Below are 142,008 nucleotides of genomic sequence, written 5' to 3'. Positions count from 1 at the left end.
CCAAGGATTAACTCGGGAGAAGTTTCCTAGGTTATAAACCTTCCAGGTACAAATTCCAAAATTTAACATTATAAAATTGACTTGAAGTCTACTAATGTTAACTTTTTGGCAAGTATACCAAATCGTTCCAAATAATACAGTGAATAAGTAAAAGTATCGTCTCCCAAGGGACTTGTGCAACACATGACAATTCCTCCTTTTATAACTCAATTAGACATCAAATGCACAAAACAACACAAGAAACTATTTTTGGTATTTTATCAAACAGTTGGTGTGTAAGGAATTTATATTTAAAAGAAACTTTGTTGGAATTGGGTTTCATGAATCATATGAATATGAAACTCTGTTCAATATTTCATTACTTCATTCAAACATTCACATCAAGGCATAGTAGTCCTAATCCCTTAGCAACTAGTTCTAAATTAATATATTAAAATGCTAATCACTTAGTCCATTTAACATACAATTTGCATTAAGTCCGATGCTAAAAATGACAAGTTATTGAGTCTATCACTAGATCCCAAATCACTTAGGTTCTCTATCTATGTTCATGTTCAAAATTACTTTTCGGTAATCAGAGACATTCAAATAACATTATATTTCCATACAATGATAAGAAAGAGCATATGAACGAACAACGATATATTGAACAGGAAAATTAATTCACAGTGAGTTCATTCCTGAGATGTTTTCGTGGCATATGCGAATTTTCTACTGCACTTTAACTGATGTTATTCGTTTAGGGCACAGGTGCGAATTTTGGCTTTCGCTTTGCGAAAATTGGCTGACAAATAATTACAAGATTGAGCTCATTTATAAGTATAAAAGCTACTCTTTTTCACACTTATCAACATGTGTATAAAGTTTTTCAATTATTTAAACTCGAGATTGTATAAAGTTTTTCAATTATTTAAACTCGAGATTGTTTATTTTCTTTGGCTGTCTTCAGGAGCTGAGGTGGCTTGATTGTTGATGCTCTTCAACCATTTGGACAAACGCTATAGGTTCCTCTCCCTTTATTTGTTTCAGTTGTTTATTCTAGAAATCCTAGAATCAAAGACAAAATTCTCTTCCACGTCTAGTGTCTATCCTGGTCAATTGAATGTTATTCTATATGGAGTAACAACTTAAAAGTGACTGGAGATTTGATATTGGATTATGGAGTAACAACTTAAGAGTGACTGGAGATTTGATATTGGATGATGATGTAAATGTATCCACATGTACAGAAAATTATTGTTTACAAATAAAATTTTGAAAACCTTTAAGTATGTACAACTTTGTTCGTTCCATCACTAGAATTATACTAGGGCTAAATTTTTGAATTCCATAATCTTACTTATTTTCAAACTTTTAATTTATAAATTCTTGCAGGACGTGGCGTAAGAATATTAATGACGCAAATAATACTTATTCATTGTAAACTTGTCATGCGTAGTCTCTCTAAACAAAAAGTGGTCCAAAAGTCCAGTAAGCAATAATATTCTTATTATCCCCATCGTTGTGCTGCTAATGATCTTCAAACAAGTCTTCCGGAGGGTCGTAGATGATCATATCTGGGAAAATTTCTAAGAAGTCACGTTTTACTTTCTCTCTTAATTCTGGATAAGGAATGAGCCCTTTCAGTATCACACGAAAAGGCAACGAAAGAGGAGGCTCAGGAGACTGTCTCATTTCTTCATATATCTCCATTGCCTCTGAGGGCAACCCGTTATCCAGAAAAGCTCTGATAATATCCCCAAATGTATGCTGATCAAATAAAACTTGTTCCTCTTTCAAATCAGCCCAAACTCTCTTAGATTCTTCCACCCTTCTGTTTCGTGCAAGCATCATCAGCATGTCCCTGTAAAAAAACATGTCCGGCCTGTACCATATTTCTTTCCGGACTATTTCATACAACTGAGAAAGGAACCAAGGATTTGTCATTAAATAGTCAGTGCATATCAATGAGATAAAAAATAGTTAATAAAACATCATGTTAGTACTAAAAGAAATTAAATATTTGATGAAATTTTAGCTTTTGCAGTCTTTTATATTGAAATTTTGGGGGTTCAATGTTACATTTTATGTTCACCACACATTATGGTTAAACAGGTGACTTTCCGTAATAAAGTACAATAACATAAGGGCATGAAAAAAAGCAATTCAAAAGGAGTTGATAATTTATCCCGGTGCTGAAGGCTCTTCACTATGCAGAATTATGGAGAGGGTCATTCTACAGAGTCTTTCGTACCTTTGAAAATGAGAGGAGGTTGTTTCCATATTTGAAATAATGAACAAATGATAGTAAGGCACAGTTTTACTGTTACATCAAGGTTCAATGGAGGTGAATGTATTGCTCAAAGAATTTTCTTTTTCATAAGATGGCGGCGCAAAAATAACTACCAAAAACATTAGTTGGAACGAAGATCGTCATAATTTCAATAATGAAATTTTGTTAGTCTAGGTAGGTCAGCCATCCACCCCCAATGCTGAAGTGTTTACTTCTGCAGCAGTTTATCTTCTTGTGATACAAAGGGAAAACGATGTACACTTTATAAACTCTAAAATCCTAAACTTGAGTTAGTGAAACTATATGCTTCATAAATATTATTCAAAAATCATACTCTGGTGTATAAACATAAATTAATAGCATGTATATAACACGTATTTACCATTCCAACTACACGTAATACTATTATGAACCAAAAATTGAAAAGAAAATAAATTCTTTTACGGAATAGCATGAAAAGAAGAAGAAATAGGAGACAAATCTCTCCTCCAAGAATTTTCCCTTCACAAAGGATTTCTACTTTCTCAAAGAGTCAATGCTATATTTATAATAACAAATCTGCATCTCTCCTATCCTTCTTCCCTAACCCCTCTAAACTCAGGTCTTCTATATAAGAGGAAGACTCATTTTAAATCTATCATTGAAGGCTTTGTTGATGCTGACTATGGATGTCCTCATACTAGAAAATGTCTCTCAGGATATGTGTTTATTCTGTTTGGAACCGCTGTGAGTTGGAAGGCAAATCTCCAATCTATTGTAGCTTTGTCCACCACAAAAGCAGAATATAATGCTTTGGTAGAAGAGGTAAAAGAAGGTTTATGGCTAAAGGGAATACTTTTTGAACTTGGATTCGAACATAATAGTGTACAAATCTTTTGTGATAGCCAAAGTGCTATTCATCTAGTCAACCATCAAATGTATCATTCAAAGACCAAACATATTGATGTTAAACTACATTTCACTAGAGATGTGATTGATTCACGTGTTATTGAAGCAGTGAAGATTGATTCTAATGACAATCCAGCAGATATGTTAACTAAAGTGTTACCTAGAAATAAGTTTGAAAAATGCTTAGGCATGGTGGGTTTTAGTCATATTTGATTTCATGGGAGTGGTTGTACAAACTGCATTCAAGTGTCAAGGTGGAGAAATGTTGCACTTGACTCTTCATTTGCAGTTTTCTTATTGCTTATGCATAATCGTTTAACAGTTATGGTTAGTTATGGTTTTTTCTTGTATTCTTGTATTATGTATACTTATGTTCATTATGAATTATGTTGTTGGGGTTGACGTAATAAAACAGACAGTATTCTGCTTTCCTCTTTTTGTTATCTCTGCTTGTATCTTGTTTATACTTGTTTGAACCAACACAATACAATGTCGAAAGCAAGGAACATGAATGCAATATGAGAAAATATTTGACATTGTAATTTACTCTTTAAAATAAATACTAGAGGTACTACATTAGCTTATTTTAATTTTTCATAATTTGATGAATAACTCGACATACATTTAAAGTTTATATTTGATTACGCATTGGAAAAGAGAAGATTGAGGCCGAAAAAGGAAACCTTGATACAGAGGAAGACTTGGTTCTGTCTCTGGAACTCAGCGAGGACGGCCACAAGGTCGGACTTGAGCAAGCGGGAGACGCTGGACCGGATGTAGCGGTCGAGGCGGACCGGGTCGGACCGGAGCCTCTTGAGCTCTTTGGCCACGAGCAGCCCTTCTTTGCCAATCTCCTTCTTCCGCCGCCATATCGAAAGGCTCGGACTCGATGCCCCACCCGAAACCCAACGGACCCAATTACGGGTGCCCGCTCGCACCGCTGCACCAACTGCAACACGCACCAGCGGCATTAACAACAAACACTGAAAGAAACTGAAAGAGGAACAGACAGGTGATGCTATTGAACTGCCACGCTCAAATCAAAATAGCTATGATGCTTAATAACGCTTTAATTCAGATTTATTTTCCCCCGAACCGAGATAACTTCCATGCATGTAGAGTCGTTCTTGAGTTGGCTCGGGAGAACTGGAGCAAACTCCCCCAAACACCGCGGTAGCAAAGTTGAAAGCACGACACGATCTGAGTCACAGTGTGGTATGAGGATTTGAAAAGAAGGAGAAAATGGATGTGGAAAGATCGTCGCTGTGCAATTGCGTGGTGAACTTTCTATTAGAGGAGAATTGTTCTCACCGCATTCGAGCTTCTTCACGAGTTTCTCGACGAGGGCCGCCACAACCAGGTCATCCGCCTCAAACAGTGCTTCTCCGATCCCTCTCTGTTCCCTCTCGATCTCATTTCTCGCCTCTGCTCCCTCCGAGGTTGAGGTTTAGGGTTCCAGATAAACAAAATATTCGAAACAATTATGGATGCATATTGTTGAGGCTTCACATTTGTTCCAGTGTTTGATTTTGTAGTCTACTAAATAATCGCATTTAATCATCTACTAATTTTATTAGCAATAAGTGGTTATTTAAATAAAGATAAATAAATTAATATAATTGTTGATTTACATTGTTATAACTCAATAAACACACCCAAAACTCCTCCTCTTAGAATCATTAAAACACATCCAAAAACCCCTTTGCGCGGACGCCAGGTGTCAAACAACGAGGATCAGAAATCAGATAGTGGGATGCAGGTGTCAGCAGAAGAGCGGACGCTCGTTTTGACGTGGAAAAAAAATGATTTTTCTGAAAACCTCCGTCCCACTCTCTTCTGCATGCACCCTCCTTCCCAAAACTTTGAACTTCTCATCTTCTCCTCCTTCTCACTAAAAGTTCTCCCTTCTCTCTAAGAAACCTTACCTTTTCTCTTCTCCGATCACTATTCAGGCACCGTAGAAGCGTTTCCGGCGTCCTAAGCTTCAGTTTGAACCGATCGATTTCGAGTCTGAACTGGTAAGTTCTTATCCTCCTTTAGTCGTTCGTTCCCTGACACATGCAAAACCAACTTCTGGTTACATGAGTCCATAGTTTTATTCTGAAACAGTTGGTCTGTTGGTTGGTTTAGTTTAAAGGATTGTTGAGCGTGAGGGTAGAAGAAGTTTAGTCAGGCGAATCCCATTTCTGCCTCTTGGAACGTTCGTTCACGCTCAGAAGTAAGGGAAGCTTATTTAATTTAATTTGTATGTTTTAATGTGTTGCATGGACGTTCTTTGAGTTGCATGAAGCATGATTTTTGTGATATTGGATTATTTGATATATGATAACTATTATGAGCTGATGTATGAGGAATATGAAATGTACTATGACATGAATGTATGAAATTATGAAGTTATATGCTGAGAAATGAGTTTGAATGTAAATGAATTCTGAATATGAACTTTCCCTATGATAATGTACGTTTGTCATTGAACGGTCCTTGACCGTTCGGTGTTTCTAGTAATCTTGTTTGAAACTTGATTCTTTCATTTGGAAAGAATCCTAGTTGAGGACGAGCGTCTTCTTGTGATAATACTATGCTTGAGCGTTCGGTCAAGCGTAGTTGCATCTGAGTATTCAGTGATAAACTTCATTATTGTAAATATATGTATTTGTATATTTAGTTATTCTTAAACACTATCTCCATCGTATCTTATTATATTTATTGTTATTAATGTTCCTATTATAAGTTTAATTAGTGCTCGGTCTCACACCAAGCACTCGTAATGAGTGGTGCTCGGTCTTATACCAAGCGCTTGTACTAGTTTATAGTTGATCAATCTTGATGAAATAGCGTTCCTCCAACTTTAGTAGAATTTTCTTTTACCATGTTCGGTCATTGACTGGCATTGGGTTTCTGTATATGAATTATTCTAAGGATGGTTCTTTAACGTCTTGACGTGTCTACATTCATTGTATTCGGCCTAAAGCCTCCTTACTTGATATATTCTTTGAGTATTGGTTCGAGCTCACGAGAGTCAGTTCATTTAACTGATTCATGTTGCAAGTAACGTTCGTCATATATTATATAATTGTATTTGGTTTAATCCTACATCTAACAGTAACCCTCTCGGTCTTATTCTATTCTGTAACGGGATACTTCTCAGTCTCGTTCCTAGTGTTCATCCTCGTTCCGAGTAAGGACTGAACGTTCGGTATTTGATGTTATTGGAATTGGTGATAAAGATGAAATTAAAATGATGGATAATAAAAGATGAAGAGTATAAGAGTTGGATGAAATGTTGTGAATTTTGAACGAGCGTTCTGGGGAGGAACGACTCATGAATGAATATTGAAATGGTAAAGTATGAAAGTGGTAATGCTTAGCTGGCGGTTCATCCTGATGTTCCGTGAGTACCCGTCCTCACGTAGAGGAGGGTAGGTCATGTGTGGGAACGGCAGGAGGTCCTAGTCCTTAGGGGTACTTAGGACAGATAGGACTAACCTCGGGTGGCAGCTGATGAGAGTATTCCAGTTACTACATCACCCGGGTGCACGAACGTCGTAGCTACACAGATTTCATACAGTCCGGACAGTCAGTCTAGTAGTAGGCCTTGCTTGAAACGAATGTTGAAATGTATTTGATGTGTTTGAATATGCAAAATGTATGTGTATACTTGAATTAAATTACATAAGCTTACCCTGTATTTCCTGTGTTGTCTGGTTTTGTACGTCCGTCCTTGTCGTTGCAATGATCATCCGTGTGGATGTGAGCAGAAGGAGACGAGCTGCTGGAAGAGGCGCTGGAAGAGGCGCTGGAAGAAGAAAATTTGGTAGAAGTAGAAGTAAAGACCGAACAATAGGACGTTCGGTCAGTAGTTTAGTTTGAGTGTAAGGTGGTCACCTTTCCTTTTGAGTTTATTTGGCCGCTCGGTAATTCCTTTTGTAAACCGTTCGGTCATGTTTGTTGATTCTGCATAGTTTAAGCGAGTAACTCTTTTGTAAAGGTCGTTCGGCCAAGAACCGTACGCTCTTGTAAATTTTAAGACTGATCTGAATTATGGTTAATTGTGATTATTCTATAATATAGTTTATACTGTATTTTTGGAATGTTACATACATTAACGAAGAATTTAAGTTTGATCGTTCAAAAATGTTAGACCAAGTTTGTGTACTAGTTTACTTTTTTTTTTTAAGATAACTAGTTAATCGATCAACTAAAACAGAATGATCAAATTCTTAACATGAAATTAGAAAATAAAACAAAATAAAATATAGATAGTAATAATAAATAATTTTAATAGAAAATGAAGGTCAAATAGCGATGATAAAAAACTGGTCAAATTTGTAAAATGTCATTCACACCGGAATTGTTAGAACGCACCTGGGTAACAATTTCGTGGTTTAGTTGTTCTCCCTTGTAAGTTTACTAGGATTTGTATTTTTCTAACAATATTTAATATTTGATACTAGAAGCAAATTTTATAAAATTAATTAAATTTATATATTATATTTTAAATTAGAATAATTATAATTATAATAAATAAATAAATAAAAATTATATATAGATATATTTATATATTATTCAAATTACCATTCAATATTTTTTAAGTATAATTTTTATTATAAACATCATGCGTGGAAAATAAATAAATAATTTATGTGAAAAAAATCATCATATAATAAATATAATAAATATAATAAATATAATAAATAATTTAACATTTATTATAATAAAAAACTATTTTTTTTAAATAATTTCAATAATTAAAAATTGCATTTCTGTGTGTTTATGTTACAATTATTTTTTATTTTATAAGTAATATAGTACTTTTGAAAAATATTATTTATCTTTGTATAATGAAATTTTGTTATTTAAAATTAATAACATTTTAAATGTTTAATGATAAAAAAAAATTGTTTAACTGTTTTGATAAAACCAACTTTTAATAAAAATAATGTTTGATGACAAAAGCTTTTATGATGGTTAAAAAAGTGTGTGGATGCAGAGTATGTAAAAGGGGTGTTTAGTACAATTAAAACAATAAATACATTTATTTTTATATGGATTGACTCCACCGAACTATGTTCAGTCTCCTTTAAGACCTCTCAAAGGATGCTACTATAATCTTCAACAAGATTACAAACTGAGTATTCTTACAATTCCTAGAATCACCTAGTCACTTCAAGTAACCTCCGTTATTCTAACTAGAACCGAGTTTTACCCACTTCTGGTTGCATAATATTTTTCACTACTTTTGGCATCCCTAGACACTATCGATATTTTCCTGATTAGGGATGACAACGTGTCGGGTTGGGCACGGATAGTGCCTACATGCAACCCGACCCGACAAAAAAAAAATTCACCCGTTACCCGTATGGATACCCGTTTAAAAAATACCCGCAGATATTTTAAAACTCGCAGATACCCGTAGATACCCGCGGATACCCACAAATATTTAAAAAATATAGTTTTATAAATTATTAAAATAAAATTTAAATAAAATTACAAAAAATATATAAAATATAATATAAATTAAATTAAATATAAATTAAAATTTAATTTTAATTAAATTTAACCTTGTAAAATATAAATTAATGTTGATTTTAATTAAATTTAACTTAATAAAATATAAATTAAATATTTATTTTTATTTTTTGCGGGTAATGGATATGTGCGGGTACAGATAGTATAATATCATACCCGACCCGTTTATAAGCGGGTATTAAAATACCCGCAACCCGCGGGTAGTAAATATCCACGGGTACCAACTATTTGTCGTGGATTTTATTTGCGGATATCTGTGAGCGCAAATTTTTTTGTCATTCCTATTCCTGATACACTGTCTATTTGAGTTTCACCAAATCCTGATTTCCACTAGACAAACCTGTCTAATTACCGTTTAACCCCACCTAGTTAAATGTAAAGTGTTTTATATTCAGAATTTACAACCAAACAGATTTGATACATGTTCTTAGACCGTTACTCTCGCATATAGGATGTGTGTATAATACTATTCAATATAATAGACTCTCAAAATTTTCTCTCTTCTTACAATAGTAAGTTGATGATTCTATGAAACTTGAGAGTATTTCCTTTTTCTTTTAAGCTTTTCCTTTCATCACACATATTTTCTTTTGTATTTGTGTGCTTATTCTCGTACTCTTGTCTTTGACATTCTTCAATATATAGGCTTCAAGAAAATGTCATTTATATAATATTTTTCTTTGATATTAGGATGTTCTTAGCCTTGTCATAGGTAGCAGTCATTGGTTAAAGTCAACTTGTCAGAGCAGACATATTTTTTCAGTTCTTTATAAAAGGTAGGTTGTACGAAATTCCTGGCCTGACTTTTGATAGAGAGATTTCGTGAATGTCTTACTTGTCTCTAACATCCCCTTCTGATTTGTATAGGATGGAGTAGGTGAATACTTGACATAGGTAATCTGTATAAAGTAGAATGGATATGCATGAAGGCATATATATCATTTTTCTTATCACTTTAGTTGTTTTTAAACGTTGTGCATGTTCAGAACAACAAAGTGTTTTTCATGTTTTCTACCATTTAGGCAAGATTTGATCGTTTAAGCTTTTCACTATGATACCAAGTAGTTGATGAAGACTTCATCATTGGATGAAGGAGATTATTTAGCACATGGTATCGTCTAGCCTATGTAAACGCTTCTCTAAGTTATCTTTGTTTCGTTTGAAAGTGCGTTTAGTAAGGTGTCTTTCTTTACAAGTTTTTGGATCATCGTTCAAAATTTTTAACGTACTTCCCAAAAACATCTTTTGACACTTTCATCTATCAAGACATGTTGAGAGTTTGTTTGAGCATTGCTTAGCAATGTATAATACTAGTTGCATTCAACAAGTTTCTCTTTGACGCATTTAATAGGAAAATTGTTTAGTGGTGCGTCTGTTTATGTATTGATGTGTTTAGTAAAGCTTTTCTTAAGATATTTAGATTTCACTAAGCTTTTTCATAAACCACTTACATTTTAGTTTTATTGCTTTTCTAATGATAATACTTTGTCATATGCTCATTTCGTTTATTGTTGTTTATTAAACTTGAAAACATATAAGAACGTTTAGACAATTTAGTCATATAGACGATCTTGTCTTAACATATAAGGACGTTTAGACAATCCTACCTTAACGACAATGTGAGATTGATTTTTTGACCTCGTATCAACAATCCCAACTATCAAAATGAATAACCCTGCCAACATTTTTTCTTTCTTTTCGCTCTTTTCTAAAGGCTGAGAAAAATAAATCTCTTTCTTGTGACCTAAAGGTATCATTTCCACTTGCCGATAATATGGACTTAATTAGATTGGACTTTTTAGACACAGCCCAACCCAACAACTACTATTCACTTAGTATATGAAATGTGAGATTCAATGACTAGAGAAGTCATTTACCAGTGTGAAAAAAAAATACTGAACATTTATTTTTTTAGGTAATAAACTTAATATTTATTGATTCGTGGACTAAAAGTAACATATCTTTATATTGTCTTAATCATTCTTTGAACATAAGGTAATACATTATATTTTAAATTATTTTATGTTATACTTTATTGTGTACATTTTATTTATAATACCATAAATTTATAATATTATATTAATTTATGTTTATGTATTTTTAATATTATGGATATTATAGTCATGAATGGTTAAATGAATATTCACAAATATTTTACCCGACATCAAGATGTGGAACTTAGTGATCAAATATTATTATTTACATAATTTTTCCTTTGGTTAGACTTTTTTTTTATAAATGTTTTCTCTTGATTTTTTAAGATGATGAAGTATGATTAGTACATTTTAATTGAGATGTCATGGTGTCTCGTATTCTATATTTCTCAATTTAGTTGTATCTTCATGTGCATGTTCATATCGTGTCTATTTATGTGTTTCATTGGATGCCACATGGTCTAAGTCAATTCTTAATGACAGATTAAATATTTTATTCAATTTTTAGTATTTTTTAATATAAATAAAATTAGGGTCTAGGTAGAAAACATAACACAATTTTAAAAAATAAATAAAATCGAAGATCAAATATGAAAGTTAAACAAATTAAAACAAATCAATCACATATTTAATAATAAAAAAATAAAAAATTATATTTTCTAAAAATTCAAATTAATTGATTCAATTAATTAACTAAATTGGTTTATATGAATTAATTAGTTACCAAATCAAGATTTAACATGTTCCAAAGAATTCTAATATCAAAAACACAAATTGCTATCAAAATATCAAAAAGAGAAAACCAAACTTAGAGAAGAAAAGAACAGACTCAAAACAAAGATGAGTGTAAAAAACTTAATTTGACTTTAATCTTGATTCTACATATTGATTCTCAAATATTTAGTTCTCATATTAAATAACAAAATTGCAACATAGATAAGAAGTGAACAAGACAAAAACAAAAATGGAAGAAAAGATAGAAAAAGATAAATTAAAATTATACCTATCTTTTTAATATTAATAATTAATTTAATTATTTACATATATGTAAATATAAATTAAAATTAAATTAATTACTACACAATCATATTTAATTGTATTTAGTAATAAAAAATTTAATAGTCTACAAAAATTATTGAAGTAGTAATTTTTAACGATTAATATTAAATTAGATAATTCATTCTTATTAATAATGTAAATATAATGTTAAAATAAATATTACATATTATTATTATTATTATTCTTAATTACACATTATAATATTTTTAATAGTATGAACAGTTTTAAATCGAATATTAACAATAATTAATTATAAATTTCCATGTTTTAGAATTTTCTATTATTTTATATTAAAATGATTTTAACTATTTCTAAATTATTATTATTGTTATCATTCGTTGTATTTTAAATATATTTTAATAATATTCATTAATCTAAAATATTTTCAAATAGTTTCTATTTTTAAACTTTATAAGTCTAATTTAAATCATGAAAGTATATGGAATATAATGTTTAATAGCACTTATGTATTTTATATTATGAAATGTTAACTCATTAAATATATTTTTTTACAATTTTTAATTACATATTGTTTCATTAAATTAAAAGGTTACATTAAAATAATTGAACGAAAATCAATTTATAGGAGACGTTTTGCAATTTTCTTTCCTAGACAATAGAGTAGTTTTTTTCGTAAATAAACTTTGGATTATGCTATTTTGGTATATATTTTTAGTTCTACTTTATTTTTGAAAAAAAAAATCATTTTTTCCCTGGTGGAGGGAATTCTTATAATAAATGCAAAAGAGGGAAAAAAAAGAAAAGAAAAAGGAAGTGTGTGTGCGATATCCATGTGAAATTCTCAGCCATAAAAAAAATAAAAAAGCAATAAAAATTAATAAATAAATAAATATATAACATCTTCAGAGTGAAACCGGAAGTGCGTCCGAATGCGCGGTGAGTTCAATGAATTGAATAGTCAAAACGGGCTTTGATCATCACCGAACCGTTGTAGCATTCTCTAACGTGGCGTGTGTTTCACTCCGTTCCGTTCCAATGGCGGAAACCTCTGCACTATGCTTCTCCACGTTCAGATTCTCTTTCGTTCCGTTCTGTTCTCCTTCCAAGACCTTCAACAACTCCTTCTCTTTATCTTCTTCTCCTTCTGCTCCTCATCCTCGCCTTCTCCATTTCGCTCCCAAAGCCTCCCCCGGTGGTAACTTCTCCGGCGACGATTCCTTCGCCTTTTTCCCCTGGTCCGATTCCGTTAACGGTACGCTTTTCCTTCAACATCGCTGATTCTGAATTTCAGAATTTGAGGTTCATTTTCAATGTTTTCACTTGAAGTTTGCAATTGGAATTTATTCGGTCTTCAATAAGTCAAAGCAAAAGGCTAAGGCATTTTTTAAACGTTTATAATTAAAGATTTTTCTGAGTGTTGATTCATTTCACTTGTGATTTTATCCCAATGTTTGCATTTTAAAGCAACTAGTTGAGATGATGAATATCAGGTTCAGAAATTATTCAAGCTTCCTGCTTTGAGTTATATATGTAGTAATTAGTTGATGAGTTGTTATCCTTTATGTTTGCGACTTCTCAGACATTCAATGGGTTCCTGAGGAGAGAATTACGTTGTTCACTGCTGATGGACTGATCCAGATCGGTGGCTCCATGGTTCCACGCCGTGTCAGCTCTTCTGATGTATGATTTGTAAAGTTCATCCTTTTTTTGTTTACAATTTAACAATTAGAACTTAGAGGGAACCTTGAATGTGCTGTTGGTTATGTTTAGTGCACCATATCTATTTGGCTCCAAAATCTTGATTTATGTTGAGAAAATCCTAACAGTGATTTTTATTGAGGAGTGATAACTTCAACACATTTTTTAAAAAATTCACGCAAACGCTCTTTGGGGTTGAAGTTAGACCAAAAAAAGCACGTGTCCACCTAAAATTTATGTTGAACGTTTAATCCAGTAAGAAGAGGGGAAGGACTGCTGGAACTATTTCAAGAAATCAATTACCTTAAAAGCTTAGACGGTTATAGGTGGAAGTCCAACTTGCTTCTTGTCATGTTTATAAGGTTTTCATTTGGTAATTTTAGTATACTACATTTTGTTACACGATTAGGCTCGTTGCCCTTTTACTTCTCATGCTAAAAGGTATCTTGGTGCCATAGAATCAGCTTTTTAGCCCAAGACAGCGAAGGCACAATATGCACTTTCTTGAACCTTTCTCATGTTTGACCCATGCTTGTTTACAGTACATTTTAATGCTATATTCTTGTAGATTGGCTAATATATTGTTATACTTCACAGAAGAAGCAAGGGAAATCAAAAGCTACACAAAAGTTCCAACGGTTTCAAGAAAGTAACTACATGGATCCCAACCAAGGTCTTTGTCTGGGTGCACTCTTTGATATTGCTGCTACTAATGTGAGCACTCGATCTTTTAACTAATACGAGAGTTTAAGGCATCCTTTTCCATCTCATATATGAATTGTCCTCTTATCTCGTACGAGTTGCCCTCTTTCTAGGGACTTGATATGGGCAGAAAACTTTGTATTTTTGGTTTCTGCCGTTCCATTGAGATGCTCAGTGACGTTGTGGAAGACACTGTTTTAGAGCATGGGGGGGAGGTATGCTATACTTTTTTCTTTGAATAAAGCTATTGTGTTCTGCTTCTGAGTATATGTTGAAGAAAGTTTAGTCAAAATTGCAAACCGTTGTTAAAATTTGACGAGACTATCTGGTCTGAGGATAATTTCTAAAGAATAATGCTATAGATAAAAAATAGTGATATAAAACCCTCAACTTTCTGCACCATTTGATTTAACTCTATGGAGGTATTTGGAAGAGCTTTAGTGGAACTTATTTAGTTATTTGAGCCTATGAAAAATAACGTATTACTCCTATAAACTTCTTTTAACTTTATTCAGTAAGCATCTGAGTAAAACTTATTAGAATAAGGTCTTTTCAACTTCTTTCAGTAATTTTGGGGCTAAATTTATGCCATAAACTCTTGTTTGATAAGAACTTGATAAATTGCTGTAGATCTCACATCAACTAGGGAGATATGACCAAATTATTATATAAATTAGTGTAAAATCTCAACTTATGAATAGGTTTTGTAAGGTGGAATTAAACTTAAACTGACATTCTTAGATAGTATGAAAAACACATCCTAACAAGGTTTCTTGGACTTATATTGTGTCATATTTTATCAAACTATTATCGGATCACACATAAGTATTTAATTTTATATTTGAGATGTCTACTTCTCAACACGAGAAGACACACATAAGTATTTAATTTTATATTTGAGATGTCTACTTCTCAACACTGGTAAGGTTGAGTTAAGTTTAAATCCACGTACAAGTAATCACTTAAAGGAAGTTTTTATACTCCATGCACCCTAGGTATTTGCAAGGTCACATTAATATAAGTTTTGCACATGTACACAAGCAAGCCAACGGCTGTGCATACCGATTGTTATTTTCTGTTTTCCAACAAATTTCTACGTAGAATATTGTCTCTTTAAATATACCAGTTCTTTTCGAATCAACTTTCAATTCTTGTTATCTTGTTTAATTGAAAAGTACACGTTAGAAAATTGTAGAAGTCGGAATCGGAAGATCATTACGCCAGTATCAATCATTAACTGGATTTAGACTGGGTGCTTGTCATTGAAAATTGTATTCAGCCATTTTCGCATGGTTCTATCAACTTACATATTAATGGGTAACTGGATTTTTATAGGCAATTTCATTTCTGGTAATCCTGGAAGCATTTACCAAGCAACTTATCCATTCATGTATCACAATATCCAGATGTTTTCTTCTGATATAGTTTCAACCCAAATTCTCAGTACATTAGAAATCATTTTACATGGCAGGTTATTGCTGCAGAGAAGGCAAGCAAAGGTGATTTACATGAGAAGCTAACCATGACTGTTGCAGTGCCATTATTGTGGGGGGTTCCACCAGCTTCTGAGACGCTTCACCTCGCTGTTAAAAGTGGTGGAGGTATTGTAGAGAAGGTCTATTGGCAATGGGACTTTCTGTAAATACATATTTTAGGTCCCCTAACCATTCTTTCCTCGCTCTGTACATAAAATTGTATCTCTGTATATGTACACGAAAATTTAATGTCACGGTGTATCTTTACTTGTACAACAAATTATTGTCATGACAGTATCGAGTTTACCGTTCATTCTTACTATGCATACTTTACTAAAAGTCATTGAAAATTTTCATTTGTCTATGATTCCATTAATAAAAATTATGTAACGCAGATATGATTGAAATGCTGTTATTAAATTTTTACGATTTTCACTGCAATTTTATTTAAACTTCATTAGTAATAGGTTGCATAATAAACTAATAAACATATAAATATGGGAGTATGAACTTTAAATAAAAATTGAATATTTTCTACGAATGATATAAAATAAGTTCATGTTTATCTTAGGGTTAATGATCCCAAATACAAATTAATATAGTAGTAAGATTATAGTAAAAATACATACAGCAAAACAAGAATGAATACTTAAAGAAACGAAGAAAAAAAAGAGTAGAGAAGATTCGGGATGGAGTGAAGAAATGTGCATTACTTGTTGAAGTTAAAATTGACTTTCATGAGTGCTCAATATCTATATGACTCAGTAATCTGACAAAATTCTAAGGTTGTGTTATTTTATAAGGATTGATTATAGGGAGATAGAGTATATGGATTTAGGTGGATTGTGAAATTTATGTTGTTTCTTTTTGTAGGTGATGGTAGAGTGAATTTGGGAGTAAAGTTTCTTAAAGATTTGATGACAAATTTTGATGTTAAAAGACGAGTTGAAATTATTTTAGAATTTTTTTAATAAATAAAATTTTGTAAATTTGTATAAATAAAATTAAATATTTTGATTTTCAATAATTAAAACTAAAACAATTAAAGATTTTTTATTGCACAGTTAATAAAGTAAACTCAAAATATGACATAATATAAGAAAAATATGTATATTAGAAGATACAATATGATTTATGATCAATCAAAGTGAAATCTCTTCATTCATATAAGTTTGATAAATAAATGATTGTCTCTTAAAGTGCAAAGAACCACTTGTAGATGTCTTAAATGATAATGTAAATTCTTGCTATATACTAGGATATCATCAAAGTACAAAATCACAAAGTTTCCAATGCAATCCCTCAAGACATGATTCATTAATCTCATAAAGGTGCTAGGTGCATTAGTTAAGTCAAAAGACATCACTAACCATTCATATAGTCCAAACTTAGTCTTAAAGGTTGTTTTCCATTCATCATCTTCTTTTATTCTTATTTAGTGATAACCACTTTTAAAATATATTTTGGAAAAATATAGTGGACCCATGTAACTCATCAAACATGTCATCTAGTCTTGGGATTGAGTGTCTATACTTGATGGTAATATTGTTAATAGCCCTACAATCATAACACATTCTCCATTTTCCATCCTTTTTAGGGACTAATAACACAAGCACAACACATGGACTCGAACTCTTTTGAACTCACCCCTTATTTAACAACTCTTGTACTTGATTTTCAATCTCCTTGGTTTCTTGAGGGTTGGTTCTATAGGTTGACTTGTTTGGTAGGCTTGCCCTAAGAATAAAACCTATTTGATGCTCAATTTCCCTAATTGGAAAGAAGACCCATAGGTTCTTCTTGGGAAAACACATCCTCCAAATCTTGCAAAGGCTTTTCCAAAGGAGATGGAAACTTAGATTCTTGAGTTGTTATGAAAGAGAGAGCACTTCTACAAAGAAGAAGGAAGGAATGTTGCTCATTCAGGAAGTTTTCTTAGACAAATTCCTCTCCTTTTGAGTGATCGTGGTAGGAGTGCTAGTCTCTCCTTCCTCGTGTATGCATGCATTAGGATCTTGCTCCTCTTTTTCTATGCACCCTCTTTCTTGTTTTTTCACATCCCTTTTCTTTTCCATTTTTTGTCCTCATACACCTTAGAAGGTGGTAAGGGAAGGGTGAACTTCTTTTCCTTATGGTGGAGGTGATCTCATTGGTAAGACCATTGTGCATGGTTTTCTTATCAAATTTCCAAGGCCTATTGATACGATGTTGTTGAAGTTATCAAATTAATATTATTTTACAAGAAAACTTTCGTATTGCCAAGTTAGTAGTCAACAAACTAAATAGGGGTAACAGAACCCTGAGTCGTTTCCCAATGAATACGAAATTGTTTTTCAATACTTAACTCTTATGGAGACTCTGAAAGGTTAGTAAATGTTATGTAATGCTTAAAAATAAAAGTAAAAAGTTATGCTAATGAAATTAATGTTTGCATAATATTATGAGTTTAATTATAGAACAAATAAGAAACTTAGAAACAATTATAATGAAATAGACTAATTCTACTATTTTTTTAAGATAGATTCATTATCGGTTATCCATAGATTATCGTTCAATTGATCATTGTTCAAGTTTCAAATTAATTAAAGTACATTCTTAATCTGAATCAAAAGTTCTGAATCAAAAGTAAGACCTTTTTAGATTATTCCTAACAAATTCAACCAAAGTACATTCTCAATCAAATCCTATTGTATTTAATCATGACTATTCTTAAATCTCCTAACAAAATTAAAAGTTAATTAATCAAAGTAAACTTTCAATTAATAATAGTTAAAATTCTTGCCATTAATCAAAGTACATGATAGCAAAAGCCTATTTAATCATATGAAAGTTCCTAAATTTGATCAATGTACATTCTCAATCAAACTTAAAAACCTTTAAACTCGTATTCCCAATATGCATGTAGATTCAAACATCTTGTGATGTAAAATCCAGTATTTTTAACGTGATTGAGAGATGAAAGACATAGAAAAAGGATAACTCAAATCAATAATCAAAAGAAACAAATACATTAATTCAACTTAACCTCATAATCCTATTGTGTTTAATCATCACAATTATGGTGATTCTCATTCTCAATTAACCTCATATTCAACTTAACCTCATAATCCTATTGTGATCTATTTTTGCAACTGAATAACTCTTTTACAATCATCATAAAATAGTGAAAAATTCAAATCTATATTTCATTATCATGAAAATAAATAAAATCATGCAAAAATAACAATTAATCTAATTCCAACTTAAACCATCACTCAAAAAGTTCTAAAAGTAATTCATTGTCATTATAGGGATTATCTTATGGTGTGGTTTTGTTTGCTGTAACGAAAACCCACAAACGAATATTACAAATTTATTACTAAAGGAACTTTAATGTTTTTCATTATATTTTAAAGTATAAGTAGATATTCACTTACATGTGTCTTTAATTAGAATTGAGGCTCAAATAAATATTTTAAAGGAAAGAAACACAAGATCCTTAGAGTTGATTTATCTTATGGTTAGATAACTTGTTTATACATAATTATTTTATTTGTAAACTTTAAAAATAATATTTCATTTGTTTTACATTTTAACTTAATAAAAATCGAACTTGTTAATGACTACTACATAACTTGTGCAAGGACAAAAGTAATTCATTTCAACATTTAATTAAGTTTAATTTACTTTTATAAGTATGTAATAACATTAGCACTACAAGAAAATTTCAATATATAGTAATTAATTTTAGTAACAAAAAATAATTAGTCCCTGTAATAACTAATTTTAAAAAATTAAAAATTATTGATTATTAAAATAGTTACTATTATTAATACAAATTTATAAATGGTATGCAAATTGGTCTATAAAATTAATTATAAAAGGTTTTAACTATTAAAAAAAATTAGTTTAAGTGTCTAATTATTAGTAACCAATCTAGAAACTAATTTATTTGGTAGCATAACTAATTTTAGAGGCCAAATTACAAAATCATTTGTAACTTTTTATTCACACTATAAGAAAAAAGTGTATTACATACAGCAAAAATCCGTATATAAGACCCAAAATCCGTATATAATACGTGTTTATATACAAATTACATACGGGTAAAAATCCGTATATAATACCGTCGTAGCTAGGTTTATATACGGATTTATCCGTATATAAGTTATATACGGATAAATCCGTATATAACTTATATACGGAAATTATATACGGATAAATCCATATATAACTTATATACGGAAATTATATACGGATAAATCCGTATATAATGGTTTACGAAGAGCTAAATAAATACCCTGTATATAGCTGTTCCCCATGCACAATATACAAGCAGACCTGGACATTATAGTGAACATTCACCATTGTTATAAGCAAACCTGGACATTATACATTGCACATTGACATATAAATTCAATAAGGTTTTCAGATACACTTAATCCACAAAGGAAACATTGTATATGAATACATAAATATTGTTTACATCAATATAACTGCAAGAATAAACATTAGGTAAGTTCATAAACAGATTGTAGTTGTGGTTCTAAATAAGTTCAACAGTAATGGAAATAAGTTCTATAAAATGCCTAATAATGCATGTAATCATTTCCATCTTGTGGTTATTCATCTGGTGGTTGCTGGTGTGGTGGTTGTTGTTCTGGTTGGACATTATTGGGTACTTCATTTTGAACTTGAGGATTTTGAAGGTTTAAAAAGTCTTGTGCAGCTGCGGCTGCTGAAGGCGGAAGGAATGGCAGGAGGACGCCAATAAAGCCTTCAAACTTTTAAAGATGCTGACCATATTCCTTGCATGTTCCCTGCACATGCCGAACCCTTTCTTATTATCTTTCTTTCCCAACATAACCACGATGAGAAACTAAGCCCTTCACACATTATTTCATTCATGCTACCCAACCCGAGGCACTCTCACTATTAAGTCCTTCACCTGCAACCTACCAACCTCTCCCTCTCTTCCACTCATACTCCTTTTCCACAACACCTACACCCACCACCTCCTTTCTCCATAATTATTCTACCAATCGACTCTCATTCCCTTCAATGTTCACACCTCACTCAACCCAAAAACCCTTCGTCCTATACACTATTCTCATTCGCTCATTCTCGTTGTTCTTGCCTAGCTTACACCACTATCTCTCACTCATATCAACTCACGTAGCTCTTCGTTTAACCCAAGGCCCTTCCACAATCACTCTACCCTTCTTTCCTTTTTCTTCCAACTATGTGATATATATATAACGTAACCAGTACTTGATACAAAGAACTTATGCATGAAACCAACTTCTTCCTTTATTACCAACCCACACCAATTATGACAACCTCAAAAGGGACTTAAGCTTACTTCAGTACGTTGCAATCCTAAATTTTGATACAGAACATTCTACCACTGCATTAAATATTTACAGGCCCAGCCACTTGACAAGGAAAGAGACTTAGTCACTGTGACACTAAAGAAGAAAGAATCGTACCAGTCTATATAATTCAAATACAAAACAACATATTGTTTACCAAACGAAGCAAAAGAACACAATACAAATCATTTTTCTGCATCTAACAAACTTTAAAGGCAAACGAACTCACTCACATTCGCAACTCCAAATGCTATATGTCTCAGTCCATAAAACCAATACGAATCTACTTAACCCGCCACACAGTAGCCTCAATCGATGCTTCCAAACACTCCAACCACGGCTTGCGACCCGAACCATAGATGTGACAAATAAAACACACAAAAATGAGACTAGGGTTCACGATTTTCACCATTAAACAATTACTAAGCATTATAGTTTACTTACCAGATGAAGCTACTCTTTCAGCGCCCAACTACGGCACCGCACCGAACAATGAGGCCAAACGACAGTGTTTGATGAAGGATTGATGAAGGACATAGTTCGAAAGAGAGAGACGACGAAGAACCAAAGCCACACCGAAGAGGGATCGAGACAACAACAACCAGACCGAAAGGGCTCGAAAGAAGGAATGCGAAAGGGTTCGAGAGAGAAAAGAAAGCACCAGGGTTCGAGAGAAAAGAAAGCACCAGGTTCGAAAGAGACGAAACCTCGAGCTTCACAAATGAGAGTGAATATAGGGTTCCAGCTTCCACGTAATCAGAAATACATTTTTTTTAAATTATTTCCCAAATCCGTATATAATATCTGCAGATAACACTTGGTTCTAACTACATACGGATAATACAGGTTATATACAGATCCTATCCTTGGGTAATTTTCCCGCCACCCCGCGCCAACATTATATACGGATTTTATATACGGATAATCCGTATATAAAATTCCGTATATGATATCCGTATATAACGCCTTTCTTTAACATCCGTGCATAATTTTCGTATATAATACCTGCTTTACATACGATTCTAGATCCGTATATAATGTTCCGTATCTAATTCCATTATTTCTTGTAGTGTCATAATAGTAACTATTTTAAAAAAAATCAATAATTGTTAATTTTATAAATTGATATCTAAATTAGTTATTATAATAAATTATTTTTTATAACTAAAATTGATTACCATATCAATATTTTCTTGTAATATAGTAAAATATTTCAAGTCTTTTATATCATTGTCATGATGATATGCATCAAATAAAATAATAATGAACAATCTATCTTATCTGACATAAATAATACTGATAGGTTTATGTTGTTGTTTAGGTTACATAGGTTAAATTAGATATTTCATTAAAATAATAGATAACATTATCTTATATTGTATATTTATATTGTTATAGTTGTTTTGTGTTTTATGTATTACAGGTTTTGGATCTAAGCCAAAACAAATCAAATTGAAAAAATGGCACTGGAATTGAGACTAAAGCTACCTTATTTGAAACCATATATATGTCGGATAAGGTTTTCGATGTTAAAAAATACCCATTCCTAAATTAACTACCCAAATCATAGTAATATTAGTTAGTATTTGATTTAATAATTAAAAATGTAATGTTGATTATATTGTTAATTTGATATTATATCCTAATTGACTGATAATGTATCGGAATTTAAAAGTATAATAAGTATAAAAATAGTGTAAGAATGTCTATAATTATAAAAGAGATTGAGATAGTTATTATCAAATAATAATAATACTAATTAAGAAGTTAAATTTTATAATGCAAATGGTAAATATTTTATAATTATTATGGTTCTTTTTTTCAATAAGATTTTCTGATATATTTTTTTGTTAGGTGAAAACATTAGATTCTTCATTTTTCGAGAGAGATAACAGAGTTAAATAATATAATTTTTTTGGTTACTAATTGAAAATAACTCAATTAACTCTATTCCAAATTTATTTTAAAAAATTTACGGTTAAAAGTTAAACAATAAAGCAAAGCCTTTGACTTTTGATACGTACTTCCATGATTGATACAATAATTGACCTACGCAAGGAAATAAATATCAAATAATCGTGGCTTACTTTGTACAACAACTATTAGAAGAAGAAGGAAAAATATTTTTTTTTTCAACACTTCTCACTCCTCGTGTTCATAGAAATTAGAAACATGAAAGCTGGATTCATCTAAAAAAATTAAGAAAAAGAAATCATAGGCTGGAAAGCATTTTTGAAAATTAATTTCGTAAGAGAATATCATGGTCAAACGAAATGTTCTTGAGACTATAAACCTTTAGGAATTCAAATATTTGACTTTAGTTCGGAATATTGAACTTAATTATATTATTTCAACATATAGGAAGTTAGAACAATAATATTGTCTATAGAAATAAATAACTTCTTTAATTTTTATTTGAGAGATTTGTTACAGTATTTCAATAATCCCAAATTATATATTTTTCCACCAATATATTTAAATTTTATAAAGACAAACCTGAAAATCTTTTAGGTTAAAAAATAGTAATATTTTAAATACAATGATTAACCTTAATTATATTATGTGAATTGTTAAGACCAAACCAAGTAAACTTCTTTATATTCAATAAAAACTAAATAAATTAAAGAATATATAAAAAGAATAAAAAATATTATTTAAAAATATTAAATTGAAAGTGTATATTTTAACATTTATGCAAATTTATTTAAAAATGTTAAGAAGTGGATTTAATTTAAGCCTAATTCAACCTCACAAAATCACCTTGTAAAATAGGGTTTGCACTCACTTATATAATCTAAATTAGTCTTATTTCTAGTCGATGTGAGACTTCCAACACACTCATCTCACGGTGAAGTATATATATTTCGATCTTGAAGGTGAGACTAAACATTAATGAATGATCTGATAGCGGGTAAAACAATATGCCCAAAAAATAACAAGTATCTTTAGGATAAACTCTAACCTAATTCTGATACCATATTAAGAAAGAAACTTTAAGCCTAACTCAATTTCACAAAACAGACTTGTAAGATAACGTTTGTATCCAAATATATACTCTAGTCGGCGTGAATTTTAAAAAACAAAATCAAATATCTATCATATCTCTTTAAAATTTTTTAATGAATGATTCGATAGCGGGTGAAACAATATGCTCAAAAAATAACAAAAATAATTAGATAAACTCTAACCTAACTTTGATACTATATTAAAAAATGAACTTTAAATCTAATTCAAGTTTATAAAATAATGTTTGTATAAAAAAGAAAAATCAAATATCTACTAATCTCTTTAAAATAACCTACAAGAAAGTAAACGTAGTTTTCATTTACACGTTTTCCCACACTTTTGTAGTATGATTGTAGTATAATAAACAGTATATATTGACCATTAGATGTAAAACCAATTCTCAATTTGTTTATATTTAAAACGAAAGGCACACTAAGTTTTCTAGGTCATATCTCGTGGGAATGCACACAAAATGGTGAAGAGGTCAATGCATGTTTTTGGCTTCAACTTTTTTTTTTTTTGTTTTTTTTTTGAGGGGGGGAAGTTTTTTTTTTTTTTGTGGGTTTGTTTTTTTTTTTTTTTTTTTTTTTTTTTTTTTTTTTTTTTTTTTTTTTTTTTCCATCAGCCATTTCCTTGGGAAAACAAACTATTATATTTATTTTATTGTGAACAAATGAGTAGCAGCCACCAACCGATGACTTATCCAAGGCACCGTTATCTTATGGCCATAGATTTTGGAGCCTTTTGGCTAAGCTTCCATTATTATTCCTTTTTCATGGAATGCATGCTTTTAATTAAATACTATCTTTTATATCTTTGTCCCCCTCCTTCGATTTCTTTATTATTGCCCTCACTTTCAAATTTATTTGAGATTATAGCCAAATGGTTTTTTAATTGTGTAAATGAGGGCAATGTGTGTGTCTTAAATTCATAATCTAACCCTAAATAATTGAGGAGTGTATCAAACAAAGGACATCAATCATCAAACAATTTATATAAATGCCGAACCTATTTTTAAATATTTAATTAATACAACCATCTATCAAGACTTTAATTTAAAGCTTAAATGCTCTGTGCATGTATTGTATAAATAATCCATATAATAAAGAATTCCATATTCATTTTCATTTTTCACAATGTAAATATTAAATGCTTTGTGCATGTATTGTATAAATAATCCATATAATAAAGAATTCCATATTCTTTTTCATTTTTCACAATGTAAATATGTCGAATCCACATAAATCATAGTATTACGAATAATATTAGCTTTTATAGTCTAAGAAATTGGAGAAACCCGTGATGTAAAAAAACAATTTTAATTAAATTGATTTACATATACTTTCATTTAAATTATTTTAGTATATACATATATATATATATATATATATATATATATATATATATATATATATATATATATATATATATATATATATATATATACTAAAAATATAAAAAGACTTTGAAGTAAATGTGACTTTTAAAATATAAATTAGGTTTCAATGTGCGTTAAATTATTTAGTATTTTTGCATTTAAATATACAAATCAATTTAGTCTCTCTTTTTTTCTTTTTAAATTAGTCAACTATAACTTTTTTTTTTACTGAATTAGTTTAATTGTGCATACCTCCACCGTTGATCTTTTCATAAGCAAGTTTGACATGGCTGTTAGCCAGTTATTTTTTGCTTATGTTGTTTTTTCTAGGTTAATTAATTATAAATTAATTTCATAAAACAATTCAAAGGATTTAGACAGGGACTCGCGTCATTTAAAAATTGTTGACTTATTTTTTTGGGAGACCCAATTTTAGTCTTACCAAAATGTCTAAACATTACATTTTCTTGGACACTTTCTAATTTGATTAGGATATATTGAAATTATACAAACAGGGAAGTCTTTGCTCTGTATTTAATGAATTTACTTTTATTTTATTATTTTAAATAAATTTAACTAAAAATGAGTATTTAAAAAGCATGGTAAAACCATGTTTCTTGTAGTTATTGAATGCATAGAGCATTGTCATAATAGCTTTTAAAATAACGAAAACGTTACTTTTTTTAACAAAAGAAATAAATTTATCAGTAAAATACATAACTTCTTATTATATTTTCTAAATTTTATAACATATTTTCATTGTAGTCTATAACAAAACCAACAATAAAGGTTATGGTCACTAACGAATTTCATCATTTTGGATTTATTTAAAATCTTTGTAATTTAAGAGACTTACGTAATATTGTCTTATAAATCCAAGGAATAAATCGGGATTACATTTTCTAATAAAATATGAAATTATAAAATAATATGAAATTATATAATGTTATGTTAACAATAATAATTAAAAGTGTTTTTTTCTTTTTAATTATTATAAAAAAATTGTGTTTTGTCTTTAAATTAAATTATAAAATATTTAGTCTCTAAATTTTATAAAAAATAAACATAAAAAATCCTCATTAAGGGATAACACTTGTTTTTTAAGTGATAAATAAAATCTTATAATGACTAAACTATTACTTTTATTTCTCGTTTATTAGAAAAAATATTTTACATTAATTATCATAAATATAATAATTAAATATTTATTAGAGATAAATTAAATTTAACATATATAAACAAGCGTAAGTCTCATCTTATTAACTGCTGCTCTTGTAGGAGTTAAGTTATTTTAAATATCATATCACTTACTAATATATAGATTTATATACAATAAATAAATAAATATATATATATATATATATATATATATATATATTATATAAATATATAAATTTTATATAAATATATAAATGAGTGTTTATCAGGTGAATTAGATTTAAAGTTCAGTATTATTTCAGATGAACGAAAGAAAAAATTGTTTCATAATATTAAAGCATAGCAGTGGATTGGAGGTGCAATCCTCTTACTAAATCTGGTGGAAGAAGGATTCAGGGGAACTCTACTTTACAAGACGTCCTCATTTCCTGTGTGATTCATTTGTTATTGGACACATCATGGTGATGGTGTGGTTAATAATGCCTGCACCAAGGAAACGATACAAAGGAAACTTCCAACATGTACTGTAAAAGAAGTAAGTGGCCCAATCAAACACTACCTTTCCCACAAAAACATACACCAACTTCAATTCTCAATCTTCCCATCCCCACTTTTACCCTTCAAATATTCTTCATCTTAGCCTGTCACCATCAGTAGTACATCACCATTTCCCCTGTCTTGCTGTCATCAAACATAAAGTTGTTGCAACTACTTGTGCTCATTAGCTCTTTAATTTCTTCTAAACCATACTCTAATGGACTTTCTCCCCATAATCTACTTTCTTCACCTGTCCATCCACTAGTCCTACCACCATTGGAGGACACCAACTTTTGGGTATCTTCCACCCCACTAGAGAGGTAACTGAGACCACCAATTTGGTCACCAAAACCTCCAACACCAACATCTCCAACTTCTGCTCCTTTCACATGATTCATCTGATTATTGTTGTTGCAGCTTCCATCTGAAGAAGAGCTGCAACTTGTTTCAAGCATAAACCCACAATTAACTTGGTAAAGGCTCTCAAAAGTAGAACAAGAGTTTCCACTAAGAAGACTTTCATATGAAATGGTGTCAGGGCTTGTGAAAGGCCCATGGGGTTGATGGTTTGAGCTGTGATTGCTTTTTAGTGATAATGAAGATGAGGAGGAGGATGAAGAGGGTGTTGAGTTTTGAAGCATGGATGAAAGGGTAACTTGGTGAGGCTTCTTCAGTGCTGAAGGGTTCATTATTCCCATCATTTTTTTCTTAAGCTTGGTGTTCCAGTAGTTCTTGATATCATTGTCAGTCCTCCCTGGCAACTGAGATGCTATTATGGACCACCTGCACTTCTCACAATGAGTCCCCAAAAAAGAAACATGTAGCAGATCTAAAAGTACAAGCAATCAATTCAATATCATGTCTACTTTGACAATTTAAGTCCCAAGATGTGAAACCAAACTCTGATACATGATCTTTCATCATTTAGTCTATGAAGTATATCCAAGGTTGGTAAGAAAAACACTTGATATTAAGTGAAAGAAAAAGAATACCTACCTGCTTCCAATGCTACCAAAGAGAGTGCAGATTATTCTATCTTCATCTTCAGAAAACTCCCCATGCTTAAGGTTTGGCCTCAGATAATTAAGCCATCTCAGTCTGCAACTTTTGCCACATCTTTTCAAACCTGTTTGAGACAAATCATCATACACCATCGGGAACACAAGTTAGAAGAAAAAATTGAACTTGCAACAACCCTGTATGTCAACATATATTATAATTAATTACTCCAATCAAAGGTTTAAACTGTGATCACACATGGGATTTCAATGTGTTCTTTGATATTACTGAAAATTATGGACAAATGTGAGCAACAGACACTCCAAAAACCTTAATGTTTTGTCGGAATACCAGACCATTTCGAAACCTTAGGCCTAATCTCTCCAAACTTCATAGTTTTCAAACTAAAAAATAAACTTGAGAATAAGGGGGCAAAGGGCTGAAAGAAAATCTTACCAGCTTTATGTGGGAGGGAAATCCAGTTTCCACCTGTACCATGTTTCTCTATGAAATCTCTTAGCTTTTCATCATCCTCAGGACTCCATGGCCCTTTCTTCACATTGGCCTTGTCACAACAAGGAGCTCTTCCCATCTCTCTCTCTCTTTCTCTCCTCACACACTCACACTTAGGAGGGTGGATTGGACACAATTTTGTTCAGAGAAGAAATTTATACAGCTTGAGTCAACGGAGGAACAGGGTCGATTGATCAAACTCTCACCACTATCAAACTTCTAAACTCGTTTATAATTGAGTGACAGAAGTTTCCATCACTATATATTGGACCCTCTTGCAAAGTTTAAATTGGTCACTGCTATCACAATTTGTATATAAAGTAGAAAGTCTGCCCCCCGAGTTGTGTATAGAATAATTCATAGAAATCAATTATATATTGATGGTCTGCTGCGTATTTTCAAGAGATGGGCCAAGCCTTCCAAAACAAATGTAAACTTGGAAGTCCAATTATAAGCTTTTTCTTCTCATCATCTCAGACTCATGGTGCTTCCAACTCAAAGTATATAACCATGCTTTTGATCAAGCCTCGGTTTGATAAAGTTTATGGTATGATTTCTTCAATTAATAAAAAAAATAAATCTTACAAGAGTTATAAATAAGTCATGTTTTTTTATAAACTTAATTAAATAAATGATTAAGTCCAAACAAACTTAATGATAAAAGTAAGAGTAAATTACAATTCTTCTCTCTTAAAATATACTTAAATTATATTTACTTCTCTTCTGATTTTAAAATATGCATTTTATTCTTCTAGATGAATGGATATTATATTTGAGTTTGCTTTTTTTCTTTTTACAAAAATGAGCTTTTAAGAGATTTTCTTCACTTTGCATCTCAATCGTTGACATAATTGACAATTAATGTTTAATATTTAATATGTACATTGTGATTTTAATGCACAAAATAAATATAGTAGATAAGTTTTAAAGTCAACATAAGAGGTATTTTAAATTTTATTCCAACGTCTAAAAGATTAAAATCAAATATTCGATTTTAAAAAGTAGCAGAAAAGACAAATACATAGTTAGGAAACTCATCTATTTCCACCAATTTTTGGAGAGCTATTTATATTAAAATAAAAATATAAATTTTTAATCAGATACATAACTTTAAAAGGGTTTTTAACCAAATTTTTTTATATGTACATACTTTTTTGTAAATGTATAATTTTGATATGGGTTTAAATCAAACATAACCTATTGAGAACACAACTCACCAAGTTAAACTCATGGTGAGTTATGTTGACTTGCTCATTTATAAAACAACAAAATGGGTTAGCTTGGTCTGTTATGGCCTAACTTTTTGCTGACCCATTAAAAATGGATTGTGTCAGGCTAATCGAACTATATAAAATAGGCTGAAAATGATAATTCATTCCATAATTAGGTGTGCTAACAGACTAGCTTGCCAATTTCTTAATTTTTCTTTTAGAAGTCTGGCATTGCTTGATCCAAAGAAACGAAACAAAACATCATACCTATAGCATAACAGAACATCATACCCATATTATAACAAAACAACATGTATAAAGCAAAAAAAAAAAGACAAGTGGAACGATAAGGACGACATGTTTTGGTTGCAACGACCATGGCAATGAATGGAGGTGGCTTCAATGACAAATGTCATGGTGGTGTTCACTCATTTGACAAGATCCAGGTGGGATTATGGTGGCTCCAACGTGAAACCCTCCTATAGGGAGGAACAATGGTTAACATCAACGACTTTAGGTGGCTTCGATGACATCTCAAGCCGACGACATTCTTATTTACAGGTAGCAAGATCGAAGGTGCTTTGCTAGAGGAAGAAACTATATGGAGGAGAGACCCTTGGAGCTAGGAGAAGAGTAAGACACGAAGAAGGAGGCCACAAAGCAACACTCACTCTTGCAATCAGATCTTGTTCTTGTTACTGGATCTAGCTCCACCTCTACTGGTTCATGGTGTGGTGGGTGAACAAAAAAACTCATATGTATACAGGTTGGCGGGCTAGCCAACCTCATCCCACATGTACCTCCGACGGGTTGACAGGTTACGTGGGTCGAGCTTTTCTAGGTCTGTAAGTTCAAATATCTAACCCTGTTCATTTTTTTTGTTTCGTTGACAGGCGGGCTCGTGGTGCCTGACCACTTTGCCACCTTTACTAACCTATGACAAAAAAAAAACACCTTAACCTAGCCAAGCAATAAATCAACACAATTAAAAAAAACTTGGGTGGGAGTATACACGATCCATGAGTTTCAGTGCTCTTCTTCCACTCTCCTTATAAAAACAGAGTTGCACCATTGTTTTAAGGAACTTTTTAGAGAAGTTCTTTTGAGAGATTTAGAGAAAACTTCTTAGACACTTACCTTTGTACTTAGTGAACATTATTAGAGGTTATAGGAGAGGATGATTCTTCAATATATTGTATTATTTTCATCTAGTATAGGGACCTAAATCTTTCTAAGTGTTGAAGCAAATATGTAACCTTTTGAAATATTCTTGTATGGATACTATTTTATTTATCAAAAAATGTGTTTATTACGTGTTTATGGATTTGTTTATATCTATTATTGGATGAACTAATCACTCATCTTATTTCACTAGCTTGGGATTGAGTAGGAATTGGTTTCAAGTTGTAGTCCAACTAATTCTTCTCCTGCTTTTAGATGCTAGTAATATATCTAAGGCCAAAGCCGATTATAAAGACATGATCTTAATGCAAGTAATTCATTCAAACAATTATTGAGGAATCATGCTGAAGTTTGATAATCTTAAGCTTTAGATACTATGAATGGATCTAGAGTTACATTTAAAGAGAGCTCCCAATACATGATTAAGTGCATATTTATAAATAATATCTTAATCATTAAAAGATAGGTACAAAATGGTGAATCTAGCTTCAACATGTCTTTAGTATTTGAAGTTACCTTTTTTGCTTAAAATTGTTTTGGTAGTTTGTTACTCTTACAAATCAACTTTGTTTCTTTGCGTCAAACATGTTTTCACACTTCTCGAACACTTTTTCTAGTGTTTCATTCAAGTTAAACTAGTTTAAAGTTTTATGTTTTTTTTCAAAATCATTATGGATACAACACTTGTTGTATTGCAAACTATCTAATATACTTGCTAGAAAAATTGATTGCTTTGGAGTATCAACAACTTCATTTATAAAGCAATGGAATAAGCTAAATACAAGAGGCTTTCAATGTTGTTCAAAAAGGTATTTAATTTGACTGTCTAATATTTGTTTATTAAGTTAGTAATTTTGAAATTTAAAATAAGAAACTAATTCAATCTAATATATTTTGATAAGTTATTTGCCTTTGTGGAACATCCTTGACGAAAGATGGAGCAAGCAACTTCATATATCTTGAGAAGTTCTTCTTCTTGCGTTTGTCCTGTCTTTGTTCAAGTTTGGAGATGCATTAAATGTTCTTCATATTATTATATATCTCTTATTTAAGAAACACTATAATATATAACATGATTTATCAAACTAGGTCGCATAGCTTTTTTCTAAAATAAAATAAGGTAAAGAATCGTACAAGATTGATAGTCTAATATTTTGTAATTTTAGAAAAATTATTGATACGAAATTCTTTAGCATGCTCTTTAATATATATTTGATGTAAATATATTTTTGTAAGTTTTTCTAACAAAATATAGAATGAGCACGAGATAATAACTTCGTATTAATTCGAAACAACCCATATGGTCCCATTTTTAATAATATTTTGGCTAAAGAAACAAAGATTCTATATATATATATATAATAAACTTTTATAATATGCAACATGTATCATGAAATGTTTTAGATTACTTATTTCTATAATTTACCTAAATGTTATTTTATTAAATGAAACTATACATACACAACACAACATGTTATGCGTATGTTGCACAAACAAAACACTTATGTCTCTTATATGGTTGTAAAAATGTGTTTTATACTTTACACTACGTTGTAAGCACTTAATGAAACTTGGACTTTGTTAGACTTTACTTTAACATTTTGTACTCGCATAGTTTTACAATGTATTGAATTTTCCTTTGAAATTTATTCACAAATCTAGCTATTCTTAGTTAATGTAACAAGGTAGAGTTTTTTTTTAAAGATAAGAGTTTTAAAAAGAGTTCCTTTTTACACTAATGAAAAATGAAGGCTACTCACATGGAAACCTTTAAATCCTTCCTTTTGTTAGTCCAATCTTTATCATAATTTTATATCACCGTTATGTGATTGTTTAAATTGTAAGGAAGTTAATTTATGTACTTATAAAAAAAACTTACAATTACAAATTTAATTATTATGGTATAAAGTATATTAAAAAATTATCTTTATTAGTTAATAATACAATATGAACAGCGTTGCCATAATGAATAGTATAAAGAAGATAAAAATATCTTCATAAAAAATAGTTTAAAAAAATTTAAAATATATTGGCTTGTTTTGTTTAGATAAACTTCAACTAAGTAATTTTTAAAAGGTTTAATCCTTAAAGAAATCCCTATTTTTGTACGAATGTCTCATATAGGTCCTCGTATTTATTTTTATCTCAATTAGGTCCCTATTTTTGTAAAACTGAGTCAATTGGAACCTTGCCGTTAATTTTAATAGACGGCGTTAAATTTATTAAGTCGTGACACGCTGACGAAGCAAATTTTAATGACGTGGCACGTGGTCCAGTCCAGTCAGGCAATTTTTTAGGTTTTTTTTTTTTTTACTTTTTTGCTTTTGGTTTCTCTCAGCCATCTGTTCCATTCTCTGCTCTTCAATTTCTGATTCTCCCACTCCGACATACCTTTCGTATCATCAGTTTCAACCAAATGTTTTCCCTCTCATAACCCAACGGTTCAGCTTTCACGTCCCCAGGACCCTGGTGGTGCAGACGCAGCACTGTATCTTTCTTTGCTCCACCTCCTTCTTCTCCACCGCTTCCTCCTCCCTCCCTCGCGCGCTTCGCTCCAATCACCACACCGAACAGCTTCGGATTCAACTCCGCCGCTTCCTCACCGGAGATCCGCGAGCAATCTCATCTCCGCGAGCGATCTCATCTCCGCCGACTGAGTCCTTTCTCATACTTAACTTCAACTGATGGTGGCTGGGTGACAGGATTCAATTGGAGCTGATTAGGTTTTCATCTGGGCGAGTGCTTTTTGGTTGTTTTCACTGCAGCTGTGTTTCAGTGCTTTTGTTGTATTTGGAAGGTTAAAGATGATTCAGAAATTTAATAAAGACACGACAAGGAAAGTAAACGGACAAGGATTAGGTATTTTATTAGAGTACAAAAACTCCAAAAAAAAAAAGCAGATGATGAAGGCAATAGGAAAGAATGCAAAGGGCCGCCAAATACCTATACAAGACAATACATAACAGAGAATGGCAATCACTTCATGAGAAAAACCCAAATGATAAACCAAAAACTAAATCTTATGTGCAAGCAAACATTGGGGGCACAGAAAACCCCATTTGTATACAATCAAGTGTCATTTCTTCAGATTTGGTTCACGTATTCTACTTTTCCTACTTCTTTTATCACTATTCCATTGAACCAGCATCTTGTGCCTCCAGAGTGAAGTTCCTTCCAGGAAAACATTTGGTTGAAACTGATGATACGAAAGGTACGTGGGAGTGGGAGAATCAGAAATTGAAGAGCAGAGAATGGAACAGAGCGCTGAGAGAAACCAAAAGCAAAAAAGGAAAAAAAAAAAAAAACCTAAAAAATTGCCTGACTGGACTGGACCACGTGCCACGTCATTAAAATTTGCTTCGTCAGCGTGCCACGACTTAATAAATTTAACGCTGTCTATTAAAATTAACGGCAAGGTTCCAATTAACTCAGTTTTACAAAAATAGGGACCTAATTGAGATAAAAATAAATACGAGGACCTATATGAGACATTCGTACAAAAATAGGGATGTCTTTAAGGATTAAACCTTTTTAAAATGAATTAATATCTTCAAACAAAAACTAAAAATACGTGAAAATAAATTCAAGAAAACAGAGGTTGATGGCAAGAAGGCGACACGCCGCTAACGCCTGCCACCAAGCTGACGGTCCTGATTCAACAACACCAAATCACCTTTCAACAATCCAATGATGAAGCGGTAAAGCTCCCGATTCCAATCAACGTTTATTGAACACGAAACTATTGTCAAACCATCTTCATTCGTTGCCGGTGCTTCTCGATGAGGTGAGGCATAATCAGGGAAAAGAAAGAGAGTAATCGTAAAAGGAGAAAAATAAGTGGAAGTGTAAATGGGAAGTGTATGGGTCTGTTCTTTCCCCACCTGCACCACGCTTCCTTGTCGCCACTGCATTTTCTCTCCAACGCACCTTCTTCATCACTCCACCACTCTCTCTATCCGCGCTAGTGCTTCTCAAACCACCACCAACGCAAGAACAAGAACAAGGTTTTCCCTCTCGCTCACTCTCAATTTTTTCTTCTTCAATTCAATTTCCGAGTTTCTTGATTCGACCTCTTCACGATTCAGAAGGAGTCGGAGAATCAAGAGCGACGCCGAGATCTGCAACGATGTCCGCGAATTTCTCGCTTCGGTTGGCCTTCCGGATGACCACATTCCCTCCACCAAGGAGCTTCTGCTCCACGGATGGTCCTTTCTCTTTCCTTCGAAACTCTGCGTTTTTGTTTGCGCCTCTTGCGTTCCAGAATGAACATATTTAATTCGAGATATTCAATCGCTTCATTATTTTGCTCCTAAATTCTGCAACATTAAAGGAACTGAGTAGTTATATTTTGTTTAGCTGAAATGCTATGAAATTGCGAATCTCCGGCATGCATACTGCTCTGCGTAAGTTTTTCTTAATAAACCATCGATCTCATCCCTAATCTCCTTACTGGTAGAGAGGGTAAAAATAGGGTGGACTAAATGTATTTAATAAATTATCAGTGAAAATAGGTGAGAAATAAATAGAAATTAGAGTTGTTCACGAAGAGAAATAGATAATTGATGAGGAGAGAATGAAAGAGATGGATGGAAATAAGTTAGAATTATTACATTAGATTTTACCGAATTCAAAATTAATTCTCCTCTAAATTAATAATACCAACACCAACACCAACACCGACTTGTATCTATCCACTCAATGTTATTTCCATCTTAAATACCAAACAAAGCGTATTGCTGTATCTCACAAATAGTCTTTAAAGTAAACAAATGATATAAGTGATGCCTCCAGTATTAGAAAGTACACTAAATAGTTCCGATAGAATTAGTCCTTGGACGTGAAGACACTGTATCAACTTAGGGACTAGATTGACGAATGTTTAATATTTTAATGACTACTTGTGTAATATTTGAGCCACCAAATTGATGGTCTACTCTTTGTTATATATAGTTGGAAGTTTCCTTTTTTTTATTAGCCTAGTCTTCTCTGTTTATAGGAATGACCTGGCAAACATTGTCAGAAGGAGAGGACACAAACAGATTCAGGAGCTTCTCACTGGCAGCTTATTAAAAGCTGATGCCGATTTTTTAAGTGCCGAAAATAGTTTAGACGAGAGATTGGACACCCCGAATATTTTTGAAGATCCCTTAACAGGTCAATTAAATTTCTTCTTTATGAATGGGCATTATTTTGTGTTGCTCACGACTGATGACTTAATCTAATGCAATTTAAAGGTCAGAATGAAAAGGTGGACAGTGTAGTAGACAATGTCGAAACATCATCAGAATATTTTCTGGGAAGTAGTTCTAGTAGTTTGTATGTGGAGTCTTCTTCAAGTTTAGGTGAAGATACTGACACCGTGGAAGAAGCCTTGGCCAATTTGACTATTGGAAATGGTCTAACAGAATTCAAAGATGAAGTGGTAAGCAATGCGACAAAGGATAATTTGTACCCAAATGAATTGACTATTGTGGATAATGACTCTGATAGGCTCTTTCTCAACTTCAGTAGCCAAAGTTCCATCATGCCTGCAGAAATCTCTGGTGAATTACCATATGAAACAGTGTCTTCTGGAAATTCTCATTCTGAGGATAGTTTAGTGGGAAAAACAGTTGAGCAGTTAACCATGTGGACGGAAAACCATGGCACTTTATTTAATGATTGTAATCTTGGTGCTGAAGAAAAAGAGTGCAGTGATTTGGAGGAAAAGGACTTGGGTGCATTAGAAGGTCTAGATGATGATAATGCTGATGTTGAAAATGTTGCCACAATTTCTGAAGTTTCCACTCGGGAAAATTTATATGGTGATGGCAGACTTGATTCAATTGTTAATTCTGCTGACAGCAGTTCTACAAATCTTGACACTTTGGCCAACTTATCTTTGAAAGAAAAGGTTGCAAAATTTATTCAGAATGGAGATTTGGATCCAGTTGAAGGTAAATGCTAATTTTAGTGTTGTTAAAATTATGGGGTTTTAAATATTGAGGAAGAGAGATGAAAGAAAATGAAACACGGAATTGACATTAACTAATGTATTAGAGGGAGGGAGATGAAAGAAAATGGAACTCTGGTTATGATGTTAACTGATACGTATTGCATTGTATATTGATGTATTAAATATATTCACAAAACACAACACTATCCCATAGTCCTAATCATATTCCTAACAAATTTGGGAAACAAAATCATCACAAGGTAAGGAAATATATGTGAGAAGATATATTCATGTATTCTATCTGTTATTATGAATGGCTACAGTTGTGACTTTGATTGCAGTGGTTTCGGATTTGAGTTTCAACATATTAAAACGAAAACAGTGACCAAAAGAATAGATGATCTACCTTACCTCAACTCAATTTTTCTCTAAATGTTAGCTACTAAATTAAAAAAAAAAAACTTTGGCAACATGTCACTATGCTTTAGTCAAACCCCTTCTAATGAACAGATAAAGTTGGAATTTTTCTTCGATCAATGCAAATTGTATGTACACTTTTTTCCCCCTTTTTGACAATGCCCCTACTGTTTGATTTTTAGATCATGTCTCTGGCATTTCAATTCAGGATGATCCTCAGGAAAGCAAAGAGAATATTGAATCAGAACTAGACGAATATACTGTGCCAGATAGCCGTCCTCCTCAAGATAATAATGTCATGGCTCATGGGAACTTATTGACATCCAAACTAGATCTATCTAGACCAGTGGATTTGGATAAGCCTCTTTGGTCAGTATTTTATATTGTGTAGATGCTTCTAACCAACTGGGACTGTGGGAAGTCCGTTGATTGATGTTTTCATTTAAACTGAACCCCTCCTGTTTTCTGAATTCAAATCATATCTAGGGATGATCACTTGCCACATGAGGTTCTAACTACTCATTTTGACAAGAGCGCAGATACCGAGGTCCTCTTGTGTATAAGTATCCATAAATTCTATCTCAATCAACAGTTTCTTGTGATCTTAATTCATTTTACTTATTTTGACTATGCAGACTCCAAAAGTGCAAAACGAAAGTGAGATAAATCATCTCAAGTACATGCTGGTATTAATTATTTAAAAATCTCATTTTTGGTTTACATGTTGATAAAGCTAACTATTTTATGTTTAGAATACTTATGAATATAACCTGTTCTCAGACATATCCTCTTCCTTTTTCAAATGTTTCAGTATCAGAAGGAGTTGGAACTGTCTCGACTGAAGGAACAAATTGAAAAGGAAAAGGTAGGAGAGTAATATCTGAAAACTGGCACTACAAGATGTTGTGTATATTGCTAAGATCCTACATTAGCTAGGTGCTAGAGTACTTGCTATTTGGGCACTTGTCCTTTCTTGAGCTAGCTTTTACAGTTGAGTTTGAACCAATCCACCAATCCGTTCTCAACTCTTAATGTATATTTTCTGGCATCAACCATGTTAGTTGTTAGCATCAAAATGACATTTCTCTGGGCTTTGGCCACTTTGACAGACCTAAGAGTAAAGATTATAGAAAGACAGGAATATGTGTGCCTGAATGAGTGAAAAATAGAGACAAAGATTGAGAGGCAACATCAACTGTATCACGGAGAAATAGATGATTGTAACTTATTTTGTACTGTTCATTTTTTTTAACGACTACCTCTTTGAATGTCTCCCTATTTGATTTTACTCTAGTTTTAGTGGCAGGAGAAAATGTGAAAATAAATTCTGTGATGGCATGAAGTCCTGTTTGCTTAATGTGTACATATGATACTCTCCTTCAGGACATAACTTTGTAAACATTCTCTAAACCTTTGATGGGAACTTGGATATTATGGGGTACCTAGTCCCACATCAATAAGTATTTTAGATGATATGTGGAGTATTTAGGTGTTCGAGTATTTGGTTTCCCCTCCTTAATGGCTAGGTTTTAATTGTGGGTTCCCCAACTATTTGAGTACTTATCACCCACATTCTTGTAATGAAAACATTTGAATGTCCTAAATTTATATCATAAATGCAAGTCATTTCTAATGATGATGATAATCCAAGATCACATGTGTGAAAGGTTCTTGCTTTTAAAATTTGAATAAGTGTAGTTTGTTAAGAAGTCGATTTTAAGTCTAACATAACTTCACAAAACCGGCTTGTAAAGGTAAGATCTACACCCCCCCCCCACACACACATATAATATATATATATATATATATATATATATATATATATATATATATATATTCTAAATTGACTTTATCTCTATTTGAATGTCCTAAATTTGTATCATAAATGCAAGTCATCTCTAAAGATGATGATAATCGAAGATCACAACATGTGTGAAAGGTTCTTGCTTTTAAAACTTGAATAAGTGTAGTTTGTTAAGAAGTGAATTTTAACACACACACACACACAAAACTAACTTGTAACACACACACACACTCTAGTTGAATCTGAATTTGTGTCTCTCATTTGACGAAATTCAATGTATTTTTGTTAGAGTGGAAGTGTTAACAAGATCATAGTGAACTAGGAGAAATTGAGTGTTCAGCCTTTCTCTCTATTATTCCATAATCCATACAACTCAGTTACATGTTGCTTTCAGCTGGCTTTGTCTATCTTGCAAACCAAGGCAGAAGCAGAAATCAGCAAAGCCCGAAAACTGATATCTGAAAAAGATGTAGAACTACAGTTTGCTGAAGAAAGTCTTTCAGGACTTAAGGAGGTATTGCGTTTGTTTTCTTGTTTACTTGTAATCCAGTAATGTATTTGGAGCCCCTGGCGTTCTAGGGGTAGTGGTTATCTTTTTTAAAATTTTAAGCATTTTCAGTACGAATATTGCTTATGAAATTGAAGAGAATTTGATTTAATTATTCTTTGGATTAGAACATTCAACATTCCCCCAAACTTATGGTTGCAAAACAAGTCTTGAGTATTGCACCACAAAACCACCCGATCCCTGACTATAGAGTCGTGATCCACTTTTGCAAAAAGAACAATCAAAGTTTGTACCATTTAGAACCTGAGTTTCATCTGGAAGAAACACTTGAAACGCTATATTTAATTATGTGCTCATGAATAACTGATGCAGTTTTAATACTCCTGTAGCATAAAAGATTTTTGTATCTGTTCCTGAACATAGTATAATTCATATGAAACTATATAAACATTCCTTGCAATGTAAAGGATGGACCAGAAGCAACAGCTTTTCGGGCAGTTGGACAAAAGTTTAGCTGAGTATATATGTCTGCTGCTCTTGGATGTTAAAATATCATTGGATTGATTTACTATTTGAGCAGAAACTTCATATTTGATATTATGAAAATATATAGTTTAATTAAAATGTTAATCCAGCTATGTGGTTGTCTGCTTCATTGAATGCATGACGACAGGGGTGAGTTTTCTTCTCATGAAAGAAAAGGTTCTATTTGATCCCGTATATGGTGTATTTGGTAATCGATATGAACGAATGACTTTATATCCAAAAAGATATGAAAAATAGATTATTTAATTTAAAACTTTTATGCATGATGATAGTCCTGTTTTCCCTTATATTCCAGGTTCAGATTGGATTCTGGGGTGATGGTGAGATTGTGGAGGTGGCTGGTAGCTTCAACGGTTGGCATCACCAAATAAAACTGGATCCTCAACCATCAACTAGTGCTGTAGACATTGGGGAATCAAGGTTGCAGTAGTTACTTTTAACTGATTACGTATTTATATGTCGTTATTCTGTCCTTGTTGATTACGTATTTATATGTCATTATTCTGTCCTTGTTGATTACGTATTGTTTGTTGATCATACAAGAGGAAATGTGTGTAAGATTCTTTGTTAGATGCCGATCAGTGTTAAGGCTAAGATCGGAAGCTTCATTTCAATGATTTGTTACTGGATCGACCAATGCTATCTAGGATACAGAATTAAAAACTCTTTTCATATCGTGAGAAAAATTACATTAGAAGAGTTAATTTGTCTTGATAATAAATATTGATATATGCTGTTCAATGTAATAATATGCAGGAGTTCCAGATTTTGGTCAACAATACTGTGGCTTTATCCTGGTGTATATGAGGTGTGTGCATCTTCAACGATATTAATGATTAGAATCAGTAATAATTAGTATCAGCAGCTTTCTGGTTCTCTTTCCATATTTTCCCTTTTAATTATGGGCTTCATTTTGTTAATATGTCTTTTTGTTTGGTTGGGTAGCAGTTGGAATAGATTTTAGGTGGTTTGATACCTATTTGTTTCTGTTAGTTACCTTTTTTACTCGTAAAGCATAAATACTTCTAGATGATTTGATTACTGTATTTGTTTGTTGTAGATAAAATTTGTTGTTGATGGCAAATGGATAACAGATCCTCAAAGGGAGTCGGTAACAAGGGGTCACATATGTAACAACATTCTAAGAGTAGATAGATGATGCATTATGACTCATGTCACGATTGTTGAATGTATATAAAATGGTAAGCTGATGGTTTTCATCGTGATTGTTTCTAATAATCAATTTAAAAATGTTGCCAGACCCTGGAAATTACAGGATCGAACTAAGGATTTAAAGTGAAAATTGAAAATCGTGGATGTGCAACATTCTAAGATTAGACTGTTGATATATTTAAATTCTTAATTATTCCTTGTTTTTTTATTATTAATCAGTCGGGGATTTGCTTGCTCTTTTTCAGCATACTCTTATACCTTCTTAATTTCTATACATTACGGGATTTTTTTGTTTGATTTTTATTAGTGTCCTAATATTATTATGAACTACTGCAGGGTAGATAAAGATTGAAGAAAATGGTTTGCTATGAATTTCTAAAATCACCACGCTTGACAGCTAGTGGACCAGGAGGAGAGACGCAAGAATTAGCAGAATTTTAGTGAGTATCTTTTGCTACCGTCCTGTTTTGTACATTTGTGTCTAAAATTAGGAATTTAGGGTGGGTTAGCGGGGAGGATTTGGTTAATCCATAACTGAGAAGCCGTAGCTTCAGACCACGCAATCATTGTTTAAATCAAGGGAGAATTGTAGCCTCCTCGTTTTGGTATTCCCAATCTCTTGTTTCTGTTATTCTGTTAATGGTTTTTGTTGTCAAAGCCAGTCACAAGAACCAGGATAAAAGTACGTTTTGCCGAGCTATGTACATTTTACATGTGATATATGATAACTTACTACGTTTTTCAAGTTGGCAAGAAAGAAGAGAGGAATTGAAGTTCCTTACGCAAATGTCGGTGAATAAAATCTGTTGTGGATAGTATTCATGAGTATTAAATACTCATAGATAATGAGTAGCATGTAATTTTATATACAGTCGGGTGTGATATGATTTGTATGTGTGGATATCTATTATTTGAAAAAAAAATTAAAATTTATTTTATATTTTTTTAGTTAAATTATATTAAAATTAAAATTAATTTATATTTTAATAGGTTAAATTTAATTAAAATTAAATTTTAATTTATATTATATTATATATATGTATATATTTTTAATTTTATTTAAGATTTTATTTTAAAAATTTATAAAATATTTTTATTTTAAATATTTGTAGTATTTATGGATATTTGTGAGTTTTATATTCATGGGTGTTTTTTAAACAAATATCCAATCAGTAACGAGATGATTAACGACGAGTAAATTTTTTTGTTGTAAGTTAGGTAATGAATAAACATATGTACTTATCATCCTAATTGAAATGAATTATAGAGAAAACGATGTATTTATATAGATTTCTAATTTCATACCACTCGAGTGCTAAGGAGGAATACAAATACACACAAAAATCTCATTTGCACATAAGTAGCACCCTTTCATGATCATAGCACAATTTAGAATAAAATATACATTATGGTGATGAAAGATACATTTAATAACACAGTTTAGAACAACATATCCAATAAGGTGAAATATATAATTAATAGTTGTTCAAATACAAATTTAGCTAGGCATAAGAAAAACTAATTAGAATCTTTATAGAAATTAAAATCTATAACTTCTCTTAGTTTTTCTTTTTATCACATCCTAGTCATTTGAGTCTCATCAAAGACGACTTTGCTAATAAAACAACTAGTTTTCCTAGACTCCAACATACATCCTTCACTCTTTCAACACATTCAACAAATATATAATTCTTTGTCCATGTCTCTAATTTCTCAAAAATTATCAATCTTGATATGTTCAAATGTCAAGGTCAAACACCCTTAAATTATCAAAATTTGTTTCCTTCCACCCCATGTGAGTTTTACAAAACAATTTAAAGCATATGATGAACACGTGTTTATTAGATAGTAAATGTTTGTAGCTTCTCTTGAAAAAGACTTAGGTAAACCAACTCTCAATAACATACACCTTGTTTCTAAAAAGTGATTTTGTTCAACTTCTTAGCTAATACATTTTGTTGTGGTATACCTACAACTGTCTTATGCTTCCTATTACACTCTTCCATGTAAAACTTATTAAACTACTATGATATAAAATCCAAGACAATTTTAGTTCTAAGTATTTTGAATTTTGTGCCATATTGATTATTGATTGTGTACCACTCCCTAAACCTTTGAAAAGTTCTATTTTTACTTTTCAAGATCTAGATCCACACCTTTTGCAAGTAATCATCTATGTATGACATTGAGGAAATAAGACCCTTCACCATGTGTATGAGCATGTGTAAGACCTTAAAGATTGTATAAACATACTAAATCCATTTACTAAATACATGCTTACTAGTCTCAAACTTCAATTTGAGACTTTCAAAGTACACATGAACACAAAACTCTAACTCCTCCAACCTAGCACATCCTAACAGGTTTTACTTACCTAGACCAAACCCCTCTCACTAATGGGTCCTCAACGTTCGATACCATAACTTTATCTTATCTTGCATTGTTTGACTAGTCAGAAACACATGTGTAATAATTATCGAACTGTCTAATATACAAAAATTGGTCATTTCACCCTTGTAGATTATCCTTTTAAAATCTTTATCATACCTTATTCAATTTTGGTTGTTAAACCTATAGTATCAAACAAGATAGTTAGACAAAAAAATTCTCTTGAGATTTAGAACATACCTTACATCTTGTAATAATATTTCTCGGTTGTCAAACATCTTCAACCTAATTATTCCATGCCTTGCACCTTACAAGCTTTATTGTTTTCAACTTAGGTACTTGCATGCCTTATACCTTACAAGATTTATTGTTCTCTAAAAGAATTATACCTCCTTCTATCAATTCAGGTTTTAAAGAAATCATTCACAAGATCCATGTGATAAGGACATCTCAAGTCCATGACCAAAATTTTTTATGTATCTAACTCAAATGTTACCAACACTCTAATAGAGTCAATTATTAGACACTATCACAACATTCACATCACAACATTCACAGTCTTTCTTGAAATGATAATTTTTACGCTTCTCATTCTTTTCCTTCTTTAGACAATTTTCCTTGAGTCTCACACTTAAACCTTTTATATGCCCTATCATTACATAATGGTCTAACTTCTTCCCTTTGACCTCCTTCTTTCTCTTACCCATTGACTTTGAGACATTCAAACTCAATCTACTTGTTTGCTTTATAATTTTGAAGCTCATGTAACTCCTTAATCCAAATTGTGGTTTAAACCTCCTCCAACACAATGCTTTATTTCTTCTCGAGCAACAAAACGTCTTTTAAAAGCTTAAATGTCTAAGGTGTTAAGAAGAAATAATAACTTATATTCATCCATTTATGTTAATTAAAAAAGAAAGTGTAGCTAACATCTTTAGAAAAATAATCTTTCTAATTGGTTGAAAAAAATCTTAACGTCAATAAAGAAATAATGACAAACTAGGTTGAAAAAAAATCTAATTGATGTTAGTAAAAAAATAATATTAATTTATATAAAATGAAATTAAAGGTAGTTGATATGATATTAGCCAAAAACTCTTATTAGTATTGATTAAGAAAATTTCAACTAATGTTAGTTGAGAAATAATATAATGCATTATGATGAACTTCAAATAGAAAAAATCATTATTAATAGACGACAAAAGTGATATTGAGTTGAAAAAATCTTGATTAGGTCAAATTAATATTATTTTAGTCGAGGTTGAATCTATAATATTTTGACTTTATTTAACTTACGAAATTCTATATAGTGACTAAATTCACAAGAAAGTTTAAAAGAAAATAAGCATATATACAAAAGAGATAGAAAATATGATTTATTAAAATTGTAATTTCTCTTAAAAAATGATTTACTCAAATAACATATTTTACTACAAAACATTTTTAAATTCTAAATTTTTTTTACCAAACTCACATATGCCACTGAATCGAATAAACATGAGACTTTTACATCTTTCAAACTCAAGGAAGGAAGAGAGGAGAATATATATATATATATATATATATATATATATATATATATATATATATATATATATATATATATATATCCCTAAATTATAAAGCGATTTTAGTTTTCATTCATATTCGAAATGTGTGTTTATTTTAGTCCTCTTAGTTTTGAAAATTTTATGTTTAGTCTTTAAAATTGGACGACCTTAAGTTTTCTTTAATGTGGCAAACGGCGAGCCCACGTGGGCTCCAACTTCTTGTGTCACATTACTTTTCTTTTTCTCTCAAAACTTTCGCCCATCTCTTTAACACCCTTCAATGTTCCCTTCCCTAAGTCTCCATTTTCATCCATCTTTTGAGCACAAACCACCATAATAATTAGAGGTACAAACTGAAATCTCTAGTAAAAGCAACTGCAGGAAAACACAACATTGAAATTGCAAGATTATGATCAGACAAGCTACACACACGCACAATCATTCGGACACAACATTATTCCATCAAGAAAGTCAATACAGCTACCTAATCACTCGGTAGGAAAAAATGGAGAATCTCCCAGGGGAGAGGGATTCTCTTGCCTTTGGCGGCGCGAATATCGGAATGATCGGGAATCAGAAACGGCCCAGGCGGCGACAAATTGGCAGAAGTCGAGCTTGGACCAACGGGCATGTGGGAGATTTGGGAGAAGTAGGAGTGGAGGGCGACGCTGACGATGGCAGGTTGAAGGCTTGTATGCGGCGGAAAGATGATTGTTGGTGGCGCTGGAGCTCGCGGTATTGGTAGCAATTTGGGGAGAAGATGATGTTGTTGGATGTTGGTGGTGATTTGCCCCTTTGGTTGTGGAAGGAGGTTGAACATGACGCGAAGAAGGAGCTCTGGGTGGTCTCTACGGCGGCTGCAACGACATTGACGGTGAAAGACGATGAATGATGGCTCATGTAGGAGGATGTTCGCACTTTGAACTCGCGGTGACTTGGGGTTGTTTGCGCAATCTGATGATGGAGGTTGTAGAGGCTCGCAACGGCGGCGAATGATTGCTCATGGTGGTGATCCGATGTAAGCTTGAAGGATTTGTGGTGTTGATGGCAGTTTTTCGACAGTGACGGTCTTGTGACGACGCGGCATGGCTGACGGCAGAGGAGGACTAAGGTTTCTGTTTGGAGAAGGTAAGTGTTTTTGGGTTGGTGACATTTAAAAAAAAACGTGACACACATACAAGGGAAGCTGAAAGTCCACGTGGCTTTGCCGTTTGTCACATCAAAGAAAATTTAACGCCGTCAAATTTTAAGGACTAAACATAAGAGTTTCAAAACTAAGAAAACTTAAATGAACAAACATTTCGAAGAAGAACAAAAACCAAAATCACTCGATAGTTTAGGGAATAAAAATATATTTAACGTATATATATATATATATATATATATATATATATATATATAATATATATATATATATATATATATATATATATATTATATATATATATATATATATATATATATATATATATATATATATATATATATATATATATATATATAATATAAAAATAAAGAGAGATATGAAAAAGGTCATTAGTTAAATAAATGAATAATTTTTTAGTCACCTGCAAAACAGATTGGAATAATTTGACATGTGAAAAAACAAAATATAAAGTACATGAGATAATTAGTTGTAATAATTGTATGATTATGAAATAATATTGTAAAGATTTTAAATAGTGTATTATGTATTAGGATTTTGATACGTTGACAATTTTTTATAATAATTTTTTCACAATAGATCGTATCATTATTTTATTGATTTATTTAAATTTATTTTTAAAAAAATATTTTTCTATGTATTAACTCGAAGAATGGAATGCAAAGAAAAGTAGCTTGCACCCATCACACAGCACATAGTAAGCGTGTCTGTTTCTACACCTTTCCACTCCCAGATTCAATTCTACATCATATCTGCTAGTGTTTCACCTTCCCCTCATTCACACACTGCAACACCACATTGTTTCTTTTCATTATTCTCCTCTTCCCAAAAATGGCCATGGCAGTTGCTTTCTCTCTCTCTTCTCCCTCCTCGGCTCTGTTCCAGTCCCGCCACTCCTTCGCCAAGTGTCTCGCATCAAAGCAAAACTCGCCCCTGCAACTGGAACAGACGAAATCCAGAGACAACACCCCAATCACTCTACACTCTTTCTCTCCGTTCCCATTGTTATGCGCCGCCGCTCTTTTACCCGGAGGTAAACACTTCCCTACTTTTTATGTTATGCGTAACAATCTATCACACCAATTTCTGTTATCTATCAACAGCTGAAGCCGTGGGTTCCGTTTTCGGTCCTTTCGTTGACGTTGTCAAATCGTTGAATCTTCCAGATTGGCTCGTTCATTGGGGCCACCCTGCCAACATGGTAACTAACTAACAATAACTTCATGTAGTTTTTCCATTTGAATAAAATTAGAACAAAAAATTTAAATTAATTTCTCTTTAATTAGTGGAAATTATAGAAACTGATTCTAGTCTATTTTATTTTTCTTTTCGAGAATGCTTATGTAGAAAGTTAGTTTGTTAATGGATTTTGCTGTTTTGACTTTCAGGCAGTCGTGCTCTTTGCCATGGGTGGCTATGGCACATATCTGGGATTTCGGATTCGTTATTCTGAAAATGTGGTATGTTGATCAAATCTTTTCCCGTTTCATTGCTTACTACTGTGGAGTTTTTATGATTTGAGTATTTTGCAGGAGGAAAAGGCTAAGGCTAAGGATTTACACCCTAAGCTTTTAGCTGGTATGTTTTTCTTCTTTGCTCTTGGAGCTACTGGGGGAATAACTGCTCTACTCACTTCGGATAAACCCATTTTTGAGAGGTCATTTTTCAATCTTCTACTTGTTTTTTTATTCCAATTATTCATTTTCAACTGCAATTTAAACGAAAAAGAATCATGTTGCTCTTTTTATGCTCTGTTGTTTGCACGCAGTCCTCATGCTGTTACAGGCGTAATTGGCCTAGCTTTATTGACAATACAAACTGTATTGCCCTCACTCTTTGAGGTAACTAATGCTTATTTTTTTTCCTTTTATGATAATCGATTACTTGCTAGTAGTAAACGCTGAAGTTTGTTTATGAATATCAAATGAGTTTACAAATTTAATTAGAGAGCTGTCTTGCTTTGAGCACTGTAAAGAAGCAACTATACCAAATTAGTTCATGAACGGAATTAGATACATCTTTCAATTTGGTTGTCCTTACTCTGGGTTACTTCAAAATGATATGCAGGGAAATCCCGGACTAAGGAATGTTCATGGTATCTTGGGTAGTGGTATCATGACACTTTTTCTAGTTCATTTTGCCCTTGGACTTCAATTAGGATTTAGTTACTAATTGAAGTTTCCATTGGACTTCAATTGTTATGTAGAGGTCATTCATTTTAATTATGGTGTACATTCTTTCCTGCACAGGTTCTTAGTTCCAATTGTGAGCTCTGATTATCATGATTTTTTGTCTGGACTCTATCATTTTGCTTTTAAAAACAGCTCAGAGATTGGTTACATACCCACACGCTATTTATAAGCATAAAATGACTACAGTTACAACCTATCTGAAAACTTCACGATGAGAGAGGGAGTTGGAACTTGAGATTTCAGTATAATAATTGTAGAATTACTAACAACTATTTTAGATATTATAATAATACAACTTAAATAATGTATACTACATTAATAAACATCAACTTGGGAGGAATAAGAATATTGTAATGAAGTCCACAAAAAGAAAGATAATGGTTTTTCCACTCGCAGCACTGCTCACCCAATTCAACACTTTGATCCCAATAATTTAATAAGCAATTTGGCAATGAGGTAATGGTTCTCCAGAAAGATTTCTAAACCTAACGTTAGCAACAGTGCTGATGAATAATAACTTGGTCTACAGCGACCCGGCTGTAATTTCATATTATTGGGCTACACTCTGAAATGGCAAGAACATATCAGTATTAATAACTTGCCACACTCCACATTTTTAACGCCTTTTTTCATTGAGCATTATTATCCTTCACTAAAATATGCTCAATTATCAGAAGCCTGGAATTTTAAAACAGAGGTTCATTGGGGATTTTGCACCCCATTTACTACATTCACTACAAGAAATTAGGCAATTAGTGTCCGATAAAACCCCATGTAATGATAAAAAGAGCCGCTGCTAATTGTTATAACATCAATCTTACGTTTTAAGTCAGTGTTGAATGTACTAATGAATGGTAATAGAATATACTAAAGATAATCAAACCTCATAATGGACAAGATGGGTTGCCAATCCCCTTCCACCTTCCTCCAGCACGTGCCAAGCATATTACATGAATGATTACATATAAATAGATTTTTACGTAATTCTCTAATTTTCTTCATTTTAAAAAACTTATGCTAATTTAACCACGGCAAGGTGTGTGAAGAAGGAGAAAGGCCTCACATGCAGATAAAGAATGAAAGAAAAATAAAGCAAGTACCTGTAAAACATATTTTAAGACTCTGAAACAGAAACGTTACAGTATAAGATACAAGGGAAACCTCGTGTGTGTATACATATATATATATATATATATATATATATATATATATATATATATATATATATATATATATATATATATATACCGATTATGATAGTTGAATCGAGATACGAACTATATATCAAACCATCATGAATAGTAAGATTCACAAACATTAAAAAAAAATGTAACATATTCTTAAATATACGAGATATATGGATATAATTAGTAATAAAATAATTTTATAGTAAAAAAGAGTGGTTATATTTACATGTATTTACCACACAATTTCAACAAGACAACTTTAAAGAAAAAGTGTGGCTACTCCATAAGATTCTTATAATTATGTATGTTACTAAGCAAATTTTGCATTACAACCATTAAAAAAATGTGTTGTTGTTACATAATTACTATAGACCATGGTTGTTGCTTATACATACTAAGCAACCTCAAACAAAAAAAAACTCTATCCCAATCATTCATATTTAATTCTCTTCCTCTCCAAGATTTACATCACTTAAGTCATCTTTAATTGAAAGTTCTTTTCCTTTTCCATGTCTTCAACTTCTTTCTCATTTTCTATTATGGATTGCCCACTTTTATTAGTCTTGGCATTTAAGTTTCTTGTACATTATCCACAATATCTTTCAAATATGAAACTATTACCTCATGATAAGAAGGAGGTTTTAACCTTTGTCATACTCTTTAACCTTTGAAAAATATTTGGGCAATGACATTGTTTATAGTGTTGAGAAGGTTTCGGAAACTTGCGTGTTGTTCTTCCTTGTTTTCTTGAAACATTGCGACAATTGTAGCTTATTGTGGCGCGCATTGTTTTTAGTAAGCAAGTGATGAACATGGGTCAAGATGGCTAGAGAGTTTGGGTCAAAGGGTAAGGGAGGTAGGTTTAGGGAGGTATTGGCTGGAATGGTGACTAAAGGTTGTGGTTGAGGGATAATTTGGTTAGTGTTTAGGTCAAATTGAGAGATTGAGGTTGTGGTTTGGTGTGGGGGGCTAGGTGTTTGTATGATAGGGTCAAGGTCTTCAAAAGTTGGACATGGTGTACATGGAGGTGAAGAGGAGGGAGCGACATAGGTTTCCTTTAAAGCTTCTTATTCAACAGATGGTTCTTCAGGAATGACAAGAAGCATTGGAGGAGGAATATAGATTTCTTGAGAGAAAGCATCGTCCAGAGTGGTCATCACCGAGGTCGTGAACAAGTGTTTATCAACTTGACACATAGTTTCATCAAGAGAGACATGATTGTTAAAGACGATTGATTGAGGCATGTGTCTCCCCATTAATAAAGCATGGATATAAAGTTAAACCAGTCCTTATCTCTTCTACATAGTCAATTGGTTTTCTATACATCCTCCTAATGAAAGTTGAATGTTGAGCAAGTAACAAGTCCGGAAAATGACAATAGAATACAACCTACGAAAGAAAATAAAAGCAACTAAGAATTGAAGATGTCACAACAATTCACATATGATTTCTTCTGCCTCATTGGCTACCTTTATTGACCTTTTGAGTTTGAAAATAGGAATAACTACAGAGACTTGATCTGCCAGTACAACATCAAATGAATGCCACATGAAAAGTACACAGAGAGCAACAAATAGGCACCGAAGGTACACAACGCATGAAGACGGTAGAACACATGACGAGGAAGAAATGAACCATACACAGTGACTGGAAAGGTACCTGAAAAATCACAAGTCAAAAACCATATCAATGGCGATGCTATTTCTTTATAAAGAGCAGAAATGTGAGACACTATTGGCTTATTTGAACTTTTTCCCTACTACAGTCAAAATTCGATTTTAGTCCTTTTTGCAGATCTGATTTTGCACTTCATACACATTAGACATTAATGTCAAGATAATAGAAGGCACAAATAAGAGTGCAATTAAGCCCACAAAAATACAGTGAGACTCACCAGCAACAGTTTCTTCAAAGCATCTACTTTTGTCATGATGTGCAGTAAAAACATGAACTTTATGGCCCTGGGATGCAAGCTCAACAGCAGCATCCACAATCAATCTCTCAGCTCCACCTTCAAAACAATGAAAGATAAACTAAGGGAAAATCAACTACGGAGAAGAAAATAACAAGACAACGTCTCACGAAATCAAAATTTTAACTTAGAAAGGTCAAATTAATGGAAATTTTACATTAAAAAAAATATGGTTTTAGTTTGAGTGGATTAGAAAACAACGGAGAATAGTGATTATTTACCTATGCCAAGATCCGGGTGAATTATTGGGATGTTCAGTTTTGAGCTTGTTCCCTTTGCCATATTTGAAAGTAAAGATCGAAAAGATAACAAACCCAGGAATAGTTAGCCAACGACTGTGGTGGCGTTATGGCTTAATCCGACAGGCCAAGTAATTCTAACCCTTGTTTCGATTGTTTACGAATCCGGGGTAAAAGTCATTGTTTGGAAACAACCAGCAGAATGTCACCATGACTGAAGTGTCTGTTTGGTATTGGTCACTGGAGAAAAGAGAGAAAATAGGATGTGATGTGATAGAATGTTTAGGTTGATAAAATAGAAAGAACAAAATAAAATGAAATAAAATGGTACGAAGGAAAGTTAGATTATTTTAATTGTTTAAAATAAATCCACCTAAAAAGATTTGCACATTCTCCTCTAGTTTTATTTATTATTAATTCATTAATTAAATCCAAATTATTTTTTATTTGCATGTCATTCTAGATAAAGATTAATTAAAATGTCCTAATAATCGCAAAGATCTTTTATTTGTGTTTTATGAATCTTTTTACATTTGAAATGATTTCTTATAATAATTGTATTAAAGTTACATTTGAAATGAATTTTATTTATTATTTAATTTAGTTAAATAAAGATTGTGTAAACCCTAATGTATAAATAAGGTAAAAAATGTAAAAATTAAGTTCAGTTTTTAGGAGTGAAGCTTTTCAAGCAAGAACTGAAGCTTGTTAAAAAGCTACGATAGGTGACCCACTGCAAGAGAAGCGGAGAGGTGGGAAGATAGGGTTCACCGGCGGCGGAGAGACATGACCGGAGAAGAAGTATCCGGCCCTGCCGGCCCCAAGCTCTTCCGTCTCGTCTTCTTCATCGGCGCCGGAGGTAATACAATTCCCTTTCTCTCTCTCAGACCTATTTTCTTCCTTACTTGCATCGGTTTTAACGAATCGTTTCAGTGATCTGCACCACCGCAATTAACAAGTGGCGCGAATACGAGAGGAACACCATCATCCAGCAACAACAACAGCAACAAGTCGTGGAAACGCATAATTCGTCGGAATCTGTTGCTGCTCCCAAGACTCTCAAATAAAGGTTAGGGTTTTATCGTTAAGTGATGGGTAGTGTTAAGACGGCGATTTTGCGTTAAATCAAGTGTATTATGCAGTTTTAGTTTTTCTCCTTAGCTTTGATTATTAATTGTTACCGTTGGGGTTGTGAATGTGAAGTTTTGTTAGGTTAGGCAATGGATGTTTGCCAATGCTTGCGGGGAAAAATGGAAATGAATTGTGGTGGGAAGATTAATAAGTTGTAAGGAAATTTTGAATTGGCGGATAAATTGTCCTTTATTTATTATTCCCAAAATAACTGGAGGACTTTGTAACTTGATTTAGTCATTCGGAATGAATTGCTAATTATATCTTTGAGTCTGAATATGAACACTGTTGGACTTCAGTTCAAATTCAGATCTGGTAGATTATGTATGGTTCCTAAAAGGCGAGCCTATAAAGAGTTCAATTTGACAAAATTGTCATTGTTTTTAAGGATAATAAGTAGAGGTATCTGAGTTTCTGAATATCAGCATACTACTGGACTTTATAGTCAACTCAGATTCAGTAATTAAGTAATAATGGTTCGTCAAAAATGTCAAGGAATTCGCCAAATGAGGAGTTCTGCAGATGAACATGAACCAGTTGCACACGAGGAAACTGCTGATAATACTGTTCTTCCTAAGGTCTAGCATTGTATCTTGCTAAGAATTGGTCTAAAGATAAGATCAATTCACATGGATGCAAACCTTATCTTTCGAGTAAAACTTAAAGTCAACAAGAAACAGTATTTTATTTTTGTGTTTTAGAAATGTTATTATAAATTTATAATAAATTATAAATTATTGCCTGGGCAAAGAAAATACAGTGTCTGTATGTATGCGCTTGATTTGTTGAACAGTTATGCTATGTTTATAATTGCAATGATGGATAGAATGAGATGAAATTGAATAAACTTATCATGACTTTGTTTTGATATTGTATGATGGGAAATCAAGGGAATGGTAAAGAGATTAGTGAAAAGTGGGGGAAAGAAGGATATAGGTATTCCATCATATAATTTGGGTCAACCATTAACCATTAAATGCATTGCTTATTCTCATCGAACTGATCTATGACCTATTTTCTGTCTCCTATTAGAATTACTCATTAGTACAAGTTTTGAATCCTGAATTGGTTGGATTGCCAGAGACTTTGTATTAACTACTGTGATTGTTGGAGAAAATAATTTCTTTTGTTTTAAATTCGGTAATAGATAAACAATGTCCATTTCCGTTCAACCATTATCATTCTTATTTATTATTATCTACCAATAATATATTATAATATTTAACAATATCTCAATAAGTTTTTCTAAATGAAATAATTATTTACCAAATCTATTTCTTAAAAAAACCTTTTAATTAAAATAAAATCTTTAAACTATAACGTTTTATATTATACATAAAATATTTAACTTTATTTATATATTTTTTATTAAAATTTTTATGATCTCGGATCATTTGTCACAGACGAGATAGTCTAGACATCTTTGACAATATTAGGCAATAAAATCCACAGTCTAACACATGTTCTATTTTTTGTGCTCTAGGATGTCCTCCAACAACCCTTAGAAATGATGCTTTAATATTTTTTAATAAGAAAGTAAATAATAAGGATAGGTCTTCTATTAAAAAATTAAAAAAAATATTATCTTATTAAATATATAATATATATTTTATTAAGTTAATAAAATATATATAATAGCACAACATATGAACTAGAGTTCTTACTATTAGGCTTTGTTCTTTTGGGGTTAATTGGGGGAGATGATTTGGGGGAGATAATTTGGGTGGATTTGAGGGTAATTTTGTAGTTGTTTTTTTGAGTGGATTTGTGAGTAATTTGGAGTGGATTTGGAAGTAAAGTTTGTGAGAACTAGTGTAGGATTTGATTGATGTGATAGATTTAAAAAAATAGTTTAATTGGTAAAAATGAAAGATTACCAAAATGCCCCTACTTATAATATAAAATGCCCCCATAGCCCTGTAACCGGTTATCTGTTTGCGTAACCGATTACACATGTGCTAGCCAAACGAACATAGCGCTGTAACCAGTTACGACTTTGCTGTAACAGGTTACGCCACCCTCTTCCTACTGTTCATCATCTTCTTTGGCTCTTACACAGCTGCTTCTTCATGCCATCAACACGCACAACGTCATTTTTCCTCTCAGTCTACAAACCTGCAAAATCAAAACCAAAACCAATGGTTGCACATACATCAAAATATTGTTGCACATAAATCATGTAATAAGTGGAGGGCACACATGACTTTTCCGTAACAATCCGCGCAAATCTCTTCGTTTATGCGAGTGACGAAAATCGACTGCATCCCGCAAATCCATCGTCATTGATCCCTCCTTATCCGCTCAAACGAACACCACAACATAATCTATTTATCGCTCGCAAATCCGCATGAACAGTAAAATCTGTTCATGCAAACACAGCCTTAAAGACGACTAGAAATGATGAATTATGAATGCTTGGGCACTTAGAAAAGAGAGAAGAATTTGGAATTCGAATATTTTTGTTCTAGAAGAAAAAAGAGAAGGTAGAATTACGGTGGATTTACTATGTCAGTTGAAATTAAAACTGACAAGGAATAACTTATCATAATGGTTCAATTGTTTTTTCTATATAGTAATGGTATCTTTAAAATATCTTTACCTTTGATTAAATAGACATTAAAATTTAATTTAAAAACAATTTTACAAGCTTAACCTTGAGTAAACTAACGTAAAGATTTTATTTAATAAAAAATAAAATTGACTTAAGCTAGTATTTTATTTATTTAAAAGTATATTTAAAATATTATGTATTGTATTGTTTGAAAAAGCTATATTTCTAATTTAAATAATAAACACTTATAAAGTGAGTGTCAATTATTGAGTTCTAGTTATCTAATGTAATTGAATAATTTAAAATATAAAAGTAATAATTTGTTTACATGTGTTAATTATTTATCTAAATTATAGACTTGATTGATGATCCTTATAGAAGTTGATAAAATATATTTTATAGAAAAAATTTCTCCCTATTTTACTTTAGACAAAAATCGAAGTAACATATATTCTACTATTTGTGTGTTTTAAAAAAATTTATCAATTCAAATATAGGGCAAGTGAAGTGACTAAAGTGACCCTAGAAAGTTAAAAAGTGAGAATGCCATTTTAGGCGATGAAAATGTAAACAAGAGTTGAAAAATAAAAAAGAAAAATGGTGTAAAAGATATGTTATAAATGGAAATTAATTAAATTAGACAGAAAATAAGAGAGAGGGAGAAGATGGAGCGAGTCTTTCGTCTACGTAATCTCTCTCTCACTGCCTCTCCTTCCAATTTATGTACATATAACACTATTCATCTCTACTCTTCCGCTTCCTCTCCGTCTTCTTCTTCCTCTCCAATTTCACATTTCAATTTCCTTCTCAATTCAACACCAAAACAATTCACGGTATCGTTATTCTTTCTCTTTTTCCATTTTATCATTCGCATATTTCATTTCGTTTCTGTCATAGCCGAATATTCATATTGATTATTGTTAGTTATTTTTCTCATTCCTCTGATCCTTGTTGGATCTGGCACGCGATTCTCTTTTCTGCTTCTGAATTGCAATTGTAGGACGTGAGACAATGCCGTTTCTGTTTGAGATCTTAAAACGAATATAAGATTATTTCTTCTCTATTCTTACGAACATGCCGAATTTGAGAAACATAATAAACAATAGCCTTTTTTTTAAACACTGTATTTTGTTTCCTTTGCGGTAGATCCGTCTTCCTTGCAGCACTTTTGAGGAACTTTGATGATTTGGCTGAAATGTGTGCACTAGAAGTTGCATTTACAATTTCAAGCTAGTTTCTTTTATTTAAGTCAATCAACATGAACGTAATGCATCACACTTTTTTATTTGAACAATAGAAATGGAAACCTTCCTCTTCACCTCAGAATCTGTAAACGAGGGCCACCCCGACAAGATCTGTGACCAGGTTTCTGACGCCGTCCTCGATGCTTGCCTGGAGCAAGACCCAGAGAGCAAGGTTGCCTGCGAAACCTGTACAAAAACCAACATGGTCATGGTGTTTGGAGAGATCACAACCAAGGCCAAGGTGAACTACGAGAAAATAGTTCGTGACACTTGCAGAGGCATTGGGTTCGTGTCTGCTGATGTTGGTCTGGATGCTGATAAGTGCAACGTTCTTGTCAACATTGAACAACAGAGCCCTGACATTGCCCAGGGAGTTCACGGTCACTTGTCCAAAAAGCCAGAGGACATTGGAGCCGGTGACCAAGGACATATGTTTGGCTATGCCACAGACGAAACAGCTGAATTAATGCCACTCACGCATGTGCTTGCTACCAAACTTGGTGCCAAGCTCACGGAAGTGAGAAAGAACAAAACATGCCCCTGGCTTAGACCTGATGGTAAAACCCAAGTGACTGTTGAGTACAGGAATGATGGTGGGGCCATGATCCCTATCCGTGTGCACACAGTCCTCATCTCAACCCAACATGATGAAACAGTCACAAATGAGCAAATTGCCAAGGATTTGAAAGAGCATGTGATAAAGCCTGTGATCCCAGCTGAATACCTGGACGACAAGACCATCTTCCACCTCAACCCTTCAGGTAGGTTTGTGATTGGAGGACCCCATGGAGACGCAGGCCTCACTGGGAGGAAGATAATCATCGATACCTATGGTGGGTGGGGTGCTCATGGTGGAGGTGCGTTCTCAGGCAAGGATCCAACCAAGGTCGATAGGAGCGGTGCATACATAGCAAGGCAAGCCGCAAAGAGTGTGGTAGCTTCAGGGCTTGCACGTCGTTGCATTGTGCAGGTTTCCTACGCAATTGGAGTGCCTGAGCCATTATCTGTTTTTGTGGATACTTATAAAACAGGGAAGATTCCTGACCGTGATATTCTGGCTTTGATTAAAGAGAATTTTGATTTTAGGCCTGGAATGATTTCCATCAATCTTGACCTCATGAGAGGAGGCAACTTCAGGTTCCAGAAGACTGCTGCTTATGGGCATTTTGGACGAGATGATCCTGATTTCACATGGGAGACCGTGAAGATGCTCAAGCCCAAAGCCTGATTGGTTGGCCTTGGTGGTGTTTCTTAAAATGTCACCGTAATCATCTTTCTGATCTTGTGTTAGGAAATCAATAAAGAAGCTTCGGTGAGTACATACTTCATTTAAGATGTATTTTTCAGCTTGGATGAGAATTAGGAGCAGAAACGTGCTGTCCTAACTGGAGGCGTTCGCACAACAGGAGCATGCAGCTTTAGCTATCTATACCACTTTTCATTTTTGTTTAAATTTCTCATTGTTGCTTTGTTTTTTTCTCCCTTCTGATGTTGATTGTTCTGCAACCATTCTTGTGTGGGTGGGATAATCGTGGAATGCCATTTATTTGATTCTTTTGTCACTTTTGTTTTATCATATATCTTCAAAGACTTAACTATTTTTTAATTTCTACTGCTACTTTGTTACTTTCACACTCCCTTCCTTCTTTACTGCCATTTAACAATTCATTATTATTTTATTCTAAAATTTTATTTATACATTATTATTAATTAAATATAATATTTTATCATCATAGAAAATTGTAAAATGAAAATAAGTGAAAAACACGATCTTAAATATAATTGGACACTATGATTTTTTCTTACTTCCGTTTTACAATTCTTTTAATAATAAAATATTATAATTAATTAATAACAAAAATATAAGTAAAATTTTAAAATAAAATAATAATATTTAGAATTGTTAAATAGAAGTATGTAACAAAAGGGCAGTGAAATGACAAGTTTGTGTAACTTTAAACAATTGAAAAATGATATTTTGACTCATATTTTTTACATTTATTTGATTAGTCTTTTTTATTATTTTTAAATATAAAAGTTCATTTTTTTTATGATGATTTTATTCTTATAATATATGTTAAATGAATGGAAACGTATGTCATCCTATAATTATTATAAACTATTAATATATATTTGTAGCTATAAAATAAGTTCGAAATAGACTACCTAGAGTCCCATAAGGATAAAGAACCTTTTTCCATAGCAAAATTATAAATGAACAGGGAGTCGTGTGCATGAATTCTCATTGTGTTTGTCCCCTAACATCTTAACAAGGATTTGGTCATAAGATAAATAATAAGTACGTAAATAATAAAATTTACATAAATTTGTATTTACATAAGAAAATAGATGCAACCGTATTTGTTTTTACAATGAGTGTCAGGTCTATAACTAAAGCATATTAAAATGAGGTAAAGAAAGAAAGGTTTCTGGCATGGGTTATGAACCAAACCAAAAACGTCAATATTTGTTTTACTTCAGTTAAAAAAATCGAAACATTAAACAAAAAAAATTGATTATTTAATCTTGGTTTTGTTCATAATCGAGACCATGTACTCTTTTTAATTTAAAATAAGGATTTAATACCTATTTTAGTTTATATAATCGTTACTTTTGTTTAAACTGATCCTCGAGTTTTTTTTTTTTTTGCGTTCAAAGTGGTTTTCTTTTTGGTAAAATTTGTTCAATTTAGTCATTTTCATTGACGGTGTCTAAATCGTTAACAGTGTAAAGTCAACTTAAGAAAAACAAAATGAGCTCTCACACAGTAGAGCTCACAATGGTTGACTCACATCATCATCTCGTTACGTCGTTATCATCTTCTCTAAATCAGAAAGTCCGATGATGGACTGTGGTTGATTATGATTTTTATAGGTTTTTGTGATTTAATAGAAAGCAATTTGGGGGTTTCGCTCCTTTCAGATGGTTTCATGTCATCAATGGAGGTGGAACGAGTTCAATGGTGGTGCGATTTGAGAGTTTTGTAGGTTTCCATAGAGGAGGCATGATTTTGCGAATTGGGGGGGTTCATCACAAATTCGATTTTTGTGATTTGTGTTGATGATGGTGTCCGATGAAGATGTTGAAGGTTGTGGGCATAAATCCAATTGTTATAAATTCACTTTAAATCAATCATTTAAGCATAAGAATCTCATCAAAATTTTGAATTTTAAAACATAAATGTGGGCATAAATATGCACTCATTAGTTACTTTAACCCTATTTAATTTGTTAACTACTAACATGGCAATACTGAAGTTTCCTTGCATAGTAGTATTAATTTGGTAGCTTCAACTACAACGTATCATCTTCCCTATAAATAAGAGAGATTCTCTCTTTTCTAATTACTTTTGAGTTGAGTAATGAAATGCTGAAGAATTGCTTCCAACCTTTGCTTTACTTGAGAGTCTCCTGTGTTTAGAGTTTTTCTTTTTCTCCTTTAGCTTCCTTCCTTAGTGGATAGGTCGTCTAAGCTTGAGGCATCATGCACACCATAGTTTCTTTAAATTGCACCTTCAATTACATCATGCTTCATTCAATCTACTGCACCTTTGCTTCCAGCTTCTGGAATTGATGTTTCAGGCCAGGGAGTTCTTCCATCAAACAATCAAAAGGATAGACAATTGGAAGGAACCATAGTCTGTTACCAGTGCAATAAACTTGGACACATCAAGTCCTAATGTCTTGATCTTGAAAAGATAAAAAGAAGAATTGTTGGTCCTATACATGACAAGAAGAAAGTTCTTATGAACACTTAAGAAGATTTGGACACCTCTAACGAAGAAGAAGCAAAATTGTACCTCAAGGTAGAAAACGTTGAATGCTCATAAGATGATTCTGATGAAGAGGTAGACTTTTCTTACTCACACTGTTATTCATGCATATTATGAATTGCTTTCATAATTTTCCAAATTTTCTGACACAGAAACTTTTGCATAAACATAGCAAAGAGCTTTCAGAAGAAAATAATGCTTTGAAACAAGAAGTAACATCATTTGAGGATGATGTGAAATCTCTCAAACAAAATGTTAGCAATATATCAAAGAAAAGCTAACAGATTCAAAAAGGGAAAAAAAAGAAAGAAAACTCTTTTTAAAACTAAGAAGCTCATAGAGGACACAACTATGACCGAAGATGCTAAAAATGTTGAGTCTCTCATGATACTCTAACCAAAGTTTTAAAATGAACACTTGAGGGGAGATATCAATTAAGACTCATACTTAAAGATAGTATGAATACTTTTAACAAAAGAGGCTTAGGATTTAATAAGAATAATGTAATGTTGATAAAACAAACAAAACTAAATTTTTTAAGTCGCCTAGTAATGCATCAACTGAAGTATCTGGAAAACACTAGAAGGGGTGGTTGCATAATGTTATAGAAAAACTTTTTTACGAATGATAGTTTAACAACTTTGATAAGGATTAAAAGTTTGTGTAAGTTGTTAAACAATTGACTTGGAAAGCTTTGCTCAAATTACAAATTCTCAAATAAATGTTTTTCAATCTTCTAGTCGAATTTGCTCCAACGTTTTGAGAAATATAGCTCTCGATAAAAATAACATTTGGTGACAAGAGCTTTTATACACGGTTGAGATAATAAGCAACTATAGGATTTGTAAGAAAAACATTTGGTAAGACTGAAGTAATAAATACAGTTATTTTATACTGGTTCATTCCACCGAGCTACATTCAGTTCTCCTCTAAAACCTCTTAGAGAGTTTCACTATAATCTTCAACAATATTACAACTAAGTATTCGCATCACTCTTGGTATCACCTAGTCAATCCTAGTAATCCCCGTTACTCTGACTAGAACCAAGTTTCATTCACTCTTGGTTGTGTAGTATTCTTCACTAGTCTTGGTATCCCTAGACAATCCCAAGATATTCTTAATATGTTGTCTATTTGAGTTGCACTCACTCCTGGTTTCCACTAGACAATCCCTGTATCAACCTAATACACTATCTAGCTATCGTTTAACTCAACCAAGTTAATCGGTAAGTGTTTGTATTCTCTTCAGAATATGCAATCAATCAAATTACTTACAACTCCTTAGATAGTTACTCTCACAAAGATGATGTGTTTATAATACAATTTAATCTAATAGACTTTTTAGAATTTTCTCTCTTCTTACAAGTGCAAGGTTATCATTCTATGAAGCTTGAGAGTATTTTCTTTCTTTTGTATTTCTTTTTCTTCTCAGATGATTTCACTCGTATTCGTGCGCCTATTCTCTGGATCTTCTATTCAAGGATCTTCATATTATAGTCTTCACGAGAAAATTTCACCTACATAGTGCTTGTTTGTTATCTTTATATTTTCTTAGGCTTTTCGTTGGTAGCAGCCGAAGGTTAAAGTCAATTTGTCATAGTAAACATGTTTTTTCAGTACTTTATTAAAAATAGGTTATATGAACTCTTCAACACAACTTTTGATGGTGAGGACATTTCGTGAATGTCTTTTTTGTCTTTAACGTCCACTTTTGATTTGTATATGATAGAGTAGGTGGATACTTGACATGGAAAACTTCAAAGAGTAGAGTAGATATGCATGCAAACAAATATGACTTTTTTCTTATTACTTTTATTGTTTTGAAACGTTGTGCAAGTAATGCTCTTTAGTGCGTATTCACAACAACTATGAGCTTTTCAAATTTTCTATCGTTCAAACAAGATTTGATCGTTTAAGCATTTCTGTGGAGATACCAAACAGTTCATAAGGGTTTCATCGTTGGATGAAAATTTCATTTGGTATAAGGTATTGTTTGGCCTATATAGGACACTTACTAACGATGCTTTGTTTAGTGATCTTAGTTTGGTTCAAAAGCGCATTTAGCATGATGTCATTCAACACATGTTTTTGGAGCAATGTTTATATCTTTTACCATCTTTATCAAAAACATCATTTTGCTCATTATTTTGCAAGATATAATGAAAACTCTTTTAAAATTGTTTAACAAAGTATAGCAAGAGCGCATTTAGCAAGTCTCTTTTATGACCTATTGACATGGTTACTGAAATCTCATTTGTTGGTTCATTTGTTGAGATGTCAACACATTTACTAAAGCTTTTCTTTTAGACATTCAGATTTCATAAAACTTTTTAACAAAACACCTATCTTTCAACAATATTATTTTCCACAAAGATAACACTTTGTCATATGCTCATTTTGTTTATTGTTGTTTATTAAACTTCAAAACATATGAGAACGTTACATGGTCCAATCTTATAGACGATCTTGTCTTAATAGTTTGAGTCTCAAAGAGATGTTTCTCTTAGTAAGACATTGTTTGTTACCCATATCGTCTATTAGACGATTGTTTAACGAAAATGCTTTCTTTCATTATATGTTTTTTTTCTATAAACAATATTTTGTTGAGTATTGTTTGATAAACTTCAAAACCTGAGTTGCTAGACCTTTTGATTTTGTCTCAACAAAAGTAAGATGACAACAAAATAATATTCACATCACGTGACAAAAAATTAAACAAAAATGACTTAATTGAAAAATATATATATAAAAAATGTAAGTACTTAATAAACAAATAAAAAATTAATAAAAACTCGACTGAAAATAACTATATATTCATAAGAGACTTAAAACATAATTACACATTCTTTTAATATTTTATTAAACTTTATTTTATTCACTCTCAATTTTGAATAGCTTAAAAATAATTCATTAATTATAAACTATTTTAAATGGATATAAATATAAATTTTGAAGTGTTAATTTAATCATTAGTTTATAATCAATTATTTGGAATAATGTTACTTCTAAAATTTAGTATTATTTAAAACATGGACATTATTAACTAAGATGGAGTATTATTCTTAACAAAAATAAATAATATTGATTGAAATATGGTCAATCTTAACTAAAATTAAGTATCATTTTGAATACGGAGTATCATCACTAGTGTAAAACATCTTTAACATCACATTTTAGACGTTTGACCTTCGAATATCCAACATAAAAAATGACCGGTGACATTTTTTGTAAATAAAACAACTATTTAGACGACGGCTATGGAGGGTCCGACGTCTAAATACTCATATACGTCGGCTCTCCCGAATAGACGCCAAAACTAAACGAAAAAGTTACAATTTTTTGTTATTCTATTTAGACGTCTGTTGTGGGGGGAACCGACTTCTAAAGCACTTTAGACGTATGTTATTGGGGGAATCGACGTCTAAATACACAACCCAAAAATTTAAAAAGTCACTTTTTGACTCCATTTAGACGTCTGATCCCGCCACTCTGACCTCTAAATCATTTTAGACGTCTGTTATTGGGGGAACCGACATCTAAAGCGCAACCCAAGAATTTAAAAAGTCACTTTTTGACTCCATTTAGACGTCTGATCCTGCCACTCCGACTTCTAAAGCACTTTAGACGTCTGTTATTGGGGGAACCGACGTCTAAATACACATCCCAAGAATTTAAAAAGTCACTTTTTGACTCCACTTGGACGTTTGATCCCGCCACTCCGACTTCTAAAGCACTTTAGACATATATTATTGGGGGAGCCGACGTCTAAATACACAACCCATAAATTTAAAAAGTCATTTTGTGACTCCATTTAGACGTCTGATCCTGCCACACCGACCTTTAAAGCACTTTAGACGTTTGTTATTAGGGGAACCGATGTCTAAATGTCAGCATTAAAACACCGCGAACGCGAGACAGCCTTTACGCACACTCATTGTTCATCATCTTCATCTCGTTTTCTCTCTACGGGTTATGCTTTTCGATTTCATCTTCTTACTTTTGCACCGTTTTAAATTAATTTTACTTCGATTACATCACTCTTGATGTATTATTTTTATTTTGAACCGATTAAAATGTGTTTTCGTTGGGTTTTGGTGTAGTTATTCTCGTGTCCTTGGGCGGCATTCTTCGGCGGCGATTTCTTGCGTTTTGCACTCCTCAAATTCCCTCCACTACGTTTTTAAAACCATCCAATAAAAAAAATGTACAATACATTCTCTTCAACTAAAATATAAAGTTGTAAACTCGAATCACCATGAGTTAGGAGCAACCTCAGAGACGTCTGACCTGTATGGATCAGACGTCTATATAGACGGACGTCTGACCTATATAGGTCTGACGTCTGACCTAAAGGGTCTGACGTCTCATTAACGTCACACATATAGACGTCGGACAAAGATCAGACGTTAAAAACCTAAAATAACTATTCTTATATATAAGGAGTAGTTGGATATTCTTACGTGCTAATATTTATTTCTTAATAAAATACAAGTTTTCCGAAAAGTTTAAATATTAATTAAATAAATTAAAAATATTAATTAGTACTTGGATTGGTTGAATTGGATCCCATGTTTCCACATCCAAGATTTTGATATATTTGACTGGTAGATCGCTCAGAAAGGGGTTCCATTATTCCATACCTACCAACTACCAAAATATTAAACTATCAAACTTTGTAACGTCATCACACTTCACCTGTGTAAAAAGTAAAAAACTCCCAAATCAATTATCTTTATTTTCTAAGAAAAAAAAACTTCTTTTAAATCCCCACAACAACTTTTAAATATCAAATGAAATTTCAAAAAATTGAATTAAAATATCTCTCTGAAATTTTATTCAATTACAGTAAAAAAAAAGTAAATTTTCTTGAATTAAAATATCCCTGAAATGTAAATTTCTAAATTTGGTTTTGAATTTTCTTGGATTTTGATATCTAATTTTTGAGTTTCTTGAATTTGAAAACACAATTTTAAAATTTCTCGAATTTCAAAATCTGAATTTTCTCAATTTTTTTAAATCTAATTATAAATTTTTCTGAATTTCAAAATCTGGTGTAAAATTTTTAAAATCTCAATTTCAAAATTCAGTTCTTAATTTTCTACTTGGTCTTTGAGATATAAGGTGAAAATGGAATGCACACGCAACCCTAAAAGGTGTCAAAGCCTAAAAACTCATAAGGGTAATTTTAGAAATATAAGAAAATTTGGGGGTGCATGAAGATAAATGTGGGGTGCAGAAAGAAGTTCCGATGTTCTTTTGCAGGACGCTAAACTTGGCCCAACAAGAGCGCACCAAAAGCCATACCCTGAGTGGACCATATTACCCTTATTCTCTTGCTTTTGATTTCAAATCTGTTCTTTTTCTTGCTTTTTCTGTCCGAGGAAAAGTAGAAGAGAAACACAGTACCCTAGATTTGCCCTTCTCTGCTTCGGAAGAAAGTGAAACAGAACAAAATTGCAATGGCTTTCGCTTCTTTCCTTGGCAGAGTTCTCTTCGCTTCCGTCTTTATACTCTCTGCTTACCAAGAGTTAGTACTCTTTTCACTTCTTTCATAAATTTTTCCTCTGTTGATTTGTACCATAAGATGTCGTTTCTGTCATTTTAATTCAAGAATGAAGTAGTAAATGTTTGTGGATTTTTTGTATGTTTTGTTCATAGATTCAGTTATTTACATTCTGCAGTAGTTGGATCCGTAATGCTTAAGGTTTGGAACCGTTTCTCTGAGTAAAGTAGCCTCGTAGATCTGCGTTTACTTTTTGTCTTTTGTTCTATTTAGATTTCGAAAGCGTTACTTACTTAGATTTCCTGTTTTGACTTTGATGGACCGTGTTAATAAGTTTATACTAAGATTTGGTAGAAGTGCGAGAAACTCGATCCTATTTTTGCATTTGAATATTGTTAATTGTGAAATTATCCATAAGTTCTTGTCTAGTCTGCATATTTGCATTTTCGGATTAATTTTTATGGTAAAATATGGTATAGTTGTCGTTATGTTTGAAAATTACTATGTTTTTCTCTGTTTATGTGCAATTCTGGGTTGACTTTATCGCGTTTTTATTCTTCCTGAATTGGGTTACTTTGAATTATTGAGTATGACTTCATTATTGGATAATTGTGCTTGACTTGGAAATTATTCATTGTGATTTTGGTGGGGATGGCGGAGTTGGTTGCTAGTACTATATTATTCATGACCGTTCTTTTTGATAAAAGTATATGTGGTTCATCCCCTCTTTTTTGTTGCTGAAGTGAAGTTTCTTTTTTACTCGGTCGTTCTTTAATATAGATTTAATGAGTTTGGAGTTGATGGTGGGCCTGCAGCGAAAGCACTCAGACCAAAGTTTGATGCATTTACACATCGCGTGCATTCTCAAGTTGGCTTTCAACTCCCACAGATTGATGTTAGTTTCTCTTCTTTCTCTATCATGTGTATCTTTTCTGGAAAATTATGTCTGAGCATCATGTCTTCATTTCAAAGTAATTGGAGATTAATTAAATACTATAATAAATATCTATTTAATACTATCTCATAGAACTTGCAATTTATGTTGAACGAGGATTGTACCTTTATCCTTCAGGCTCATATTGTACTTTATATCTCGAATGTATATTATATTATCTTGTATGGTAGAATTTCTCTGATATGATTGATGTCCTGAGCAGACGCAAATTTTAATTGCTGGGGCTATTGCTCTCAAGGGCCTTGGAGGAGTTCTTTTCATATTTGGCAGCTCTTTCGGAGCTCTCCTTCTGGTTTGTATTCAAATTTTCCCTAATAAATTGAATTTCATATTCTTCTGACATGCTTCTCTTTTTTTTTTCCTAGTTTTGACTATTTATTTAATTTATTTATTTTGGCTGTAGCTCCTGCATCAGCTTATTGCTACTCCTATCCACTATGATTTTTACAATTATGAGAGCGAGGACAAAGAATTTACTCAACTTTTCATCAAATTTACACAGGTCAGAGACGTGACTTTTTTAAAAAACTTTATTTTCAATACAATATTCCCAGATGTATTTTTACATTTGTTCTCTAAATATAATATAATTCCTTGTAGAATATGGCTCTCTTTGGGGCTCTGTTGTTTTTCATCGGCATGAAGAACTCCATCCCTAAAAGGCAACACAAGAAGGCACCGAAAACAAAAACCTATTAGTACCAGCAGCATTGGAGGACCCCGTTTCAAGGAGGGGATGCTGTTGGCTCTTAATCATATCCTCACAAATGTACCAGGATTTGGGTACTTCTCTGGTTCAGAATCAGTCTTCCTCTCCCTTTGAGTTTTGTAGTTTTGGCTTCACTTGGATTAAATTATTGGCTATTATTTTGTATGATCTTGTTATCACGGCTTTAGGAACTATCTTCCAGTTAGACTTGTCTGTTAAAAATGAAAACAAAAGGATGAGAAACCTTGGCTCTTGAACTTCAGAATGCCAATTTCATTCTGTTCTATCTTTCTTGATGTAAGGTCTTCAAAGCCTGGCATTGGAAGTTATGTAACTTAACTGGAGTTATCCACTTCAGCCATGAATTTGTGTGCCCCATCTGATTCTTGTGCTCATTTTATTTTTACCTACCTGTTATTTTTCACTTCCAAAACAAACTTTAAATGTGTTGGAATCTAACTAAGCTAGAAGTTAATTTCGATTAAATTGAGAAAGTTAAAATGTGTTTGAACTAATTTAAATTTTTGGGAGGATGTTTGATTTATTTTATTTTTTAATCATTCTCTTTTATTTTCTTATGAATATCTATTAATATTTGTGTTAATTTTAATGATGCATGTTTTTGTTTAGTTGTGTTTTGTTTTTTCTATCTTAGTTCTTAATTGTAAAAATTTTAAATTAAATTTAGTCCTTTCGTTTTTAAATATGTTCATAATAAAAAAATTATAATTATTCTTTTTTATCTTTTTTATGTAAAACGCTTATTTTCTTGTTTCTTGTGAAGTAAATTTATTAAATTATTTTTTTATAAAGATAAAGATTAATTTTAACATATTATTTTAAATTTAATTAGTATTTACGTTATGAAACATTTAAGTATTTTTAATCTGATTTTTGTAACTTAGCTATAGTAGTTAAGGTTTTCACTTAATTACAGTAATTAAAAGTAGAGGAATTAATTCCAGAAAAAAAAAAATCTAGAGATTAAAATTGTATAATAAACATCCTATTAAATATTTTGCTCCTCAATTATTTTTAGAGTACTTAAAAGTGAATTGAAGTAAAATTTAAAGGACTTAATTTCAGGAAAAAAAATAATCCAGAGATAAAAATTGTATATTAAATAATGGAATTAAATATCCTAATAAATCTTTTTGGTTTTTTAGTTTTAAAAGTGTTTATAAATGAATAGGTTAAGTTCAGCTAGCTTCAATAGGTTTTATAGTTAGTTGGCTTCAATGCATTTTATAAATATAATCAAAGATTACACATGGTTGAAATTATTCTTTTCACGGTTTTTAAATGATAACTTCTTTAACTGTATTAGATATGTCAATTCATGATTCACATGTTTTATATGGATTTCTGATCACCCTTGTTAAAAGAAACGTTTTATTATCCAATTTAAATTAGTTTTCAAATTCTTCATATGCGATTATGAAATAATTACCATTCGATTTTGATTATAGTGTTAATCTGATATTACATTCATCTAATCTAATTTGATATTTTATGGCTTGAATCAGATTGAATAATTTGATATTACATTTGTATTTTTCTTTAAACTGCAAAAGAAGGAGAAATTGTAACATCTTATAAATTCTTACAAATATAAACACTGTTTAAAATATTCAACCTATATTACTACACACAACATACTATTTCAATATAATATAATATAATATAATATAATATAAAAAATATATAGAGATAAATAGATAGATATTCAAAATTAACTCCACATATTTATATAACGGGTCATGGCCCCAATTGTAGGAAATTATTACTATTTTTGTGTTTTATTTTGTACTCTTCATCTATAAATCCTACCAACCATCAACCGATCTTTTATGGGGCAAGAGATGCCATAGCCTCCCCAAAAATTTTTGAAATTTTTGAAATTTATAGATTTGAAATTTTCAAAGTTTTTTAAAAAATTTAAATTATATATAATATATATTGCCAATTGATGGAAATTGAATTAAGTATTTGTTTATTTTTTTATAAAGCATAATGTTAATAAATAATAAAACAAAATCAAATATAATAAAAGATAAATATTTATTAAGGTTTTTTTTTTCATTGTCTTTTGAGTTTCTCACATATTGTTCTCATCTCACACTCACAGATGGTTTTTTTGTGTTTCTGAAAAAAAAAATGATGTTAGACACAAACTCATTATTTTTGCTGCTCTCATTCCTAGGCTGTTCTATTCCATTCTTGAAGAAAAAATTGTAACTCTATCTTGTCTCACTTGATAGTGAAATATTAGTTTAATAGTTATTTTATCTCATGAACCTCTGTATATTAATTTTGTATGAATATAGAAGAAGTAATATATTATGTTTTTTTCAGTTTAATGGAATCAATGTAGTAGATTTTGATAAGCTTAAACCTTTTACCGGTTTGCCTAAGGTATTTTTCTTTCATTCTCCCTAACTGATGTGTACTTATGGAAATTCTCATTCTTCTGCTAAGATTAGTTGACAATTAACCCCATGCTGTGAGTTAGGAGTCCTTTCAGGTTCTGGTTAACCATTAAACTTATCTGTATTTTGTGCTTTGAATCTGCAAATTATATTGCATGGTTACTCATTTGGTGCTTTTTAATAACCTAACCTAATCATACACTGCAGGAGGGCGATGTAATTGCTTATCGATTGATCGAGTTATCAGCATCTTTCACTCCTGAACGTTCCTCCTTTAGGTAGCACTGATGAAAAACTTAAGGGTGATCCGACTAGCGTGGTTAGTTTCCAGCCAGAAAGGTAAGGTAAGGTCTTATCCCTGTTAATGGTAATGTACACTTACCATTCTTAAAAACATTAAAACATTTTGATGCGCTAAACATGTGGATTTGCTTACAGAAAATGGGCAAGTGATGTTTGGAAAGAAATTAGCAAGGAATTAGAAGAAAAATAGGCTAAACAATAGCTATTAAAAGGACAGTAACTGGTACAAAGCTAGCCTTTAATCTTAGAAACATTGGCCCCACCATTCCTCTTTTATTCTTGGATGTTCTTCCACATGAGTCTTTTTCCTTCGACACATACCTCAACACCTTATCTTGACGGCTAAGGACAATAACACTGAGTATTCTCCAACAGTGTTTTCATACAAGATAGAACAATAGAAATTGCAAGAGCTCTTGAATGAAATAGATTCAAAAGAAAAAACCATAAAGGAGACCACAAATGGACAAAATCTTTGTACAGCGCAACTGCACAGGTACATACTTCATAGGAAAAAAAAAAGAAACAAGATGAAAAGCAAAGACTTGAAGAGAAAAAATAAAAGAGAACAAAAGAAAAATAAGATGAAAACCTGGATACTGATAATGCTAGCAGTTGCAGAGAAGCAATGAGGGCTTGGATGTAGCATCTTAAGCATTGTAATTGGAAGAATAGTTGCATTGGAGTAATTTCACTCACCGTAGACTTTTCATCTTCAAAATTTTCCACAGAAAACAGGAGTAACATTTTATATATTTTCTGATTTTGGATTAATTTAGAAAAAAAAATGAGATTCTTTTTCTAAAATTCAACCAAACATGTTTACATTCATGTTTTCTACTTTTATTGAAAAAGAAAACATAAACAGGCCCTAATATTTGGAGTATAATTTCAAAGATTGAGTTACAACAGTCAATGAAGTAGCTTTGTAAGTTTCCAAGAATCAGATGGATTTTATGAATACATAGTGCTCTTGGATTGCAGTAATTGAACAAGCGGCCACAAGATATCCAATCTGTGTAAATTTCTGTTGTTTTGGCCCTGTGACAGACAATTCACTTTGCATCAATCACTCGGTAGTTTAACATAATGATAAAAAAAATTGTACTCAACAACTATTTACAATTCAGCACAACACTCTTTTGCTTCAGAAACATGCATGGTCTATTCATATTTTTATCAACTGAAGTATAAAGCTATCACTTAACATACAAAAACTTCCAAGTTACAACAACTTTAATTACCATAATTCTTACATAAAGATTATTATAAATTAAGTGACTTCATATGTATGGTCGTTGCATGTCAGTATCTACGCAGGAAATAATCACTAAGTTTTCATGCATGACTCATCACGATGTGCAATAGTTATTACAACATTTTAAATAGGAATAGAACATGCATGCTACTTCTTCAGTTCAGTCCTAGATAGTGTAAAATTAATGTACTGAATTTCTTTAATTGAATTAGAAATAAAACTTACTTCTGACCCTGCCTCAACCACAAAACATATACATGTCTTCTCGCCATGAGCTTCTGTTGCCCCATTCAATATTGTCAGACCCATGCTTCTGATGGCTTCTGCTATCTCAAGAAAATGGCTACACTCCTCACACAACATCTGCAGCATAAGTCATAGTTAGAATACAAGTCATAATTAGAATAAAAGGGCATGGAGTACAATCTTAGAAGGGCTTCTATCCTCCATTTCTCAAAAGGAGATTTTTTCTTGTTTATTCTAGAAAATATATTAAGGTTATAATTTTCAACTCCTAACACACCTCAACAAGCATCTGGCCATTCTTATTAAGATTCTCCACTAATATTGAACGAACTTTCAGATGGCCTCCGACTTCCATTGCCCAACTTGAACCTTGTTGATGACTTGATGATCCGTTAATATCTTTTTCCATGTGCTGCAACTGTGCAATTGCAATAGCGTAAAATAATATTGATAGTATAATAAAATTGAAATCACACATTCATAAATTGTTCAAATGAAGCAAACCAAACTTTTGGAATGGGTCATTCAACAATCAACACTACAAAAACTTGCTCTCTTTACTAGCAATTGAACAAATGCATAAAATTTTAGGGTCCTGCTAAATGTTCTGAAGGGAAAATGCTGAGAATTAATGTCATCATTTTTAGTAAAATTTGTCATTTAAATAATGCCGAGTAAGAAACAAGTGTATTTATAGGAATTAAATATCAATACACATTAACAATTTGACTAGGTATATCAGTGAACTATTTGACTAAGTATAATCAGTGACTTCTAAAACTCTATCAAACTGTACCTTAGTCTTTGTGTCCGTAAATTTATTTAGCTTGTCAGCATGCTTGGTTACATTCTTGAGAAAGAGCATGTGTTTTATGGTGCACTCCAGAAGCGAATCAATACTGCACTGTTGACATGACAATATGAAATATTTAGCTATGTAAATTGAAAAAACCAACAAAAATCAAAACTTATTGCGACAGGATTAGAAAATGGATGTGAAGGATACCTTTGCTCCATTTGGTACCAGTTCCCTCAACTCCTTAATACGATCTTGGATAAGTTGTCTGTCCCTTGGTCTAGGCCTACAACTTTCACCAGGCCTAGCCCTCTTCTTGCTGTTCTTAGTTGGTTCAGAAGACCTCTCAAATTGTTCACTACATGAACTAGGGCATGTAGAAGAAAAACCCTTTGGAGACATTATACCACATATCCCAGATGAACCCAAATTATAGTGTTTTTCCTCTATACCAATGTGAGGCTGATCTATTGAACAGCTTTCAGAATTAATGGTGTGGACAGTGTGGATTGAACCCTCAGGATTACTTCCTGAGGCTATTGCAGCCTGCATTGTTGTAGAAAATGACAACTCGCTATTGACATTATTATTACTATGGCAGATGTTAGCCACCATAGCCTCTAAGAGATGCTCTGGTTGAGATTCAGAAGTCAATTGGCTACAGCTTAGCTCATCTGACATCTCAGCGGCTTTAACATCTTGATATGCCTTTACTGCCCAATCAAAATATTTGCTCCCTCTTAGAAAACTTGGCCCAAGTGCTTCATGTAACTCATAGCCAGCAGGAAACTTCAAAGTGTATGCGGTATCCTTGGAACAAGGTTCAGTCTGAAACTTTGACTTCCCAGTATCTTGGCGGGAGTATGCATCTGAAGGTCTGGTCCAGTTCAACACTCCTCTTTGGTTGATATCTACATAATGAAACTTGTCACTCTCACAGACAGCTGTATCAAGAAATTCTGAGGAGAAGGATACAGAATCAAATCCAACAATTTTGGATGGACATACTAAATCATTGACACCATTATTACCCGTAACCAAATTATGTAAAAAAGATGACAATTTTTTTCCTGATTCCACACTTGTATCATCACAGCCACTACTGTTCCATTCAAAATTTCTCTCATTTATAGGTCTCATCCCTAAAAATTTATGCTGATCCACATTCATCATATTAGACATTGACTGAAGCAAAATGAAATTTCCATCACTGTATAATTCTGGCCCTTCATGCTTGGCCACATCAACAGTCATCTTCTGATTCACAGCATGAGGTGAATAATTGTTCCCAGGACCTTGAAAGGGCATTAAATTATCCAGTGATTCATGCTTCATGGTTTTCTCTGTATTGTGCAAGTGAGCAGGCACACTTTCTGAAGCTTTTGAATCCAACTGAAAGAGAAAAATGAAATAAATCTTATGATTATGCTCAATGCATAGTGTGTAAAAGATGTACATGTCAATGGTCACACAACCTGTACCCTACTCACAAAAGCACATTCCTGCAGACAGATGATGACACATACACAGAAAGAATGGAGAAAAATTACCACAGACGAAGAATTCTTCAGACTCTTTTGTACTTGATTAGGATCATGGTGGAGTGTGTAATCTTGATTAGACAAAAAGAGACTTCGGATACAGGTTATAACCCCCATATCTTCAGCAACCTGATATCAGGGATGACAGGAAAAGGGAAGATTATTAAATATTTCAATGATAAATGGACTTCTGCATAAATATACATCCACAAGTATTCTAAATCTATCAATCATATCCAGTGTTATCAAATGAGTTAACTAGTTAACTCGGTCGAGTTTACGAGTCCACACAGTGTTTCCAAGTTAACTAGGAAGCAAACTCGGATTTGATATAGGATCGGTAGACTCGATGGTGGAATTGGTAAGCTTGCCTAAAAGTGCAAGCCTCCTTCTAGCGAGTTTGTGAAGAAATTTTGAAAATGTAAAACGAAGTCATTTTTAGGGATCACCAGATTAGGTTTTTTGATTTAGGTTTAGTGACAAAGCTCATCTTCTTCGTTCCTCTCTTGCAATTCAATCAGATTTTGCTTTCGTTCTTGGGATTCATCTTTGTTCTTGTGCTCTCGCTCGTGGTTTCACTTGCACCCTCGCTCGTGCCTTCGTTCTTGCGCTATCATTCTCGCCTTCAATCTCTTTTTTGTTCTTGCACCGAAGTTCTCCGCCTTCGATCTCGCGCCTTGTGTAAGTTCATCTCTGTCTACACAATGTTTTAAGTTCATGTGCATTGTGTTAAGTTCCCGTGCCTCCACCTCCCAGACATTGTTCCCTTCCCATGTGCTAGTTTTGGAAGAATGTCTCTACATGCTTGAAAGTTGTTGCCCCTCTTATGGTGGTCTTGAGATTAGTGGACTCAGACGTAAAACCCGCAATGGATTTCATTTATGAAGAAATGGATTGTGCAAAAGAGAAGATTAGTCTAACTTTAACAATATCAAGGAAGAGATAAAATTTCAAACTTTTACTCATTCAAAGTTTAATTACTTATGTGTGAAATTATTTCTAATTTAGCACAATTGGTTTGGTAATTATATGTAGTTATGAAGAGATTTGGAGAATAACTAATGCTCGATGGGATAATCAACTTCATAGGCCTTTGCATACAGCTGCTTATTTTTTGAACCCCATTTCCACTATGAACCTAACTTTAGATGTGATGATGGTGGAGAGGTGAAAGAAGGATTATATATGTGCATGAGAAGATTGGTACCGAATATGGCAGAAAGAAGAAAAATTAATTTGTAAATTGTTGAATTTCATTTTGCTAGAGAACTTTTCGAAATGGAAGATGCAAAGAAATGTAGGAAAGAATTAAATCCTGGGGAATGGTGGGAGATGTTTGGGGATGGAACTCCAAAGTTGAAGAGATTTGCTATTCGAATTCTAAGCTTGACGTGTAGTTCTTTGGGACGTAAGTGTAATTGGAGCTCATTTAAAATGGTAATTTAAATTATTTTTAATTTATAATTTTCTTTATTATGTTTAGATCTTTACTAAAAATTTGATATTTCATTTTAGGTTTATACAAAGAGAAGGAATTGTTTGCATCCAAAAAGGATGAATGATTTAGTTTGTGATGTATAACTTGAAGTTGAAAAGTAAACAAATTCGAAAAATTGATGCTTTTCCATTTAATGATATTGAATCAGATGATCAATGGATAACTGAAGAGGCAGATGGTGTTGTTGACATTGAGCAAGCGGAAGGTGAAAATGATAGTAAAAATGTTCACTTTGATAGAGCAACAACAGATCTTGCTCTAGATGCTCTTGATCTTGATAACATAACATTTAGGGACAATGAGAATGCACAACATTCATCAAGAGAAGAGTTGGATGAAGATAATGACGGAGATGATGATGTCATTATTAGAAGATTAGAGGATCAGACATAGACACTTTGACATTTCAATTTATGTTTTACAATATTTCTATGAACAATATTTTTATGAACTTATTTATTTGAATTTATATAATTTTGTGGACTTACTTGAATTAGGATGCTATCCATATAATTTTCTTTTCTTGTAAAGTAAATTCTTATGAGTATAAGAGTTTATGAGTCGAGTTTACTAGATTCTCACAAGTTTTTGTAAACTTGACGTAAACTCGAGTTTATGTAAACTTGAAGTAAACTCGAGTTTACGACCTTGACCATATCCATCGAAATCTAAATTAGAACATTAAGCACAAGGCCTACAAATTTATTGAACTGCTTATCAATAAGTTAGAACAGATCATAGACACTATATAATCAATGTCCCAATAACCACTCAAGCAGTTACCAAAATTAGATGGAGAAGAAATAAGAGGCAAATCATACTATTTGAATAGTTATATTATGATGGAAAATTACCAAAAAGGGCAAACAAACTTTAAAAAACTGAAAATAAAATGTACGAAAAAGAATAGTATATGATAACATAAGTGTTACTGAACTACAGCAGAAACTCCATTCATCAACAGCGTGGGATTTAAGCACAAAAATAAAAGAAAGAAGAATATAGTCATCTTACTTTATTCATGGAACCAAGTTGAACAACTCCAATGGGGACTACGGCTATAACAACAATGGTCTACAATACAAAACAAAGGTTTGTCAGTAAAAAATCATATTGCAGAAAAAGTCATTCTCCAAAAGCGAACCACAGGTTTGCTAACAGAGTACACTAGAAGTCCAGATTCCAGAAACTTAATTTTTCCTCACTTCATTACTATGCAACTACAGCAATCCATCTATCCTAACACAAAAATCTAGCTCCATCTCCTTTATTTAAAAAAATATAACTTCAACAAATGAAGAGTCCCGTTTAGGATCAAGTGAAGAACTTTTAGGTTATAAATTCATTGGCCCAGTGCAATACATGTGATTAATCAACATTTGATATAATTCTGAAATATGAATCACCAAAGCAGACTTCAATGCTCAATAAGGTAAAATGATAACGTGCAGATGTCATTTGTTGATCTGAATCTACTAACTTTTGCAAATGAAGCACTCTAAATAAAAATGTACAGATGGATATGGTTGCGGCAAGTGAAATAGGAGCCAGGGTCCTTCTATGGCTAGACAATTTGTTATATCATCAAGTCCATTATCTTAGTAACTACAGTTTTCCAAATTTATTGTTCAAACTAAATTATGCATTGACCATCATCCTTAGAAACGATTGGCAATTCCAATTTCTGGGTAAGTATAGAAATTTCTCGATAGCTATTTTCATTGAGATTGATTTCTTCACCGTGAGGATTATCTTACCCTAATTCCAGCAGAAAATTGAGATTGCCATCCATCAGCAATCTGAAAACAAACCAAAGAAGAGGAATGGAGAATGATTGGACGATTAGTTATGTACTCTAAGCATCTTTGGTGTCAAGTTTCAATTATAGAATTTCAAATGTTCATGGCTAAGAGAACACTAGTGGCTAGTGACAACATTTAAGAAGAAGATTCCTCACCTCTAAAGATGGGCCAGAGCTTGTAACTTGATTGTCTTCATATATCCACCGATGTTTTCCTGTAACAGCTACCTGTCCAACAATTCTGTAAAAAACAAGAAATCAAACTAGGAGCTGGAGCTACATAAGAATTACTTTAATCTTAAGTATCCAACATATTCATTAGTTAAGTCATACCCTTCCCCTAACGAATATACATGATATGACATCTTTGCCACAGCTAACTCTAGAGGATCATGCGAAAAATCTGCACTGTCAATCTGCTCCCATGTATTCTGGCAGCTCTTATTTCCAGAAGAGTCACAAATATTGGGATTGTCATAGTAAGCATCCTCCCATGTCAGGATCCTGAAAGCAAACATCACACCCAGAAAATAATTTAAAGAAACACGTTGAGTTTGAATATTTAGCCTAAAGTACACGCAAGACCAACAATAGATGATTACACACTACACAATATTATAATAAAAACAATAAATGCAAATCCAGTTCAAATGCAGACACACTACATCAACATTAACACATACTTCTGAATAGACAGAATGGTAGCAAACTATGAAATGAGGTGCTTTCAAGACACACTAGTGTTCGACTTATCGTCAATCCAAAAGACCAAAACAGAGGATATCCAAGAGTAAACCCCTCCCGTTTGTCTCCTTCCAAAAATATTATGCAAACATGGATTCTGCATACTCAAGCCATGCCCTTTAGTTTAAAATCCAAAAGTAGATCATTCCAGCAAGTATAATACATATGCTCATACAAGAACAACCAAACTAGAATGAAGAAGAGATTAGGCAGGGACGAACATTTTCATACTAAAAAGAAGAAGTGACTAAATAAAACTAAAAAATAAGGCCAAGTTAAACTGAGAATATAAACCATACATCCGAGCCCGGTGTTTGAGCTTCCAAAAGATGGCATACTTCCAATCAGTACCCAAACAGAAGCTTCTGAGCAGTCGGTGCAAGTTGCTACCCATTTTCTCCTCCTTCTAAAAATCAAAACTTTTTGACACCCGAAAGAGGGGTTGTTAATCACACCTCCAAAAAACAAAAACCACCACCACAAATCCAAAACCAAGAACAAATAACAACAAAACCTCTCCAAATCCCACTACACCACCCTAGCCTTAGCTTCCTCTATAAGACCCTCTTCCAGCCTGTTTCCTCCGCAGCCTTGCTCGCCGTTTTAATGGCGGTCCAACCGTCCCGGATAGCAGCCGATCCCTAACCATTACTACTCACTCCACAAAGCTTCTAACTTTGCTGCTTTAGAAGCTTCTAGAAGGACTCACACTGTCATTTGTTGCCACAAGAGATTCAACCAAACCCAACACACACACACCAGCATTGCAAGCTTCCATGGCTGAATGCAGATTCCAAAGAGGTGAATGAAGAATCAAATTTAGCTTATATCTGAAGACATGGATGAAGCCAAAAAATAAAAGAGGAAGCCGTGAACTGAAGCCAGAAAGATGTCAACTTAGAAAAGAAGGTTGTGGCGAGGATGGAAAAGAAACTATAAAGTTCAAGGCTTTATGGAAACTCAAATCATGAACTTGTACACTTTGAGCTTCAATCTTGGAAACAAGAACGCTGATTGTTTTCCTTCCTTTCTCTAGAGAGATAAACGGTTTCCTCGTAGCTAGAAATGCAGGAATGGAAGTGGTGGAAGAGAGTGTTTTATATTGGAGTTAACATGCGCACTTTGTTTCTTTCTAGCTTATCAGTGGGGGGAAGTGAGCACGCGGTGCATTTTAGCAAAGGGCAGAGGTATAATGGGCAACACATGCTTAACAAGCAACACTACTGCTAATGAAAGGGTTACATTAGAGGCTATAAAACCTTGAGGAGTAAAACTGTAACCATGAGGCAAAAGGTGAAGGAAAGAGAGAAAATAATGAAGAGGTGGAACAACCCAATTGGGTTATGAGTACGGTTATGGTGTCAATTGATGTGGCCAACAACATCATAACAAATTGAGGAAATGCATCCTTATCTTTTTCCATCAAATTTTTCAATCCATTTTTTTGAAACCCTCGTGAAGTTACTCCCTCTTGAGCCTTAACGTCCTTTTCAACAATGATCTTATAGCAGCAATGATCTTATTGGCCAAAAGTTGACACATTTTTCATCACTTGTTTTTTCATCACTTGTTGTAACCTTTTCCCACTTTATGCCTCATTATAATTTATATTCCTTAAGGATTCCAGGTCTCAATAATTCATTTTTATCCCTTGAGGGGTTCTCTTTGGGCCTACCCACATTCCATTTGTAGCGCTAGCAGCCATGCCTTGTGATCATGTCATGCACAGGTTTAACCGGGCAACCTCAATTTGATCCTGGTTCAAATGGGATAAGTCAAGCATGTTTGTGATTTCATTCAACAGGTTTTATTATAACATGTTTTTTCTCCTACCACCACCTTAAAATATGTACGTTTCCTTGCCCCGCACCAACTCAACATCCTTTCTGGAATCCCATTATTTGTTTTAACACTGCTTATTCAAGAGGGATTATAGCCATTGATCTTCAATCATTACATTTTTTTTTATCACGTTGTTGATATATTAGCTCATTTTTTTTGTTAAGAGGGTAGTACTCATACCAGTAACTGTAGAATTTAACGTACAACACAAAGTACAAAATGAATTGTACTTAGGGGTCTTTCTTCACCATTCTTTCCTTCTCCTACAACCTGAATCACAGATGAAAGATAATTGATGTATTTGTTCCATTAAAGCTTAAAATTACCAAATCTATTATACGAAGTAAACAACATGATGTTTCGGTTCAATATGTAGTCTTGGACATACTGTATAATTTTGTTCAATATTCGGTTTGAACCAGAAGATACATGTACAAGTTTGTGGGGAAAAAAACTATCATATGATGTTGATTTTGGTAAGGTAAAGATTCATTTTGTCGGGAGTAGTTAACACCTGGTTTCCGAGCAGTATTAAGGCACAATCACGCAACCTTGTATTTTGTTGCTTAAACATCTCACTGGACCCTTGTTTTCCTCAATTATCTATCACCATTCATGATAATGGCCCAGCATCTATCATCCCAAATTTGACTGCGAGAGACTTTTGCCGGTAATCAAATGGGTGTCTAGGTATTGCTTGAAAATCTTATCTTGGTCAAAACCCACAAACAAAATAATTATACCAGTCTATAAAATATACAAACAAAGAAAAAAAAAATCATTACCATTATTTACCGTAGCTGAATGAAAAAAAAAACAACTCTGAACAGCTGTTGTTGTTGTTGTTATTACTTTACAACAAATTTAATTTCAGTGTGATCAAAAGCTGGCTAGAGGGTTGTGGTCATTGGATAAAGTCAACTAGGTTACATGCATGAATACGCTAAGTTAGTGATAGAAATGACTGTGGTAATGATGAATGCAAAGAGACAAACAAGAACGATTTCTCCCTTGTGTTGTTTTCACCTAGAAAATTGAGTTTTGTCTACTTTTTCACTTTCCCTTTTCATTTAATTACCACGGGAAGATAATGTAGTGGCAAAATACTTTTGATAACGTTCTGAATTTGCACTAAGATTTCAAAGGCTTTTTATCTTATCTATGGTTCTCTTCCCTTTTCTTTTGCTTTTCCCTTTTTCTCTTGACATGGTTGGCAACCCAAATCATGGAAGTAGATCTTGTACTTGATCTTTTAACTAACACGTAATTTAAGGATGAGTCCTTAGCCTACAAAGTCATGAGTAGTAGTTTGATCTTCCTCGTCTCTCTCCTAGTCAATATAGATGGGCGTGAAAATGAACACCCATATGAAACTTAACCTTAAATATGATGAATCAAGTGACATTAGTGCCCACTACCTCAATGAATAATCTTTTACCAAGAAGTGAAGCAGCCAACATTTACAATAGAATATTTCATTTTAACTTTTGCTTGTTTCCTTTACAAGCATATGCTCATTGAGCTAGTCCAAGCAAAGTGACAAAATGTATAAGGAATCCAAAGACGATCATCGCCCTTAAAAATAGTATACTCATTTCTTTAAGTAACTATGTTTTTTCAAGTTGAGTGTAAAATAAGATACAAAAAGAAACTGAAATTCTTGTAGCCTTTTGATTTATTACTTGAAAAAAAAAAAAAAAAAATATATATATATATATATATATATATATATATATATATATATATATATATAGTTTATGTTTGTTAGCCAATTACAAATATTTTTAAAAAAAAGAAACAATTAATTATATATGGACACGAATCCTTGAACTTAATGAATGATCACATCAATGTTTTGTAATGGAAGACAATATTTTCTCATCAATGTACAATAAAATATTTACTTTTATTTCAAAATATTCACTTTGGGAAGCATATACAAAATATTTTGACTAAGACTAAACAACTTCCTTTTTCAAATTATAAGAACTAAATAAATTCTTTTAATTTTAAAAGACAAAAAACCATAATTAACTCGTGTATAAATTAATTTTAAATTTAAATACACTTTTAATTTATATATATATATATATATATATATATATATATATATATAAAGATATTTTTAATGTCTTCAGTCTTCTAAAATTTTAATGATATTTTCAATCTTTATATTATTGCATGGGTTTGTGTAAATTAATTTCACAAAATTAACTAATAGTAATAAGAGAAGCAGAAATACGAAGAGACCTGTAAATCAGTATAAGGAACATACTGCCCTTAATGCTAGCAGGAATATTGTCCTCGGAAAGCTTGCAACCTAGATCTTATGGAACTCCCAACACCTTGACCACCACATCCTTTCACCGGCCCAACAAAAAATTATTCTTATAACCATACTATGGGCCATATGTCAAGCTCGAGAGGTTATTCCTACACTATCTCACTTTGCTCTCTGGACCATCACATTTTTTTAAAATTCTAAAACTTTTTTATCCTTTATATTCTAAAATATCTTACATCCCCACCTCTTTTCTTCAACGGATGTCAACATCTATTGAAAAAAAATTCTTCCACGAACGTGCCACATCCGTTAACGGACGTGGCGACATCCGTTGCCTTTTTTTGTTTTTCAGTTTTTAGCTTTTTTATTTTTTTGTTTTAAATTAATATATAAATATTATTTAATTATTTTAAAATTATTATTTAATTATTTATAAATTAATTTTATTTTATTTAATAAAATAATTATTATTAATTTTAATTTATGTATTATTATTTAAATAATAATTAAAAAATTTATTATACATATACTAAAACGGATGTGCCACGGATGTGGCGACATCCGTTGCTTTTTTTGTTTTTTAGTTTAGTTTTTTTGTTTTAAATTAATATATAAATATAATTTAATTATTTTAAAATTATTACTTAATTATTTATAAATTAATTTTATTTTATTTAATAAAATAATTATTATTAATTTTAATTTATGTATTATTATTTAAATAATAATTAAATTTTTTTTATAAATATATTAAAACGGATGTGCCACATCCGTTAACGGATGTGCCACATCCGTTAACGGATGTGGCGGCATCCGTTGCTTTTTTTTGTATTTTAGTTTTTAGTTTTTTAATTTTTCATATTTTAAATTAATATATAAATATTATTTAATTTTTTAAAAATTATTATTTAATTATTTATAAATTAATTTTATTTTATTTAATAAAATAATTATTATTATTTTAATTTATATATTATTATTTAAATAATAAATAAAAAACTTTTTAAAAATCTATTAAACGGACGTGACACATTCGTTAACGGGCCACATCCGTTGAAGTTTTTTTTTTTAAATAAAAATAATAAACTAAAATATAAAATATGTAAATGGATGTTATGGATGTCAACATCCGTTGAAGGTGAAACGGATGTTGACATCCGTTTTATAGAAGGACAAATAAGGTATGGGAAGGTGCAGAGAGCGGTTGTTGGTGGTTGTTGGTGGTGGAGGGAGCAACTCTCCAAGCTCGATTAGAAGCTAGAAGCCCATTCCAAGGCCATGAAGTATGAAGCCTAGAAAATCTCCTCCATGCTTGCCGATTGACTCGCGCTCAGCACAACAGGCGAATAGTTCCCCATTGCACCGAAACACCATTTCATTTCCCCTGCACCTTTGCTCTGTTTCCGCCCCTTAAACACTTGCTTCCATTCATTCCACCGCTGCATCCTTCATCTTTTGCCTCTGATGTGCTTTTGGACTCAAAGAACCATTCAATTCAGACTTGGAAGGAGTCCATCAAGTGGTATCAGAGCCTGGTTCGAGCACCACGTGTTTAAGTTAAGTTTCTTTGCATCCGTGTTGTCTTAATTGGTTTCCTGCAGTGTCTTTTTGTTCTTCAATGTTTAGTTACTGTTTTATTCATTTTGTTCGGTTAAATCTGTTGTGCATTAATGTTTCATTGATTCTGATGTTTGTTCTTGTTTTTTTTACACATTTTAATCAGTGAAATCCATTTGTTGAGTCATTCCTGTTGCCGAATTCCATTTTCGTTGTGTCTGGTCATGTGCTCAATTTATGACTGGTGTAGTTTTTTCAAATTGTGTTTAATTGTGTATTAAATCTGTAAGTTGATTGATTCAGTGAGATGTCGGTGCAAATTATCAAGCAAAGAAAGGCTGTGAGATGTTGAATCTAGCCTTGGTGATAGATTATCCATAAGCATAATTCCTGATCACGTGTTTTCTGCTGAATTCAATCCGCTGGATGCAATTCTAATATAGTTTGAATCTGTTACGTGTGTTTACCTTCTGTACTGGTATTGTTTGCTAATTGTGTATGGTTAGGCAAACCAATTAAGCAATGAAATGCTTCAGCATAGCTTGGTTGTCTAAACCAAAAACACAGTGCAGTGATTGAATCTTTATTTTAGCTCTTCACCGTGCTAAAGTTCATTGAAAATTTGTACATGTTGCAGGATGAGGGACGTAGATCGTATAGCATATATTTTGCATTCATCTTGATTTCTACAATATTATGTTGTGAATAAATCCTTGTGCCACTTTTCGGTGTGGGATCAAACCATCTACAATAGAAGAGAGGATTTTTCTTACTCAGTTCCTGCTATTCCAACTCAAATGTTCTTGATGATACCATATAAGTCATCTTTTCCTCCTTCTGTTACACTTTTACATGGACCCCACATTTTCTGGGTTTTTTTTCCTCACTCCATTGTTTTGTATGAAACTTGTACCCATAACGAAGTACATGTTCCATGATGTTGCCAACGAACTAGGTCCCCCAACTAATTGTGTGGGTCACGTTTTATCCAACAGGAGTATCAGAACTTTATGCTCTGAGTACCAAGAGAGAGAAGAGAGAGTCAAACATCGTGAGAGAAAAAAAATGAGTGTTTGGTTTTTTTGTGAGAGAAATGACAAAGGTAGTCAACGGGATGAGTGTGCCACAATTGTCGAAAAATACCAATTACAACAATTGGTCTTTGCAGATGAAGGTTCTTCTTGGATCCCAAGACGTATGGGACATAGTGGAGGACGGGTACAATGAACCCGCAGATGATGAGCACCAGACATTGAACCAGATTACTGCATTGAAAAAGACACGAGTGAAAGACAGATCGGCTTTGTACTTTCTGTATAATGTAGTAGATGAATCTGGAAAATAGCTAATGCAAAGTCAACAAAAGAAACATGGAAAATTCTAAAGGTGGCATACAAAGGAGATACTCGCGTGATGCAGGTCCGAGTACAGAAGAGAGTTTGAACATATGGAGATGGATGAAAATGAGGGAGTTGTCAAGTTTATAACTCGAGTGCAGAAGATGGCCAACCAACTCGGAATGAATGGAGAAGAGATTCCTCCTAATCGGGTTGCGGAAAAGATCTTGAGAAATATGATGATTTTGAAAGTATCGTGGTCACTATTGAAGAGACAAAACTATTGAGAAAAACATGACTCACACAAATAATAATATTCTTCAATTCACTGGGGTTACTTTTCATTGAACCTTGGAAACCTTTAAATAGGTGCAAATAGGGTCTTGGGTCAAGTACAAATAATAAAAACTGACAATAGAATATCAACTAACTTAAAATAAAATCTACTTAATCTATCTCTAGAGTGATGCTCCCTCCACCACCCCATCTTCTCCCCCAATTTTTTTTAAATTCCAAATTTATCTTTTTTACTTTTTACTTTTACCAATTTTACTTTTTATTTTTTAAAATCCTAATCTCAATCCACTTTCACTTTCCCTTTCACTCTCACCAGCAAGTCCTCACCCCCAGTGTCACTTTCTCTCCTTCTCTTAATTTTCACCTCCATTAACACAACATTTTTCATTTCCTTTCAAATTCCGCGAGATTCACTGAACACCCAGTGATAAACTGAACTAACTATTTTTTCTTTTATTCACTTTTTATTTTGTACTCAACAAACATATTTCTCTTTCATTGTACCATTGTAAGCATGGATGTAATTTTAAGTATAGATTTTCAAGTTTGGTTATTTAAAGACAAGGAAGTGGGGAATAAATTTTTAGCAGATATATATTATGGAATCATGATATTTCAAAACTCATCAAGAATTATAAATGTTTTAAATTTATACCATGCAAAATTTGTTTTTCTGTCAAATTTTGTGTTAACGGAAGTGAAAATTAAGATAAAGAGAGAAAATGAGAGTGAGGGTAGGGGCTCAGTGAAAGGGAAAGTGAAAGTGAGAGGGGATTGAGATTATGGTTTTAAAAATAAAAAGTAAAATTGGTAAAAGTAAAAAGTGGAAAGGATAAATTTAGAATTTAAAAAAAGTTGGAGAGGTGTAGGAAGAAGATGGGGTGGTGGAGGAAGCATCACTCCTATCTCTGTCTTATATCAATAAAATAAAATAATACTCTTCTAAATAAATGGAAAATCAAAACTATCTATATCTATTTTATCCTTATCAAAATCAAACTAAATATTACTAAAAACAAAAACTAAGAAAATAATATTTAAACAAAATTATTAATAAAACTTTACAATTTAAGTTTATCCCAACACTAATGTCTTTATATTTGGGTCTATGATCTCGTTCATTTCATCGTTAACTTATATATATTTCATACACACATACAAGTTAAGCAATAGGAAAATAATAATGAGATATGCACATCTCATAAACAAACACTTACATAGTGGTTAAAACATTCGAAAAAAGAAAGATGTATAGTAGTGAAGGCTTGTTCGAGACTGATAGAGTTCATTTGTAAGAACAATCTCACAAGATAAATGTACACAGTTAGTAATTTAAGTATTAATTTAACTTAAACAAATCTATGAATTATTATTATTATTATTATTATTATTATTATGAATGTTTTTTAATTAATTATTATTATTATTATTTTATTATTATCATTATTATTATTAATAATATTAATAAGAACTAGAGTTTCTAAGAGAAATTATGTACGTTTAAGAGGACCACATTTGGTAAAGTGAAGTACATGACACAATTCTTTTTATAAAAGCGTATATTGTTTAATAAGTAACGTTAATAATTCTAATGTAGTAAGTAACTGTTACTTTAGTAGAACAAAAATTTCAAACCTAAAATAAAAAAATAAAAAATAAAAAACTACTTGACAGTAACAGTGTATTGAGAAAGATTACAATAATTAGCTTCATTATTAATTTTTAAAATGTATAATTCTCGTAAAGTAATTCAAAAAATTATTTTTAAAGTTCCATATAAGGCCGACAAAACTAATCATTTGTATAACCATTTGATCTGACTCATCCACAAGAAAATGCATCCAATCTATTTATTACAAAAATATACAGAAAAAATATATTAAATTCATTAATTGAATTTTATAGATGATTAATGTTTTATCAATTATTTATCAAAATCCAATACGTAACAGTATTTAGTGGAGTAGAGACTAGTGATCCAATTTCAATCAAGACAATGGGAAAACTCAAATTGCTCAATTTTCATCAGTATTTTAATTGCCTGTTGGGGAATGATTAAAGGTGAAAAAAAAATAATAGCCCTTTGTTCGAAAGTTCTCACAGGAAATTGCGAAAGATAAGTGATAGTTTTCTTAAATTATGTTGTTAGCACTATGGTAAGAGGTCGGGTCGAGTAGGGATATTGTCTATTTGCAATCCTACTTGACAAAAAAAATTCATCTGCTTTCCGATTCGTTACTCGCACGGATATCCGTTTAAAAAATATTCGCAGATATTTTAAAACCTGCGGATATATGTGAATATCCACGGATACCCGTAAATATTTAAAAAAATATATTTTTATAAAATATTATGATAAAACTTAAATAAAATTACAAAAAATATATAAAATATAATATATATTAAATTAAATATAAATTAAAATTTAATTTTAATTATATTTAACTTTATAAAATATAAATTAATGTTAATTTTAATTAAATGTAACTTAATAAAATATAAATTAAATTTTTTATTTTTATTTTTTGCGGGTAGCATATATCCGCGAGTACGGATAGTATAATACTCGCATCCGACCCGTTTATAAGCGGGTATTAAAAAACTCGCTACTCGCAATCCGCGGATAGTAAATATCTTCGGGTACCAACTACCTATCGCGGATTTTATCTACGGATATCCGTGAACGCGAATTTTTTTATCATCCCTAGTTAGCATGCACTAAAACAGAGATGAGAATAAAAACTTTTTTTTTTTTTTACAGAAGAAAGAGAGATTCAACAGCTGGATTGTGCAAACTTCCATTAGCACAAGGTGAGAAAGTGATGTCAACTTAATGGAACAAAGAAAGTTGTGATATAATTATGTTCCTGAATTTATCTTTCATAAACTGACCATCCATATACTAATAAAAATAGTAATAATATTTAATCATTTCCTTTTGGTTAGGTGGATTTTGGTGCCTCTCATTTCAAGTACATTTTAGCAACACGGATTTCACTTAATGGTATACAATTTTTAGATGAACCAGGAAATGTTGCAACTGCAGAAGAAATAGGAACATATTCCACAGAATCTACTGATAAAAAAGGAAACAGTGCAGAGTTGGGAACAAAAAGCACAAGGGAAGGGAGAAGAAATTAAGAGCACAGGTTAGAAATATAAATATAAGCACAAGATGTTCGCAGAGATTAATTTTTGGCCTCTAATATTTGAATAAAAATGTTGAAAATATGGTTAAAAACAATGATGCACTGCAGAAAGAATCTATTTTCCATCTTAGTTCTCTAGCCTAGATATTCCAACCAAAAAGAAATAACAATTTCCAAGAAATGGAAAAGGCTATGTTCATTCCATGGAATAAAATCTTTTGCATTACTTTGCATATCGGAGACACATCATTCAACGGCCTTAGTTTTAACTTCTACCTATGCATATCTGACATCTGCCACTCGGAAACTTCAAAACACCTTGAATCTGCTTTTCTTAATCACAGGTCCCTCTAACTCCACTATATACCTCAGACATAGAATATTTTTCACTTCGCATAAAAGACAAAAAGTATAGCTCAATAAGTAATAGTAGACTACCAATACAAGTAATAAATTATAACTCCTTAAGATGTTGAATTTGTTGTATGTAACTATATGTTAAGATAAAAAGAAATAAAATAATTCATTAGAGTCATGGTATCATAGTGATGTTAGAGTTTATTTTAGCAAAGTTTGTTATTTGTTTGATTTATTATTCCACCTTTTATCGAGACTTACATAAATATAGTTTCATGTTCGAAATGTATCCTCAACATAAGCCGTATAAGAGATTTATATCGATTAAAGATAAAACAAATTACAGTATACAAAATACATGCAAATCTTATCATATAAACCGATTTATAAAATTGAATTAGACTTAAAGTTGTTTTTGATCATAATGAACTTTGGAGACAGTTCTAAATTTCTTGTGCTCTCTAAATTGCTTAAGAATTAGTTGTGGGATAATATGATATACTTAAACTAATTTAGAACATTTTGAAAGACAAAGCAGATAAATTTTAGTTTTTAAATTTGCTTAGCAAGAGAAGACTTACTCTGAGTGGAACTATAAAGAAGTTAGGGTGTAGGTGAAAGTACTGCTGCCACTAGTGTTTTAAATTAGTGTTGTGGTAGAGGTTATGTTGCAATGTTTGATGCTGTGGAAAATTGCAAACAAATAGAATTGATGTGATCACAAGCGAGATGTGGATGTACAGAGCAGTTTAAAACAATGGTGACGACTAATTACTTTCTGTGATGACTATATACTTATGCGTATTACTGCAATATGTGATCGAATCAGCCATCAACTTTCCAGGTCAGTTTAAAGTTGACGCAAGTATGAAAGAATAATATGAGAAAAGATCTCGCATGTGTATAAATAAGTCTAAATGTTTGCATCCCAAGTTCACAAATATTCAGGGAGACCTAAGTTTAGTGCAACATTCTTAAGCTATGTCTAACAATGAACTTGCATCTGGGATGATTTATGTGAAATTCAGGCCTCACCTTCTTATGTTATTCATTCAGATGCTTCTTTCGTTTCTCTATTTCCTTGTAGAGGCTTCACTAAGCAAAGGGATGAACCCTCATGTCTTTGTTACCTATAGGCACGTTATTGGGGGCATAGCTGTGCTTCCTTTTGCTTATGTTCGTGAAAGGTACATCCCATATATGAGACCGATTGTTGTACATGCTCTTGCCTTCAAAAGTTTGTAAGAGTAATGTTAGCTCATAGTTTATACTGCATATAACTATTTATTCCATTGTGGCAACTAGAAAGTTATGTTTAAGCAAACATGTTAGACCTATGACTTTGTATGTTGATTAAAAGAACATACGTCTGATTTCACATTTTCATCTTCGATTGTTACCTATTATTCTTATCTAACTTACTTTGCAGAAAATTATGGCCAAAGTTGACTATGACAATGTTCATTGAGCTATTTTTTCTATCCCTCTTCGGGTACTGTTCTCAAGTCACGTTTTTTCTTTCAGAGAAATACACAATATACCAGTTCAGGAAGAAACTTACATTTATGTTTGTTTTCCTTAATTGTGAAAAACAGGACCAGTCTTACCCTGAACATGTTTTTCGCAAGCTTGAAATATACCACTCCTTCCTTTGATGCATCCATGACTAACACAATCTCATCCCTTACTTTTATACTTGCAGTTGCACTCAGGTGGGTAGAAGTTCATATTTTCAAAGATTAGTAATATTGTTGTGACTATTTTCATTTTTGGTTTCATGATTCTTGTAAATAGATTAGAGGTTGTTGATGTTAAGAAGCCTCGTGGAGTGGCTAAAGTTTTTGGAACCGTGTTATCTTTGATTGGTGCATTGATAATGACTTTGTATAAAGGGCATACGATACAAAGCTTAAGGGGTGCCCCGTTCCACGTCAGAGGCAATTTTGTTCATAATAACTGGATTAAAGGATCACTTTTGGCTGGTGCAAGTTGCATATCATGGTCTTTATGGTTCATACTACAGGTATATTTATTTATCAATGATCAGGTTATATATTCACAGCATGGCAAACTATGTAGTATTTCATGAAGCAGCTCCAAAGATTAGCATATTTTACAAGGGATTGAAATACACATGCATTAAGATTTCCAAGAGTTTAAAATGTATGCGTGGTTTTTGCTTGACTTGTAGGCAGTCATAGCGAAGAAATATCAAGCACAACTGTCACTAACAGTTTGGATAAATTGCATGGGTGCAGCACAGTCTGCCATCTTCGCTGTAATCGTGGAACATAAGCCTAGAGCATGGCTCATTACATCCACTGTGGAACTCTGTTGCGTTTTTTATGCTGTAAGTAAAAAGATTAAGAGGCTGAAATTGAAAACTGAGATGAATTCTTAAAATGATTCTAACATAATCAGACGTGAGTTATGACAGGGAGCTATATGTGGTGGTTTAGTTATATTCATCCAATTCTGGACTGCAGAACAAAAAGGGCCAGTCTTTGTCAGTATGTTTAATCCCCTTGGAACAATTTTGGTGGCTATCTTAGCATATTTTCTTTTTGGTGAACAACTCCACACAGGCAGGTAGATAACATTTCATATTTCACTGTTCAAACACAAAATATGTCTTTGTTTAACAGTTTTTAATTGTGTTTGACTGTTTCAGTTTATTGGGAGTAGTGTTTGTGATAATTGGTCTATACTTACTGTTATGGGGAAAAGAAAGTGATCGAGATTACAACTCACAGGAATCTTTAGCAACAGATGTTGAGCAGAGAGAATGTAGGACACAAATAAAGATTTCAGCCGAGCAAGAGGTACCGCAGAGGAACGTATCACAGGACACCAATTAACGGACGCATCATCCTAACATTGCCCAAAACTAATTACTCTAACAATAAGATGCTTTTTGCTCTACGATTACTAGTTCTTTGTTCACTGCACAACACCAAAACCGTAATTAGACAGCACGATCAGTTACTGATTATTAAATGTAACTTTAGGACTTATGTCCACTTTGGGTCAAAATATACTTATAAAATGTCGACAACCAGTGACAGATTTGAGCTTTCATAAAGTATTATTAGACTCCGGAGTTGATTTCATAAATACGACATAATATATTAATATAATATACTATTAATTGTAATATACCACGTGTATGCTTTATAAAAGGTTATAGATTGAAGAAAATCAAATGAGCCTCCCAAAAATTACATCCATACCCTGTAATTTTATCTCAGATTAGCTTCTTTCTTTTGGTTTTGATTTAATTTATTTAACTATTTTTATAGTATAACTATCCAATATTATAATCATGAGGACAAAATTAACATTTTAAAAATTATAAAATAAAATTTGTATTTTTTAACATTCAACCAAATAATACTCTAGTTAGTTCAATTCGAATTAAGTAAATAAAATGACATAAATACAGCATATTTAACAGCTTAAATTAGGATGCACAATATCCTGTACAATAAACAGTCAACAATAATCTGACTATTTTGAGAAACTCAACCATTTACAAAGCACAGCCTAATCAATTGCGCATCAACGAGAAGCCCAAGATACAATATTTGCTGCTAACTACGTTGCTTCTTCAAGACATGCTCGAATGGTTTCAGGGCTCAACAGTTTGTTTATGCTACCAGAGATATATGCCACAAAGTCAGAACAAGAAAAAAGTTAAGGTACAGGGTTAAAATAGTAAATATAAAATAAAGAACGCGCTCAAATCAAAGGAACTTACAATATTAGAAAATCCCCACTAGAGACCTGCTTCTCAGAAATCCATTCCGGTGTTAGTTCTTGCAACAAACTTAGCTGCTCTTCAACTTCACCTACGAATACAAACCAGACATAATTAGTACACAAAACAATAAAATAGTAAATCACTTTCACATAAAACACTGCCTTACTTCTATCAACAATATCGCTGTGGCTTGAGATTATTTTGCTCACAAGCTCCACTTTCGTGATACAATTACGCTGTCGAAGCAAGAGGCGAATCATATCAAACAGCTTAGGGAGGTTTGCTATCATTTTTTTCCTTTTCTTTGCTTGAGTGATAGCTGGGTCCCTTTCCTCCATCGCTATTCTTTCCTTTTCCCTAATCTGCAAGAGTCACAGTTAACCATGATCCCACCCATGCAAAGGGTTCGTGAAGTAGACAAACAATAGTTTCCCAACATAAATCATTTATACCCACTCACTGGTGAAAAAGATACCAAAATTTAATTATTCTTCATGGGACAATAAGTAAAATGAAGAAAAGACTCATTACAAACAAGTACAAGAATATGTTCACTCCCTAAATAAATAAATAAATAACGAATATGTATGTAGGGCATACCGATTGGATAAGTTTTCCAGGGAGGATGTCAAAAACGTCATCATCTATTAGTAAGGCACCCGTATTGTCTTCATTCATAGCCTCCTTGTTCTTCACTGGAGTGTCAAATTTCAATGACCTTGAGCGAGGTGGACGCCTAGCTAACTTGTTCAAAGAACTGGTAGAGTGGTCATCTGGGCTCATATAATGTCTTTTGGGTGAACACAATGCAGGTGTGGCACTCATCAACCTAATTGGAGTAGAAATAAGTTTAGCTGGGGTTGACATGGCATCAATGCTTTTAAGAGAACCATCTTTGTTTACTGTGCATTCATTGATTTCTCTAGCTGGAGTTGAGACGGCATCAATGCTGGTGAGAGATCCATCTTTGTTTTCGGTGTACTCAAAGGTTTTTCTCGTGGCAGTTGAGACGGCACCAATGCTCGTGAGAGACCCATCTTTGTTTTCTGTGTACACAATGGATTTGCTTGGAGTAGAAGGGAGAGCACTGGATGATTCCAGAGATGCACAACTTGTTGAACAATTTACACTACTGGCAGCTTCTGAAGCCAAATCAGATGGGGAAGGTTGCAATGAATCTGATGGAGAATTTTGTTGCACATCATCTGCTCCATGTAGTTTAAATTTCAAAGAAAATCGAGCTCTAAAGGATGGTGCAATGACAGAAGGTGCTTTCAAATGCTCATTAGGCAACTCAGCTGATGTCTTGATAGGTACTAACAATTTTTCATCTATGTCAGCTGACTCTGTATTATTGACAATGTCATTGTAGCGCATGCAGGTTGACAATTTCGTTGGGAGACGAGTTTCTAACATGTCCAAAATATTGTCTTTCTTTGGGCGACTGAATGGTTCGGGCAATGTTCCTTCTGGAATTTCATCAACCTACACATAGAAGCATCCTTCAGAGCAAATAATATGCATAATTAAAAGGTACTTGATCTGACTGAGGGCGTAATTGCTCATTATAGAACAATATGCAGGATTCACTAAAAAGTAATTATTATGATTGCTCTCAGGATAAAAGAACAACTGGGTTCATTAAAAACTATCACATAAACTGTGAATTTCCAAACAGAGGACAAGACTAGGCTCCAGCATCAAAGAAATTTCAAACCAACACTGTCATTAGTAGATCATTGTATGCATACCTAAAATATTGTTGCACAATAACCACAATCATGAATAAAACCAGACAACCACTGAGAAATGTTTGGCAAAAACAAAATTCAAGGCAAAATTTAAACCAATTTAATCCTACGCTGAAATAAATGATTCGCGATAAATCTTATCAAGCAGCTAAATGGTTTTGACGTGACTCACCTCGGGATGAGATTCCAAAAAATCCCTTAGTCGGGACTGAAACAACTTCTTCAACGACACTCTCCTACGTTGAGGGTGCCCTTTTGCATCAGACTCTACCGCTTCAGGGTTTAAAGAAATATGAATATCCGGCTTCATACAACAAGTCCGTTCGTCATGCACAAGAAACTTCTTAAGAACAATAGCCTCAGGCAAGATATATTTCAATTGGGCTAGATGCCCATGAGTAAACCTCCTAACCAAATCAAAAACACGCAATTTCATTATTTGATACGAAGCTTAAAAAACAATACCAAAAATAATAAAAATGAAAAAATATATAAAAAACAATCCAATTGATCGGCACCTGTCAGTTAAAGATTCAATTCTAGAACTGATCTCTGTAAAGGATGGAGTCTTCCCTTTGAGGCGGAACATTGAAATCAAAGTATCCAAACGATCGAAGAACTGATCCAAAATCTCATATCTGCACACCAACCATAAAGCGCACCTAAAATCAGCAAAACATTTAAAAGAATGTCCTGGATTTTAAAAATGAATATGTGAATTACTTTTCGGGAAGCTTGGAGGATTCATCATCAGTAATCTTGGATTTACTGGGAGAAGAAGGCCACAGTGAGATCTGTCTCCTCACACTCTTGCTCTGCTGCGACAATGTCATTTCACTGCTTGGGTTCATTTCCTGTAAACGTTTGCCGGCTTTTCTTATGTCAGCGATAGAGAGCGCGACGCCGCGGTTACGGATCCGCTGCGGCGGTTTCTCCGGCGTCTGTGAGCTGAAGCGATCGGGGCTCGGCGATTGGACCTTCGAGCTTTGGAGATAGGGTTTCTTGGACCTGCCTCTGCAAGAAGGAGATGCAGCCTCCGAGCATTTGTCCATGGTGCTGAAGAATCAGTGATGTGTGACAGGGAAATGAAAAATTAGGGTGGATTATTATATATGCTTCTTTTTTTCGCGGGAAAACTGATGTTGCGCGCCTTTTAGCGCGTGCAGGCCGTTGTTTCCCGCTAAAAATAAGACCTTGCTCTCTATTAACCCCCAAGGTAATAAGCCCGGGCCAGAAAAGATGCGTCTTATTTTGGGCTTCAAGTTACTTGTTTGTGTGCTTCTCCCTACACCATCTTACCCTTCTCCCCGCACTTCTTCAATTTTTTTTTATTTTAAAAATACTCTTTTTATCTTTATCGTTTATCTTTTATTACTTTTTCTTAAAACCTTAATTTATTACTTCTTTCTTATTCACACAGCCGCACATCCCACTCCATTCTTACTTTCTCCTATCCCACATTCTCACTTTCTCTCTTCCTCTTTCTTATTCCTATGTTCACATCCCCATTTTCATTTTCATTTCTTTCTTACATACTGTTTCGGTCGGGTTTGGTGTTACCCTAGTAAAACACTCCTAATAGTATCGAAGATTAGCGGATGCTAAAGACTGAGCAAACGAACGCTACTCCATGCTCTAGGTTGAAGACCGAGCATGCTCTTCTCCATGCATTCCAGGTGGTCGTCCTCCTCCTCCAAGTAGGACGGGCGGGCACCTGAGACCTTTATTTATACTGGTTGTAATGGGCTTTTACCTTTCGTGGGTCTGGTGACGGCCCAATCATACCTTAATCTCCATTAGGGGCCTTAATGAGTTATTATCAGCTTGGATGATCGGCCAGGTGGTTGGTCGGCCTGGATGATCGACCGAGTGGATGGTCGGTCTGGATAATCGGCCGAGTGGAGGGTCGGCCAGGTGGCTGGTCGGCTTAGATGATCATCCAAGTGGAGGGTCGGCCTGGATGATCGGCCGGGTGGCTGGTCGGCCTGGATGATCGGCCGAGTGGAGGGTCGACCTGGATGATCGGCCGGGTGGTTGGTCGGCCTGGATGATCGGCCGAGTGGAGGGTTGGCCTGGATGATCGGCCGGGTGGCTGGTCGGCCTGGATGATCGGCCGGGTGGTTGGTCGGCCTGAGTGATCGGCTTGGATGATCGGCCTGAGCGGAGGGTCGACACGGATGGTCGGCCGGGTGGTTGGCCGGGTGGTTGTCCTGGTGGTACGATAAACCTACACTCTCACTTTCTCTCTTCCTCTCTCTTATTCCTCTCTTCACATCCCCATTTTCGTTTTCATTTCTTCCTCAGCCCCACACTCTCACTTTCTCTCTTCCTCTCTCTTATTCCTCTCTTCACATCCCCATTTTCGTTTTCATTTCTTCCCCATCCCCACACCCTCACTTTCTCCAATCAAGGTTTGTGCATTATGTAAAATTTGTGTTATGTTGATGGTATATAATGCGCTGCGTGTCGTGTAAAAAATGGAGAAGAAGAGAACCGCGAAGACCTCAACAGAAACGAGGAATCTGTTGGGTTTTCAATGGATACTGATATTCGTCGATGAATATGAGTATCCGTTGAAGGCCAACAGATATCCCATTTTCGTTGTGGCCTTCGAGTTTTCTATATTATTTTCGTTTATTATTATATTTTTTGTTAGATTTATTTACTTATATTTAGAATATATTTTTTGTTAGATTTATTTTTCTAAATGTTTTTATAAAGAGTAAAAATTGTTTTGTTAAAAAAAAAATAAAAAAAATGGTTGCATCCGTTGGGCCTTCAACGGATGCCCATATCCGTCAACGGATGCCCATATCCGTCAACGAATGTCAATATCCGTTGAAGGTCTAACGAACCCCCCATTTCCGTTGAGGCCTTCGACCATTTTTTTAACCATCAACTTTTAATTTCTGTCAAGGAAAAATGGGGGAATACGAAGGTGTAAGGAGAAGGGAGTGGTGGTGTAGGGAGAAACACTCTACTTGTTTTGCCTTAGAAACAAAATAATATTATATATATATATATATATATATATATATATGTGGGGTTTGCTAACTTACGTACGCTCTTTTTTCAATTGGTACATTTTAGCAATGTGTATCAGATTTTAGTAGACAAAAATATCCTCATATATTATGGATTCTAAGTTTTAAGGTCAAGGGTATTTGAATCATTTTTATCTTCAAAACTAAAGAAAACAATAAACCTCCAACCCCTTACCTCACATCCCTCATTCCTCTCAACCCTTTCTTTCATGTCTCTCACTCCAATATTTTCTCTATCATTCCTACTATAGCCCCAACTGAAAAAATAAAAAACACTCGCCTAACCTTAATCCACCTTCCTCACTTATCTAACTTGTTTATCTCTCATCTTCATACTCTCTCTCACCCACACACAGTAACCCGCGACACTGTAATTTGTTGTTCTTGCTCGGTTCATTCATTTGTTTTCCACTTTAATAACAAAATAATTGATGATGTTGATGTTCATTTTTGATTCAAGGGTTGCGTTATATATTTTCCCTTCTGATTGTTATTAAATTTCGTTTTTAAATTTTAGAATTAGTAGTTTATCTTCATAGAGAATTGATATTTTGCTATTAAGTTGTCCGAAAATATTTTCCAGAGGAGAAAAACCCTTATGTGGAAAAGGGATTATGGAAAGGGTAAGTTGTTGTCGAAAAAATGTATTTCTGAAGTCAACTCTTAAAAATAATTCTAAAAACATATTTTTCGCTGAAAACAATATTTCGAAATATACTTTTCATCTTCCTACATATAACCAATGTCAAAACAAACAAAAAAATGAAGCTCATGCACATCGTACTAAATTATTTAATAGGAACAAATTATTGAAGAGAGTTATAAACAAAAAAAGTTGTTGTTGTTGACTTTGTCCCCTTATTCAGAACAACGACCACTACTTGTTCCCTTTGGAATGTTTCATATTGATAAGCATATATTCATATTGTTGCAGAATATTGAGCAGTTTTCAAGAAAAAATGCAATGATATACCAACTAATTAAAAATCAACCAGAAATTAGTAAACTAGTCATAATGAATCTGTTAGCTCTTAGTTGGACTAGAAAATTACTTTCTAAAGTAAATCACATCATGTAAGTTTAATTTAAACAATTCACATCTCCAACTTGTTTGATCAATATAAACATTATGTTGTGATTTATCATTTGTCGTATAAATGAAATTAAGAAAAACAAAATGCACTAAATTTCAAATTGGAATTTAAACTTAATAAATTTGTTACCATCACGCTCATAGTTTAACTTCTACTTCTTTCATTCTATTACTTTATTAAAATTGGTATTAAGAAACTAAATGTTTTGCAAGTATTATGGATTGATGCTAACGTCTTTTCAAGGGTTTTTTTTTTTAGTTTTGAAATTATTGTAGACGTTAACATCATCAATTATTTTGTTACTAAAGTGAAAAATAAATAAACGAACATATCAAGAATAACAAATTACGGTGTCGCGGGTTACTATGTGTGGGTGAGAGAGATGATGGAAATGAAAGAGAAACAAATTGGATAAGTTAGGAAGGTAGATTAAGGTTAGGTGGGTGTTTCTGATTTTTTCAGTTGGGGCTACTGTAGAGATGACAGAGACAAGGTTAGAGTGAGAGAGATAGAAGAGAGATGGTTGAAAGGAGTAAGGAATGATAGAGAGGTGAGATTTTTTGTTTTTTTTAGTTTTGAGAATGAAAATTATTCAAATATCATTGACCTTAAAACTTAGAATCATAATATATGAGAACATTTTTATCTACTAAAATCCGGTATACATTGCTAAAATGTACCAACTGAAAAAAGAGCGCACATTAGCAAACATATATATATAAAATAATAATAAAAACATTTGTATGAGTGTATTACTTTTAATAAATTTAAAATATAGTTTAGATATAATTTAGATTTAATAAAATAAATTGAATTTAGAATTTAGATCAATTTTAACTAGTTCAAATTATTTTATATTCTTTTAATTTAATATAATTTGGATTAAAATTATTTTGTCTATCAGATTAATTGATGTATTTGCCTTAACTTAGGATCAATCGAATTTAACTTGAATATTCTCAACTTGATTTATAATTTTTTAGATTAAAGAAAATAAAAAAATGTAAAATATATTTGTAACAATTTGTAAATAATTTTACTGATGTACATAATAAAAATAATTATTTAATAAATGAAATTATCAAATTATCAAATTTTATTTTATTTATTATTTTATTATATTATTTTAATTATTTTTTATTATATTAGAAAACATAATTATAATTATATTACAAAAATAATTATTTATATTAAAATTACTGATTATATTTTTTATTTTAATTTATTAGAAACATCAATATTTTATTATATTTGTGTATGAATTAGAAACTGTCTACTCCTTTCGTCGCATTTTCTGAATGGAAAGTCGATTTCAGTGTTTATTATTTTCGTTTGTTGTGCTTTCTTGTAATTTCTTATTAACGGTACATATTTTGCAAAGCAGTATGTAGAAACAAATAAAAAATAGAAATTAAGAAAAAATATCTTTAAATGTTACCGGTTTTCTTTAAATATAACAGGTTTTTTTTAAAAAAACATATATAAAATCTAAATTAAAATCAAAAGAATAATATTAACACATGACATTGTCTTACTGTGTGTTACACAAAAACCATGTGAATAACAAAAAATTTGAAAAGAAAAATTAAAAATTTAAGAAAACCACATATTTGACGCAACATAATAATGGATAGTATTTGTTTTAAACTGCAACGCAATTGAAACAAAAAATTTTAAAGGATAGCAACTTGAAGTTTTATAACCAAAATATTAATCAAACGAATAATTATATATATATATATATATATATATATATATATATTAATTGAAGTTAGAGAAACCGTTTCTGTTAAAAAAACAGATTATCAAATAATATTATCAAATTCTCGTAATATTTTTGAACTTTTTCATGCACTTCATAAATATTTTATATATAATTAACTAATGGTTGATTATCATAAATGCATACTGAAGCTGATGAAGAGAAGAGGAAAAAGATATAATAGAAAAATTAACATATTTTTGTTATAAAACTATGTCACTAATTTGCTAACCAATAAAAAACAATCCATCTTTGTTTGTTTCATTGCTTCTCCCCTTTCAAATTCTTCACAACCTTTGACATTTTTCGTCTTTTTTTCAAACTCTGTTTCTGATGATCCTGACTTATTAAGTTTCCAATATTATATTTGCAAATGCATATTTTACTGCGGTTGTTTCTAATATTTTACAAGGTTGAGTTGATGTACTTTTGTTTCACGACAAAATTTGGGGATGTTGCCGAGGTGTAGTCATGTTTCATTCATCATAGGTAGTTGTGTTAGTGTGATCATGCTGTTACTTTGGTGCAATGCCCATAATGTAGTGTTTATTATATATAGTATGACACCGCCACTTCCTATTCTGAATTTGCAGTTTTTTATTTGCAAACATTAAAATTTCATTGCTTTCTATCCAATAAAGGGGAAATTTAGTTGTGGTTAGACTTGTTTACTAAAGTTGAATTTTGCTATCCGTATCTGTCTCTTGAAATTTGGAGTGGATATGATTCTATTGTTTAGGCTGTGTACTTGTAGCATCATTGGCATGCTATACAATTATAATTCACTGGAGTAGAGTATAATGTAGCATGATGTTTCTTTAAAATTCCTTCATTTGGAAGAACTACTCCTTTGCCCTCCTTTTGCCTGTGAGAAGCTGATAATGAACTGTGATGGTAATGATGGATATGATGCTTTTGGTGATCTGAATTTAAGCTTTTATTATATAAGATTGACCAAGTGCATTGTTAGCAACACCAAGCTTTAATATGAAATACTTTCTCTTAATGTCTAGACTGAAAGGCTAATATTGATTATGTTCTGTTTGTAGAAATGTTGCACTGGCTAAGGAATGTAACTGTTTTTAGTGTATTCAATTGGAAACGTCAAGGTGTTCAGGATGTTCCACCAGATATTGAAATGACGGATTATAGAAGAATTCCAAATACAGATAGTGAGAACCCTTCAGACCTAAATGATGATGAGAGCATTAATGTGCAACCCATTGCCGATTTGGATTTCTTCTTTGAAAGAATTTACAGCTATTACTGTGAGAAAGGGCTGTGGTGCATCATCCTAAGATGGATTTCTGAACTTCTGAGTTTAGGGTTCATCATATGCTTTTCAGGATTTATCCTTTTATATGTTGACTGGAATGGGCTCCGTAATGCCAAGTGTGGGATGGCTGCAGTCGAATCTGGAGTTGAACCTTGTGATCTTGCTAAAGAAGCTATTCATCAACACCCTTTAACCCCATTAACGATACTCAGAGCTATTTTTGTCGGATACCTGGGAGTATTTTTTGTCTATTGGATATTTTGCTTATTGAAGTTCTTCCTTCAATTGAAGGATACACTGAAAATCCGTCTGTTTTACTACAACAGGTCAATATGATAAACCATTTAGATATATTGATAGATTTTGCATGACTAGTTTTTCTGCTGTAATTTACCTTGATCTTCTTGCAGTCTCAATGTAACAGATCATGAAATTCAAACCATGTCCTGGGCTAGCATTCTTGAAAAGATTGTTCATTTGCAAAACTTACAAAGACTCTGTGTGGTAAAGAATCTTTCTGCTCATGACATTGTGATGAGGTTGATGCGAAAAGAGAACTATTTGATTGGGATGGTCAACAAGGGTGTGCTTACTTTCCCCATTCCTAAATGGGTTCCAGGTGCTGGATCAACAGTGAAATATGGTACTGATGGAACAGAATATCGTCTAATACTACCCAGAACGCTTGAGTTGGCTTTACATTGGTGCATCCTGCAAAGCATGTTTGACCGGTATGTTAATTATTGTACAAATTTCATGTATAATCATTATATTCAGCATCACTTCATCCTGAAACTTGTAAAGGTAAGATCTTTTCTCAGGTGTAGCTATTGTATTTTTTCGGTTTTTCAAAAGATATCTTAAATGACAGTATTTGATATATTAACTTCTTACTGTCAAACACTAAAGAGTCTCTATCATGTGCACTTTTATTATGGATTTTTATAAGCTCCGTAAACTATTTAGATATATTTTTTTGATTTTCAATATATTTGGTAGATACATTAGATTATTAAATATATTAAATAAATATTTTATTTTTATTTTTTTATCTTAAACTACTTTTTTTATTATTTATATTGAGTTTAGTCCATATTTTTTTCATTATAAATTCGATACCTTATGTGCATATTTTATATAAAAGAGATTATATTTAATATGGTATCTAGAATTTAAGATTGTTTTAAAAATTTTCCATCACCCCTCTCTACGTCCATTGTCGCCGCTATTGTAACTACTTGCCGCCGTCATCGTCACAAGAGCTTTAATTTCAACCAGCGACCACACAATTTTACTCGTCTCAGCCCAACAACCCCACCACCAGAGTCCAAACATGTTCCCACATGTCGGTCGAAGTTTGCAAATGCCATATTTACCAGTCGTGTGCGATGGCACATGCGTAGTCTTCTCTAGATCTTATCACTGTTGTTGACTCGTCGCAGCCTCCTCTTTTTGGATCTATCATTGTTTTCTTGATTGAGAACCTTAGATTTTTAGGATTTCTCTCTTTTTTGTTCATCTATGACTTCTTTCGTTGCTCTCTCTTCTGATCTTTCTTTCACCACCAATGCATTTGACTTAGTAACTAAACTATGTCAATGTGTATTTGTCTATATATAAGTTAGATGACATTTATTATGCGACTTAGGCATCAAACATTCAACTTTGGCTTAATAGTCAAGGGTATGTTAATCATATTACTCAAAAAGTGACTGATATTGCTTCTGCTGAGGTTTCCCGTTGGGTGAAAATTGATGCTCAATTATGCATCATTCTTAAATGTACCCTTCACTCTTCTTTAAACCAAATTTTTCGTTCCTACAACACATGTTCTAAAGTCTAGAAACAAGCCAAATTATTATACACCAATGATACTCAACGTCTTTATGGTGTTTGACAATATCTTTTCAATGTTGTTACTCTTCGGCATCATGACTATGGCTAATTATATAGATAAGATTCATGCTTTTCTTCATGAATTTAATGAGTTATTGTCCCCTACCTCTACTCTTGCCCAAGAAATAAAACAATAATCAAAGTTTATGGTATTGACATTACACAAACATGCAGATAAATATTCCCATATCTGTGATCAACTTTTGGGTTCACCGTTGTACCCAATTTGACTTCTACTTGTTCCACTCTTTTGCGTGTACCAATTAAACTCATCAATGATACACCTGCTTCTTTTGATAATTCCTTCCCATTAGCATCTCAACATGATGATCACAATTGTTTCACAAGCCCGGAAAAGGACGTCATAAGTGTGACCATTATGGTAAGTTAGGTCGCAAGATTGATAAGTGATCTACATGACATGGATGTCCTCCTTGATCTATTGATGTTGTTCAAATTGATCCTCCTTCATAATCACCTCATGTGGATCCTCCTTCATGTGATATCACCGACAAATATGTTATTATTAGTAACTTTCTCAAATGGTATGAAGATCAACAACTTTCTAGTTCAGACTGCTTTTGTATCACATACATATATATCTTTTGTTGTCTTACTCAATCTTCTTCTCTTCCTTAGGTTCTCGACTCAGAAGCCACAAATCACATTACTGGTAACAAATCTTTGTTTTCCTCTTTATCCTCTCTAGATAATTTACCTTTTGTTATAATGACTTATGGATCTAGGGTTTTAGCTCATGGTATTGGGATGGTTAACTTTTTCCTTTTTCAATCCATTGATAATGTTCTTTATGTCCCTATGTCTCCTTTTAACTTATTATCATTAGTCGTCTAACGTGTTCTCTTGATTCTGTTATTTCTTTTACAAAACATTTGGTTTGTTTATAGGATTTAAGTTTGAGACAGGTGATTTACATTGAATGTGAGTCTCATGGTCTTTATCATCTCCGTTCTTCTACACATGTTGGCCCAATTATAAAGTCTTCATCTTTTCTCCATGCTCAGTTAGGTCATGCTCAGTTAGGTCATCCCAGTCTTGTCAAATTGCAGCAACTTGTTTCCAACTTATCTAAGTTATCCAATTTGGTGTGTGAGTTGTGTCCGTCATAGTTCATTTCCTTGTAGTGTCTTTTAACATGCGTCCCTTTTTGCCTTAGTTCACTATGATATTTGAAGATCTAGTCGTGTTAAGTCTAGTTTAAGTTTTCAATATTTTGTTACTTGATTGTTTTTAATAGAAAACCATTCTGAATTATTTTATATATTCCAATCTTTTTGGTGTTTCTATTCAAACTTTGCGAAATGATAATGACTGCGAATACCTTTCCCATTCTTTTAAACAATTTATGGCTTCCATGATATTCTCCATCAAACTTCATGAGCTTATACACCTCAACAAAATAAGGTGGTTGAGTGCAAAAATACAAATATTGAAACAACTCACACTCTTTTAATTCATGGTGAGGTTCCTTAATATTTTTGGGTTGATACTATTCTTACTATATGTTATCTCATTAATAACATGCCCTCTTCCATTTTAGATAATATAATACTTCATTCTATTTTATTTTTTCATGAACCTCTTCATTCTTCATTTTTAAAAGTTTTTGGATTACATGTTTTGTTCATAATTTTAGTCCTCAATAAGTTATATCCTCTATCAGATAAATGTGTTCTTTTAGGATTTACTATATCACAAAAAAATATAAAGTGTTTTTTTTTTTTTTACTTTCTAAACCACTATTTTGTTTTTTATATATCACCTTCAAAAGAACCTTAGGTTCTATGGAATACAGTGAAAAACTATGTACTGAATATAGTATTATGTTTCTAATGTTGGTTTCCTCCTTGAATGTACTTTGTATGCAGAAATTTTCGTGTCAGAATGAGTTTTGTGTCAGATTCAAAGACACTAAAGAGAAGGCTTATGGTAGTTGGGAGTGCAATGTTGTTGCTTTCTCCATTTCTTATGATATTCATGCTGTCACATCTCTTTCTGAGATATGCTGAGCAATTTTATAATCAACCAAGCATAATATCATCCCGAAGATGGTCAAATTTGTCACAATGGGTCTTTAGGGAGTTCAATGAGGTGCTGTTTTCTTTTCTTGCAATACACATAAATGAATGAAATTATTGAAGAAATCTATGAATTTAGTAACTTTAAACTATGTTGTATGGGACATGTTGGAAATTTTTTTTGTTCATGTTTTCTCTTGTAGTTTCAAGCTAAAATTATTATATGTATTGACCATTAATATTTGAAGTTGGTGCGTAATTCGAAGCTCAACAGTACGTAACGTGTTTTATAGGTGGATCATTTGTTCAAGCATCGGATTAATAGTGGTGTATCTCATGCTTCTATCTATATGAAGCAATTCCCTTCACCAATCAAATCTATCATTGCAAAATTCATCTCATTCGTATCGGGTGGCTTTGTTGCGATTCTGATCATCCTTGCTTTTTTAGAAGAGTCTCTGCTGGAGGGTCATGTAATATCTTTTTCATTCTTCTGTCAAAGAGTAATTTACAAATATGTCATTACAGTCATTGATAATATTTTTTCTCTTTTAAAACACAAAATCAATGCAGATACTAGGTCGGAACTTGTTATGGTATGCTGCTATTTTTGGAGCTATAACTGCTCTTAAACGGGTTGCATTTACAGATAATGAGGTTTTAGTCACTGATCCCGAAGGAGCAATGTCAATGGTAGTTGACCATACACATTATATGCCAAAGAGATGGCGGGGCAAAGAAAGTACTGAAATGGTCCGTAATGAGTTTGGAACCTTATTCCAGGTACTCAGGATATTAAACTAAACCCACCATTGCTGGTTTTCTTTTTAAAAATAAGTGGGGGAAAATTTGCTTGTAAATTGCAAGTTTGAAAAAACTTATGGATGACTCTTGACGACCTGTACAAACTGAAGTCTTCGTAATTCCTGATGACTTCTGAGCATCATTCTTACACTGAAGTGAAGTCGTGCTCTCACCATTCGACTTCACATTTTTAAAATTTTTAAACATTGTATGGTGTACATATGGTTTTGTTTTAGAAGTCGTGTGAAGTCTACACATTCAACCCATGACCAGTTTATGCACAAATTTGTCCCACTTTTGTGAAAAAAACCCACCATTCTCTGTTGCCATTGTTTTCATTATAAAGTAGGTTTGAGCTACTACCATACTAATACTAATATTTTTCTTTTGGCGGTGCAGTATAGTGGGATGATGTTACTTGAGGAGATGGCTTCAATTTTGGTTACTCCATTCTTGCTTTTGTTTGTGGTCCCAAAGGTTAAACATAATAATTTTCCCTATTTTCGATTGCAGAAGAATGGAATTATATCTTAATTTATACACCATTTAAGTATTTTTTTTTTTCATTCATTTCGCAGCGGGTTGATGATATCCTGCAGTTTATTGAAAATTTTACTGTATATGTTGAAGGTGTTGGTGATGTTTGCAGGTTGGCATGCACCTATGATTTCATCATTTAATAATGTCTTCTTGAGACTTCTTACATTAATTTCTCTAGGGCAAGCAAACCATATTAATTATGTTTTATCCTGTGATTTTGCCAGCTTTAGTGTCTTCAATTTTCAAGAGTATGGAAACAGCAGCTATGGCTCTCCATTTAATGTGCCTCGTAGCCAGAGAAGTTCCCAAGGGAAGTTGGAGAAATCATTCTTGAGGTATTCAGTCATGAGATTGATCTTTTAGAAGTTCCATTACAATCTATTTTCACTGACGTTGCTGTGATCATATAAGATCTTATATATATAAAGGAAAACTTAAAAAGTTAATTATGATAATATTAAGTAGCAAAGGATAAGAAAGAGAGTAAGGCAGTTTGCTGGTGTATCATTAGTCCTCTCTGGAGGCTTAAAAGTTTTGTTTAACATTTGTTGTCATTGCAGCTTCCATTGTAGTTACCCTTTTTGGGAACCAAATGCTAAAGGAAAGCAGTTTCTACAAAATCTGAGAACATTCAGAGACAAAAACTTAGCAGACCATGTAGAAAGACATGGATTTGTTCCCCTCAAACCATGGAGAGATCACACTAACATGAGAAGCTATACAGACAGAAACAGTTTTACATCCAGGGAAATGTCACATGGTACTTTTGTGACCGGCAATCACTTGGGTTCATTGTTGGTAACTGAATCCAGCAGTCGAGACAATAATCCCTATCTTCTAGATTGGTACTACATTTCCCAACCTCGTTATGCAACTCCTAGACATGTTTCAACAAATCGTTTTGAAGCAACTCAGCATCATTCCCCAGATAGGATGCTTCCCATCTTGGAAGAAAATGAACATGAGTATGACGAACACATGAACAAGTTTTGCAATGAACGTGCTGATTCCTATCTGGGTGCTTCCACATCGTCTTTCCTCTTCTGGGAAAGCCTAATCGAGGATCCACATTCCATTGATGTGCCTCGCACTATCAAGAGTCGTTGGTGGGAGAGAAGTCAACCTCGGAATGAAGATAGTCAGATAAGCTTTCTGGAACCACCAGATTTCAATCACCAAAGAACATGTAATTACCACGATAGATTTTCCGACAGAGGGTCAGAAGATCAAGATCAGAAAAACTTGTGTCAGGGTCGACATGATTCTACAAGTTTTTTGGAGCCACAAGATTTCAATCACCAAACAACATGCTATTATCATGATAAATTTTCTGATAAGGGATCAGAAGATCATGATGAGGAGCAATACCAGTACGGGGGTGATTATCACGAGCTACCTAATATGGCAGAAGCAGATAATTTAAATGCAGGAGAATTGAATCTTCATTTTGGTGAGTCTTCCCTCAAAAAATCCCACTGTAAATTAAAGCCTGCAGCCAGCCTTGAGTAATGACATTAACCTTCATTGTTTTGTTTTAGCCTGTTTCTTGTTTCTGGAATGCAAGAGTTCCCATGTCTAATCATGATTTTCATTTCTACATTATTTGTGTGGAAATGGAAACTATTCTTTGCTGTTAATAGACTGGTTGAATCAGATGTCTATAATTTTTTTACATTAATTTCTTATAATTCAAGTTAGGATTTCCTTGATTGTTAGATTCTGTTCAAGATCTAAGTTTTTAATGGTATAGTTACAATATTTGATTATTACATCTAGCATTCACGTAAATTGCTATAATATTCTGTATAATGGCGAGGAAATATTTCTTATATCGTAATTTTTAAATGGCGAGGATTTTTTTAGTGTTAAAAAATAAATAAGAATTGTACTTTGTTCAACTTATGAAGTATGCCACAGGATTTGCTGCAGCATATACTATAAACTATATAGTTTACATTTGTTTGGAGATAAAAAAATGAATTAATTGAAAATTTAATAATAAGTATGTGATATTTTTCATTTGGTCTTGATAATTCTATCGTGTATTTCGTCCTCTTAAAAAATGTCTCTTTCAAAAGGGATTTTTGGTTTTGTTTCTCAATTCAATTTTAAAATAAAAAAATTAATTTAGATATTTGTGAATTTTGAGGTACATAATTGTCATTTATGAGATGTAATTTAATATTGTTACTTAATTTTCTGTCAGTAAAACATAAAAGCAAAATTTTAATAATAAATTAATAAGTACCAAACATTAAAATATACTAATTTTAAGTAAAAATATAATTGAAGTCTTTAAATTTCCAACGCATTCAGGCAAAGGCGTTAAGTTTGATACTACATTATTAAGATAAAACGACGGCGTTTGCAACGTTTTCTTCTCGCTTCGTTTCCTTTTACAGTCTCGCTTTCTCTCTTCTTTTCAATGGAGGGTTTTACAAAGGTTTAACCCAAACTTGAAGTGATCGAGAAAGCTCCACAATTCACCAAGATGAGAAAACTTTGGCATTCGCTGTCTCTCCTCGCTCGTCGGAGGTCAATTTCTTCCTTCTACAAATCGTACTCTTGCGATGCACCCTTCAACCGCTGCACCAAAACCCACGAGTTACTCATCCAACCCAACGACTTTATCACCACCCCATTTCGAAACATGGGCACCCTCGTTCAGAAAACATCTCCAATACCCTCTAGGCAGCTCAAAATCATGAAAAATTCGCAGCTTGAGGAGACTTTTGAGTCCGCAGAAACCACCGAGGAAATGCTCAAGGCGTTCAGTAACATGGAAGAAGTTTTCGACGAGAGAGAACTTGGTTTGGCTTCTTTGAAAATTGGCCTTAAACTTGATCGCGAAGGTGAGGATCCTGAGAAAGCTCTTTCCTTTGCTAACAGAGCTTTGAAAGCTTTGGATAAAGATAATTCCAACCCTTCTCTACCTGTTGCCATGTGTTTGCAGTTGTTGGGGTCTGTTAATTTTAGGTTGAAGAGGTTTAATGATAGTTTAGGGTACCTTAATAGGGCCAATAGGGTATTGGGTAGGTTGCAGGATGAGGGTCTTGGTGTTGATGATGTTAGGCCCGTGCTGCATGCTGTGCAGCTTGAATTGGCCAATGTTAAGAATGCCATGGGAAGGAGGGAGGAGGCTCTTGAGAATCTTAGGAAGTGTTTGGAGATTAAGGAGATGACTTTTGAAAACGACAGTGGGGAGTTGGGTAAGGCCAACCGTGACTTGGCTGAGGCTTATGTCGCGGTTTTGAACTTCAAGGAGGCGCTTCCTTACTGTTTGAAGGCGTTGGAGATTCATACGAAGGGGTTGGGGCAGAACTCAGTGGAGGTTGCGCATGATAGAAAACTTCTTGGGATTGTGTATAGCGGGTTGGAGGAGCACGAGAAGGCGCTGGAGCAGAATGTTTTGGCTCAGAGAATTTTGAAGAATTGGAATCTCAATGCAGATTTGTTACGCGCTGAGATTGATGCTGCAAATATGATGATTGCTTTGGGGAGGTATGACGAGGCTGTTGGTACTTTGAACGGTGTAGTGCATCAGACGGAGAAGGATAGTGAGACTCGAGCACTTGTGCTTGTGTCAATGGCGAAAGCACTGTGTAATCAAGAGAAGTTTGCGGAGTGCAAGAGGTGTTTGGAGGTTTCCCTTGGGATTCTTGACAAAAGAGAACGGATTTCACCTGTGGAAGTAGCCGAGGCATACTCGGAGATATCAATGCAGTATGAAACCATGAATGAGTTTGAAACTGCGATTTTGTTGCTGAAGAGAACACTAGCTTTGCTTGAGAAGCAGCCACAAGAGCAGCACTCGGAGGGGAGTGTTTCTGCAAGAATAGGTTGGTTACTGTTGTTGACAGGTAAGGTGCAGAAGGCTATTCCTTATTTAGAAAGTGCCGCTGAAAGATTGAAAGATAGCTTTGGTCCCAAGCATTTTGGAGTGGGTTATATCTACAACAACTTGGGGGCAGCGTATTTAGAGTTGGATAGACCCCAGTCAGCAGCACAAATGTTTGCAGTAGCAAAGGATATCATGGATGTATCTCTTGGTCCACATCATGTAGATACAATTGAGGCATGCCAAAATCTTTCAAAGGCTTATGGCGAAATGGGAAGGTATCATTGGTTTTATTGTTTTGATTTCATATGTTGATATCATTTCTCTTTATTTGTTGATTATAAGAGCAATTTGTTTTTTGTACACTTATTATGGTTGTTATATTAGGTTCAGAATAGGTTAAGTAGGTTTTATTCAAAAACTGTTTTTAGGTAGTACCTATATGTACCTATTATTTGTCTTTTACACTTTCCTTTCCAATCATCGTGTGACATCTATTGTCGATATGAGCACCTAAGGGAGACATTTTTAAGCTCTGTTATCTATTTCTTTATTTTCTGAAGTTGATATTAGACTCTATCCTTACAAGATTTGTTGGACTTATTATACCACTTGCTATCAGATAATTCACAAACACCTAGTTTCATACTTGAGATGTCCAGTCCTTGGCATGAGACCATGTGTTGAAGATCTTATATCAATTAGATGTTGTCTTATAATCGGTTTTGCAAGGTTGAGTAAACTTTAAGTCCCCTTTCTAAGAATATTATATGATGTACTACGTCTTATGGTATCTTCTCTGGTCAATCTAAACTCTAAACATACTTCTTTTGAGCATATACCCATTACTGTGCTATCCAGATTCCATAAGAACTACTGTTTGGGACTAGTGAAATTCCTGGATGTCTGAATTCTCAAGCATTCTTCTTTAATGATTTATTACAGAGAAGAGTTTGTGATGATTAATAAGTCTTCTTGTATTTTCACATTATGTTTATTGGCAGCTTCCTTATAAGAATTGTGCAGGACTCAGTCCTTTAATTTGTGTGTGGCACTCACCCTGTTATTTTTCATCAAACTAGATTGTATATTATTGCATCTTCAAATGAATTAATTTGTAATCACTATCCTGTGTTTTATACTTAGCATAGGATTTCTGATTTGGGGCTACTGCATAGAGTTCTATTCTTCAAATATGGGATAGAATGTAATTGAGTTGAAAGATGATATCCTCGAGGTTGGATCTTGAATGAAAGGGATTATGTCCTTAGGAAATGCTGCAAATGTGGACACCGTATAAGTTTTGCTCTGTTTTGAACTTTAAGCCTAACGCATTTCATGATTGAGTTTGGTCACATTGAGCTCCATTGCCAATGTTATTTTATTTACAGTCTCCAGAATTTTATTTTTGAAGTTGTTATATAATGATCCTTTACAGGGAATGTACGCTGGAATTTTATCTCTGTGGTGCAATTGATTTTGTTTGATGAGCAAACATTGGATGAAGATAGAATATAAGTGCCTGTAGGGGAATCTATGTTTACCACCATCTCTGCATGTGCTATTCCATATTTCTGCTAGTAAATACAAAATGTCATTTTAAAAGATTGACAAGTTAATTTCTTTTGGTAAGCGACCTTTTATGCATAAAGTTTCTTGGGTGGTTCAGTTGTATTTTGCTGTTTATTAAATTTAAACCAAACCACGACCGTAGTTTAAGGTTCTTTCACATAGATTAAGAACAATAAATATACCACTTTTTGAAACAATTTATTAAAATAGTCTAACTTTTTCAATAAATGCATTATTTTAATGGAGATAGAGAAAATAATTAACTTAATGACAAATTAGGATGAAAAAAAAATACTACTTCATTGGAATGTGAAAATATCAGCCAATTTGAGAGATTTTTAAATGGTCAGAATTGCAGTCATTGTGAGACGGAGTAATATGATTTTAGCTCTCCTACCTATTACCTAAGATGCTTGAAATTGTTTAGTTTTGTTCATTCATGGATATATTTTACCTATTTCTCATTATAGGGAACTGATATTGTATATATAGAATTACGATAATTTTAGGAATTGAGAGGAATATCTGATTATCTAGTAGTGATATTAAATGTAAAAATACCCTCCTATTAGTTGAATGGAATGCACAAGCATGTTCCTTTAACTAATTTTTCTCTGTTGTTCCTCTGGGGTATCTGATACAGCATACATATCTGATCAAAGGGATAAGTTCATACTTTTCTAAACAGCTGATTCCTGGAATTGCAGTTATGTCCTTGCAATTGAATTTCAACAGCAAGCAATTGATGCTTGGGAAAGCCACGGAGCAAGTGCAGAAGATGAACTTAGAGAAGCTCAACGGCTTCTTGAACAATTGAAGAAAAAGGCCCATGGTCCCTCTGCAAATGAGATTCCTATGAAGGCTTTGCCGTTAGGGAAAACACCTGCAATAACCAGGGACTCCAAGCTGGAATCATGACATAAATCCTCAGCAGTTTTATTGTAATGAACTTCTATGATATTCGTATCTGTTTACCAGTTTTGAGGCTTCCTCATAGATTTGTGGGGGTTATTACTGAAATTAAGTTGTAGTTATACCCCAATCATATATATATAGGATTTGCCATCATACGATTTAGATTTTATTTTTCTTTTAAATTCTCAGTATTTAGTTGTCTGTCACTAATAATATGGAAATTCCTCCTCAAATAATGTACTTCGATCCCTAGTTGTTTTATAATGTTGCTACTGTTCATGCGTTATATTGGTTTTAGTTTGGAGTGAAGTTAAGTTTGAATTGATGGTATGTAGTTTAATTGATTTGATTTGGAGTTTGAATATTTTTGTATTGATATGTTGATTGGTTCAAGTTATTATCATGATAGAAAAAATATATCGACATTTTAAAAGTTTTTATCTTATTGGTTGTTTTATATATTTTTTATTTTTATTTCAGTGCAGAGTGAAAACATCTGTTGTTCTTGTAATAATTATGTTTTTTTTTTCTAGTTATATTACTTCTTAGTTTTTTCTTTCTTTCTAAAATATGATAAAATGTTATATAATAAACATGGTAAAATTAATATATTTGGTAATACCCCATAAACTATACAAAGATATAAAAGGATGAAAGTACAACTCAAATATTCAGTCTTAAAAATGTATTAATTTAGAGATAAAAATATCAAAACATGTCTGTTGTTTTGAATAGTTTAATTTATCGAATCAAATTGATTTGATGAATACCTTTTAGAAGGAACTAACTAGCATTGCTTGCATTTAGAATATTGATTCCCATTTCTTCTAAATTGCTGAGTTGCTCAGTGGTTTCAACTATCAGACGAGGACGATCTTAACATAGAATATGCACGAAGGATACACTAAAATGGACGAAATATTAAAAATCAATAGGGTGTTTTATTTTTTACTCAACGTGTCATAATTATAAATGACCATTATTTCAAAATGGAGGAAGCATTAAATAATGAAGAACAATATGGACAGTGACGTTTCTGGAGATTGTTTATAGCTCTCTTAGAAGGTAAGTTTTGCAGATGGTGAATAAGTAATTACAAAACCTATTGTAAATGGCAAAGCTTCATGTAACCATGAGTACTATTTAGTTATTTTGTATCAGTATCCTTATAAGAGTACACTTGCAGTTTTTTGATTATTGGCTGATATCTCTGGTATAAATCAGCTACCTGCAACATTCCTGAAAAGTTGTGACAACACAAAAGATCACTAACGACTAGCCACGGGGAGATAGTGGTTAGGAGCTATGAAAGGACAAGGACAGATGCTGAATACCAAATTAAACCACATTTAATGCTTTATCATGCAGTTGGTCTCTGTTCATATGATTGCAATGAGGCAAAAAGGTAGTATTAGTGATAATTTCCACAAAAGACATTTCTCATGCTGCTACTTATGGTTGCTCATTGCCTGGGACCCTATACTCTCTGGCTTCCAATAAATAGCTTCTACTTATACACATGCTTGCTTGTTCTACCCCCTTACACATTCTCTGGACAAATACAATAAAGTAAATGGAATAATGAGCATCATAACATCCAGAAAAGAAGGACCCGGAATTATAATTCCCAAGTACTACTGTACCCAGTGAAAAGAATGAGTATGAAAGTGATACAATGCTAACAATCATTTACATTCATCTCAGAGTAAAACCAAACTTTAAAAAAGGAAAATACCCACGCCTTGCAATTTAAGCAAGGTACTAATTACTAATCCTAAAAGCAAAGCTTTTTACTTTTCTTTTTCACAGCAATTCCACTGTCAGACTCACTAAGTCACTATCATTGCAAAAGTCACTCTACACAAACCATTTGCTTCTGCCAATTTTCACCACTGTGATCCAAAGATCTTTGCTTCATTTGGATGATGAGTAAGCCAGCCCAAACTTAAAGATCTCCATTTTGATGACTGAAAGTAGAAAAAGACACAAACTCCAATTCTGATGCAAGAACGACATACTTTTATAACTGCAACTAGGTTTTGTCCAAACAAAAGAGATGAAAAAAATGAAAATCTTCTCACACTAAACATCATTCTCCAGAGGAAGAACTGCATTTTTGGATCCCTTTCCATAACAAAATGGGAAGAATGCTCTTCTACATCTGCTGTTATAGTACTCACTGGCACTAGCCTCATTCTGATGCCTGTTTTGTTGTATTATGACTTGAGCATCCAAATAAGTTTGTCTATCATGTGCTGAATCCATTGAGAAAGATCTTCTAATTGGCTGAATGAGAAATTGGTCATCTTTCTTTCTGATATCAATACACTCATCTCCCATGATGGAAACATGGTGGCACTTCCTTGGTTTCAAGTGCTCCACCTTCCTTGTAGAGTGATTTCTATGTGCCAAGCTTCCCCTTGAGTCATTCCTCTCTTGTTGCACCTGTGGAAGCACTGCTCCAGGCTCTCCTCCCAGTTCAATAACCACAAAATCTTCATCACTACCCATATTGGAGAGCAACTGAGAATCCTGAGGAGAAGAACTTGGAGCTATGATATGATCCAATGGACAGTGTGTGTTGCCTGAAATGCTTGATCTGCAAAGGGGGCAATTGGAATTGGCCTGAAGCCACACGTCAATGCAGTCCAAATGAAAGGCATGGTTGCAATTGGGAAGAACTTTTAGCACATCATGTTCCTTAAACTCAACCAAACAAACCACACAGCCATACACACTTTGATCCTCACCTTCTTCTTTTATGAACTGAAAAGTTGGGATTTCTCTGATGACAGACTCATCAAGTCCTCGGTTCCACATAGCAGGAGAGAATGCTATGAAGGGATCCTCATTGTGTCGCATTCTCAGGAGGGAAATCCATCTCATTGGGTTAACTTGACGCCAATTTGAGCAGTATTTGGTTAAGAAAGTGAAGTAGCTGAGGAGCAACAAAACAGTGGCTAAGATACTGAGCACAACAATGACAAATATTGGAAAAGCATAGTCTGAGGAAGAAGGTTGTGGTTGGTGTTGAAGTGTTTCAGCCAGGGCTTTGATGGGTGGGAGAGCTTCATATCCAAGTTTGTTGTTGTAGGAGTGATTCTTGTTCAGTGCCATAAGCAAAGATGTGAAAAAGAGATGGGGAATGACTACATAAATAGGTTTGACTAATGTGGTTACCTTTTTTTATTTGGTTGAATGTAGTTTAGGATCAAAGATTAATTTTATCTGTTAATCTTGTCACACCATATTGATACAAGTAAAGAAAAAAAATATTCTTGTTAAAGGTAAAAAAGTCATGCTATAAATAAGAGAAATGATAATATTATAAAGTGTATATTATGAGTCAAAGAAGAGTTGAGGAAAGTGTAAAAGCTATGAAAGAAGAAAAGGATTAGCAGGCTAAGACGCATTTGGGGATTAATCAGAAGGAAAAGAAACAAGTTGTGACATGAAGAGAGGCACGAGGGGTCAATATTTGTAGCATGTTTTAGTCTCTCCTTTCAATGGGTTACTTACTCTTGGAGGTTTCTCTTTTCTCTTATATGAACCTTGCCTCCTCCTCAATTTCACTTGTCATATCACATCTGATATGTGTCTTTGATGGCCCTACCACATCACAGGTAATCTCACTCAATATTATCAGCTCACATTTATCTTTTATTACCCACTGAAGGTAAGGTGAATTTAAAGATAAGGTCAATTGAATTTTCAGAATTTAAATAGGTGAAAACTTTACTTGTTAGTTTTATAAAGTTAAGTCAGTGTTAAATTCTAGTTCTTAATAAAATCTTAGAGTTATTCGAAACTTATCTCAATGAAATTTATTATTTGTTGATCTATCGTGTTATTTATTAGCATATCATCATTGATATTTAATCTTGTCTCAAAGATTTATATATTTTAACATAAGAATGATGAGATGATATCTGATTGAGTGGTAAGATTTGTAGTAATGACAGTGCTTGACTTTCAAATTATTTTTATTACACTCGCAAATCATTATCATTTTAACACAAGCAATTTGGTTTTTCTTTTTTGCCTTCAATTTAATATGGGATGGGCCAGCCAAACAAAAGTCTGGTGGCCTAGGAAACATCTTCAGATAATTTTCTAAGCCTTATACAAAAATATTATATTATTTTAGGTATCAAATATCTATCGTGGACCCAAAATAATCGGAGATATCACTGATATACTACCGAACATAAAAAACAAAGACTTTTAGAATTAGATAGCCGGCAAAGGATTCTCTGAAATAATAAAGAATAAATCATACCAAGAGTTTACACGTCAGCTCTTAGAATATAAACTGCATTGGTTAATCAATCGTTAATATATGAAATAGGACTAATTTAATTAAATAACATTCAGATTAATAATTGACTTGCTAATTTTTCGTTTCAAAGCATTAAGACAGGATCAACATTTTCATCATGTAGAGTCAAAAGGATTTAGAAATTCACGACAAGTATTTTCTTGTTCATCTTCAACATCAATACCCGAATCCATTTTTGGATTTAGTCTCAGTGGTGAAACAGAACCAAAACTACTGAAATTAGATGGATAAACTTCTTTCAAGCCGATTCAATCATGAATCTCTCTCTGGAGACTACATATTCCCACCAGAATTAAGACCAGGAGACCTCAAAATCCCCTTTGGCAGCAACATTTCTGTGATTGATCTCAGTGAAGCAGAAAATGGTGATAGAACCAACACAATTCAGAAAATTATCAAGGCTTCTGAGGAGTTTGGATTCTTTCAGGTTCAGATAATGATCACTTCTTTTTTTATTACTACTATAATATTATTTTTGGTAAACATTAAGATTTCTCCTATGCAGAAGCTAAACATTTATAGACTATTCAACATGTTATATGGTGATGTTTAACAGAAAGCTATGTATGATTAGAGCAGGTTATCAATCATGGAATTTCCGAGAATGTAATGAACGAAGCAAGAAGTGTTTTCAAAGAGTTATTTGAGATGCCAGCAGAGGAAAAGCAGAAACTGTGTTCAGATGATCCTTCCAAGACATGCAAGATGTTCACCAGCAGTGTCAATTATGCAAATGAAAAGGTTCATCTGTGGAGAGATAATTTTAGGCACCCATGTCATCCTTTGGAACAGTGGCAACACCTCTGGCCTGAAAATCCAACCAGATACAGGTAAACGAAAGTGGGTAATTATAAAAGTTGTACCTTTTCATTTGAAAAAAAAAAAGGAAGAAAAACTCTTTTGACTTGTTCAGATGAAAAACTGTCTTATCTTATTTGAGTTGAAGAATTGTTTTTGCTGCATTCAAATGAAAAAGTTCTACTCAATCAACTAGTTACTAGTATATATAGGGTTGTTTCAAACAAGTGGAGTTCAAGTGCTAAATATATATATAGTTGTGTAAATATTCAAATGATTTGTCTTCCATAGTAGTGTTGTTCATCTTTAGCAGAGAGTGTGTTGGGTCGTTTTCAGTTGAAGTGAAGAAGTTGGCTTCTAGGATCTTGAGTTTGATAAGTGAAGGGCTTGGTCTAGAATGTGGATATTTTGAGAACGATCTTACTGGGTCTGTGCTTCTTACAATTAATCATTATCCACCATGCCCTGAACCAAGTTTGGCACTGGGAATTACTAAGCACTCAGATCCTAATCTCATAACCATTTTACTCCAAGATCATGTATGTGGCCTTCAAGTGCTCAAGGATGGAAACTGGATCGCAGTTCAACCTATTCCTAATGCATTTGTCATAAACGTAGGCTACCAGTTGCAGGTATACTTCTCTTAATCCATCAAACACTTTCATCAAGAAAATTTTAGATGTGATTGTTGGGAATAATTTATGTATCAGTTTGCACTTGTTATTTTCAAGGAGCAATTTCTTTCATTAAACTTGATGTTGAAGATTTTTTCTTGATTGGAATATAGGTAATAAGTAATGGAAAGTTAATAAGTGCTGAGCATCGTGCTGTGACAAATTCACATGATACACGTACTTCTGCTGCTTTCTTCGTTGCTCCTACAGATGAATGTGTCGTAGAGCCAGCAGAAGCTCTCACCGATGAACATCACCCTCCAATTTTTAAGGCTTTCAAGTACAAGGATTTCAACTCTCACTACTTTGCCAAATATGCTGATACAGAAACTGTGCTCAAATCATTTGCAGCACAAAAGGGTTAAGTTAAATGTGGAAAAGGTAAAGGTATATTGAATGGTGTAATAAAGGGAAACTTCAATTCGGCATCTTTCTTATTGTTGCCTTTGCTTAATGGTTGAAAAAACTCCTTCATGAAATAAATTTGAAGTTCCTCAGTTTGGTATACTAAGAATTTCTCCATTTTCAAGCACTGTATTTCCACTTTGTGCAAATCTATAGAAGTAAAATATTAACATTATTGATGAATATACTTAATCATGTGATATTCAGTGCTATTAGTACTATCCCCCACCAGTAATATATTTGGAAGCCTACCTTTCAATTGCTGTTCAAGAAAGAATTTAGCTAAAAATACATAGATAATGTAAATGTATATACTATTTTTTTAACTTTTTTAATAATTATTTTAAAAATTATATATACTCAAAATATTTTCTAATTGATTGCAATGTATACAAAATTCAACACGCATAGGACATAAAATCTTGTGGTGACAATATAAAACCAAGTTGATAATGGTTCTGCGGAGCATTTAAGATCACCACAAGTGTAAAACCTACCGGGACCTCATATCAATACTATATCGAATGATTGAGTCTAGAAATAGGATATGTATGATATGAACATGTTTAATATAGTCCATTATGTATGATGATAATTTAATTGATTTTACACCTGGTTTCTTTTGGAATTTTGTTTACCTTTTTGTTTGCGTTTGTTTGTTTTATTGTTTGGAAATTTGTCACCTGATCGATAAAAGCAGGGAAGAAAGTTGCTTTTGAACAGAAGTTAGGTAGTGAAAAGATTGATGCATACATGTGTTTAGTTCTTCCATATTACTAGAAATCTTTTGAAAAACTATGAATCTATATTCAAACTTCTTTTGAAGTTTTGTTGCTCTAAAAAAGTAAATATATTATAACTATACTTTGATAACTATAATAACTAATTTTTTTATGTTTTCTTTACCATCTAAGTGTTTTGTGTTATTGGAATTGTTATGATTCCATGGCAGTGTGGTAAATCTATTAAAATGTGATGTCACGAAAATTAAATTGATTTTATTTAATAAAAAAACTCATTAATCATATGTACACATAAATTGTCATAAAATTTTAAATAATCATATTAGTAATAGAATAAATTAAAATATTATACTTAATAATTTAACTTAAAAGTTTAAATTACATATTTGTAATAAAAAAAATTACTTCTTAATATTTTAATTTTTTTATATTTATCGAATTCACTTTTTATTATTTTTAACTTGAAAATATAAAGTTTAAAGACTTCAGTAAGATTGAAATAAAAAGTAAATTAAAAAAATTAATTGTTTTGAAATATATCACGTATTTATATTATCATTACTTAAGTAAATATATATTAGACATATATTGATTAGAAAAGTCTAACAACAAGACAAGTAAAAATAAAAAAAATTAATATATCACTGATGTATTTATATTATCATTACTTAAGCAAATATATATTACACATATATTGATTAGAAAAGTCTAACAACAATACTAGACAAATATAGCAAAAAATCATTACATGAATCTAACAATATACACATTAGACAAATTTGGACATACTAATGGGAGGAGTATAACAAAAACTATTAAATAAGTCTAGCAATACACAATAAGAAATATTTCATACATTAGTTAGATGAATATAACAAAAATAAACATTAAACAAGATGTTACATACATTTATTAGATAAATATAACCAAAAAATATTAAATAAGTTTATCAATGCACTTATTAAACAAGTCTAATATTTATATTTGTACAAATATATTAATCTTCTAAACCTATAAATTATTTTTAAAATTGATTCTATTCAAAACTTAATTATAAACTTAAAAATATTTATTATTTTTTTCTCAATCTCTTTTAATATACCCACAAACAAATATTAACTTGTGGACAGACACGAGTTTGAAACTAATTATCTGAAAAAAAGAAACAAATTTCATAATACTCAAACTTCTTAAAATAAAAAAAATAAAAGATTACATAGAAAAGCTCTAAATTCTATTGGGTTAAATATGTTTTTAGTCTCTAAACTATTGGCCGTTTCTGGTTTTCGTTCCTCTTTCAAAATAAGGTACAATTTGGTCCTCATTCTTTTCAAAATTTTGGTTTTAGTCCTCGAAAACTAACACCGTTAAAAATGTGGTAGTTTTCGAGGACTAAAACCAAAGTTTCGAGGACTAAAACTAGAGTTTCGAAAAGAATGATGACCAAATTGTACCTTATTTTGAAAGAGGGACGAAAACCAGAAACGACCAATAGTTTAGGGACTTAAAACATATTTAACCCAATTCTATTTTATATTTTTTTTCTAAATAAATTTTTTCAATAAATTTTAATACTTTTTCTATTTTATAAATTTGAACTAAAAAAATGATATTTTTAAATATTTTTATTTTCATATTTTTTTCTAGTTAAAACTTTTTTAAAACAAAATTTGTATATTTATATAGTTTTAAATATTCTTTTTTATATTTTTTAGAATAACCTTTTTTTTCAAATAAAAATAAACTGTGTCAACAATAAAAGAGTTTAACGAAATAAAATGTATGTCGATGTAATGGTGGTAATAAAGACGTAAAATAGTGCAAGGAAAAAATTCTACTAAAATAAAGAGAGAACATTTATAATATATTTATAAACTTTTATTCATGGATAAATAATTTATTTAGTACAACAAGATAGATAATGTAATATTTCTTATTTTCTTTATGAAACTTATATTAAGGCAAAAAGTCATCGTGTTGTGTTTTCTTAAGCAATAAAAAAATTATTTTTTTTTCATTAATTCACACAGATGTTTGGAGTCCTGCCTCACAATCTACACATAATGAAAAAAATGGTTTATTAGTTTTGTTGATGATTGTACAGTAGTACTAGAGTAACGTGAATGTTTTTTTCTTAAGCATAAAAGTGATGTGTGTGATGCGGTTCATTCATTCCATCATATGATCGTTACACGATTTAACACATCTATTAAGGTCTCGATCAAACAATAGATGAAAATATTTTAAGACTGAATTAATAGATTTCATGAACTCTAAAGGTAGCTTGCATCAAACTACTTGTCGTTATTCACCACAACAAAATAGAGTGGTTGAGAGAAAAAATAGACATATATTAGAGGTGACAAGATCATTTTTGGTAGATGATAGTGTCCTATCTCATTTATGGGGTAAAGGCTGTGAGTTCTGCATTTTATTTAATTAATCAAACCTCTTATAGTGCTTAACTTTCTAATGCCTTTAGATGTGTTGTCTGATCATTATATCCTTCCTTCCATAGTTCATTTACCACCTCATGTTTTTGGATGTGTTATATATGTTCACTTACACCCATATCAACGTACAAAACTTGAAGAACGAGTTATCAAATGTGTTTTTGTTGGATATGGATCAACTAAAAAAGGTTATTGTGCTTACCATCCACCATCAAAGAAATTTTATATCTCTATGAATGTGACATTTAATAAGCATGAATTTTTTTATGTTCATTCTACACTTCAGGGGAAACAATGGAAGTGAAGTGCATAATCATGATGTTAGTATGTTTGATATCCTATATATAAAATTATATTGTGAAGATAAATTATTGTGTGAGGATCATTCTGTAGGAAGTGAGCCAATCCTAAATATGGACACTTCTTTTTACGATAATACAATGTCTTCTGATCATAACCAATTGGTTCAATCTTCTCCATAGGTTCGACTTGACTCTTCAGAGGTACCTTCTGATCCTATCACTGAAACTATTCGTGAAATTGTTTCTCTTGGTCCTACCCTTGATAATACTAATTTAGGTGAAACCAATCACGAAATTGATTTTTGTCTACGTGAGACCACCATCACATCAAACACCGAGTCTACTACTGTTCAATATAATCTTTCACCTCGTTCTAACTGGGTCAACCACCAACTAAATATGAACTAGACCTCCAAGCCAAAGTTAAAGATCTCATTAGTAAATATGTGTCATCTCACAGGTTATCCCAATCATATGCATCATTTGTATCTCAATTATCTTCAAATTCTATTCCTAATAATATATAGGGAGCTTTGGCAGATCCTAGAGGGACCAGAGCAATGGTTGATGAGATGACAGCTTTAGAAAAAAACAACACTTGGGATCTTGTGTCCTTACCAAGAGGAAAGAAAACTGTTGACTACGAATGAGTATTTACAATTAAGAATAAAACTGATAGAACTATTGAGAGGCATAAAGCACGACTTGTGGCTAATGGTTACACTTAATCTTATGATGTAGATTACTAAAAGATGTTCGCACCGGTAGCCAAGCTCAACATTGTGAGAATACTACTGTCACGAGTAGCAAATCAAAATTGGTCTCTTCTACAATTTGATGTGAAAAATGTTTTCCTACATGGATAAATTTTAGAAGAAATTTATATGGATTCTCCACCAGGAATGATAAATTCAATTGGAATGAAGGTTTGCAAATTAAAGAAGGCTCTATATGGATTAAAATAATCCTCAAGAGCATGGTTTGGAAGGTTTACCAAGTCTATGAAGGCTTTTGGCTATAGAGCAAATAACTATGATCACACCTTATTTTTGAAAAGAGGAAAAGGAAAAATTACAGTTTTGATTATATATTTAGATGATATGATTGTTACAAGAAATGACCAAGATGAGATTTATAGTTTACAATAATATCTTGTATCTGAATTTGAGATGAAACAACTTGGAAATCTCAAATACCTTTTGGGTATTAAAGTAGCTAGATCAAAACATGATATTTTCCTATGCAAAAAAAAATATACTATTGACTTATTATTGGAAACTAGGCTGCTTGGGAGTAAACCGGTTGATACACCAATTGAAAAACATCATAAACTCTTTCAATGCTCAAATTCAGCAAGCATAGACAGAGGAAGATACCAAAGGCTGACACGAAAATTAATTTATTTGTCTCATACACGTCTATATATTATTACCTATGCAGTGAATGTTGTTAGTCAATTTATGCATGACCCATGAAAGCTTAATATGGATGAGGTTAAGTTAGACTTAAAGTCCACTTCTATGGTATCAAAGCTGGGTTAGAGCCTATCCTAGCGATATTTGTTGTTTGTTGGGCATATTGTTCCACCTGCTATCCGGCCGTTATCGAACCACCCATTAATGTCTAGTCTCACGTTCGAGATGTATATACCTCAGTGTGAGGGGTGTGTGTTGAAAGTCTCACATCGACTAGAGATAAATTAATTTATAATATATATAAGTGGATGCAAATCTCGTCTTACAAGCTGATTTTGTAGGGTTGGATTAGGCTTAAAGTTAACTTCTTAACAATAAAAAAAGTAAAATAATGCAAGGAATAAATTCTACTAAAATAAAGAGAGAACGTATATAATCTATTTATAAACTTTTATTCTTTGTTCATTAAAAGATGGATACATAATTTATTTAGTACAACAGTATTAATATATTTCGCATAAAAGAATATTATAACCTTAATATAAAAATTTTATTTTCGTTAATATATATATACATATATGGGGTTTGCTAACGCACGTACGCCTGTTTTTCAGTTGGTACATTTTAGCAATGTGTATCGGGTTTTAGTAGACAAAAATACCCTTATATATCATGGATTCTAAGTTTTAATGTTAAGGGTATTTTAATAATTTTCATTCTCAAAACTAAAAAAAAAAAAAGAAACCCCCTAAACCCTTGCTCACCTCTCTCATTCCTCTCAACCCTTTCTCTTTCATCTTTCTCACTCCAACCTTTTCTCTGTCATCCCTACTATAGCCCCAATTCAAAAAATCAGAAACACTTGCCGTTAAACAATCTTACAAAAAAAATGATTTTATAATGAGTTTTCATTTTATAATTTTTGTCTTATCTAATTTTATCCAATTTTCACAAGTATAAATGAATTGGTAATTGACTTGGAAAAAATCAGAAATACTCGCTGTTAAACAATTTCTTACAAAAAATGATTTTATAATGAGTTTTCATTTTATAATTTTTGTCTTATCTAATTTTATCTAATTTTCACAAGCATAATGACATCAAAGGAATTGGTAATTGGCCAGGAAAAAATCAAAAACACTCGTTGTTAAAAATTTCCTACAAAAAATGATTTTATAATGAGTTTTCATTTTATAATTTTTGCCGTATATAATTTTATCTAATTTTCAGAAGCATAATGACATCGAAAGGAATTGGTAATTGGCCTGGAGGGTTTTTTTTAGAGATGATGATTCAACATATGTAGATGATGAAATTAGAGAGGTTAGTGAAGATGGTGAAATTGAAGAGATCTTGAATGAACCTTTGCCTGAAGGTGAATATGTTAATGACTCAATTCTTTACAAAGACAAATTGTTTAACGGAAAAATTATTAAAATACCCTTAATCTTATAACTTAACATTCATGATATATAAGGGTGTTTTTGTCTACTAAAATCCAATACACATTGCTAAAATCTACCAACTGAAAAACGGACATAAGCAAGTTAGCAAACCCATATATATATATATATATATATATGATATTTAGTAATTAATTATATATTTTTACTTTCATAAACATACATACTAATTACCAAAACGAAAATATCTTCAATTATCTTAACCAAGTTTAAATAAAAATAATAAAATTAAAGTTTGTATACTAAATCAAGAATGTTTTACTTTATTATATTAAAAATTTAAATATGTGAAAATCATCTTTATTAAAATATGTGATCATCTTAAAAAAAACGTCTTAGATATAATGTCTATTTTGTCAACTTTTATTTCACACAAACCATATCCCTTAACGTGATTTTATAATCTCTCTCTTCTTAATTTCCTTCGTCAAGAGATAACAATTACAAAATAGGAATAGTTCTCCGGTTGATCCAAAATTTTTAGTAAATATGAAAACAGCGTAATTTTAATTTTATTTACAAAATACACAAACAAATTTGTTAAAATTTTATAATTATTTCAATAGAATTTTCAATGAATGTTAATAAAAACAACATTTAATGTTACGAAAATATTAAATCCATCATTTTAATGCAAACTTGCAGGCAATTAAAACGGGATAGTTATGTACAAACATTAAAAAGTAATGATCAAATAATCTTTATATTTGAAATATAAGAACTACCTTTTAATGCTACTAAATCTTGTATTTATTTGCTAACAATTTTCCGTTTTGTTTGTTGGTGAAGATATAATAATAATTTTGAGTTGCTTTTTGACGAATATTTGGGCATAGTTGGTCGGTCAAGTGGCTCTGCAGTAGGGTTCCTTTGTCGATCCTAATGGGCCACAACTGAAAGAAGATGAAGAAGGAACGAATGGCTAAGATTGCATGCAAGGACCAAATTTCGTACCTCTTCCGTAAATTAACACCAACCAAACTGCATAAAGTCACATATAGTACCTATAGTTGACTTACAATATTATTGACCTTCTCTTCAACCGGGCAAATTTTGTGCTTTTCATATCTTATACAAATTCAATAGTGAAAAATTATATCTGTGATTCACAAACACAAACCAACATCATTCAAGTTTAACCGATAAATATGTGTAGAAAATAAAAATAAAATTTTCACGAAAAAATCATCTTTTGATATGACTTAAAATCGAATAGTAGTGTTTTAGATATAGAATAGAAAATTTCTACAAAAATACTCGTTTCACATTGATGTTTGAAGAGATTAATCATTGATTTTAATGTCGGAATGTCTTTAACATGGACACACGAACTATTTAGAATGTATACATGAATAAATTGACTAAAAATATTCGAAAATACCTAAATAAATAAAAAAAAGTGTGAAAGAGTGTTTTGTGAAGATGTTCCACCCTACAAAATAAAGAGTTTTAGTCTTTGCATATTTGAACAAAGCTACATAGGAGACAGAGAAATATATGAGGTGAAAGCTACCATCATGATGAAGACCGTTCCAATTTCCACCCAAAGTCCAACGATGTAAGGCATGATGATGCTACAGCTGCTACCGAAGTTCAATGTTTCACCTTAGAATAATGTTACCAACGTAATGGTGAACAAAAAGTTATTATTTTAATTTCAAACTTAACAATGATAATAAATATTCAGAAAAGCCAATCAGAAGCACACACAAAAGACCGTTTGTTCGTGAATTCGTTGCAGCTAAATTGTGGCAGAAAGAGATGAATTGATCCTTATGACCTCACTTAAATCTGGTTGAGAATCAGAAATTCTAACATTTCATTTATGAATAATTCCAAAAAAATTATTTGAGGTGACCCTCCGCAGGCCTTTTAGCCATCAGCAAATTCTGTGATACATCCACATTCGTTGAACACTCTGAAACAATCTCAATCAGCATATTCATTACTTTCCGAATCCATTGAACCTATGATGAATTTGGCATTTGATCACTTTACAGAATTGAGTTAATTAAGTAGCAATTAGGTGCATTAGTATAAATACATGGAGTGTAACAAATTGTTTTCTGAGCCAGAATGGAAGAGGATTCCTCTAAGGACAAAAACTTGCACACCAAGAAAGAGCCACGCTATAGAGGAGTCCGCCACCGGCCATGGGGAAAGTTCGCCGCCGAAATTCGAGACCCCGCTCGGCACGGCGGTCGAGTATGGCTCGGGACATTCCTCACGGCGGAGGAGGCTGCTAGGGCTTATGACCGTGCTGCCTTTGAGATGAGAGGTACTTCAGCCATTCTCAACTTTCCAAATGAGTATCCTTCGTCTTCTTCTTCTACCACTTCCTCTTCATCGTTACCATGTTCTTCTTCCTCATCTTCTTCAATGCTTAAAAACGATCATGGTAAACAAGTTATTGAGTTTGAGTGCTTGGATGACAAATTGTTGGAGGACCTTCTTGACTGTGATGACTATCCCTACCAGAAAGACTTGCCTAAGAAATGAACATTAATTAATAATTTGTAACATTTTTCTGTGCTAAATTATTCATTTCAACGCACCTAAAAAAAATAGCATATACCTACCCTAATGTCTTCATCATAAATAGTTTTACTTTAGGCACTATTTTATTTTAGTGTGTACGGTTTGTAATATTTTAATTTGTTTTATTGATGTCTCCAATCAATAAAATATAATGACTTTGCTTGAAAGTTATTCACCATTATGTATTATGCTCCATCTGCCCTTTACGCATTGAATTTCTATTTTATCAGTATTATTATTATCATTATTATAACATACAAAATAAACATATTCAATAAAACAAAAACTACTTGTATATTTAATTTTATCTTAATTAAAAACGTATAGTATTAAAATATTAAAATAAGAAAGTCTACATATAAAGGTACGAGTAGTTTTCACTTGAGTCACCTGAGCAATCAGCATCACAGACAAGTCAGCAAGATTAAGAAATTGTATTAACTTTGTTGGACATAATATCAAATCATTCCGTTGTTTCCTTATCATTCTTTATATATATATATATATATATATATATATATATATATATATATATATATATATATATATGTATGTATGTGTATGTTCAACATATAAATGATTGATTATGGACGTCAGTAATATGATCAAAGAAATGTATGAATATAGGGAAAGAAATAAATGATTTCCAATTATATATAGAATTATATAACTGAATAGATAGATAAAAGGATAATTTTGAACTTTTGTCTGTTATGAGTTTTTTTTGGTTCAATTTGTGAGAAAAAAAAATTAACGGAGAGAAAATAGATAAAAGAAAACGAGTAATATGCAATAAATAAAACTTGGTTAATTTAAAATAAATAAAAGGTAAAAAGAACGAAAATAGGAAAAGTAAAAATAAATAAGAAAAGAAATTTTATTTTTTATTTTTTATTTCTTATAAGTTGCAATCTTATATGATCTTTACTACGAACATCTTTTATGTGTTGGATGGAAAAACAGTGACAAAATTAAGAAAATTCATTGGATTATCCTAAAATAAGTAAATCGTAGTTAAACAGTAAAAGCACATTTTATTAGTTTTAGGTTTAATGTTCTGGTAGGTCCTTATTTTCGTCTAGAATTTCAAATAGGTTTCTTTTTTTTTTTTCGACGTCTCAATTGGATCCTTATTTTTGTAAAATTGAAGCAATTAGAGGCTTGCCGTCAAATTGGATAAACGACCATTTAAGTTTGAGTTAGTGACATAGTCAGTGTATTGTTTTAAATGAAGTGACCGTTTATACATGATTGTGACCTGTATTTTGTAATTTCTAAATTAAAAATTGAGGGCAAATTAAGAAAAAGAAATTAAAGCCTTTATATGCAATTGAGGAATGCAAAATTAGGGTTCTTGACAGGAAAAAAAACATGTGAAATTAGGGTTCATGGGTGAAAAACACTGGATTTCGAAAGGAATACCAAACACTATGTAAAATAGATTTCTTTGCCCTCTCTTAATAGTAGCTTCCAATTTCTCTCCATTTCTCTATTCAAATTTTCATCTTTAAATCGCAGCTTTCAATTGGTAATGGTTTTTCCTTTGTTCTCTTTGGTTTTTGAAATTTTCTTTTCACTTTCCCGTTAATTTCTCACCCTTTTTGATGTTTGCTTCTATGAAGAGATTTTTTGTTCTGTAAAGAGATTTCTCCTTATATGTTGCATCGTGGGTTTAGTGCTTCGCTTGTTCGCAGTTATATCGCAGGTTTCGATGTCGGCTTTCACGGTGTCCATAAACCCAGGGGCGTGTCGGAGGTTGGTGCTCGTTGTCGAGAGAACAACCGCCACCAACATAGAGCTCTTCGCAAACAACATCGTCGCCTCCTCCGCAATCGCGACTTCCAGTGAAGGTTCCATGGGCGTTGGGCACGACCTTAGCCACCAGGAACCCTAATACGAAGCTCCATGGGCGTCGGGCACTCGTTTTTGTTCGATTGGATATTGGTGTTTGTTTTTTCATGTGGTTGGATGCGCAACCACTGTGATTGAAACTCGATTCTTGAAAGTGTGGTGAGTGGTGTGCCCTTGGTGGCTTGGCCACTCTTCGCTGAGCAGAAGATGAATGTCGTTTTTGTCAGTGAAGGCATGAAAGTTGCAGTGAGAGTGGCGATTGGTGAGAATGGGTCGGTGGAAAGAGGAGAAATTGCGAGGGTTGTGAAGATGATGATGGAAGGTGAGGAAGAGAAGGAGCTACTTCACCGAATGAAGCAGCTGAAGGTAGTCACTACGACGGTGGGTCTTCGTCAACCCAAAATTCTAAATTGGCACTTCTTTTTAAATTGCAGGACTGCACTTAATTTTGTTTGTATTGTCCACTTTGCCCTTAATTAAATTAAATTTGATTTCTCCTCTTTGCACTCCAATTTTTAATATAAAATACACTTTACGCACGCCAATTTTTAATATAAAATACACTTTACACAAGTTTTTAATGACACGTCATTTAAAACAATATCCTCAACATTCCATTACAAAAACAAGAACTCAATTGAGACGCCGAAAAAGAAGATGACCTATTTGAGATTCTGGACAAAAATAGGGACTTACCGAAACATTAAACCTTAGTTTTATAAGAAAATATGATATAACCAAATTTAGTTTTAATAATCACGGGATGATAACGGATCAGATCAGATACAAATAGTACCTACTCACAACTTGACTTGCAAAATGAAAATTTGACTTGTAATATGTCTTCTACCTATCGGTTTAGAAAATACTCGTGAATATTTTAAAATCTATGAATACCTACGGATACTCATAAAAAATTAAAAAATTATATTTTATATATTTTTAGAATAAAATTACAATATATATATATATAATATAAATTAAATTAAACTAAAATTTAATTTTAATTAAATTTAACCTAATAAAATATAAATTAAGTAGGTATTAAAATATCACTATCAATTGCTCCACAAGTAAAAAAATATCTGCTAATTTTTTTGTCATTCCTATTCTTATACACGATGTATTGTGATGTTGACTATAATACAAAGCTAGTTTACTTGTAGGGAGGTTTGAATAAAAAAAGCAGGGTGTATATAATAATTCCCATTTCTGTGCACTTCTCCTAAACGGGTTATATGTTCTGGGCTTACAATACAGGATTGTTTTTGAAAGTGGTTGAACATTTGTTGCCTTTTCTTCCTATGCGCCATGATTTCTAACCCCACTCCTACATTTGTAAAAGTGACTTCTGATTATCTGTTTCTGAAATCTTCCAAGAAAAAGTTTTCTGAAATTTTTGGAGCATGATTTTGTAGTAGAACTTTTAGAAGAAACTTTGTTAAAAACTTGAAATGTATTTCAAAATTCGCTTTCTAGAAGATATTTAACATCTTTGAAAATGAATTTTTTTGAAACAAACTTTCTGAAACATATGAAATATCTTCCGGATCGAGTTTTCTGTAATATAATTTCCAAAAAAGAACATAAATGATAAGTTTTAGAACAAACATATAATGGATATTCAAGTTTCTTTTGGGATAGTAGGGAGTGCAGTTACTAATAGTGGGATGTAAAACGAAAAGGCCATGTTTCTATAATTGAAACTTGACAGGCTTAGTGAACGGTTATATTTGCACTTTCTTTGCGCACCGGAAATGCTTTTAATTTTAAATTCTTTAATTAACAGGGTTCTTATTTTAGCATTTTCCTAAAAATGATAACAATTCCACTATTTTATGTGATTTTTTCAATTTTAATCCTTTTAGATTTTGATTTATAAAATGTATTCAACATTTTCTTAAAATCGAGAATGTACTTATTATCAAATATTTTGAAAACGAGTAATTTTAGGGGAATATACAGAAACCAAAAGCAGAGTGTGTGAAGTGAAAAACAGGGTGCAAGTAGAACAACCCTTACCTTACGTTATATTAGGAGTTATTTCTACATAACAGTTAGGTCATTATACTATTTGAGCACGCATGCATGACACCCCAATTTAGGGTGTGAAATACTTAGTTAATTATTTGTTGAATTACTATTTATTACGCAAACAATAAAATAAAAGCTATTTCAATAATTAAAGAGAAAATATAATATAGTATTATGTAAGTTATAAGAAATTTTCATCGGATATTCTAAATACTCATTAAAATAAGCCATTGCCACAATTCTAGAAGTTCCCCGAACACATTTACAATTGTTTATGATATCAAACATAAAATAAATCCAAATAAATTGTAAAATGACGTTTTTCAAAGTTATATTTCTACAAAGTTATTATGTAGCTAATGGAATAGGGCAATCAATGGATCCTATACTAGAAGTTTGGTCTAAAGAAGTATCAAAATCAAGTGGAAGAATGCAAGTGAGAAGGAACAAATTCATATAATCTTCATTTGGAGCAAAGGAGATAAATCAACTAGAGCTCACCCAACAAGCTTACTAAAGTGCTCAACGACCACTAGAGGGTGCTCAACTCTAGCCTTTCTGAGAATACTTCAGGTTCAATGACCTGTGTCCACGTAGCGATGACTAGACATCAATCTCACCCTAGAATGAGTACCTCTAAGAAATCTAATGCTTTGAAACAAATTTCTAAAGAACTCAAAGAACTCCATCTATGGCGACAAGAAGAAGTGCATCTTCGAAAAATGGAAAATATGAGTAAGGATGAATTGCAATATAAAGCTGAGAGAGATGTTCCTTTCTTTGGTGAAGACATAAGTGTATTCACATATTTAGCTTGGGAAAGAAAGATAGAAGAGTTGCATTCATTCTGCTAGAAATTGTAACTCCTACATTCTTATTATATGCATTTCTAAATTTGAAAGTCATGCAAGTGAATGGTGATTTCAAAGGCAATCTAGTGTTAAGAAAGGAAGAAAATCTCTCATTCAAGATTAGAATGAATTATAAAATCAAACTTCGTTCTTCCTTCATTTGAGAGAAAAACATTCATTAAAGGTATATATGGGTTCTTTCGTAGAGAAGCTGAGTTTGGAGAGAAACTTGAAAGGCTATTGAGTGAGAAAAGAAAACAAGAGATTAGAAAAAGAGAGGAACAATTCAAAAATTATGAAAAGAAAGAAAAAGAAGATTTGAGAGTGAGAAGAAGAAATTCTAAAGAGCTAAAAAAGATAAAGAGGAGGAAGATAAAAGAGAAAAAGAGGTGAGAGAAAAGAAAGAAAAAAAATGAAAGGAGAGAAAAGAAAGAAGAAAATGAGAGGAGAGAAAGAGATGAGAGAGAGTAAAGAAAGAGAAAGAAGTACTTGAGAGAGGAAAGGAGAAAACAAGAATCATATTCAAAGAGGAAGTGCTACTAAAGGCACCTTTCACTTCGAGAATTCTTACGGATCCAAGTGATTTAAGGGGAGCTTTTCAATCCTTCAACTTTTCTCCAATTATTAAGTTTTCATTCTTTGTTCAAAAAATCTTCTATGCAAATATTTCATCTCCATCCTTCGTTATTTCAAACTCCTCAACAAAAATTGGTAAATCTCATCTTGAGTTAGTGTTACCTTTTAGGTTACAATTAACTCAAGATAAAAACAAAAGTTTTTATGAAGTAAGACTTTTTCATTAGAAATATAAATCAAAATAGGAGGAGACCTTCTTTTAAAATTATCTTTCTATATACCTTGATTATTAGACTAAAACTAATTCAAATTACATTTGATGCTTATTGCAAAATGACATTTGATTCGGGAGGAGTTCATCTAGATTACAATAGAAATAAAGCCATTCAAAGATGACATGTTTCCGAGAATGATAAGAACTTATTTACTAATAAATCTCAAAGTCATCAGAACGAATAAAGACGACCTACCATATTTGAGGACGAATATTTTCAAAAGGAAGAGATGATGGAATAAAGTCAACCAATAGACCGTATACTAGGAGTTTGGCTAGGTAAGTATGAATTAGGTGGAAGAATGCAAACAACAAGGGACGAATTCATACACTCTTCGTTTTGAATAAGGAATATTAATCACATCGAGCTTACTGATGCGCCCAACGACGCTCCTGCGAGGTGTTTCTGCCCAACGACTTCTTTCCTCGTTCAACGCCAGCAGACTACCTTTTCCAGCTCAACAACCACCAGAGGACGCTTAGTGCCAACCTTCTTGAGAGGACTTCAGGCAATGCAAGTTGTTTCCGCCCAACGACTTCTTCCCTCGTTCAATGTTAGCATACTACTTTTCCTAGCAAGCATCTTGCACGATTTTTCCAACGTGGCTCAATGTGTCTTACATGCCTGTATACGTGCCTCTTGATCACTGAATGGTGCTTGATGATCAGGAGAGGTTAAATAAATTTATACATTTAGTGCTCTTTGCTTTATAATGAACACTTTTGAATCAATATAGAATATAGAATTATGTTATTGAAATCACTCTAGCACCCTCTTCTTCGAAAGTCCCTGTTCAGAGAGTCTTCCAGAGCCTCCTCTAACATCCTTTCCTTCTTAGACAAACTCCTTCCATACACCATCAGAATCCAATTTACTAACTAGCTTCCGTTTCTTAATTCTGCTGCGTATTTTGTTATTGTTTGCGTGTTCTAGATAAATGGAGGATCCACTTCTCTGTCAGTGGCCGATTTGGATAATGCAAAAAAAGATAAAAACATTTGAAAATAAAATTACTAAGATTTTTATTGTTCACTGCATATACAAGTTGCAGTTGGATAATTTAAACACTCCGACAAAAAAACAGTTAACTGTATTGTTCATGGTTGTAGTACATCTCATAACGTATGGAATTTGTTTCATTTTTTTAAAAATTGAAATATGTTATGCCATGACATCTCAGAACACACACAGGTGTTGGCCACATGGTACTTTGTTTGAATCTCAAATCTATTCAAAATAAAATAAATTAATAAAAATGATATTATTTTTTATTTTTATCGCCTTTGTGTAACATGCTAGCTTGAAGGAGATATTATTAATTTACTATTGCCAAAAGAAGGAAACTAAAATCATTTATGGTACGAGTAAGAGCACGCAGAGGTGTATGCACATGGTGCTTTGTTTGGATCTGATTTCTATTTTAGTCAACATTTATGTAAGATGCAAGCTTCTAGGTCGTGTGTTATTATGCATTGCCCCATTATAATTTAAAACATTAGCGTACACTGAACCATTGGTATCTCTTAACTCGTTCTTGAGTACGACAATACATGATATTTATACCACCTATTATATGCATATTATTATTCTCCGTATTTGTGCATAAATGTTTCTGCATTTTAGTAAAAGTTTATATAATTCACTAAGTGTTTTGAAGAGAATTTTACGATGCCTTTTCAAATAATAAAAGATACTGTTTTGTTGTTTCTATCTTATATACACGAAATATCTGTTATATATCAATATTGTCTGTTTTTTACGATGTTTTTTTGTTCTATTTGCAAACTTAAATTCAAAATCAATATATATAAGCAAACTTAATGATAAAATGAGAACACATTTCCCTCCAAAATTTCTTACAACTATGAATTAAACAACGATAAAACAAAAAGGTCAGTGATTTAATCTATCTGACAAATTATTATTTTTAACTCAAGAAGTGAATCTTTCACAAAATTTCGCACTCATAATAAATAACCATAAAGATATTTACATTAAAAAAATCTAAATTAAATGAGAAACTGCACTTTGAAACTTGGCTAATAAACGAGAGGGAGGAAGAAACGACAGAAAGCAGTTTCCTGTTATGACTACTTTCCCTTTGTTTCAGAACCCAGACAGGAACATGTTTGAGGAGCCATCAGAAATTTTGTTGGAATCATTGTCGTGCAACCATGTTCTGGACACAGTCCATGATTCACTTTCATTCGATATGGTTGAGGAATCTACAACAGAAGAAAACACCAACAAGGCAAAGTAATTGGTGGCGAAGAGTAATGCAGAAGTGAAGAAGAAGGAGAGGTCGTACAAAGGTGTGAAGAAGAGGCCATGGGGAAAATATGCAGCAGAGATAAGAGACACAACAAGGAATGGAACAAGGGTTTGGCTTGGAACCTTTGAAAGTGCAGAAGCTGCTGCTTTGGCTTATGACCAAGCTGCATTCTCCATGAGAGGCCACAATGCTGCGCTCAATTTTCCAGTCAAAAGGGTCAAAGAATCTTTGCAAGAGATCCAATATACCTGCTTCTCTGGTTCTTCTCCTGCACTTGCACTCTAGGAGAGGCACTGCATCCTAAGAAAATTGTCATCACAAGCTAAAAACTGTAAAGGGAAACACCCATCAGAGAATCCAACACCAACTTTGCACGTGTTAGAGGATCTGGGAGTTGAATATTTAGAGCATCTTCTAAGCATATTTAGAGCATGAGAGCTATAACTATGACCATTAGGCTTACTGATTAACACATCATCAGATATTTCACTTTTCACAAAAATAAACGAATATGAACAACTATAAAAGATAGAAGGATAATAAATTAATATTAATTTCATTGCTTTACCTTTCTATTTTGTGTAGTATTGTGTAACATCCCAAAATTATACAGTCAGCAACTATATAATAGAATAATCACATATATTAATATGGCAAAACAGTTTTAAAATTTAAGGGAGCAGAAATTCATAAATGGCCGAACGGCCTAATATACATACATAAGAAACGAGCGATTACAAAACACTGAGGACGAACAGTTTACAAAATAAAATACCGAACGTCCAAGTATTTACATCCGGCAAAAGAGCGCTCGCTCGCAAGCGGCCCGCTATCCAAAATACACTAACTAAAAACCGAACGCACTACTGTTCGGCCTTCACTTCTACTTCCACTAGATTTTCTTCCGCAATGAATCCTTCATCAAGCGTTTGCTCCAATGAGGCATCTCCTTCTGCTCACATCCACACGGATGATCATTGCATTTGACATGACGGGCATACATATACCGACAACACAATGGAAATGCAAGGGTAAACTTATTGAATTTAATTCAAGTAAAACATACAGTTCATACATACCAAATATATCATTTAACTCACAACACATGCATTCAATTCATCCATTAACTCAATCAAAATCCTGGAACTAGACCGACCGTCCGGACTGTATGAATTCTGTGTAGCTACGACGTCCGTGCACCCAGGTGGAAGAGCTGGAATACTCGTCAGCTGCCACCTGAGGTTAGTCCGTTCTGTCCAAGTTACAGTTATGGACTAAGACCTCCTGCCATTCCCACACATGACATGCTCCTCTCTACTTGAGAACGAGCACTCACGGAATATCAGGATGACCCGCCAGCTAAGCTTACCACATTCATACTTTACAAAATCTCAATTTCCATTCAAGAGTCGTTCCTCCCTGGAACGCTCGTTCAAAACCACAATCACAATTTCATCTCATACACCATTCGCACATCTCAATCTTTCATCTTGTTCACACTTTCACTTTTAGTTCCACTTCCATAAAAGAACGAACGTCCAGCCCTCCTTGTAATAGAGGACGAACGTTAATAAAATAACAAGAAAGGCTCGTTCACGAGTAGAATAAAACCAATACAGGTTATTAGACAGACTTTGTTATAACTTGAATCAGTTAGATGAACTGAATCTAGTACGATCTAGAAAATACTTATAATAATTTAAGTTCAATATCGCTAGAGCGAATCCAATGGATAGATACATCACAAACTTGTTTAGATAACTAAACCGAACACGAGTAAATTCAGAAGCCAAACCGCCAGTCAATAACCGAGCGCGAAAATAGGCATTTAATGAAGTTTTGGACGAACGTCACTGAAATCTTGGACGAACGTTACTAGATTTATTGGACGAACGCTATTTAGATTTATGGACGAACGCTATTTCAATTCAGGACGAACACTATTACCGTTCGTTGATAATTAAGGAAGGAACGAATGTTCGGTATTTGACCGAGCGTTCTTTTACCACATACGCATTTGGACGAGCGTTCGGTATAAGACAGAGCGCTACTTAGGACGTACGCTTTTGAGTCTAAACTTATTTGCTGATTCAAAATCATAGAAATTTGGAATTTTCATAATATGGGATACTTAAAGTTCATGCTTTAACAATTTGACTAAGTGTAAAATGGTAGATTTTCAAGCTTCTCAATTCCTCATACAACACTCATGAGATCTACGTTTGGCCGAACGCTCAAACGTAAATTATGTATAAGAGGGCGTTCGTCCTCAAAGGAAAAATCCTTTCCAAATGAAAGGGTTCGACTATTTCAAGGAATTTGTTATGAATAACGAACGGTCAATGACCGTATCGATAACAAACGTTTATTTTCATAGACTTAAATGATCAAACTCATCTTACAGTATACAAAATTTTCCAGTATAAGCTTTCATACATCAATTTACTCAAATCATAGTACGAATCCATACATTTTCACACATCATCTCATCATACAACTCATTTTCCAATTAAATCAAACCATAGAACATTGCATCATTTTCATACATCATTTCAGAATCATTTTCATATACCAACAGTCCAATATCATGAATCATATTTCAAGCATCACATAAACGCATATGCAGTACAAAAATCACATGAATTAAATCTAATAAGCTTCCCTTACCCGGATCAGTAGTGATCGTTCTAAAACGAGTGGTCTTGGCTTGTCCAAATATGGTTCTATCAACTTTTCTCTTGAACTCTTCTACTAAAACTAAAAGAAACATAAAGAGCTCGGTTTAGACCCATGCATGCAGACGGAACTGGTTGCAGAATTCCAGAAAAGAGCGTCCAAGTATAAACTTACCAGAACCGGAAGTTGTTCGGTCCAATATGGAGCTCACGGTGCAGGGGACGTTTCTACGGTGCTGAAACGTGAACGGAGTAAAAGGGTGGTAAGTTACCGAAGAGAGAAAAAGGGGTTTCTAGAGAGAAGGAAGAGAAAATGGAGGTTCTGGATTCCTGAGGAAGATGAAAGTGCACGCAGAGAAGGGGAAGAGTGTTTCAGAAAAATTTTAATTCTCTTCCCAAGTCAAACGGACGTTCCCTCATGCACTGACACCTGGCTTCCAGACTTGAGTTCAGAACCTTCCAATTTGACACATGGCAGAGAGGGGTCAGGGAATGTGAGTGCGTTTTAATGGCGTGCACGTGGGACATTGGTGCATTTATGGAAGCACAGTGGTGAATCATCACCGAATTAATGAGACGTGACATATTGACAGTGAAAAAAATTAATCATACAATAGCACTTTTAAAATAGGCAAAAGTAAAGAAAATAATTTTAATTTGTAAAGTCATAGATATTTAATTTTATTCCCATAATAATATTATGTATTATGTAAAACTGTAATATTCTTCGTAAGTATTACAAATTATTTCTTTCTCCCACTAAAGCATATCTTAGATTCATCACTCGATAATAGTAATAAAAATAATAATAATTGTAAAAATACGTATCAATTTAATATTAATTATAAAGACAATCTTCACACCATTACTAGTAAACCTTTCCACTATCTTTGAACCTTTTTTAATTATTACCTTAAAATAATGGTTTACAAATTATCTATTAAAGAATATATATATATATATATATATATATATATATATATATATATATATATATATATATGTATGTATGTATGTATATACTAGTACTATGAAGGATGCAAACTATGAAAAAGTAATGAGGCACTAAGTTTAACTAGTACTAGGTTTCGATAGTATATCAAAGTAGTGGAGTTTAATTTAGTTCGAATTTAATATTAGTAAATTGACTCATACAATACTGTAAGTTTTTTATTTATAATTAATATATCATAAAAAATAGTATAATGCATTTTTAATAAAATTAAATTTGATTATATTAAAATGATATTAGAACCTAATATAATATCACAATCGAATAAGTAAACCTGCTAGTCAAGTGGTGCATTATTTATTTTCGAGAGACAAAATTTGATTGGTCTAAAATGGTGAATGCCCACGTGTGCAATATTCCTTGCATAATTTTGTAAATGAAATGCATATGGAGGCCACTAAAAAGATATTATTATATAGAAGAAGAATACTTTGGGTTACCAATATTTAATATATATGACGGCGTCGATAATAATTTGGATAAGCAAGAAAGACGAAGACAAAGAGAAGAAAAGCGAGAAAGACATGACCAAGTTCGCTAGATCCTCTTCCTGCTGCGCTGGGAATGCTTAAAACAAAACAATTATGCAAACCAAAAACTTCTTCAACCAACTGATACAATTATTTTATTTCAAACTCTTATTTATTTTTCTTTTATTTTAGTTCACATTTTTTTTTATCAATAATTGAAAATATCTTTTCTTATTTTATTATTGGAATAGTAAGAACAAATTTTATTTCCAGTATTTGCATTCAAAATGGAAAATACATTTACCCTATTATTCATAAGAAAATTAATTGATAATGACAAAATATTTACCAGCGGCCGTTTCAATCGTTTATTTTATTATTCTACTCATGCATTTCCCCTTCAAAACATAACGATTATTGCTACCGCCGGGAATAATAATTTTCAAACTGTAAATAATTTAAAATTATTAACAATAAAAACATCTAATAATTACCTCATATATAAGGTACCGCTAATAAACTATATCAATACATAAACACATTATAATGATCTTTCTATTTCTATGATCTTGTTATTGTATGTTAATGAGATGTTAATTGTTGGAAAAGATATTTTCAGAATTAACAAGTCCAAGAAGTAATTGGACGATCAATTTTCCATGAAGAACATGTTGCTAAACACATTATTGGTACAAGAATCATTACGGATATAAAAGAAAAGCTTTGAATTGTCATAGGAACACTATTGTAAAAGTGTTATAAAGATTTCAAATAAAAAATGTTAAAGTTGTGAGCACTTCTCTTGCTACTCATTTTAAACTGGGTGTTAAACAAAATTCGTCAAAGCAAGTTAAGAAGACATATATAAGCAAAGTTATGCATCTACGGTGGTAGTTTAATGTATGCAACGGTGTGTACTAGACTAGATATTACACATATTGTTGGTATAGTCAGTTAGTTTTTTTCGAACCCAAGTATAAAACTTTGAAATGTTGTGAAATGGATTTCAAAATGTCTTCATGGTACTGTTGATATGAAGCTTGTTTTGGAGGTGATAAGCCTAATTTGGTGATAGCTACTCATATTCATATGTGGCTGAAGATGTAGATTCCAAGAAGTCCACCTCGAGCTATTTGATTAATTTCAAAAAGGGAGCTATGGCTTGGAAATGAAGACTGTAGAGGTGTGTAGTACAGAGGCGGAATTAATTCCCATTATTGAAGCATGCAAGGAGTTGTTATGACTGAAGAAATTATTGTAGGAGCTTGGTTTTGTGCAAGATAATTATCCATTGTTTGTTGATAGTCAGAGTGCAAGATAATTTTCCATCTTGATAAGA

General features: G+C 32.6%; 15 protein-coding genes, 1 long non-coding RNA gene and 3 pseudogenes across 27 annotated transcripts; 13 read left to right on the top strand and 6 right to left on the bottom strand.

Moving 5' to 3' along the window:
* Window positions 1-1,395: 1,395 nt before the first annotated feature.
* LOC124827349 (Pentatricopeptide repeat (PPR) superfamily protein) lies at window positions 1,396-4,679 on the bottom strand. 2 transcript variants are annotated; one of them, XM_088097786.1, is made up of 4 exons: window positions 4,472-4,679; window positions 4,257-4,360; window positions 3,844-4,109; window positions 1,396-1,899 (listed from the first exon to the last, which is right to left on the bottom strand). In XM_088097786.1, the coding sequence occupies exons 1-4, from the start codon at window positions 4,474-4,476 to the stop codon at window positions 1,510-1,512; spliced, it is 765 nt and encodes a 254-aa protein (XP_087953912.1). In that variant the 5' UTR covers window positions 4,477-4,679; the 3' UTR covers window positions 1,396-1,509. The 2 variants fall into 2 exon arrangements, with proteins under 2 accessions (XP_087953912.1, XP_047156327.1); XM_047300371.2 differs by lacking the exon at window positions 4,257-4,360 and having other exon boundaries at window positions 3,844-4,153; window positions 4,472-4,677.
* Window positions 4,680-12,552: 7,873 nt separating this feature from the next.
* LOC124827350 (D-tagatose-1,6-bisphosphate aldolase subunit) lies at window positions 12,553-15,837 on the top strand. 2 transcript variants are annotated; one of them, XM_047300372.2, is made up of 5 exons: window positions 12,554-12,895; window positions 13,223-13,323; window positions 13,939-14,055; window positions 14,157-14,258; window positions 15,515-15,837. In XM_047300372.2, the coding sequence occupies exons 1-5, from the start codon at window positions 12,679-12,681 to the stop codon at window positions 15,683-15,685; spliced, it is 708 nt and encodes a 235-aa protein (XP_047156328.1). In that variant the 5' UTR covers window positions 12,554-12,678; the 3' UTR covers window positions 15,686-15,837. The 2 variants fall into 2 exon arrangements, with proteins under 2 accessions (XP_087952102.1, XP_047156328.1); XM_088095976.1 differs by lacking the exon at window positions 14,157-14,258 and having other exon boundaries at window positions 12,553-12,895.
* A 10,848-nt stretch (window positions 15,838-26,685) lies between these two features.
* RAX2 (Duplicated homeodomain-like superfamily protein) lies at window positions 26,686-28,882 on the bottom strand. The gene is made up of 3 exons (XM_047300373.2): window positions 28,404-28,882; window positions 27,945-28,074; window positions 26,686-27,731 (listed from the first exon to the last, which is right to left on the bottom strand). The coding sequence occupies exons 1-3, from the start codon at window positions 28,537-28,539 to the stop codon at window positions 27,062-27,064; spliced, it is 936 nt and encodes a 311-aa protein (XP_047156329.1). The 5' UTR covers window positions 28,540-28,882; the 3' UTR covers window positions 26,686-27,061.
* Window positions 28,883-34,446: 5,564 nt separating this feature from the next.
* LOC124827352 (5'-AMP-activated protein kinase-like protein) lies at window positions 34,447-41,981 on the top strand. 3 transcript variants are annotated; one of them, XM_047300375.2, is made up of 13 exons: window positions 34,453-34,857; window positions 34,942-35,058; window positions 35,850-36,007; window positions 36,088-36,789; window positions 37,388-37,574; window positions 37,692-37,752; window positions 37,841-37,891; window positions 38,017-38,070; window positions 39,404-39,523; window positions 40,359-40,483; window positions 40,820-40,871; window positions 41,124-41,265; window positions 41,573-41,981. In XM_047300375.2, exons 1-12 carry the CDS (start codon window positions 34,703-34,705, stop codon window positions 41,220-41,222), a joined length of 1,881 nt encoding a protein of 626 aa, XP_047156331.1. In that variant the 5' UTR covers window positions 34,453-34,702; the 3' UTR covers window positions 41,223-41,265; window positions 41,573-41,981. The 3 variants fall into 3 exon arrangements, 2 of the variants coding, with proteins under 2 accessions (XP_047156331.1, XP_047156330.1); XM_047300374.2 differs by having other exon boundaries at window positions 34,939-35,058; XR_015781651.1 differs by lacking the exons at window positions 40,820-40,871; window positions 41,124-41,265; window positions 41,573-41,981 and having other exon boundaries at window positions 34,447-34,857; window positions 34,939-35,058; window positions 39,387-39,523.
* A 5,048-nt stretch (window positions 41,982-47,029) lies between these two features.
* On the top strand, window positions 47,030-48,624 carry LOC124827326 (translation initiation factor). The gene is made up of 6 exons (XM_047300353.2): window positions 47,030-47,372; window positions 47,443-47,540; window positions 47,728-47,799; window positions 47,872-47,996; window positions 48,108-48,180; window positions 48,407-48,624. Exons 1-6 carry the CDS (start codon window positions 47,171-47,173, stop codon window positions 48,509-48,511), a joined length of 675 nt encoding a protein of 224 aa, XP_047156309.1. The 5' UTR covers window positions 47,030-47,170; the 3' UTR covers window positions 48,512-48,624.
* Window positions 48,625-50,967: 2,343 nt separating this feature from the next.
* On the bottom strand, window positions 50,968-52,199 carry LOC124827335 (alpha-1,3/1,6-mannosyltransferase ALG2-like). 2 transcript variants are annotated; one of them, XM_047300359.2, is made up of 4 exons: window positions 51,912-52,199; window positions 51,613-51,729; window positions 51,188-51,377; window positions 50,968-51,107 (listed from the first exon to the last, which is right to left on the bottom strand). In XM_047300359.2, exons 1-3 carry the CDS (start codon window positions 51,970-51,972, stop codon window positions 51,223-51,225), a joined length of 333 nt encoding a protein of 110 aa, XP_047156315.2. In that variant the 5' UTR covers window positions 51,973-52,199; the 3' UTR covers window positions 50,968-51,107; window positions 51,188-51,222. The 2 variants fall into 2 exon arrangements, with proteins under 2 accessions (XP_047156315.2, XP_087952403.1); XM_088096277.1 differs by having other exon boundaries at window positions 50,968-51,377; window positions 51,912-52,198.
* A 390-nt stretch (window positions 52,200-52,589) lies between these two features.
* Window positions 52,590-53,337, top strand: LOC124827354 (uncharacterized). The gene is made up of 3 exons (XM_047300376.2): window positions 52,590-52,788; window positions 52,863-52,998; window positions 53,133-53,337. The coding sequence occupies exons 1-2, from the start codon at window positions 52,716-52,718 to the stop codon at window positions 52,994-52,996; spliced, it is 207 nt and encodes a 68-aa protein (XP_047156332.2). The 5' UTR covers window positions 52,590-52,715; the 3' UTR covers window positions 52,997-52,998; window positions 53,133-53,337.
* MAT3 (methionine adenosyltransferase 3) lies at window positions 52,869-58,467 on the top strand. Of its 2 annotated transcripts, none has more exons than XM_088096275.1 (2): window positions 52,869-52,998; window positions 56,909-58,467. In XM_088096275.1, exon 2 carries the CDS (start codon window positions 56,911-56,913, stop codon window positions 58,081-58,083), a length of 1,173 nt encoding a protein of 390 aa, XP_087952401.1. In that variant the 5' UTR covers window positions 52,869-52,998; window positions 56,909-56,910; the 3' UTR covers window positions 58,084-58,467. The 2 variants fall into 2 exon arrangements, with proteins under 2 accessions (XP_087952401.1, XP_047156333.1); XM_047300377.2 differs by lacking the exon at window positions 52,869-52,998 and adding an exon at window positions 56,073-56,444.
* A 7,509-nt stretch (window positions 58,468-65,976) lies between these two features.
* On the top strand, window positions 65,977-68,171 carry LOC124827356 (uncharacterized). Of its 2 annotated transcripts, XM_047300378.2 has the most exons (5): window positions 65,983-66,153; window positions 66,910-67,024; window positions 67,287-67,376; window positions 67,488-67,586; window positions 67,685-68,171. In XM_047300378.2, exons 1-5 carry the CDS (start codon window positions 66,086-66,088, stop codon window positions 67,781-67,783), a joined length of 471 nt encoding a protein of 156 aa, XP_047156334.1. In that variant the 5' UTR covers window positions 65,983-66,085; the 3' UTR covers window positions 67,784-68,171. The 2 variants fall into 2 exon arrangements, with proteins under 2 accessions (XP_087951957.1, XP_047156334.1); XM_088095831.1 differs by having other exon boundaries at window positions 65,977-66,153; window positions 67,488-68,171.
* Window positions 68,172-70,239: 2,068 nt separating this feature from the next.
* LOC148194448 (uncharacterized) lies at window positions 70,240-76,871 on the top strand. Its single transcript, XR_015781608.1, has 3 exons — window positions 70,240-70,317; window positions 70,430-70,566; window positions 76,013-76,871. It is a non-coding gene; the product is annotated as an uncharacterized LOC148194448 (long non-coding RNA).
* LOC124827357 (transcription factor EMB1444-like) lies at window positions 71,263-79,636 on the bottom strand. 3 transcript variants are annotated; one of them, XM_088096649.1, is made up of 12 exons: window positions 78,709-79,632; window positions 77,999-78,169; window positions 77,822-77,906; window positions 77,622-77,663; window positions 76,879-76,938; window positions 74,376-74,495; window positions 73,857-74,217; window positions 73,036-73,736; window positions 72,826-72,933; window positions 72,307-72,447; window positions 72,009-72,146; window positions 71,263-71,566 (listed from the first exon to the last, which is right to left on the bottom strand). In XM_088096649.1, exons 1-12 carry the CDS (start codon window positions 78,801-78,803, stop codon window positions 71,480-71,482), a joined length of 2,109 nt encoding a protein of 702 aa, XP_087952775.1. In that variant the 5' UTR covers window positions 78,804-79,632; the 3' UTR covers window positions 71,263-71,479. The 3 variants fall into 3 exon arrangements, with proteins under 3 accessions (XP_087952775.1, XP_047156337.1, XP_087952776.1); XM_047300381.2 differs by having other exon boundaries at window positions 73,036-74,217; window positions 78,709-79,631; XM_088096650.1 differs by lacking the exon at window positions 74,376-74,495 and having other exon boundaries at window positions 73,036-74,217; window positions 78,709-79,636.
* A 10,512-nt stretch (window positions 79,637-90,148) lies between these two features.
* LOC124827327 (WAT1-related protein At1g43650-like) lies at window positions 90,149-92,392 on the top strand. Of its 2 annotated transcripts, XM_088097635.1 has the most exons (7): window positions 90,149-90,419; window positions 90,662-90,724; window positions 90,828-90,944; window positions 91,027-91,255; window positions 91,424-91,582; window positions 91,670-91,821; window positions 91,904-92,392. In XM_088097635.1, exons 1-7 carry the CDS (start codon window positions 90,214-90,216, stop codon window positions 92,088-92,090), a joined length of 1,113 nt encoding a protein of 370 aa, XP_087953761.1. In that variant the 5' UTR covers window positions 90,149-90,213; the 3' UTR covers window positions 92,091-92,392. The 2 variants fall into 2 exon arrangements, with proteins under 2 accessions (XP_087953761.1, XP_087953762.1); XM_088097636.1 differs by lacking the exons at window positions 90,662-90,724; window positions 90,828-90,944 and having other exon boundaries at window positions 90,152-90,419; window positions 91,904-92,390.
* Window positions 92,393-92,660: 268 nt separating this feature from the next.
* LOC124827358 (CDT1-like protein a, chloroplastic) lies at window positions 92,661-95,837 on the bottom strand. The gene is made up of 7 exons (XM_047300383.2): window positions 95,467-95,837; window positions 95,262-95,381; window positions 94,916-95,150; window positions 93,593-94,477; window positions 93,159-93,354; window positions 92,990-93,080; window positions 92,661-92,884 (listed from the first exon to the last, which is right to left on the bottom strand). The coding sequence occupies exons 1-7, from the start codon at window positions 95,793-95,795 to the stop codon at window positions 92,827-92,829; spliced, it is 1,914 nt and encodes a 637-aa protein (XP_047156339.1). The 5' UTR covers window positions 95,796-95,837; the 3' UTR covers window positions 92,661-92,826.
* A 5,857-nt stretch (window positions 95,838-101,694) lies between these two features.
* On the top strand, window positions 101,695-108,783 carry LOC124827337 (autophagy-related protein 9-like). The gene is made up of 9 exons (XM_088097507.1): window positions 101,695-102,245; window positions 102,330-102,650; window positions 105,705-105,927; window positions 106,148-106,327; window positions 106,428-106,637; window positions 107,058-107,135; window positions 107,237-107,307; window positions 107,423-107,533; window positions 107,759-108,783. The coding sequence occupies exons 1-9, from the start codon at window positions 101,695-101,697 to the stop codon at window positions 108,705-108,707; spliced, it is 2,694 nt and encodes an 897-aa protein (XP_087953633.1). The 3' UTR covers window positions 108,708-108,783.
* A 793-nt stretch (window positions 108,784-109,576) lies between these two features.
* Window positions 109,577-113,809, top strand: LOC124827359 (Tetratricopeptide repeat (TPR)-like superfamily protein). Its single transcript, XM_047300385.2, has 2 exons — window positions 109,577-111,314; window positions 113,316-113,809. The coding sequence occupies exons 1-2, from the start codon at window positions 109,690-109,692 to the stop codon at window positions 113,524-113,526; spliced, it is 1,836 nt and encodes a 611-aa protein (XP_047156341.1). The 5' UTR covers window positions 109,577-109,689; the 3' UTR covers window positions 113,527-113,809.
* A 1,310-nt stretch (window positions 113,810-115,119) lies between these two features.
* On the bottom strand, window positions 115,120-117,172 carry LOC124827329 (RING-H2 finger protein ATL16 pseudogene; annotated as a pseudogene).
* Window positions 117,173-117,899: 727 nt separating this feature from the next.
* LOC124827361 (protein DOWNY MILDEW RESISTANCE 6-like) lies at window positions 117,900-119,866 on the top strand. 2 transcript variants are annotated; one of them, XM_088097365.1, is made up of 4 exons: window positions 117,900-118,289; window positions 118,442-118,692; window positions 118,971-119,292; window positions 119,448-119,866. In XM_088097365.1, exons 1-4 carry the CDS (start codon window positions 118,086-118,088, stop codon window positions 119,697-119,699), a joined length of 1,029 nt encoding a protein of 342 aa, XP_087953491.1. In that variant the 5' UTR covers window positions 117,900-118,085; the 3' UTR covers window positions 119,700-119,866. The 2 variants fall into 2 exon arrangements, with proteins under 2 accessions (XP_087953491.1, XP_047156342.1); XM_047300386.2 differs by having other exon boundaries at window positions 117,904-118,289; window positions 118,974-119,292.
* Window positions 119,867-128,190: 8,324 nt separating this feature from the next.
* LOC124827338 (ethylene-responsive transcription factor ERF098 pseudogene) lies at window positions 128,191-128,814 on the top strand (annotated as a pseudogene).
* A 7,512-nt stretch (window positions 128,815-136,326) lies between these two features.
* On the top strand, window positions 136,327-139,126 carry LOC124827339 (ethylene-response factor C3 pseudogene; annotated as a pseudogene).
* Window positions 139,127-142,008: the final 2,882 nt, after the last annotated feature.

Source organism: Vigna umbellata, chromosome 8 (genome assembly GCF_029865625.1).
Source record: "Vigna umbellata cultivar VRB3 chromosome 8, Vumbellata_1.0, whole genome shotgun sequence".
Lineage (NCBI taxonomy): Eukaryota > Viridiplantae > Streptophyta > Magnoliopsida > Fabales > Fabaceae > Vigna > Vigna umbellata.
This window is presented reverse-complemented; position numbering and strand designations above follow the sequence as displayed.

Coding starts and splice junctions, on each gene's coding strand:
- LOC124827349 (XM_088097786.1), bottom strand. Junction 4,110..4,256: donor CATGCATGGAAGTTATCTCG/GTTCGGGGGAAA, acceptor TGCGTGTTGCAG/TTGGTGCAGCGGTGCGAGCG. Junction 1,900..3,843: donor AAGTCTTCCTCTGTATCAAG/GTTTCCTTTTTC, acceptor TTCCTTTCTCAG/TTGTATGAAATAGTCCGGAA.
- LOC124827350 (XM_047300372.2), top strand. CDS start 12,679: ATGGCGGAAACCTCTGCACTATGCTTCTCCACGTTCAGATTCTCTTTC. Junction 12,896..13,222: donor CTGGTCCGATTCCGTTAACG/GTACGCTTTTCC, acceptor GCGACTTCTCAG/ACATTCAATGGGTTCCTGAG. Junction 14,056..14,156: donor TTGATATTGCTGCTACTAAT/GTGAGCACTCGA, acceptor CCCTCTTTCTAG/GGACTTGATATGGGCAGAAA.
- RAX2 (XM_047300373.2), bottom strand. CDS start 28,539: ATGGGAAGAGCTCCTTGTTGTGACAAGGCCAATGTGAAGAAAGGGCCA. Junction 28,075..28,403: donor TTCCCTCCCACATAAAGCTG/GTAAGATTTTCT, acceptor TGTCTCAAACAG/GTTTGAAAAGATGTGGCAAA. Junction 27,732..27,944: donor TTTGGTAGCATTGGAAGCAG/GTAGGTATTCTT, acceptor TGAGAAGTGCAG/GTGGTCCATAATAGCATCTC.
- LOC124827352 (XM_047300374.2), top strand. CDS start 34,703: ATGGGAAGTGTATGGGTCTGTTCTTTCCCCACCTGCACCACGCTTCCT. Junction 36,790..37,387: donor AGATTTGGATCCAGTTGAAG/GTAAATGCTAAT, acceptor TTTGATTTTTAG/ATCATGTCTCTGGCATTTCA. Junction 40,484..40,819: donor GTAGACATTGGGGAATCAAG/GTTGCAGTAGTT, acceptor AATAATATGCAG/GAGTTCCAGATTTTGGTCAA.
- LOC124827326 (XM_047300353.2), top strand. CDS start 47,171: ATGGCCATGGCAGTTGCTTTCTCTCTCTCTTCTCCCTCCTCGGCTCTG. Junction 47,373..47,442: donor CGCCGCTCTTTTACCCGGAG/GTAAACACTTCC, acceptor ATCTATCAACAG/CTGAAGCCGTGGGTTCCGTT. Junction 47,800..47,871: donor TTCGTTATTCTGAAAATGTG/GTATGTTGATCA, acceptor AGTATTTTGCAG/GAGGAAAAGGCTAAGGCTAA.
- LOC124827335 (XM_047300359.2), bottom strand. CDS start 51,972: ATGGCAAAGGGAACAAGCTCAAAACTGAACATCCCAATAATTCACCCG. Junction 51,730..51,911: donor TCACCCGGATCTTGGCATAG/GTAAATAATCAC, acceptor ATTGTTTTGAAG/GTGGAGCTGAGAGATTGATT. Junction 51,378..51,612: donor CTTTGAAGAAACTGTTGCTG/GTGAGTCTCACT, acceptor GTGATTTTTCAG/GTACCTTTCCAGTCACTGTG.
- LOC124827354 (XM_047300376.2), top strand. CDS start 52,716: ATGACCGGAGAAGAAGTATCCGGCCCTGCCGGCCCCAAGCTCTTCCGT. Junction 52,789..52,862: donor CTTCTTCATCGGCGCCGGAG/GTAATACAATTC, acceptor GAATCGTTTCAG/TGATCTGCACCACCGCAATT.
- MAT3 (XM_088096275.1), top strand. CDS start 56,911: ATGGAAACCTTCCTCTTCACCTCAGAATCTGTAAACGAGGGCCACCCC.
- LOC124827356 (XM_088095831.1), top strand. CDS start 66,086: ATGGCTTTCGCTTCTTTCCTTGGCAGAGTTCTCTTCGCTTCCGTCTTT. Junction 66,154..66,909: donor ATACTCTCTGCTTACCAAGA/GTTAGTACTCTT, acceptor TCTTTAATATAG/ATTTAATGAGTTTGGAGTTG. Junction 67,025..67,286: donor TTCAACTCCCACAGATTGAT/GTTAGTTTCTCT, acceptor TGTCCTGAGCAG/ACGCAAATTTTAATTGCTGG.
- LOC124827357 (XM_047300381.2), bottom strand. CDS start 78,803: ATGGGTAGCAACTTGCACCGACTGCTCAGAAGCTTCTGTTTGGGTACT. Junction 76,939..77,621: donor AATTTTCTGCTGGAATTAGG/GTAAGATAATCC, acceptor TTTGTATTGTAG/ACCATTGTTGTTATAGCCGT. Junction 72,448..72,825: donor TTACGGACACAAAGACTAAG/GTACAGTTTGAT, acceptor GCAATTGCACAG/TTGCAGCACATGGAAAAAGA.
- LOC124827327 (XM_088097635.1), top strand. CDS start 90,214: ATGTCTAACAATGAACTTGCATCTGGGATGATTTATGTGAAATTCAGG. Junction 90,725..90,827: donor TTTTTTCTATCCCTCTTCGG/GTACTGTTCTCA, acceptor TGTGAAAAACAG/GACCAGTCTTACCCTGAACA. Junction 91,256..91,423: donor CTTTATGGTTCATACTACAG/GTATATTTATTT, acceptor CTTGACTTGTAG/GCAGTCATAGCGAAGAAATA.
- LOC124827358 (XM_047300383.2), bottom strand. CDS start 95,795: ATGGACAAATGCTCGGAGGCTGCATCTCCTTCTTGCAGAGGCAGGTCC. Junction 95,382..95,466: donor TCCTCCAAGCTTCCCGAAAA/GTAATTCACATA, acceptor GTTGGTGTGCAG/ATATGAGATTTTGGATCAGT. Junction 93,081..93,158: donor CAGCGATATTGTTGATAGAA/GTAAGGCAGTGT, acceptor TTGTATTCGTAG/GTGAAGTTGAAGAGCAGCTA.
- LOC124827337 (XM_088097507.1), top strand. CDS start 101,695: ATGTTGCACTGGCTAAGGAATGTAACTGTTTTTAGTGTATTCAATTGG. Junction 102,651..105,704: donor CTGCAAAGCATGTTTGACCG/GTATGTTAATTA, acceptor CTTTGTATGCAG/AAATTTTCGTGTCAGAATGA. Junction 105,928..106,147: donor TCTTTAGGGAGTTCAATGAG/GTGCTGTTTTCT, acceptor CGTGTTTTATAG/GTGGATCATTTGTTCAAGCA.
- LOC124827359 (XM_047300385.2), top strand. CDS start 109,690: ATGAGAAAACTTTGGCATTCGCTGTCTCTCCTCGCTCGTCGGAGGTCA. Junction 111,315..113,315: donor GCTTATGGCGAAATGGGAAG/GTATCATTGGTT, acceptor CTGGAATTGCAG/TTATGTCCTTGCAATTGAAT.
- LOC124827361 (XM_088097365.1), top strand. CDS start 118,086: ATGGATAAACTTCTTTCAAGCCGATTCAATCATGAATCTCTCTCTGGA. Junction 118,693..118,970: donor GAAAATCCAACCAGATACAG/GTAAACGAAAGT, acceptor GTTCATCTTTAG/CAGAGAGTGTGTTGGGTCGT. Junction 119,293..119,447: donor ACGTAGGCTACCAGTTGCAG/GTATACTTCTCT, acceptor ATTGGAATATAG/GTAATAAGTAATGGAAAGTT.